Raw genomic sequence first — 141,203 nt, 5'->3', positions numbered from 1 at the left:
TGTGTAAAAAGCTTTCAACTGGGTTGGTATAGGAGCAAAACTAAGCCTCTCAGTAGGTGGTACAATTTGCATTTAGTTGAAGGGCTGGCAAAACTTAGGCATAACATGAAATGTGGAGTTTTGATTTCAAACCGCCGCTCTAGCAGAACGATGCCTCAGTGGGTCGTTTTTGGGAAAGTTTAGTTTTCGTTAAATTAGGGCAGAAATTAAAAGAACATCTAGTTCTTCCAGCGACTCCACCCTCTCTGCTGCTGTTGCTGCAAGTCAGTCGCAAATGTAATCAAACAAAAGGAAGGACGACATCACTTCCTTCAGAAAGGAAACTTTTACTGTACATTTGACAGCAGTACAATGTAGACGCCTGACATATAGGGAAGTTACAGACCCCTTTATCTTCCTGTTTGGTGTGCAGCAGTGGCATTTACAGTGAACGTGGCAGTGAATGCAGCATTTCAACGCTCTTACAAGCAATGCAATTTATTAGAAAAATTAAGCAGCAAAAATCAACTACAGAGGAGTTTGTCATCCTTAAACCATTTCATAAAACTACAAATAACTCAAAGTGACACAGTTCTTTGGTATTGGGTGCTTATTAAATGTTTAGCCAAGACGAGGGTAAGGTTACCCAAGATAGCTTGTTTTGCTAACATTGAAGCTAACAGTAGAAAATATCCATCATGCATCCACAGCAGGGTCAGAGCAAGTATAGAAAAGAAATAAGTAAAAAATTGGCCTGCATTTTTCCAGATCAGAGCATACTAAATATTTCAATTCAATTACAAATACTTTATTTATCCAGAAGGGAAATTTAATATTATTGTAAAAAAGTATTTTCACAGAGCTGTTGTGCACGGCGATGCTGTGGGCACTCGGTCTTAAAGCGAATATGAAGAAATGCTAACAGGTTAATTTCCAGGCAGCAGTTGCTAAACCACCTCATTTACTTTTGCTGCTCCTCTTTACAGATGCGTTCACACTGCAGCCTGAAGTGACCCAATTCAGATTTTTTGGCAATTCCGATTATTTTTTTGCCGGGCCGTTCACACTGCCAGTAAATGCGACCTGTATGTGTTCTGCAGGTTGAACGGGCAAATGACCTGAAAGTGTCCCGCATGCGCACTAGTGGGCGCAATAGCGTCAGCGTTCTCAGTGTTCTGCCAACCGCCATAAAAAGAAGAAGTGCTCAGTGTTTAAGGAAGTAAACATGGAGGCTAACGGTGGAGCTTAGCTTGCACATTTGAAGTTGTTGTCCCACCGGAGAAACATATTAACAACTTAATCCTCATATAGTTCGTCATAGCTGTTGTTTTTCTTCCCGCTTGTGTGTATCAGGACGCAGAATAGTGAGATTTGTTGAGAATCCGTGACGTTCAGTACGGATGAATGCGGCCAGGATGTTAGGTCGCATTTGAATCAGATACGTATTGGATATGGGTCACATTCGAAAAAGAATCTGACCTGTGCTGTTCACACTGCCATGAAAAGATCGGATACAGGTCGCATTACGTCAAAAAAAATCGGAATTGGGTCACTTCAGGCTGCAGTGTGAACACACCCTAAATCTCTGTCTGGTCATTTAGCTCCAAACCAGGCAGAGCGACGTTGGAATCGGGGTTTTGATCCTTGCCTATCGTGATGAATGGAAGAGACAGTTTGAACTTCCTCCTTCTCTCTCTACTCTCTGGTCACGCTTTGCAGCCTAGCCTCCTTAAATTTGGGGTCATAGTTTAGGTATTGTTTGAGCTTTTGAGATGCTAATCAACTGCTACCAGTTAAAAACTATACCTTGTTGCCATGGTTGCGCATCATAGCACTGTACAAAAAAGTGAGAGAAGTAAGATAAAAACAAAAAATCCTTCCAGGATAATTGTCCAAACACTTTAACTAAAACACAGAACCGCAGTGAGCAGTGCAATTCCAGAATCAGTTAAGAAGCAGAACATTAACAATCCAAGACACAACCTTAAAGTTTGACCTAAACAGAACCATTCATGCCCAAAAACCTGTTTAATGTGGCTAATTTGGAACTATTCTGCAAAGACAAAGTGGATCAAAATTTCTGCACAGCGATGTAAAAGGCTCACTGCCAGTTACAGTAAGCGATTAGTGATAGTTGTGCTCCTGTGCCGCCATCTGTGGCATAATTATATTTCAGTTTTAGGGGGAGTTATGCTCTCACGTAGGCAGAGGTGTCTTTGGGAAAGCTTTGACCTTGTAAAAAAAGAAAGTCATCTTTGGGAAACTACTTGGAGTAAAGAAATTTGTAAGGGTGGAACATTGTGTTTAAAGGAAAGAAGCATAGTTCTAATCTTCAGGAAACATTTGGTGTAAAGGTAAACTCATTTCCAAATCTATGTATTTTGTTTTCTCTTGGGTGCAGTTCCATGCCAAATTCAACTCTTTTTTTTTATGGAAAGCCCAGTGTAAAACAATCAAGAGCAAACCATTTAAATCAGCCCTGAAGAGGCAGGTTTGTGTCAACAATAGTTGTGATGAATGATGATTGGTAGAGTCAGACCTTCAATCACATAAAAACCAAATTGCACTACTTGACAGCAGAAATTTGAACTCAACAAGAGAAAGTTTCACTGCCTCGCCAGCTACAATCAGGCATATATTGTTGACAGATTTGCGGAGAATGGAGCTTCGGCCGAATGCTCTGGTTTTCAAACCAGCAAAACACAACAAAATGGATTTCTGATTTAGTTGCTTTTTGATGCCTCTTTTGTCCGTCATTCACGTTTGCTCACAGATGTTTTTTTTCTTTCTTTCTTTCTTGGGTTTTAATATTTACACTTGCGTCAGACATGCCAGGCTGATGTTGATTGCCGCCGCAGTGTCTCACGGAAGAGGTCAATAAATGCCACCGATTTCCACAGCGAACTTCCACAGACGGGTGGAAAAGAATCAGCTGCCATGCAATCAGATAGGACCCCGTGGGGTAAATTTCAGCTGCCATAAGGATCAAATCGTTAAAGGCAGTCAAAGCTCATTAATGTAACAGTCTATTCATTCCTGCAAAGCTTCATTTTTCCCCCCATTCTGCCCTTTAACAACCTTCATCGTGGAGCCTTCTCTGTCTTTATTGAGACGAGTTTGATACTATTTTTTATTTTTTTATCTTAGAGAGCGCCATGTCCAGGACTGATGCTGCTTTCATGAAGACGACCGTTGCATTGAGCCACAGGTACTTTACTCAAACATACCACGTCCATCAGAAACAAAACGAGAGCAAAAATGTTATAAACATTCATATTTGAATGATCTAATGTTGCTTGTGCTTCAAAGGAGGCTAAGTGCAGTTACCACAAAGCGTTTTTTGCTGCTGCTTTGTAATATGTCAAACTAGATTTAATTCTCATTACTTTATACTGCAGTGACATTAAAACAATCTAGACAGGGTAAAAACGCCTTTCTCAGTACTTAATGTAGTTTCTCCTCTATGAAAACTGCCAGGGTGTCGTTGCAGTGCCGTGCAAAAATATTCACATCCCATGAACTTTTTACCGTTTATGAGGTTGAACTGATGGTTCAAGTGTAAATACTGACAGTATGCTGTGAGACGGATACTCCGTCTCTGAAATAAGGCACCGCTCCCAAGTCGTCCCGACCGAAAGTAACCAATCACAGCCAGGAGGAGGGTATTAGCGCTGTCAATCAACTTCATGTACTCACTGCTAAACGTGCCAACGGTGGAGAAACAACTTTCCGTTGCAGGAAAACAATTTATTTTTGGCCGTTCTAACTAGCTTTAGCATTCATGACGGGCAGTGCTAGCTGCAGCATAACAGAGAGTAAGAGTGGTGAGACTGTGAGGGATGAGCAGCGCCGCATGGAGTGGTGATTGTCAGTGTTAAGACCCTCCTCCCGGCTCTAATTGGTTGCTTTTAATTAGCACTGGGAGAAGGCAGAGGAGCTCAATTTGTTTTCAGATTATTTGTTTTATACTATACTGTTATGACAGATTGACAATTTCAACAAAAAAGAAATATTTGATTTTGGTTCTTGTGCACCCTTGTAACCTCCTTTCTCATGCCACCCTGAGCAACAGCCCATACAGCAATAATCAAAAACCACCACTGGCTCCAAACACAAACTTCAAAGTATTTAATTGGGATGTATGTGAAAGACTTCCATAAATAGTGGATAATTGTGAAGTGGAAAGAAAATTATAAATAGTTTATACAAAAAAACTTTTTGCAGAATACGTTTTAGCAAAACACCACAAACCGAGTCAGACTGCACCGTCAGGTTCTATCAGCAAATGTTCATGTCTGATCTCAGATTTTCATTTGGACCTAGGTCTGCACTTTAGGTCTGACTAGGCCCAGTGTAATATTTTGTACTAATCTAAACTTTTCTCTTGTATTCCTGGCAGTATATTTCCAATCATTCTGCAGTAACGTGAACCTCTCCCCGAGTGTGAAGCTTGTTTCAGGATCTCTTGTCTCGTATTTAGATCCTCCTAGTGCTTAAAGCTTAGAATATTTTTCAGACATTTTTGTTTGTTTTGTACAGTATCATTTTCCGGCAACTTTGCAAATTAAATTGTACGTTTATGTTGATCCATCATATTAAATCCAATTAAAGTACACTAAAAAAAAATGTAGTTGGAACATTGCAACACATTAGCAAGTTCTTGGGGTAACGCTACGTCTGATGCTGATGCTTAATAACTGAAGAACCAAGAGCACGACTGTGCCCTCTGCTCATAAATCTTATACATTTAACTGTTGTTAGCTTTGGGTGATTTCCCAGGTGTGGGCAGCAGAGCGGCTGCAGAATCAGATGGAATAAAACAGGTGAAACTCCACAGCGACATCTCAGAAGAATGCAGCGCAAAACCGGTACGTCACACAGGCTCCGTCCCACAACGTGTATTGGTTACAAGATCATTTCATTTGGGTCAGATATAAATTTATGAACATGACTTCAGGCACTATTATACGGTAGACATTTTCTCAAAGGCAAGTAAAAATGCAGCCAGAAAGGTCAAGCTGTCAGCCGAGTTTCTGCTTGAAATGGTTTTCCTGACGTTAAGTAAACGAAAGTAGCTCTGGGATCGCTCTTTATGAATGAGAAAATAACTCCTAGAATGTAACGTATTCTACAGGACATTTTTACCTTCTCTGTCTATAAATGTGTAAAAGCGAGATTTGACTGCTAGCTGTGCTTTTATCTTGGAAACGCAGCCATATGTACAGTGACAGGCAGTAATCCACATTCACTTATCTTCAGCATTAACGTCATATTAATTTTGGGGACTTTGAATGATGTATATTATAGGATGGAATGATGAAAGTACTCCAATTTAAATGTAGTTTGAAAACAAGAATTGAATGCCTATGCATGACCATATTGTGAATTTTCATTACATCGTGCGGAAGAATCTCGTGTTTTCGCAATCTTCATCTTACTTTTGACACAATTCTGGGTGGATATTGATCAGTTTTCCGATTAAAAATGATAAAGCTCATTAAGATTGTTTGCTTCTTTTCTGGCTGGGGCCTGGATGTGGAGCCCAGTTCAGTATATATTCAAAGGAGTACGGTCAGACGTATTTCAAAAGGTTCATTTTAGCATTCCATATCTGTTCCAAATCCAGTTTTGAGTTTTGATGTGTGTGCGCTTGGAATCATTACCTAGTAACACAGAAACAGGGGGGGAAAACAGTAATGATCAATCCTATAATAAACTGGTTGATCCTGGAAGATCAGGATTACAATCCATAGTGATACGGTTGTTGTGTTGGTATTGGCACCCTCTTAGTCTGTCTCGGTCTGAGAACAGAATCCCCTTCTCAAGAAGTCAGTACAGTCAACTTTGATGAAAGTTTCTGACTGGCTACTTGAAGAAGCCAAATGACCGCTTGGAAAAATTTCTGTGGACACAGGAAACAAAAGCATGTTTGACAAACACTTAGAGGCCTCTTCACCGTCTCTTGAAACTGGTGAAAGGACCGAAGTGTTGAGGCGAGGGTTGAAGTTAACCCACTGACACATAATTTCTCGCCACTTAGTTGGATGAGTCGGGTGTAAGTGTGCATGAGACAGAAGAGATTAGTGCACTTTATTTGAAATGGGTAAGGTAGGCTAATAAAAGCCCTCTAGAATAACCCTGACTTTAGCATTGTTGAACATTTACGGACCATACCTGAAAATCAGGTTGCCCTGGGCAACCAATTCAAGTAGCTCCTTTATTTCTAATATGAAGAGTATTTTATACATCCCTGATAAAACAAAAAATGTATAAGTAAAAGCCCCAGACATTCATTCTAAGTGCATGTAAAAACCAAAACACCTTCATTGTAACACAATTCCTGCCAAAGAACGGCCACGTCCTTTAAACCGCAGTTGAACACTTCAGTTCTCTGTTTCATTTTAATGTTATTTCCATCTACAAACTTTGTCTCCCTATTCAACTTTTGATCAAATAATACCTTGAAAAGATGTCGGAAGGAACAAATTGCAGTGCAGTCCTTTTCTCTTGAGGTCCTTTTGTTGGCGCGGGTATGTTTCTTATATGTGGAAAAAGTTCCTTATGGTGAGCTCTTCATGGGTCTTCTGCCGCCCTCTGGTTTCACAGGAACAGAAGGATAAGGAAGTTTTTTTTTCCGTCCCTGCCTTGAGTGTCTCCCAGGACATGCGACAAAAGGCTGCAACGCCTCGGTATTTGAATGGATTTTACAGGTGACGTGCTCTGCACAAAAGGGAGCGTAACAAAGAGATCTTGTTGTGCAGCGCGGAGCACAGAACAACTTTTCTTCCTAAACTGTGACAACTTCCCTTTGAGTACTTTTATTCTTCATTGATTCTATTTTCATTAATCGTTTGGATTTAACAGCCTGGAACTCATTACTTCAATGTGCCAGCTTAAGGGTAATGCACGTTGGATCCTTAAATTCATCAAGAGAGAAAGGAGGAAACTCGCCCGGTCCCTGGGGCTCATTTTGTCCAATGTAAGGCTCGACGGCTCAATCATCCTTGAAGAGATTGGACGGCGGCCCCTCCACGGAAGCAGTAGGCCATAGAATTGTGAAATATGCTCAAGGACAGGAGCTGCGAGAATTTGTGGAACTTTAGAGTCGTCAGGATTATTGAGAAGCTGTGTGCCATTACATTCTAACGTGAGTCAAATTCATAGTGCTGCTGAGAAGCCTGCCTGATTTAGCTGGAGTCCCGCCAGCCAGTTCACATAATCAATTTCATCATCTTTGAATATGCCGCACAAAAATTCCCAAGGTGGTTTCATTATTTACTCTGAAAGGTTTGGTTTTGCTTATTCGCTCAACTTTTTTATACCGCTCAGTTCTGTTCGGGGTCACAAGAACCCTGGAGCTAATCCCAGTGATCAAAGGGCCAGGTGAGTGGTCACTGTCCAAATTCATTAAGGGTCACAGAACACGTGACAGACAACGAAATCACTGTCAGTCCTGCAGATAAATTTAAAATACCCCAACATGTAAGTTTATGACAGGAAACTGGAGGAAACCAATAAATACATGAGAAGAAGACACCATCCTGTCAACCACCAATCAACCAAGATTCATAAGATTCATTCGTCTAAGTTACTGTGCCTTTTTTTATCACGTTAAAATATTCCTCTATTTTATTTGCATTCCATATGGTGCATTAACACATTCTGTAATTCTTTATGTAAAAAAGTGAGACATGCATCCAACCCCAATTATTCTGATTCCTTTAAAGGAAATCCAGGACAACCGATTGCCTTCACAAGCCATTTAATTAGTAAATAGTTTTCCTGTGTGTAACTTAATAATTCCATCTTTTAATCGTAAGACTGCGAGTTAGATTCCAGCTTCCTGCCCTTCCGGACATCGTCATGTCCTTGGACAAGGACCTTGACCCCAAGTTGCACCCTTAGTTGCCTACAGATTGTTGTGTCTGTAGTGCAAGTGAGTCAATGTGCTGCATAAGTTTGTTTTTACTGATCACTTCAGCGAATAAACATCATCATGAAGACCCAAAGAACACACCAGTTTAAAGCATGACTATGCTAGAAAACAGTATTCTAAAATCTCTCACTGGGGGTTCAGTCCATCAGCTGAAATGGAAAGAGTATGATGCAACTTCAAACCTACCAACAATCGACTGTCTACCTAAATGGAGAAGACGAGTCAAAACGGTATTAATCACAGAAGCATCCAGAAGGTGATTGCTGCAGCAATCAACTACCATAGTTTGGAGAATCTGTCAACGGTACAACGATAAGTTGAACTCTCCACAAATCTGCTGCTTATGGCGGATAGGGAAGGTTGTTGAAATGTTCAAAGAGAGCCACTGCAAGCCCCCTTTGGCAGTTTGCATCGAGTCACACAGGGGAGATGGAAAAACCTGTGGAAGAAGGTTCCAGATGGTAACTGTGGCTTTCTGCAGTGATCCACAGCTCAGATGAAAGAATCTGTCAACTACCATTTGTGCACGCCGCAGATCTGTGCTTCGTGGAAGAGGGGCAAGAACACATCTGCTCCTTAAAGAGTCCCACAAGAGATCCCACTTGCAGTTTGTTATAATCCGGGGTTATAAACCAACAATGCACATTCACCAGAACACGCCATAAACCCCAATGGGGGAAACATGGAGTAGGGATGATCGAACTATGGGAAGGCTGTTCATCAGCAGGAGGCAAAGAAGCTGGTCAGAGTGGATCAGAGATAAATACCTGCTAGAGGCTGACTCAGACGACGACTTTGATCTTCCAAGCCAGAGCTGAAGTGGATTGTTTTAGATCAGAGCTCAGACATGTGCTAAAGTGGCCCAGTCAAAGTTCACACCTGAGTCTAATTGAAAATCAGCGACAAGGCTTGAAAAGTGTTAAAAATGTTAAAGCTGATACTCAAAAAGCACCTGCAGAGAAAGGTGGTTCTACAAAGTACTGAGTTAGGGAGGCTGAATACAAATGTGGATCATAGTTAAAAAAACTGAAAACCTGTATCACTTAATGCTACTATACAATTATTAACCATATTTTATTGGTTTATTGTATGAAATCCCAATAAGGGATATTAGATTGTGATCTTACCATTTAGGTCTGTGGCTGGAAAGGGAAAAAAAAAAAAAAAAAAAAAGTTGAGAGAGTACGATCATTTTTGGAAAGCTGCTGAGGTTCGTCTCGGAACCAGATTCTGCTCATCAGGAAGTCCAATAAACACAGTCTGCTGATGATGAAATGCCGCATTTGCTTTACAAAAATGTTATTCTCTCGTTAAATAACCAATCGCAACTGCTAGCAAAGACTTGCACACTTTCCAAAAATACCCAGTACATTTCCTAGAGCACCATGTGTTGTTTATTTATTTTTAAAGAATGTTAAGACTCTTTGGTCACAGAGCGAGCTGGCCAGGAAACGCACCGTTCTCCTGCTGTATTTCCTGCCATGCGTTTATTGATTCTACATTTGGCCTCCCTCCATGCTCGTCTGATTAGAATACTTGGTTCTATATGCCTCATGGTATAACGATCTCTCCCGTGTCTCGGAGTGAGTTTTTGCAATATTTTTGCCCTCGGAGTTCTATTTGTGCATTGTTTTTGGCTCGGTCGATACCTGCAACACTCCCACAATATTTCATCCTAAAACAAATACCCTGCGTAATGATCAGCGGCATGCGGGACTACAGCGCTCTAATCAGCATTCCTCTCCCAGCTACACAACACCAAAAGGTTTCAAAGCATAAGGAATTGCTTTTTCGCCAGCCACAATATGACAAGTCAAACACTAATTACAATATCTGCCAAAATTATATCAACAAATCATTTTTGCCCGTCTTATTACATTTCCCCCCCCCCACCCCTGTTTGGCCTGAAGGTTTCCCCAGTGGACCCTGAAAGAAATTCATCATTTATGCAAGAGCTATGGACTGAATTTATGGATATAAATTCTGTTGGCAGCATGCCTCTCTCCCTGCCAGCTCGGAGCATAAAGAAAGCCTGAGTCATGTTTAAATATGGACAGTGGGAGGTCATAAATCCTTATCGGAACAACCTTTGACCACTCAGAAACTCCATACGTACGGCGCAGGAGGCCTGTGAGCCGTTGACGTAGCCGATAAGGAGCTGGAGGAATCGAACGCTTGTTTATGGCTGAGAACCGTAAAAGACGCTCACGACGACACGCTTTTTTTTCCCTCTCCGCAGCTCCAGACAAATTTATTTCCACCCCTGGGAAAGACGGGTTTTAAAAATAAAAATAAAAAAGTGTTTTATTATATCAGCATAAACTTACTCTGAGAAATGTATGTTAGAAATTGTTATTTTTCATGGTGGAAGAGCTTTTGGCAATAAGGGGTCATTCAGTCTTCCTTACAACATTTCACAAGGTTAACCAGAAGGATTATTCTGCGATCTCTCTAGATCATCCTGGACTTTTTCTTATGTTCTCTTCAGCTTACTCCACTTGTTCTCTGTAGGATTAACAACTGGGGGCTGAGACGGCAGGAGATGAACGTTTTGGATCATTATCCATCTGAGGACAATTTGGAGAGACAAACTAACCTAACAGTCATGTTTTTGGACTTTGGGAGGAAGCTGGAGTACCTGGAGAGAACCCACCAATGCACAGGGAGAACATGCAAAAGTCATGCAGAGAGACACCAGGCCGGGATTCAAACCCACGACCTTCTTGCTGCATGACAACGGTGCTACTAACTGCGCAGCCATTGTTATCTGAAGTCCCAGTACATTTTCTGTTAGAGTTCATCAGGTTTTTATTTAAAATCCTCCACTATTTCAGCAAATTAATTTCATGCAATTTGAGAAGACGTCTTTGGAAGAGGAAAAGAAGCCGACGGCGCCATAGATTTTCTACCATATGTTTCATCTTGGGTTGGTTTCATAACCTGCACAGAGCGTTCGTTGTCGTCCTTCATCCGACAAAAGTTAAGCTAAACTCCTTGGAGATCTGCAGACTCCACCTGCTCACTCTGGTGTTTTTAAAAAAAAATTTTCCTAGAAGACCCTTTTCCATTTAGATAGTGACTAATGGTTGTCATGGAGATGTGGTGGCCACCCTTCGTCATTCTCCATCAGTGAGCAGTGGGCATTTTTTTCCACCTTCATACCATCATTTTCTCTACTGAGGAAGAAAACTATGCTTTCCTTTTCAAGAAATTGATGCTTTTTCCATGTCATATTTATGCAACAGGGAAAGTAAGAATTCATTATAAAAATGCTTTTCTTAATTAATTTTCCAGGGATTGTTAAGGGTAGCAGCCAGTGTGACATCTGTAGCTCTAACAACTAAACACTGACGTTATAGAATATTACTAATCAATAAATGGCTTCGAGGTAAACGTCACATTTTTTTCCAAGTTTATACATCTACAATGAAATGTATACGTTTATCTGTTGGGCCTTAACACATCTTTACCAAGGCTGCCAACAGAAACATCCAAGTGTATAGAGTAGAATCAGCCCCAACACGTTCACATAATGTTCCCCTCTCTAAATGAACACGTAATTGAAGCGGGGAGAAAAGGTCGCAGCAAGGTGGATGATAACTAAATTACAGCTAACCCGTCTCGACCTCGGCCGCACCGCCTCCACTCTCTCCTTCATTTTCCCGCGCCAGAGCGATTCTTCCCGCCCCGAGAGGTAGAACACCGTCGAACCGAGGCTTTTCCTGCACGTTTCTGCATCCAAATCGGTTTCATGTCGTCCCACGGAAAAAAACAAAACAAAGACATCTGCTACTTAAGCTCCTCTGGCTCTGAAAGCAGAACCTAAAAGTTTAAACCCGCTCATTTCCAGGCTCTCCTCTCCCGAGCCCAAGGTGGAGCGTGTAATCCACTTGTGGCGGGTTGAATGAACATTTCCGTCAGGGATTTGGGAATACCAGAGGAGCTCGCAGAAAAAAAGTAGCAAAAGGAGGCATCTGGAACCACGACAGCCGCCTTCGAAACGCAACCGAAATGTGTCACTTTCAGGCAAAAACACACGGATTAAAAGGCATTTCTTTCTTTCCACACAGTGGCTGTTATAAGTGTGCATACCCCTTGTTAAGTTTTGTTTTTATGTAAAAAAAAATAATAAAATAAAAAGACACCATGATAAATAGTTTTAAAACTATTCTCACCTTTAATGTGACATTAGCTTAGTACACTTAATCATAAAAACGAAGCAATCTGTTATGGCGGGGTGGGGTACATAAAACTTTTAAAAAGCAGGAGGAGCCTGGTTACATAAGTATGAATCCCTTAAACTAACGCTTTGTTGAAGCACCTTTTTATTCAATTTCAGCTTGCAGATTGCTCTATCTGCACTCTACATCTTCTGCTGCTAATATTTGCCCAGATGCTCAGTTATATTTAGTCCGGCGATCTGCCTCTGCCATTCTGAACCATTAATCTTCTTCTGGTGAAGCCGTTGTTTTTGTTTGGGCTTATTTTGATGGGAAAACATGAGATCTCTCTTCACCTTTAGTTTTGAGTCAAAATGGACCCAAAACCTCCAGAACTTCTTAATCAGTCTTGACAAAAAAAACCCAGTTTCATAAGGAGAACAGTAATGCATGATGCTGCCACCACCATGCTTCATTGTGGGGAGGATTTTATTTTATTTTTTTTGGTGATGCACAGTGAAAAGTTCGAGTTTGACTTCACTCCAACATTAGTCGTTTTACCAGAATATTTAACCAAACCAACATATTTTCTTCTGTTTATCAGCCATACTTAATCACACAAATAGAAATGTTAGTTTTGACTGAAACGCTTTAACTTACTTTTACTCTTTGGAATATTTAGTGCAGCTTTGTTTGCAGTTTGGTCATCTGCTGCGGTGTTGTGTAAAGTTGGTGAATGATGTCATAGCGATACAAAGTGCAATAAGTAAACACAGGCTTAACCAAACAGCATCAATGTCTTCCTGATTCTGGTTCTAACAAGCGTAAAACCTCAATAAACTGTTTCGCTACTGGAGAAAAATGAACTGAGTATTTCAGTTCCAACAACAAGGTGATATTAAAAGTTTTATTTCTTTCATGTTAGTTGAAAAAACTTTTAACACAAGGTTTTGTTGTGCATGGTATTGTTGAACCACACGTTAGAAAATGAAACTTTAGCTCGTCATCACACGAGAAACAATACTGTTTGCTGTTTCAACACACATGACCTCGGTAAAGAGGTCACAGTGGCCATTTCTCCTTTCCACATAACTTAAATTTGATCTGACTGGATATAGATTACCTTAAATATTTTACCTCATTTTCATTCTAGTGAACATTTCTTCTGTGTTATTTAGTTCTTGTCATTCCTCGTGTTTTTTTTGGGGGGGGGTTTTCCCAGAAAAATATTCATAAGTGATTTTCAGCCACAAAGTTGACAGAGAAATGCAGAACACAACAGTCACATGTAAACACAGGACACTGTGTTTACATGTGGAGAGAGAGCAGAACCGGAGGCAGATGACCAGGTTAGAGACGTTTTTCAGAGACCTAAGGTCTTATGATTTTATTTATTTTTACAAATTACAATTAAATTTGAAGGCTATAAGAGGCTTCTAGACAACAAAACAATTAGGTTTTATAAGGGGGGGAGGGGTAAGGCTTTACTGCAGTACAACCAGAAAGCAACAGGAATCCTATAACTCTTCCAAGTGTTGCTGTAATCCTCTTGGCAGCCCCCCGGCTCTTGTTTTATTAAATGTGTCACTTATTTTGCAATTAATCTCCTCAGTTGTTGATGAGTTTATTCAATGGACCATGGCATACAAACGTTGCAGTGTAATTTTTTGGTACCTTCACACAACGAGATCCATTTGATCCTTTGTGACCTCTCTCTCTGGAAACGAGGGCTTTAGCTAACAGAGGCAAACGAGCAAACATCAGGACAGATGAGCATCATCTCGATTTAATCTGATTCCCAACAACATGAAGTTGGTGTGAATCTTCACGCTGAGATGAAACCAAAAGGTGCGTGTTAATTTGATGGTGTGCAAATTTATGCAACCGGGCTATTGCACTTTTCTCTTTGTTCTATTTTCCCTCTGTTTCTTCAGTTGAACTGACATTTATCAAATTAAAGGTTTTACCTCATGAAATGGCGTTTTAACCAGAGTGTGTACACTTTTGCCACTGCTCCTGTCATGAATGGGTAAAGTACAGACTTTTTTTCTGTCTTGTGATTTCTTTTTTTTTTTGTTTTCCTCCCATCAACCATCAGTGTTTCTTTTAATTTGTACAGTCAAAAACACACATATTAATATATCTTTACACAAACAATGCATAAATATAATGACAGCAATAATGAATACAAAACTTGATATGAAAATTAACGCTGTTACTCCTCTCACACTCACTCGCACACACTCTCACACACGCACACACAGTCATCCAAGGCCTTAACTGGACCTGACACATTTGTACATCTCAGTCCTGAGGTTAGTCTCATGAGCTTTAAATATCCCTCATTTGGGTCGATTGTGACGATACAAACGGAAAACGTACATATTTTCTTTTATCCGTTCAGACAGATCATCTCCCATGGAAGAGAAGCATCTTTAATAAGGAGAGTGGCTTCATGCAAATGATGCTCTCTTTGTGATTGCCCCCCACCCCCATCATACACACACACACACATGCGCGCGCACACACACACACTGGGTACGGCTGCTACGGCTGAGCCCGTCTGCCAACTGTGGAATAACTCAACCGGACTAATGCTATCTGTGAGAAGAAGGTGCAGAGCTGTTAGTCGTCTGACCAGATGGCAACGGGACGCACTCGCACACGTACAAACTCACAGAGAGCGCATATGTCCTAAATGCTTTACGAGCTACATGATTGGAACCGAATGAGTAAGTAAAAACAGTGGCTTTGTAGGTTCATGAGAGTATGCTCTGACTAAGAACAAGGTCAGTCTCTCTGCAGAGCCCATTTGTGCCGCAGCAGATGTCCCGTCGTGGGTTTGGACCGTACACAGCTAATCCCACCACTCCTCCCATGTCAGTCGGGGCGATAATTAGCTCCAAATATATCTTCCCATTCAATTCATCCTTTCTGTGCACATCGTCGTGCCAAAAGCCCCAAGTATTTCCTTCAGCGCTGCAGACTATCTGCTTGCATCAGAGATAAAGCCTCCTTATCTTCCAACAGAGAAAAAATAAAAATCCATTTATCTCCGCTCGAAAAACGAGACCGCATGTCTCCTGAAGGCGGAGCACTCACACCTCGCACTCTATGGATCCTGAAATGGTGCATGTGCACGGCCTGTTTTCATTCACCAACGAGTCCAGCGCCTCCGAGTTGGAGTGGTAAGTCAGGTAGTACTCCTGCAGCTGAGAATTCAGGTCCTGTTCCTGCTTGCGGGCCTTTTTCCTGCGCTTATGGTTGACTGAGTGCTCCTGCAGCTGCCTCATGGTGTTGGGGTAGCGCCTCCACGAGACGTAAATAACCAGCAGGATCAATGCCACTGACAGGAACAGGGCTACACTGCCTGCAATGATTTTATGGAAAGCCATATGTTCAAACTGCAGCTCTGGGATAAATGGCGTGGAGGTCTGTGGAGAGAAGGGGGGCGTAGAGCTCAGGGTGGTGGTGGTGGAGGCGGCTTTGGGATCCGCCATCTTTATGTGTGTCCCGCCAGGACTCAGAGGAGATGGGGTAAATTTCTGTGGCGGCGGTGATGGACGAGTCAGGGCCGGGACTCCGGTGGCTGCCGGCCAAACCGTGACACTCACAGCTTGGGTGGAGGTCAGAATGACCACAGTTGTGGTCGAGAACATGTTTGCAGCGTCCGCACATATCGAGCGATTCCTCACCACGTCCACCACCCTTTCGCCCTGCGTGGCCTTGGGACCGCTGCAAATCATGTTGATGTCTTTGGGGTCCCTGAAAGTCCGGAGCCAGCCCATGAGGGGGCAGATGCTGGGGCTGCAGTCCCAGGCGTTGCCCGCCAGGCTGATTGTGGTCAGGGCAGTCCACGCCTCCACCACCTCCACAGGAACGCTGCTCAGCTTGTTAGTTTCCAGGTTAAGCGTCTGCAAGCTCGGCATACAGCGGAAAACGTCCGGCTCCAGCGTTTGGATTTCGTTCCCAGAAAGATCCAGCTTCTGCAGTTTCGGCCAGGTCCAAGGAACCCCTTGGCTTATCGACCGGATGCGGTTCCATGCCAGATAGAGCGCCTGGAGATTGGTAAGGCGTGGGAAAATGTAGAAATTAATCCGGGAGAATTGATTGTGTTCCAAATGTAGCTCTCTCAGCTTGAAGAGCCCCAAAAACGTGGTGCGAGTGAGGCTGCGCAAGCGGTTGTAACCCAAGTCCAAAAACTCCAAGCCGCGGCATTCCAGAAACGTGCGAATGAGGATCTGTTTCAGCCCGTTAGATCTGAGGTGCAGATTCTGCAGCTTGCGCAGCCCGTAGAAATAGCCTGGCTGCAGAGACTGCAGCTGATTATAGGAAAGGTCCAGATTTCTCAGGTTCGGTATGGCACTGAATGTGTTGTTGTGCAGAAAGCTCAGCCTGTTGGAGCTCAGAATAAGCTCCTTCAGCCTGCGCACGCCGTGGAAGGCTAAGGCGTCGATGCTGTGGATGGAGTTGTGGTCCAAGTAAAGCCAGATGAGCTGATTGAGCTGGGCAAACTGGTACGGCAGCAGAACCAGCAGGTTGTTATAGCGCAGAGACAAACCCTGACACCCCGTCGTGATGTTTATTGGAATGTCTTGGAAGATGCCGGACTCGCAATAAACAATCTTTCCTTCACAGCGACAACTCGCAGGGCACATCCTCTCCCCCTTGCTGAGCAGCAGCAGAACAGCTGCCTGCAGAAGAAGACAAGATAACCTCCAGTCCAACATCACAGAACCTGTTGGGGGTAGAGTGGGGCACAGGCAATCAAAGGGATGACTCAGTTTCTGAAAATGCATGCAACAACATGGATTGAATGAGTAAAGGTAAGACTTTCGTTTTCTCAAACAGTGGCTATGCTCTGGGTAACAGCTTGACGTCTGTTTTTGAGACCTGCTTCATTAAGAAATGTTCACAGGGACTTTTACTATTTACAGATGCATATGAAGACAAGTTAGAGACGAATGTAGTTTTGATTAAGCGAACAGGTATATTAAAAAAAAACAACTATTTTTGTAGCAGAAATACTGGCAACGAATAGAGACAGACTCATTATAGTAGAAATCTTTCAGTTTAAGCTGATCACAGCTGTCGTCCTGACTACAAGGAGACTGAAGAGACAGAAACTGTGTCACTAAAACAGTGAAGAACTGAATGACTTACCCATTATCACTGAATAAAGGAGTAATCCTCAGGGGGAAGGAGAGGGAAAAAAATGGATTAGGAGCGTTTTTTAAACTGGTCTCAGTCAGTCAGCCTGCGCAGCTGCAGGGGTTGGTCCGCATACTGAGCGCTTGCACTTGCGGGAGCAGACGCAAGTTTCTCTGCAGCGGTCAGAGCCGCGCCGGGTCCTACGGGTGACGCTTCGGAAAGGGGGACGCTGTCTCACTTGGCTCGTAGTTGGACCTGCCGCTCCACTTCAGTCTGCTGTGCTCGCAGTTACCCATTTGAGCGCCAGTGGACTGATGCACATCACCCCCTCCTTCTCCTCTCTGCGCTCTCTTTCCCTCCTGCCTCTCTTTACCTCACTCCTTTCTCAGAGGCGTAGGCGTCCTCAAGAACCTAAGCTTACAAATGATGGGTTTCTGCCATGGAAAATCTTGCCATTAACTAATAATTGCTAATAATTGTTTATCAGTTTCCTTTGATTGCTGCTGGTGTTTTTAGGGATGCTTAATTTAAATGTGGACCATGTCCTTTTGGTATGATGGGTGAAATAAAACAGTTTTCCAGGGATTTTCTTGTGAATTTCAATAGATTTAGTTCATTTTTCTGATGTTTGCCAGAAGGCGTGTTGATCTGCTGTGATTGGCTCTGATTAAAGGAGCAGTATTATGTGAAATTGACTTTTTTCTTTTTAGCTTTATATCATGCGATAATATTATTCCCTCATCATAAACATACCTGGAGTGTTGCCTTGATTCTTTAATGCATGTTGTAGAAATCCTTTAATCTACCATAGCAACCATTCAGCTGTGCAAAACATCTGGGTTTTGCACAGATGTTTTGCACAGCAAAGACGAAACAAACATATTTGATCCTAATTTACGTACACATTCTAAAGACAGCTGTAAATGTTCGCATTTACAGCAGTTTCCAAGCTTCCACCTCACAGAGCAGCCCACACCTTCTACTCCCCCACTCAGCTCCTTCAGACTAGCCAGCAGCAATTGGCAAACATCTGATAGAACTGTGCGTCTGTTGAGCTCATTATACAAGCTACTTCTCAGTGCAAAGCTGATAGAAATATTGTGAAAGGGTTAGTAGAGGAGCGATGTTGTAATAACTTCCTGTAGGCGGAGTTTCAGAAAGAGCAGGAGGGTCTTAAAGAGACAGACAACAATTTCAAGGCGTCAAATTACAAAGTTAAATTCATTTTAATACATTTGATGTATACCGCAATTTAATAAAAAACTCAAGGCAACATAGTTACTTTATTGTGCCACAAAATGTGGCTGGAAAACACGTACTACTGCCCCTTTAAAATATGTGGCCCAGATTGATTGACCAGACTGAAAAGGGCCTCATCATTCTTCACAGATTGCCATTTTCAACTGTACAAAATAAACACAACTGGTTGAATATAAACCAGCTATGAAGCAAATGTATTTTGTAAAGAGGTATAGAATGGAATAGGAGGACCACGCACACACACACTCTCATATGTGTTAGAGCAGCTTAGCGTATTTAGCTAACCTAACAGTCAAGCAGAAATCAAGAATGGACAAGAATGCAGAAATTTGTGCAAGAAACATCTGTTGACAGTAAAATTAAATGTATTTATGTGTTTCCTGGGGGCAGCGTCAGGTGGAGGAACCAACATTTTTAGAGGACATGACATATTAGCTATTGAAATTATTTCAGTTAGCACAAACGTTAGCTTCCCTCTCTACATCTTAATCTGGGTACAACTGAGGATGCTGGTTGAGTCAGCCATTACACACGCTTGTCTAGCCTGGTAGAGCAAAGCTGGTATGTTTGTGCTGTGAATGAATCGACATAGTTAAACTCCGTCTCAGTTTAGCAACAGCTCTAATGCTAATTCTAGTCAAACTTGGTGAAAAGTTACACTTTTCCTGTGTTTGTGGGTTATCTCTGCGTACTCCCATAACAACAACATGTTAGCTTCAACATGTCCCTTAGGAGTGGAAACATGCTTGTCTTTTCTGTCCATTGACAGGGCAGAAAGTCTTCAACTATCAATGCAGTGTTGACCCTCTGTGACCTTCTGAGAACCAAGCAACATAAAAGAAGCTATATATATATATATATATATATATATAAGAGATGCTTTTAAAACCCCTTATAATTTCTGTCACACTGTTCTCTCTGTGTAAAGTCCTTTTAGAGAAATGCCAGAGAAAGTGCTGGAGTATATGGAGCATAGAGTTGTGCTTGTTTCCATGTGCTGTGTGTGTGTGTGTGTGCGTGTGTGTATGTGGGTTTCTTTTGCTCCCTGATTGCAAAAAGGACAAATTTGGCTGTTTGGAAATATTTCTGATGGCAAAAATAGATACTCATTGCTTTGAAACTAAATGAGCACCAGCCAGCCCTCTTATTAATTTAAGACTGTTTCAACAGTGAGAAAGCTACAAGCAGTATGTCTGGCTTTCTACTAGAACAAATAGCCTGACTAATTACCCAAATAATGTGATCTTGTTATACTTGTGCGGTTCTAAAAGGTGCAGCGCTCCAATTCCTTGTTTTTGCTTTGAGTCACGCATTAAAATAACAATAAACAAAGGCTTTAAAAGCCATTGTAATCATAATAAGAAACACACTGTAATGTTTTCAGCAGCAGAAGGGATAATTGCTGCTTTCAGTTTCCAAATAAAATAAATGGTATTCTTCAATAAATTTCCATTTAATATTTTGGTTAAAAAAAAATAAAAAAAATACAGTGAAAACAGAGCATGAAGCTACAAAGTTTATTATTCTGCCTGTCATTTACAATACATGCGTAGGTATATGTTAAAATTTGAATTATCTGTATATTATTTGTTTGGTAATCTAAATTATGTATTACTCTTCAACCTTCACTTTAAGGTTAAGGCCTCGGACTGTGATGATCCACAGCGTTCCACTCCGAGACTCCAGCCTCCTGGGGGCCAAAACATAGAACTTCATTCCCTGTCTCTTTAGAACAGAAGAAGAAGAAGAAAAGCCCTGAAAAGAAAGCATAAAGTGATTTTTCAACAGAAAACCAATGCTGTTTTATGTTCTTGTTCCCAAAAGATATATGATTCAACTGGAGGGGCGAAGTGGTAGTAGATCTTTTCTGACTGTATTTCTACCCCCCTCCCCAAAAAAACAACAACAAAAACATGAATAGCACAATTTTGTTGCTTTTTTTTTTTCCTTCAACCATCATTTTCTTTATTTGCTGTGTGTTTGGTGCCATTCTTGGACAGAGAAAATTATTCTCACTCTTAGTGTGAGAATAAGCTACAGATGTCTGTCTGCAGGGAGCATTCACATTCCTGGCTGCCACAAATAATATTTATGCCACGCAGTGCATTGGACTGGGAAGTATCAATTAGGTCCTAACATTAAAATATTAGTCACAGTAAGTCTATTATTTACTTATTTTTAAAGCCTAACCCTGAGCCCTGGATCAGACCAATCATCCGACCTTGACCAAAGGTTAGCAGGTTGTCACAACTTAGGTCTTTTGAAACCTCAGCAGTTTTTAGAGTCAACACACTAATGATGACGATGATGATGATGATGATGATGATGATGATGATGATGATGATGATGATGATGATGATGACGACAGCTAAAATAGGTGGTAGCAGACTCTAAATTTACGGCTCATTTCTCCGTTACCAGTCATTCGGCACTGATAATTAACACTTGTTGCACCTATTAGAGTGGTGTCAAAGCCTAATTACGCAAACAGCCTACGTGTGATGGAGACGAGCAGTTCGCACCTCTGCCTGTCTGTGATGCGATGCCATGAGATCATGCACTAAACAGTATTTAAACCAACAGCCTGAATTAACAGAACGCATCAGACTCTACCGCCCTCGGAGTCTACCAGCAGACAGAGATAGTTCTCATTATGAGCCCGTTCCATCCTCATTCTTCACACTTTGTTCACCCTGCTTTATAACAGACTCTCTGGGAACGTTTCTGGACAGCTTTCCAAGTCTAATAATGTGGTAACAGCGACCCCCTGTGCTCATAATGTGAAATTACTTGTTTTTTGTTGGGTTTTTTTTTTTTAAACTGGTGACACTGAGCCACAACTCTGTGACCTCAGAAATGTCAAAGCAGAAAGCATCCAGGTTTGTTTTGGCTTGAGGATTTAATCATGTTGGATTTACTTGGGTTTGTGGTGGAGAGAGAGAGAGGAAGAGAGAGGCGGTGGTCGCTCTCTGATAAACAAAAACGTAGCTGTAGTATGTGGGGTTGCGTAATGAAAAGGTGAGTTTGCCTCTGCTCCAGGAGCATCTCAGCGGGAGAGGATGTGAGAGATGCGAGATGAGCCGTTTTGTTCATTCAGTGCCTCCCAGACGTATAGACGCGCCCGCCCGTAATTGAATGTCAAATAAAATCCGCTCTTCAAAGAGGGGGGAAGCAGGCTCACACGTGTTTGAGGAGCTCACATGCCATTCAACTTCTACGCGTTCAAGAGTGGAAGAGAGGAGTGGGGTGGAGGCGTTGCTTGAAATCGGTGCTGCGAACAGAGGATCCGTGGTAGTCACTGCTCAGAGAACGGGAGGGAGTGCGTCGCGTTTACCGTCTGATCAGGTGTCGGCTCTAACAAACACATTATCAGCTGGATATCGTGTTGAATATGAAAACTGGAAACGTGACGCCTCGTGTCCACAGGCTGTCAAAAACAGACAAAGTGATCATTTTCATGGGTGACAACTATTATCATTTGCTGTCAAACGCAGGTGACAAGCCTATCAGCTTATCCTAGGAAGGCATAATGTGTGCTTACCTTAAAAAAAAACAAACAAAAAAAAAAGCCAATGTCTATTTCTTGTTCAGTTTAAATCCACTTCGGGCCTAAAATGTACACCTACCAGGCATAACATTATGTCTACTGACGGGTGAAGCGAGTGATACTGATTATATCTTTATTATGACCCCTGTTGGAGGGAGAGATCTGCAGTGCTGCCAAAAAGTGTTCACCTGTTTACAGACTTCTTCTCTTTTAGTTTTTTTTTCTTTTCACACCTAAATGTGTCAGATCATCAAACTTATTTATATATCAGGCAAAGATTACATCAGTAACTAATAAAAAACAAAACTAAAAACAACTGTAGTTTTTGGCTCTTTATAAAGCAAGAAAATCATCCAAATCAACCTCACCCCATGTGAAAAAGTATTTGCCCTTGGTGCAGTAACACTTGCCCTCAGGTGCGCAAGAAAATTGGTACTAAGCCTTTTATATCCAAGTAGTCGAATCTTTTGAGCTCTATTTGCAGTGGGGGGGTTTTTAGCCCACTATTTGTTGAATTGTTTTAAACGTGGTTTTCAGGGACGAGCGTTTCGTTTAAGGTCGTTTTTCTGTCCTCACTTTGACTAGCTACCTCCTTAGTTTTGCATGTTGTCTTTAGCTAGTTATTGGTGCCACTTTCAAGATTTTCTGGTAGAGAGCAGAATTTATTGGCCTGTCGTCAATCACAACAGGTCATCTTGAAGCACAGCAGCAGTAAACCGTCACATCTCCATGTTTGACTGTTGGTGTGACGTTCTTTACTAAAATGTATCACAGGATGCAAACATAACAAACTTTGCTGGAGATGACTTGTCCAAGTAACTATTGAGATAAACAATAATATTGCTGTTTTGAGATCATTTTCATGTCAAATACTGATAATGATATAATGACACTAGTCTGGCCTGTCAAACTTTAACTTTGTAAAGAACTTTTAAAACTGAAACTGGGAGATATCTAAAATGTCTAAAATATAACACAACAACCAAAAACAGTAAATAAATTGGAGATAAAAACCTACATACAGCCAAAACCATGATTAAGATAGAACACTATGTCTCTGTAAACAAAAAATATTAATCACCAGAATGAGAAGTATGCAGCTCATTTTAATTGACCATACGAATTTATTCTTGTACTATTCTGACTGTGTTCTCGTAATGTTACGGCTTTACTCTCTCAATTTCACGACTTTATTCTTGCAACTGCACTATTTCCATTTTCTTAGCGTGGCCCTAACTCTCTGTCGTAACAGCCTGGATGAAATATTCTAGTCAGTCCTCAGAATATTTTCCCAAAGAAAATTAGTCATCGATAGCCGAAAGAGAGGAGTTTAGTAGCCTCTAAGAGTCAATAGTAGTCAGTAAGTGACATTTAACTTGCCTTTTTCCCACATGCGCAGTTTTACAGCAAAACCATAAAACCCCAACATGTATTGGGGTTTCCTCATCTTTCCGCATGACTGTACTTGCAGAGAAGTCAACTGCTGCTCACTCAGTATTGGGTACTGAGTGAGCAGCAGTCTTTGTAATGTAACCACATCAGCTTTGCCTCTTATAACTTTGATTCAATTATTAATAGCGATCTCAGTTACATTACTAAAAGTAAGAATTTGTGACTCTTAGGTGATATTTTATTGCAAAGCCATCTGTTAAGAGCAAGGTGTATTATTCTGAATGATGAAAAGGATTAGGTGTTTTTTAGATAGCGGTAAAACGTAATTGTTTGTGATTAAAGAGACTCAAAGATGAACAGAGCCTCTCTGTAAGTCTGGAGCAGAGAAGCTGCCGAGAGAAACTATGCTGCAGCTTCTGGGAAACTCAATGAAGGATGGATTCAGCCGTGGAAATCCCGCCTTAATCTGCTGTCTGTGCTTTGTGAAAGAGCCCTCTGACCCGTCTCTTATAGAGAATATACGGCGCAACGCGAAGAGGAGAATCCGATTACCAACGCATGTTGCCTGGACGTTCCCATCAGTGAAATAAAAGTGTGTTTAAAAGAAGTGAATCACGATGAACCCCAATACTGGTGATTTAGTTTTCCCAGCCATTCGGTGGATTCAAAAGGTTTACTGACATATAGGTGGTCAAAAACTGCAAAAATGAAAATTTTTGATTAAAATTACATGAGTTTTGAAGGGGACTAAACTGATCTGTTCATCTTTTTTAGTTGCATTCCAGGCTGTTCGTTTACAAATTTAAAATGTAAAAAATTGTTCGTCGATTTTATTGTCTGAGGAAAGCTGGGGAACAATGACGCTTACGAGGTCCAGAGGTCATCCTGCAAACTTACAGGGTATTTTTATTCATGATATTAGAGAAATTTGAGATACAGGGCGATCACTCTCAAAATATTTAGCTGCTTTTATTTCTAAAAATTATCATAAAACCACAACAAAAAAAATCAAATCTTGAATGTGGACTTCTTTTTAGTTGTTGCCTTTTGTTTACGAAATAATACAATTTTAATACCACAAACACAAGTAAGGAAACTAATGAAAAAAAAATTGCATCAGAGTCACAGACGGTAAAATCTGTCCATTTGCACGTTACGGACTTTCTCCTGGTAATTGGGAACTTTTCATGAGGATGTTACGAGGGGTATTTCATTTCAATCATTCTCATTAATTCACCTCCCTCTCACTGCTCATGCCACCGCACGGCTCCCCCGTCTCTCAATCTGTGGAGCTTCATTAAAATTTTATTTGGAACTAAAGTGCAAACAAGGCATGAGAGGCATTAAAAGAACTTGATTACAGATAGCGGTGAAATAGAAAAGTGTGTGGCGTATTAAAAACAAACATTCAGGTTAATGGAAGCCTGAACCAGTTTCCACAATCCTGGAATGTGTCATTTCTGCTTTAATTCACTCATTTCATATGGGCTGATTTGTTTCTAACTTACAAGCTGTGTGTACGATGGTGCTGGTGATACTTATTGGTGCCTATTTTACAAATATGCGAAAAGTCTGTTGATTCTTTTAAGAAGCAGTTGAAGACTCGTTTATTCAGACTGGTTTTAGCTAGTTCGGACTTGAATGCATTCTGTTTTTATTTGTTCTTTTACGTTTCTACCATCTGTGTTTTTACTACGAAGCACTTTGTGGTTTTGTGGCCTGCAAAATTAGAGACATGAAGACAATTTACCTCCGTAAATAAAGCAATATTTTATTACAATACCATAAATGTATGAGTGGTGGAAAAAAAATAAAATATTTGCACGTGCCAACTTTGAGTTTTCTGTGTTGCGTTTGGAAAAATGGCTGCTTCCTTCCTGAGTGGCCTTTCAACACTGAAATGAACTTTTCACCATTTTTAGTTCGCAAAACAATTAGATTATTTAATAAAAGAACCTTCTTGCTGTCATTAAGATAACAGAAATGTGATTAAAAAATTTAATTACTACAGCAGAGCTCCCTCTTTGCTGGGATGTTTATGCTGAGTGATGCATTTTTCTGTCAGTTTGGCTCCAGAACGGTTTGCAGGTGATCTTTGACTACAGAGATTAACGTGTGGTTTTTACTCAGTGAACTGCTGAACTAGATAGATTTCATAATAGCACTAAGTCAAAACAAGAAGTCTGGAAAACCTACGCACTGCGATTACAGAGGTACATGCTTATGTTGTATGAACCACTCACTGTTAAATTCGTGCTTCTTTTTTTTTTTTTTTTAACACAGGTCAAATACCTGCAACCAGGCTGACAAGCTGATGCCGGATTAACACTTCTCGGAAGCGGCATTAGTAAATGTGCCTATTTTTGCAGAGTTAGAAGCTGGCATGCTGTGCAGGTGAGGGTCAGCTCATCCCTTCCAAGGTAACTGCGGAAATTATAAACAGAGAGAAGCTCCCACGCGTTATTTTCCTACCGCTATAGGAACAACAAGATGTATCAATACATTCCCAAACCAAAAAGGATGCTGCTTTCAGCTGGTTTAAATCTCTCCCTGCTGAAGAGAAAAGTAGAGAAAGGTTTACCTACACCTTGTGTATACAGACATTTTCAATTTTGCAATTCATTATTTGTCTGGGAATAAAAAAAGACACACACGCACACACAACTGCAAATGAAAGAGGAAATAAGCAGCTGCCAAAGAAAAACCTTTCTGATGGAAAATATTACGTTGTAGCTGTTTGATGTAAACCCAGAAATATATTGGCATCATCACGATAATGTATCTCCAACACTTTGTCACGGCTTTCCTAACAGATGCATGTTTGCTTATGCATGAACACGAAATGAAAAGATGGAACTCCGTGAAACTTCATCTTCTTCTGAAGGACGGTGAAGACAATTAACAATTAGTCGTTTTTTTTAGAGAAAAATCTCTAAATTGTGTTTTGACGTTTTTAACCACTGCTAGAATGTCTGTGGAAAAAAAAATCTCTCTTCTGTTTTTTACTTTTTGCCGTACTTTAATGTTTGTTTAATGTTTCTGTTACAGTTGAAATGAGAAGTTTGCATACACCAAAAAATAAAAAACCCACGTAAAACAATTTTCTGTCTGAAGTTTTTAAATCACACCAAGCTTGTCTTGTGTAAATGACCAAAGCGCTCTCTATTTGCTAATTTCAACCAAAATAAGAGAGAGGGAGAAAATGTGGGAAATTTATTAATGTCTGCAAAATCAGAAGTTTACATACAGAATGATGCTTCGTGAACTGTGTTGGACTTTTTTGAAGCAGAAACGGCAAAGGTCAGAAGGTCATTTCTTCATGATTACATTTAGTGCAAGACAAATGTTTTCCAAACCAACTTTTAATCCTGAATTAACTATTATTAAGCACATATTAACATCATATTAGACACAGCCGGTAACAGTCAGATCCAAATAATCAAAAAAGTTCCTTAAATAGGACACCATGAAGCAGGCAAGCAGATCTAAAAATATGTTTCTCATTCTGGAAAGGGTTACAAAGTTATCTCTAAAGCTTTGGGACTTCAGTAAACCTCAATGAAACGGAGAAAACACTGATGAACATTCCCAGAAGTGATGGTCGCACCACGATTACTCCATCAGGGACTCTGACAGGAGGTCACAAAAAGAAACCGGAACAGCAGAACTAACTTGCCTCGGTTCAGGTCAGTGTTTATCAATCAGCTAAAAGATGAAGGAGAGACTGGGCAAACATGGCATCCATGAGATGGTTCAAAGATCAAACCCATTGCTGACCAACAGAGATTAAAAAGATAATCCCACATTTCCACATAAAAGCATCTTGACGATTCCCACGATTTGGGAAAATATTCTGTGAACCCACGAGACGAAAATGTAACTGTTATAAATCTGAGCGATGGGGAATATCCCAAATGCTTGATTGCAGTTGTTGATGCCAAGGGTAGCGCACGCAATTATAGGATTAAAGGCCAGTTACTTTTTTCTTTTTGCACAGGACCAGCCAAGGAGCCGTCTGCCAAAAGGCATCGTAAAGACACATTTCGAAGAACCAGTGAGAGCAATGATCCACGTTAAATCAACAGGACGCGCCAAACAACAAAACAAGGTGTACAATTTAATTCACAGAGGAAACATCGGGGGTGAATTAAAGCCAGATGTTTCGGGAAATGCCTGCCTGCAGGGGGCAAATGTTCAGAAACTCATTAAAGCTACAGATTTAGAAGTTGAGGTCAGCATTAGTTCAAAGTTGCCTCAGTTTTCTCCTCGCGCAAATTATTTTTTTTATGATATATTCATCTGTAAAATCTGTTTTCATGTGATTCATTAGACATGGGAAAAAGCTGATCCCTCCCTCAGTCAGTCCCACACCATAATTAAAGTTTGATAGTAAGCCGTTCAGTTTTATTTGAAGGTGAACGTGTCATCCGAGTCTCTGCTGACTTGCTTCTGATGACGCTTGTGAAGTTGCTTATTTCCAAAATCTGTAACGCAAGTATTTATTTACGTCGCAAGAAATAGGATTTCAAGAATTAACTGGGTGAATTCAGGCAATTCAAGCCAGGACTGATATATATATATATATATATATATATATATATATATATATATATTTTAAAAAATAGCATAGTGTGAAAAGAACGCGCCAGACTCAATCCTGCGTGGTGGCTTGTGAATGCCTGATAACCAGAAAAGCTAAACGAAACATGAAAAATGGGTCACACCAGATTTGTTCAACAACATAAATAGAAAGTGATCCACAACAAGTCAGAAACTTACCATAGCTGCACAACTGAGGAGTTGTTACCTCTGCTGTCTCACACGAAGAAGGTCCTGGGTTTGAATCCCAGCCAGGAATATCTCTGTGTTTTTCCTGTGCATGCTTGGCTTCTCTCCAAGCATCCTCGTTTCCTCCTGCCATCCAAAAACACGAGCCTTATGTTAATTGGACTAGATTGCCCTTAGGTGTGAGTGTGTGCCTGAGCGTGATTTCTATTTTGTGTTACCTTGTGATGGACTAGTGATCTGTTCAAGGTCTACCTCATCTCTCACTTAGTGGCACCGGCCTCGTGACGGTGCAAGGACGAAGCAGGGATAGAGAGGGACGGGAAACCTTTTTCCTACATAAGAATCAATTTGCATCCATTCTTTTTTTCTTTATACAACCTTGTATTAATTATCGGGTGACGGGGACACCGACCAATAGACACAACGCTGTGACCTGCAGAGTCAAAATGATGAGATGTCGAAGGAAACTGTTTGTCCTTTTTTGAAAAATAAGTACTTAATAACCGTGACGTTATCTTTAACCCACTGACTTTTATTCTGTTCACTGGGAGATGAGTGGATGACAAGGATTCAATCTAAACAAGTTCACCCCACAGACGCCAGAGATCTCCAGATAAAGTCACTCCCGTAGATTTAGCTTTGCGCTAACCCCGGTGGCATTTGCAGCAGTTTCATTTCACCCTCCCACTCTTCCACCGTGTCACATTTCAGTTTACGAAAACATGCATGACTAATCAATCGCAAGCGTCACCAGACCTTTTGATGGAACAGATTAGAGTGCTGCAGGATGCTAGATTCGGAGCCGAGTTAATGTCGCTGACATGCTCACAGTCACCTTGATGTGGATTTTTTGTGTGTTGGTGTGTGTTTTTGTGTGCGAGAACATTTTGTGTGTGTGTGTGTGTGTGTGTGTGTGTGTGTGTGTGTGTGTGTGTGTGTGTGTGTGCGTGTGTGTGTGTGTGTGTGTGTGTATGTGTGCGTGTAGATTCCTGACCTGCCCTTCAGCCTCAGTTAGTTGATTGATCTAACAATGGAAATTAAATCAGAGATTGGAGCTGAAGTGATGGATGCATCCGCTTTTGGTCTGGTTTCCTGCAATTTCTCTGCAACACGCTATCTGTGATTTGAGCTCAGATGTTCATTAAAGTTCATTACTGGTAATTAATGCTACTCATTAAGTACAAGGGGGTAAGGGACAGTTTAGAAATGATGATTTTGACCCCGTCCCAGACTCCCATTATGAAGCCTTTAGAGGAACTCTTTGTTTACGTGTGATACATCTCACCCTCGGTGTACAACAAAACGAACTAACAGAGAAATGAAGCAGCAAAAGGCTGGCCATTCATCTACAAGATAAACCCACAGACATTAAAGTGTGAAAAAGAGAAAAAAAAAACATTGTCACATTTTGCCTAAATCCTAAGCATAATCATGATCAATACAAACACGGCTGTTTAAAGCTTTTAGCTCTCTTTAGAAGCTTAATGATTACCTGCTTTATCCTTCCCGAAAACACTTTTCATGTGTTTAGCATCATTTTCTTGTTGGAGCACTCAGATATGTCAAATTCTCAGCCATCTTATCCAAACTGCCACCTCCGTAAAATAAAACTAATTAGGTTTTTCTAAACAAGCTAGGAATCTTAGAAGCTCAAGTCTGTCTTAAAAGGGAAGCAGAGACACTTCTGCCACTATCCTCAGCGAAGGGAATAATATCTGGCTACTCAAAAAGAGGCAAAAAATGTAACATGTATGGTCAGAGGAGGTAAAGATTGAGCTATTTGACCAGAGTGACAAGAATGATGTTTGGAGAAATCGAGAAGAGGCTTTCAAGCCTAAAAACCCCCAGTTGCCAAGCACAGCTATGGTAGCATCATGTTGAAGGTCGATGTGGTAGCAGTGGTAATGGTGGGTACAAAGTGGGTACAGTAATGAAAAGTGAGGAATACCTCCAAATTTTAAAGTGTGACATCAAATCAATAGCTAGAATGTTGAATCCGAAACACAACAAGACAATAGTAATCCCCTAACAAACATAAAAACTAGTAAAATGGGCTAATATAAACAATCTGGAATGGCCCTGATCTCATCTCTGTTTCAATTTTTATGGACTTTATCTTAAACAGAGCTCTTGCGCTTCAGTCACTAAGGCAACCCTAAATGAGTCCTCGGTCCAACACACCTGACTCAAATACTTCAATTGCTTCCTCAATACACAATCAAGTTCTACAGAGTCCTGCCAATGACCTAATTATTTTATTCTGGTTTGTTGAGATGGAGACATACAAGTAAACAATGTAAATTAATTCTATCATTTCTGATTAGAAAAGTTGTCAAATGAACTATGCCAGAAGCTAAGGACAATAAAAGTCTGTTTTTTTCTCTCAAATAACAATGTAAACATTATTGGAGATGAAAGCACTTGAGCTTGTGTCTATAATTTTCACCAAGTGAGTATTACATTATTGATTCAAACTTGTGCACCAGTTTCTGTTCTTAATTCACTGAAAATACTTGCTGTAAATTATTCCACACTGAATGGATCACATATGCTATTGTAAGCTTTTCTGATTTATCTACCAACACAGTGTGCAGATGAAGGCATATTTGAAATTTCCATTATGCATAATCAGTCTTAACAACCTGACCTTTCCATCATAAACTCACCTTGCCAGTAATTAAAGAACAGCATTAAGTGGGATTTTTCAAATTATTCCACAGTTTAATTTTCTGAAATATTACAAGCGGTCTCCTTGATTAATACTAGTATAAATCCCTTTCCCTCAAATTTATAAAGCAAGTTGTCCACAATGTGCTTAAGTTCTAACACTAGCCTATGGAGAGCCATTTCAGCCAAAATTAAATAAATAAATAAATAAATGGGTAAAATAAATAAAAAATGAGTAAAATAAATCAAAAAATGAAGAAAATGAGTGAAATAAATAAATAATTTGTTAAATAAATAATTTAGCTTTTTCATTAACCCAATTTTTCATTTATTTATTTTTCATATTATCAATTTCTTAATTTCCCTTTTTTCATTTATCTATTTTTCATTTACCCACTTTTCATTAATCTATTTTTCATTTAACCATTTTTTAATTTAGCTTTTTCATTTTTTCATTTAGCTTTTTTTTACAAAGGTAAAAGAAGGCGATCGACTCTAAACCTCTCCTACCTTTTTACTGTCTTTAATCAAACTGTTGGGCCATTAATTTGAAGACGTTTTGTTGATTTTATCCTTAATAAGATGTTATTAAATCTTGCACAAAATGACCAGATAAAAGATGTACAACATGCCAGTTTAAACTTTGATCTATTTGCAAAACGACTGAGCTCTGCAACATTAAAACATGGATAGAACCTTAACTACATTAATCATAGCTCTTCTCTTCAGTGTTTGTCAGTTTCTGATGGTGCAGCAGCTCTGTGCGGCCTTCAGGAGAATGGGACATCAGAGTATCATCCATAAAACTTCACCCACATGGCATTTATTGTGCAAACCAAAGCTTTCAGTGGAAAAACTAAAGTTCCAGGTCCTTTTAATGCCATACAAATATGAGACAGAAACATGGATTATATCTTTATATAAACTATTGATTTATAGATTAATAGTTTTACTGGACAGAAATTACAAAGAACAAATCTGGTTCTTAATAAAATTCTAATGAGTCAAATTGAAAGTGTCATGGAGTCAACAGCCTCATGACATTAACATGAAAAATAATATTGAACAAATAAACATATCAAATCTAATTAAAAACATAAATAAGTGATCAGTTCTTTACTGTTATGGTCTGTAAGATATATTTATTCTCAGTTCTAGATATGGTCTCAACAAACCCATAGCATTTCAACAATATTATTTTACCTTTTATGTGGAAATAGTATCTGTTTATTCTTGCCATACAGTCTCTGTATTAATTATTGCTCGAAAGGTCTTGCCATACCAGCTTATTCCTCTGTATTTAATTTTGTTTCTTAGTTTATTCTTGCATTTTGTTCTTCATTCATTTCCATTTAGTTTCATTTTATTAGTATTATCCTCTCTTGGTTTATTGCTATGTCCACTTTAGTTTCTTTCCTGTTGCTACATTTATTTTATCGTTTATTGACGCTCACCATCAGTAATCTCATCACCTGCTGCGCCGCCTAATCGTCATGTGTTTCACATCATGTGTTGATTTTTTCACTGTTCAGTGTCGGATTCTCTGTTTTTATGCCATAATTCACATCTAGTTCGTGGCTCCGTTTTATGTCCCGCTTCTCCTGTTTCAGAGTTTTGCGCAATGTGCGCGTCTTTTTTTAAGCCCCTAAGGTGCAGAGCGGTCGGGAAGAGAATCGATGGGGAAAAGGCAGACTGACATAAACCTTTTAAAACAACGGAAACAATTTCTGCATTCTGATTATTGAAATTTAAAAGTGCTATGTTGTTCTATCACCCCTGTTTCATACCGGACCACTTACAGCACCGTGTTAACGCTATAAAATGAAGGTTTCACCCATGGAGGGATTTCTTTATTTCTTTATTTAAATGGGTTCATTTTTCAGAGGGATACACAGTGAGGGTATCATGATTTTAGCTAACAGTAGCAGGAGAACGGAGCTGCGCCAAGAAGCTAACAGAAGCTACAAACACTGAATAGAAGAAGAGCTGCTATCGATACAAGCATGGTTTATTGTTACACAATACAGTTTTACCAAGTTGCTCAAAGTCTAAACTGGCATTGTTGTGCATTTAAGGTGTAAAGTTTACCTTCGACCAAACGCCCCCCAAAGGCATCCCAGGCCCCCCTTTTGTAAAAATGTCCGCCAGCGCCCCCTGCCGTCCTCTGAACGCCCCTGGGGGCGATACCGCCCACGTTGAGAACCGCTATTATAGTTGGATCACAGCTGGTAGCTACGAAGGTGTCCCGAACATTCAATCGTAAGCCAACTTCGTTCAAACTATAAAAACTCCCGACGGTGAAGCTCTGAGTCCATGAGAGCCGCCAACTGAAACACGTTCTGTCTGAGCGGCCACACGAGAACTAAAGTCAGGAGTAATAACACTATTTTCTAATGAAGTTAACGAGCTTCAGCTTATTGATAACCCGTTAGTAGGTCGCCATCTTTCTTGAAGCAAAGTATGGGTGTGACGCACTAACCAACCAATTGGGGAAGTTGTAGCCTGATGACGTGCCTCTCCTGATTTGCATTTATTTTTTTTCCTAAGTTTTGCGGGGAAATAGAATGTGATAAATAAGAAAATAAGGAAATACTAAATGAATAAGGGGAATTGGAAAATGGGAAAAGTAAAGATTTTTCAAACAAATGTTGAATGAAAAATAGATAAAAGAAAATTGGGTAAATAAAAAAGGGATATATGAGAAATTGATTAATGAAACTGGGAAATAGAAAATCGGGTTAATGGAAAAAGGAAATCAAAAAATGTTAAATTAAAAAATAGATTAATGAAAAATGGGTAAATAGATAAAGGGATAAATGAAAAATGGACAAATGAAAAATAGATTAATGAAAAAGAGATAAATGAAAAAGAGAAATAGAGAAATTGATAATCTGAAAAATAAATAAATGAAAAAGTTGGGTTAATGAAAAAGCTAAATTAAAAAATGGTTAAATGAAAAATAGATTAATGAAAAGTGGGTAAATGGATAAAGGGATAAATAAGAAATAGATAAATGAAAAAGAGAAATTGGGAAATTGATAATATGAAACATAAAGAAATGAAAAATTGGGTTAATGAAAAAGCTAAATTAAAAAATGGTTAAATGAAAAATAGATTAATGAAAAGTGGGTAAATGAAAAATAGATAAATGAAAAAAGGGAAATTGAGAAATTGATAATATGAAAAATAAATAAATGAAAAATTGGGTTAATGAAAAAGCTAAATTATTTATTTAACAAATTATTTATTTATTTCACTCATTTTCTTCATTTTTTGATTTATTTTACTCATTTTTTATTTATTTTACCCATTTATTTATTTAATTTTGGCTGAAATGGCTCTCCATACTAGCCGCTTTCTTTGGGGAACAAATCAATATAATGGAATTTACCTGAAGATGTCCTCAATGTGTCAAGCAAAGAACAGTAAGACTCATTTATCTGGAAGTTCATTTATCAACGAACTTATGAACTTAGTAAAAGTTAGGAATATGAGACGTGTTGTTAGTAAATTTCTGGGGTTAAAGCAAAAATAAAGTTTTTTTTCCCCCAGGTCTAACTGTTTTGTGACGGTGCTAATGCTAAGCTAAAACTTGCTAGTAGGCTGAACTCGTCAACCCTGAGGCAGCTGTTACTGATTAACAGCACATCTTAGCTGCTGTTGGCTTTAAAAAAGGTTTACACTAAACCTTTTTAATATAGATTTAAAAACGTTATTCCAATTTCCGTAACATGTTGTGTTTGGGCTTGTATAGCCACAGCTCTAACGTTTAAGGGCTTAAATGTATATTGAGAAAAAACAATCTGACTTTATGAATATTAAATATATGCTCGTATTCTGTTTATAAAGTGTTGGTTGCTGGTGGTGTTCAGTAGGCTACATTAATCTGTTTTATTACTAAAAAAAAACCCTGAGCTGACAAATATTGCCTGTGTAAAAACAGAATAGTGTAACTAATTATTTTGACTACTTCATTAAAATTGGGTTACAAATTATTTATAGTAAAACTATTGTATTAACATTTAAAAATTTGTTCTGATTTAACTCATTTGTATTTCAACTTACAATTTGATTATTATTTAAAACACTGAGTTTAAAAATCTGTTCAAATAAAAATATGCATATCTTGTCATACATATATTTTCTTTTAAAAGCCTTAATTAAAGATTTTGTCTTGTCTGCGTAATGTCTGACATTTAAGTATTCTTGTGGGCCTCCATTTAAAATCTAGAAGTTATAAACTATTCCTTGCATCTCCTGAAACATTTGCTTTTATCTATCCATCTATATATAAATGAGGTTGTGATTTGAGATCTTTCTGGAGATGTGTCTGTTCTGAGGCGAAGCTTCCCGACGATCTAAATGCAGAGCCAACAGTGTTCCCATTCCCCGGCTTTAATTAATATGCAGGCTGTGCTCGTGGGAACAATGAGGACCAGTTCGGTGTGGGCTGCGGAGTGTCACTCGGTGGCCAGGAGAGGGCATCTCAAGTCCTGAAAACGGAGCACCAGCCAACCAGCAGCCTCCGTCCTCCTCTTCCACACGCAGGAGCATCATTCCTGTTGCTATATAACTGATTTATTCTCGGTGTCACGGCCAACGCGTCTAATCCACAAAGCCGCCTGCACCTTCCTCTCTCTTCACCTCCCCTTCCTCCCCGCCTCCCCCACGCCTGAAGCAGGATACCGCAACTTGTCGTCTTCGGACCGCGCAGTTCAGTTCCTCTCCAAACTGCTCCGCTCGCTCGCTCGCTCGCTCTCTTCCTACTGTCTTTTACGCAACTTAGAATCAACAATTGGTGACTCTGTGATTGGAGAGCATCCTCCAGCCTCCCACAGCGTGCGCTGGAGAGTGCCAGCATCATCATCATCATCATCATCATCATCATGGCTCTACGAGCTTGAGCGCTTTCCTTCCCATCCTTGGTTGAGGCGGCAGGCGGAAGACAAGAATGCGGGACCGAGCTGATGTGGTGCGGTAAACTACACGGACCAGAGAGGTTGATGTGCACCTTGAGGGAGCCGCGGTCCTCTCCGACAGGTGCGCGGCTGTGAGCGCAGCGGGAGGGGGAGGTTTGACTTCGGCGCAAAGTGCGTGCGTTTCCCGTGCTCGCATGTGCAAACTATTTGGGCAAAACGCCGAGTGCGTCTAACATGTGGAGCCGGAACGCATCCGGAAGACATCCCTGGGCATGAGGAAAGGCAGACGTCGTACAAGTATGGGTATGTTCACTCTTCCCGAGCCTTGCGCTGTGTGTCTGAGTACAGTTTTAATTAAAGGTGTTATTGGTGGTGCCCTTAACATCATGCGGTGTCTGAATGATCACTGCAGGCTGGGGTAATTTCAAGGAGGCTTTTCTCTTTGGGGGGGTGGAATAAACAAACTGTCAGATTATACCTGATGAATGTGGTTATCAATCACCTCTGAGTGTGGAAATAAGTGAAGAACACTGTAATGCATATTCTGGAGCCATTAAGGATCCCAAACTGTGCATTAATGGTGCCTTGGGGAGAGATCCTCCTATGCTCCCAACTCCCCATTTTGTGCTTCACTGATAAAGTTTGATTTAAAGAACCTGTAATCAATGTAAAATCATTCTGAAAAGGATTGATCGGTCTGTGAATCGTGGTTTTCATGCTTGACTATATCTGACAGGGGCCTAGATACCCTAGAATTGCCATGTTGTCCCCCCCCCCTCAAGTATATGATGGTTTCATAAAGTCTGAACTGTGTTTAAATAGCCTCCTTTCAGTAGAACAATATGTACGAGTTTATCTAAGCTAAGAATTTTTTAATTTTGAGTGAATCAAATGCAATTCAAAGTCCTTACAAATTGTGAACTACTCCTTTAAGCTGTTGCTAAATTGGGATCTTGAATCAGATACTAACTTCAGTGTTGTTAGTGGGCCTCTGCCATATTTTCCCACAGTGCTTAAACTGAATACAAGACAGTCAGGCTTAATTTGCAAATAAACAGAACATGTTCAAGGCGCAAATTACAAAATCCTTTATTTATTTTTTCTTATCAAGCTCTTGTGCCGCCCTCCAGCACAATGGCATCCTGAGCGAAGAGCCAGAATGCCCTTGTTAAAGAAAAAAAAAATCTCCACTTGATCCAAGTACAACTGGTGGTACTTTTATTGCGTTTAGCAGTACTCTAAATACATTCTGATAACTATTTTCAGAGAAAATACAATGTGTTGTAGAGCTTAAAAAAAAAGAAAAAAAGCTGCTAAAGCAAACCCCCCGCCACTCCAAAAACCATTTTTTGTTTCAAACAGAAACTAAGGAAAAGAGAAGTACTGCTGAAAATATTTATGAACTTAAAGTTGAGTTTAAACTTAACAGAAAACCAAGGCTGAACAAGCACATGTGGCTACTTACATCATGTGATGGATCCGGGAATAACATTAAATCCAACTTGTTTCAGTGGCATGGCAACAAACATGTGAGGTATGGTAATGGTGTTTTCTATTGATACCCAGAAGATTTCTTTCCCTGGTCAGAAACACAACAGGAACCGCCCTGAAGTCAGAAATCAAACTGAGAAAGCTGCCAGGGATTGAAAATGTAGTGAAATGTCAAATTATTAGTTAGCAGCTTTAACAGTTTCTCTCATATTAAGCCAGTCAAACCTTATGTTAACTAATCCGCATTTGGAAAATTATCTCATTAGGGCTTTTACAAATAATGCACAACTGCCAACGCTTCTTTTGAACACACTGTTCCAGTGGGAAAGAACATCTTGTTGTTAATGAAACAAACATCAAACTGGAAAAGTCCCAGTCCTGTGGTTTTTATTTTATTAGAGCAGTATAATGTAAAATTGCCCTTTTTGAGCTTTTCACCATGTTATAATGTTATTTCCTCGTCAAAAGCACACCTGGAGAGTTGCCTTGATTCTCTCATGCATGTTTGAGTAATCCTTTAGTCTTCCATGGCAACCGCTCAGCTGTGCAAAACGCCTTGGTGGACCTCGGTCCTCCTTCATGATGCAGCTCCTCATCTTTGAGCTTTTGCCTCACAGAGCATCCCTCCTGCATGACTCCCCCACTCAGCTCCTTCAGACTAGCAGCAGCAATTAGCAAACTCCTGTTGGAGCTGTGCGTCTACTGAGCTCTTAGGAGCTATTTCTGATTACAACGCTGATTAAAAAGGGTGTTAAAGGGTTAATAGAGGAGCCATGTTGTGATGGCTTCCTGAAGGTGGAGTTTCAGAAAGAACTGGAGTTTTTAAATAGACAGAGGCCCAATTTAAAGATGTTAAATTACAAAGTAAAATTTCTTATAAGTCATATTTGACATGTACACTATTTTTTTTTACAACTGAACTTAACATAGTTTCTTGATTCTGCTATAAAAGGGCACTATGTGCTTGAAAAATACACAATACTGTCCTTTTAAAGGATCCTTTAGTGCAGTGTTACTTGGAAAAACCTTAGTATTTACTGAGATGCTTCTGATTACACAAACTTTCAGCACCACTATTCCAGAGCATTTGTTGCTTCTGATCTGAATCCTGCTTTTGTTTTATCCTTGTCATTTTCTCTGTCTCTAGGTCTTTCTGTGCTTTTCAGATGGCTAATGTTCACTGTGGCGATACCCACCTGGCTGCTTGCAGCGCCGAGCGGCATCCGGGAGCGCCGCTGCCCCTCGAGCTGCAGATGCGATGGGAAAATAATATACTGTGAATCCAACGCCTTCCGCGACGTGCCGAACAACGTGTCTGTGAGCACGCAGGGCCTCTCCCTCCGTTACAACAGCCTGGTGAACCTCAGAGCCCGGCAATTCGCAGGTCTCAGTCAACTGGTGTGGCTCTACCTCGACCACAATTACATCACTGCGGTGGATGGCCAGGCGTTTCATGGGATCCGGAGGCTCAAGGAGCTGATCCTCAGCTCCAACAAGGTCACGCAGCTGAAGAACAACACGTTTCACGACGTCCCAAATCTACGAAACCTCGACTTGTCCTACAACAAGCTGCAGGTTCTGAAACCCAATCAGTTCTTGGGTTTGCGGAAGCTGCTCAGTTTGCACTTGAGGTCGAACTCCTTAAAGACGATCCCCATGCGGGTTTTCCTCGACTGTCGCAACCTGGAGTTCCTTGACATCGGCTACAACAGGCTCAGGAGCCTGACACGCAACGCTTTTGCGGGACTCTTAAAGCTGGTCGAGCTTCACTTGGAGCACAACCAGTTTTCAAAGATAAACTTTGCTCACTTCCCCCGCCTGACTAACCTGAGGGCGCTCTACCTGCAGTGGAACCGTATCAGGCTGCTAACGCAAGGGCTGCCATGGATGTGGACCTCCTTGCAAAAGCTGGACCTCTCAGGAAACGAGTTGGAGGTGCTGGACGCCAGCACATTTCAGTGCCTGCCCAACCTTCAAACTCTGAATCTGGACTCCAACAAACTCAGCAACGTCTCCCAGCGGACGGCGGAGACTTGGATTTCCCTAACCAGCATCAGTCTGGCCGGGAATTTGTGGCACTGTAACCCCAACATATGCCCGCTGGTGTCCTGGCTCAAAGCCTTCAAGGGCAACAAAGAGACTACTATGATTTGTGCTAGCCCTAAGGAGGCTCAAGGAGAGAAAGTGACAGATGTGGTGGAGACTTATAACATCTGTACAGCAACCCCAACCCCAATCCCCTCGACGACTTTGCCCCTCACTTCCCCTTTCCAGCCCGATTTCCCGCCTCTTCCCACGCAGCTGGTGGCAGATAAAAAGCTGACCTGGAATACGACGGCCTCGCCAACTCCTTCCGAGGCCCCCACCACCGCGCCGTTGCCCGACACCGACTATGTGTCCTTCCACAAGATCATAGCCGGCAGCGTGGCACTTTTCTTATCTGTGGCTATAATTCTGCTGGTTATCTATGTGTCATGGAAGCACTATCCCAGCAGTCTCAAACAGCTCCAGCAGCGCTCGGCAGTCAAAAAGCGCCAGAAACAGGCACGACAGACTGAGCGCTCCTTTAATTCCCCCCTGCAAGAGTACTATGTGGACTACAAGCCCTCCCATTCAGAGACTATGGATATGCTGGTTAATGGGACGGGACCTTACACGTACACCATCTCAGGCTCCAGGGAATGCGAGGTATGACCGTTGCCCTCCAAAAATCCATTTCCAGTGCGAGGCATGCGAGGTAAATTTTCTTAACACTCTGTTGGATATATATATATAAAAAAAACAAGCTGTTTTCTTCTCTGCTCTTGTCTGCTTTGGGATGAGGAAACAAAGGTCAGTGCACAGTGACTTGATTTCCAATATGCTGATTGTCTCAGTTCCATATGACCAACCTGCTGTTCGGCCCCAATCATGTAATGATAAATGCTCAAATGTGAGTCTTATTTTGGAGTGAACTGCAATGCATTACGCATAAAGCAGGTCTATTTTTCATTACTTACACGAAAATACTCCCTGTTTGATTAATCTGTGCATTAGCGGCCAGCCTTTTAGAATAAAAACAATGTATTAGCTCGAGTCACTGTGCAGGTGTTTCTCTCCTATCCCATGTGTTTGCTACAAGAGCCGCGGTAGCAAACGCACGCGAGCTGTGTGAGTTTTGATATTTGTTTTCTGTTGTATAAAGTGTGTAAATCTTTGCAAACCTACCTGCCGATGATCACATATCTCACCCCCTTCTCTCTGCCTCCAGCGATTGTGTGTTTAGCATTTTCCTCATTGGTTCCATTTACAAAGTTCAAACAGTCGTTGTGCGCTGGAGAACACCATAACGGCCTGTAGCCAAATAAAAGATAAATTATGCATTTGGGCTTGGCTGTGGCGTGCTGCTGCAGTGGGAAACTGCATTATGCTGCTTTTGTTTAAGTTCATAAACATGAGACACACACACACAGCTGGTGCCTCTTCTTTTCCCCCCACACTTTTTGAAATTAAATCAGACTAAACTATTTTGTTCTAGGTCAGTTAGGAATTACTTCTGTTTGCTAAAAGCCAAAAACAGTTAGAGAAAGTTTATTAAAATACTTCCTTTAAAGTCAGCTAATTGCATATGTTAAGCTTACTATGAATTTTTGATAGTCTGGGAAACCTCAGATGATGATGTCATGGCATTCTGGCAGTCTGGTTTATCTTGGAGTACAATTTCCAGATGCCTGAAGGTAATATATTCATCTGTTCAAACAATTATTAGCACATGTAAGCACCAGGGATTGTCAAGCCATCTCTTCAGGAAGGATATGGGTTCTGTCTGGCAAGAGATAAATGTATCTTAATACAAAATGAATGGATTTATGCAAGAACAAAGCAAAAGATCTTGTGAAAATGCTGGCTCAAGCTAGAGGTGTGCGATCCTACATATTTTGGTATCGATCAGATTCCAAGTAAATACAGGGCCAGTATTGCTGATACCAATACCAATACTTTTTGTTATTTATATTTGATATACAATCAAACTTCTGACCTTTAGGTGTTTTGTGATTTGTTCTATGAACTCTTTTGTTACACAGATTTGTGACAAAGTGTACAGATGTCTACAAAATGCTTAAATATTATTTCTACATGATAAACTGAAACAACAGAAGAAACAAAACAAATTCGTATGCATTTCTTTTCTTAAAAAGTGCAAAAAAATTGTATTTCAGAGCAAATCAAAACAACTTTTTTTTTCTGTGATACGTTCGAGAAACTGCAACAAAAGAATAAAATAACATTTCAAGAGGGAATCTGAAACTAAAGTGTCGATCTTATCGAGCCTTTGAATTTGAAGAAAAGCAATGACAGCAAAAGTCGTCTCTGGTATGTCTTGAACAGATATGGTTTTGGTAATCCTGACTTGATACAGGAAAGGTTTTAGTCTGATTTAATGTCAGACAGAGAGAAAAAAAGGTTGTGTCTTTCTGTACATTGTGTGTATATGTCTGGTTTCAAGTGAATGTGAAGCCTCTGGTCATTTTTGAACATCAAGTTCTCATTCGTTGTAAAAAAAAAAAAAAAGAAAAAAGAAAAGCATCAATTTGCTAATGCTTAATTGGACACTTTTATGGCCTTGTAACCCCAGTGTTCCTGATCTGTCTCCTGTTTCCTGCCTCGTGCTCTCTGGTTCAGTCTGATTAACAGGACATGTTGTGGAGGGAAAGCCGTAATGTCACTGGACCCTTCTGTTTTACAAAACAGACATGCTGCCGCACATAAAAAAGCCATCTCTCTTTTCAACTGTATCTATCTGTGCAGCTCAAAAGACAAACTTTAATCTCCCTTCTTTGCCACACAGCTCATCCCCTATATTCTACACGCAGCCTATAAACAATTGTAGAATATTCAGAGGTCTCTGCTTTGGATCTTGAGTTTTCAACTAAAGTCACCAGAGAGATGTTGGCACACGTACAAAAAAAAATAAAAGAAAAGAGAAAAACATTTGCTTGTTTCCTATTAGGTTCTACAAGAAGCACGCTCAGGTAAATCAGCTCTTGTCAGATTGTCTGTGGCAGAACGTTTCTCAAGCAAAGGGAAGGCTTGAGGTGAGATGCTCACCTTATCAATCTAGTGGCTTTCATGTGAGAATGTGGCGTGGGAGCATTAAACGGCAGACCTAATGGGGCTATTGCTAGCTAGAATAACTAATAGCCCATCAGAGGTAAGGAGCCGAGTCGTCCCTCAGCTTTGTTATTCCGTGCCCTCTGCAGCTCAGGGGAGCGGCTTGGGCTGTTAAAAAATGTAATGGGATTTTTTTTTTTTTGCATTTCATGCCAATCTCCAAGATTCAAAAAGGAGAACTTTTAAACCGTTTTCATTTTTTATTTATTTATTTTTGTTCATATTGAAGTGAAGTTGGAACATTTTGTGCTGCCATTAGAAATGTACATACATTCATCAGGACCGTTAATGTTTAATGGGAACTTGTTCTTTTTTTTTGTACACAGTGGAAGGATTACACAACTGAAAAAGTTTTGAAAAGAATACGGTGCACATGTTTGAGTTTCTCTATCCTGTGCACTATTAAAAATGTATGCATACGATCATATACATACATGCTTCCTAACTAGCATTTGGTTATAAGTTGGACAGCAAACCACATGTGTTCTGTAGTCATTAACAAACTTCTTTAATGATTCTCTTTGGATATTTGACAACTACTCCCAGCAGAAACACAAGAGATTGGTTAAACATATAAATTCACTGGTATTTATATAGCGCTTAAGCATGGTCCATAAATTTTCCATAGAGTTGAGGCTTAGCTGTCTTCTTGGTTTGGTGTATTTGTTGAAAATAGTTTAAATCATGCCAATAGAAATTATTGAGTTTGTTTTGATTTATCATGCGATTAATTGATTTATTGATTATTGTGACAGGCCTATAGCACTAGGTACATTTTTAATGAGGGAATAACATCATAACATGATGTAGAGCTCAAAAACGTTGATTTTACATAATGCTGTCCCTTTAAGTCTGACTTGAGCCAATCTTAGCTCAGATCTTGAACATTTAAACTAATTTCTTGTCAAATATTGTTGTTAGTTTGGGTCAGATGGCCAGATTTGGGTATTCTAACAAGAAGATGATCCAAAACACATCAAAACTGATATTGAAATTAATAAAACGGGCTGAAATGAAGTTAATATCCTCAGCCCTACTGAAAACGTTTGAACTAGGTCTAAGACACCAACATTACGATGTGAGCGCCGCCATTTCTGAGAAGAAATGGATTCTGTTGGTGCGTACAAAAGACATTTGGGTGGAGGAGCAACTTGGTAAAGGACACTAAATGGAAAAAAAAATTGCATTTATTTAGGTTTATTTGTTTAAATTTCATCCTGTGGGATTTTTTAAATTTGCCCTGCGACAGACTGGCGACCTGTCCAGGGTGACCCCGCCTTTCACCCGGAACGTTAGCTGGAGATGGGCACCAGCAACCCTCCCGACCCCACTAAGGGACAAGGGTGCAAGAAAATGGATGGATGGATGGATGTATGGATGGATTTTTGAAATGTCGATTTTAAAAATCCATGCAATTGAATGTCAATCAATATGCCATGGAAAAAAGAACAGGTAAAGTAATTCATTTTAAACTCCAAATTTCCATGGCGTTCTTCCCCATGATGAGTGCAGCACTGCGGCCATACCTCACACCATCATGTCTGAAATCCATTTAAATAAGCATTTATTTTCAGTTGTATTCATTAGCTCTGTTTCATAACAGTTGGCATAATCCAACTCCTCAAAATAAGGGAGACTTCACCTCCAGAATTTACAAAAAAATTTAATAAACATGTTATGCCCACCAAAAAAAAAGTGTTGGATTAATTTCTGCACCCAGCATGCCTTTAATTACTTCTTTTCCTTCAGAGTCCTGAGAGTCGCCGCATAAGCAGCGCTGCGCGCTGTCTCTTTTGACATGCGAGAAAGCCTTTTCTGATCGCAATGACTGGTAAACACAGTCTGCAGAAAGATGAAAGTGGGAGAGACGCTGCATTGAAAAGAGCGGCTCCGGGGCCAAAAGCCACACTCAGGAGGGCGTTCAGTAAACGCTGGAATCCAACGCGCCCCCTCAACATGCACACACACACACGCACACACACACACACATGCACACGCACACATCTTTTTAGCTTTCCAAGATAGAAAGCACTTAAGCTATTAGCTGCATTTTCAATTAGGAGAGAGAGCTTTGTAATTGAAGCCCGTTATCTTGTGCACATGCCCAGACCAACAGACGTGGAGTTAATTTGTTTCTATAGATTTCCTCCAGCACAGCTCAGCAGGTCGGTTTCGATGCCGGAGACTGAAACTCTCGGGATGTGAATTTTGATGAACACTTTGAACTCTTCTTTTGCGAGGTCTTCCTAGAGCGCGTTATTTGAAGGGGGGGATAGAAGAAAAAGAAAGAAAAAAACATATATTCTCGCCACTACTGTGCTCATAAAGGGGCAGCCTGGGTGGTTTCTGTCCACCCACAAGCCGCTTCCTGTGAAGTAACTTCAGAAAATGTAAAAAGGTGAAAATCCCAGCGTCGAAGCCACAGGCGAAAGCTTTGTGCCCGGACAAAATGTGCAGGCATTAATAAGGTGAGGAGTTCCTGCTCACAGATAATTAAAGTGGGCCGTGTGAACACGGATGATGTGAGGAGAAAGTCATGCCGCCGCTGCGTGCACATAGCTGCACAAATCCTGTCTAAAATAATTACATTCAAACTCGACCAATTTTCAGGCTGGAATTGTGCGAAAAGCGTTAGTGTGTGTGTGTGTGTGTGTGTGTATGTGTGTGCGTGTTTTCTTTCTCTCTCCATGTTCGGATGAGTTTAGGCCAGGATGAGGCATGTTCATAAAGTTTCCACTTTCCCTTTCGATTTGCGTGCAGGATGCTGCAATCTGTCCCTCCGGCAGGTCTTATTAAACAGAAAAAAACTTCACCGCGTCGCCTTGGACGGACCCTGAAAACACGGCGGGGGCTCTTTTTTTATTTACCAAACATTTGTCTAATTTGGAAGCACTAGGAAATGAGCCCTGATTTTAAAGTGTCAGGAATAAGAAAGATGATGGATGATCAAACCACGCTGTCTTCGCCTGCCAAAATGACAGCTTGCACTTCAGCTGTGCGTAAATTCACAGAAGGGAGGCTGCCATCAAGCGCGGGGAGTTTTGACAGGTTGCAATATTTGTTGCCAAATTAATGCTCGCCACTTAAGTGGAAGAGCTTGTAAGAAAGGGACGTTTTTAGGTTTTTTTTTTCTTAACTTCACTTTGGACATGTCATATGGGACAGCGTTCATTGATGAAATGCTGACATGATTATTAAAATGTGCCATTCAGTAACATGAAGTGAGTGATGAACATAATAAGCTCCCAGACTGACAAATGAGGCATCTTTGTTCTTGTACCTGAAAAAAGCTCTAACCCCTGCTATTAATTCCCATTTTGATCACTTGTCTTCTTGTTTAGAGGGATTGAAAATTGCCATTAGTGCGAGACTGGCTGTTGGTGACCCATGGTGACACAGAAGAAGACTGGTCACCTGATGGCTCTGTGTAGAAGGAGCTCTGGTCAACTCTCCGCTAACCCAGATGCATGAAAATGTACAGAGAGCTGACATGTTTAAAGAATGAACTTTGATATTTTTGCGACCTTTGAACTTTGAATCGCTCTGTGCATTAATGCATAGTAAGGTTGTTATTGGTGTTTGAACTATTAAAATCGTCAGTGAAAAGTGATACATTATATGTACAAAAATATACCGGCCATTCTGTAAATTTATGTTAGATTTTCACTTTGCCACCTTATCTGTTAAAGTGTCATACAGGACAAAACTCTTCTGGTCTGGCTAATTTCAACCCCTTTAAACTCATTGGATAAACAATATGACTCGGCTATCATGATGCTCTAAAGTCAGTTTTTGATTGGCTGAGTGATTCTGGTGCAAGTGAACCTACAGAACCGGGCCAGTCTTTGTCGCTGTGGTTGTGATAAGCGTTTGTATGGTTTGTCTTTTGAATAAGGCTCTCTTAGACTTTTGTTTTTCTCATTTCAGGTTTAAACTTAAGCCATCAGTAGGTTTTTCCAGCTGTGTCTCTAAGCCAGACGTAAGACCATAAGTGGTCGAATCTGTAGGTACGTCTTCAACCCTTACACTCATCTTGGTGATCCTGTTTGCTTTTTACTTTGTCTTGTAAGCTAAGTTTATGATTAACTTTATATAAAATAAAATAGAGTGTTTCTGAGTCTTGCTCCATGGGAACTGCGTGTTTCAGATGTTTCCTTCTTTAACACTTGGTATAACTGTTAATGGAGGGTCATTAACAGACTTCTGCTGAACTTGACAACCTGCTGAGGATGTAATTCATTCAGTGGCAGCGGGTTTGCTGGAGCAGAAACGCAACTCAAACATCCAGGACAGCGGATCTCCGGGGCTGGGATTCAGTGACACGCTTTTTACGTCGAGCCCTGCGTCCAACCCGTAAAACCACCGCCGCCACGAATGACATTTCAGTTCGGCTTTACAAGTTCCGACGCTTTTCTCTCGCCAGAGTACATAACGGAGCGGGTCTGAGCTGATAAAGTGCTGGCACGTACGTCCAAGTCACCTTCAGTTGTTTTGCTGCGCTCGGAGCCATCAGCTTAACAAGCACATGAAGACGTTTTATTCCTCTCAGTCTCTATCAGACCACTGAGTGGCAGCCCAATTTACAACGAGATTTTGGGGATAGCGCTGCGGCCGAAGCCGCGAGGCTTCGGCGCCCCAGCGGCACACACAATCTTCGAAAAGTGTTCAGTTAAAATTGTTCACATTTTTAAACTGATTTATGTAGATTTTTTGCAAATGGGTGAACACAAAGTAGGGCATAGTCATGAAGGAGAAAGAAAATAATGAATGGGCAACAAAAGAACAGCTATACATGATATGCATTTGGATGTAGATCTTAAGTTTGATTGCTCTGGTCCAAACCCTTCTAGTAGCTGTTGGATGTATATTTAGGACCTTAGTGCTATTCTCAAGTCCCCTCTTCAAGGATTGCCTTGTATTTAGATCCATTTACCTTTCAATCAACTTACAACGTCCCTGTGTTTGTTGCAAGAATTCTGCAATTGCCTTGTTTCATCATTGGAATGTGTATTGAAATATGAGTGTTCGAAGGTCAAGGCTTCTTCCAAAAAGCTTTTTATGCAGAATAAACACAGACAAAAAACTATACCAAAAAAAACCCCATACATTTTCATTTAGTTACAGTAGAACAGCAGGTTGAATTCTAGTCCAAAGGTTCAAATCACAAAGTCCATCAGAGGCATTAAAAATAATTTACTCTTTTGTGGCTTAAGATCAACATTACCCATTTCTTTTTTAACATGAGTCATGATTTAAATGCATGTAGATTCTTTTGTATTTCTCATAACATGCCACAAACATTTCCGACTTAACCCTCTATGGCGTGGCGTTGCCCTCAGGCATCAAACCATATATCTGTACCTCACGTTGCTCCTTTATTTTATTCTTGGGGGTTGATGATTTAAAATAACTCCAGACATATTTTTGTCCAAATAAAAGAGGTATTGAGGTTCATGTGACCTTTTACTTAGAAGAGGAGCAGTCTTTTTTAGAAGCAGAGGTGCATGTTACACCTTGCCTCCTACTTGTAAGTTATACATCACTTTTCTTCATGTTTAAATTTGGGTCACTCTAACTAAAAATATTTTCATATCTGTGAGTATGTAAAGAAGCAATGTAGATCATTTCAAGACAATTTTTTAAAATAATTAAAATAATTTATATGCTAAAACTGTGTTTTTTTTGTTAGTTGCCTCAGGGCAACATTGCGCAGTTAGGGCCCTTTGGCTCAGGCAATATTATTCTAATGCAATGACATTCAGTTGATTACAAAATAATTATCACAGCCAATTTTTGTACTTTATTATTGTCTAACAGCAACAATAGATGGATGCAAGGTCATTTCATGGACAAAATGTGCATGGTTCATACGTTGGGGTCATTCCTGATGAAAACACGAGGATCCACTGTACAACCATTATTTCATTGTTTGTTTATCCTTAAAACTGACTTCAGTCCCAAAGAGTGATGAGCTGGTCATCAATGAACAAATGGCCCCACTGAAGCATCACCTGCCAAAACCAAATATATGGGTCTACAGGATACTTTGTATGGCTGGTGCAGATGGTGTTCCTTACAACCTATACAGGGCGAGCCGTGCAACCACCATATCTACCAGATGTGGGAGCTGGTGGAAATGTTGTCCTTTGCTTGGCTCAAATTCTAACAAAGAATCAGAACTACAAACTCTTATAAAAAGAACCTGCAGCCCTAACTCCTGTCACTAATGTGAATCTGGTCGCTACAACCCATAGATAATCAGGTAAACAGATGGTGATTCCCAGGTACGTCAATAATCACGTGCCAAAAATGTGATATACACTCTTTTTCACATCAGCAAGCAATTCCTTCCTGATGTTTAACATATAATAGGGAAAAAGACTGATTTCAACATCCTTAGTGATTCTAACTCCGCCAAACATTACACACGTACAAACACACACAAATGCTTGTTTTAGTAATTTGTGCAAATGCACCATTCATTAATGAAAGTTAGTTGTTTATTTTATATTTGGTGAGTTGGAACCATGTCTGATTTATTTTTGACAAAAAAAAGTTTTTTTTATGAATATAGTTTTTGTTTGATTTGTATTTAGTTCTCATAATCACTGTAGAAAACTTGGCGTTTTAGACCCCTTGTAGCGCAATGTTGCCCTGAGGAAACAAACCCAAATCCGGTTCCGGGAGGTGTCAGGGTCCAATTTTGTAATTAAGGACCAACAAGTTCCCAAAGAATTCAGGAAAATATCCCCCCCCCCAAAAAATAAAAAGTCATGCCATAGAGGGGATCAACATTACCCATTTCTTTTTTAACACGAGTCATGATTTAAATGCATGTAGATTGTTTTGTATTTCTCATAACATGCCACAAACATTTCCGACTTAATATGACATATCAGTACAGTTATGGTCATTGATCATCACCCGTCTCTTTTCATTTCTTAAACAACCCAATATGTCTATATTAAATCAGAGTATTTAGACATAGTCATACTGATAAGTTTCTCCAAAAACAATGAGCGGAGCTCTGTAGTCCGCCAGGTTTCTAAATAGGAGCAGGTTTTTCCCACTTCAGCAATTTGACTGTGTTGTATTTTTGCCTGTAGAAATCAATAGACGGTGGTTTTCTGGCTAACTTTGCTTAATCTTCTGATTGACGGTGGTTGTTTACACAAATTTATATTCTATTCAATCCAAGCAGTCTTTTATTATTCCCAGAGTAATTATATGTAGCAATAAGTTTCACCATTTAACTTCTTCTGCAAAGACTGACTCCAGATGCTGATTTTAGATTATAAACTGTAGCGTTTTGACAGCAGATCTAAAGAAGCTTCTGATGTGAAGAAGATAATCATGTTTTGTTGTTCTTCCCCAAGCATGCAGTTGAAAGAGGGGAATTAGTACACAATTTACAGGACGACAAATCTCAGCTGAATATACAAGACCTGTAGGTTTCTAGTTCTGAATCTTATTGTTTTTGTTGAGCTGCCTTAAGAAGACAAAATGAATGTAACATTTTCATTATTTTCATGTAATTATTTAGTTTAGTTTAGTTTATAAACCTGTTTTGTACATATTTAGCATCCCCTTTCACACTCCATTCATGTATGTGGTGGTAATGCTACAAAACATTGCTTGCTAACCGCCATTAAAAGAGGAAGATACTCAGACTAAGAGTCTCTTTGCAAAGAAAGTCCACATCTAGGACTTTCTTTGCATTGGTTTTATCCACTTTCCATTTTCGATGACAGTTTTAACCATAGCTCCATCTATCATTCTCCTGTCCCTTTCCGGTTGTTTCTACTTTATATACAACTAAAGGAATCTAGAAAGTATTTGAACCCTTAGAAAACTCTTACGTCTTCAAATACTGAAGATGATAATCAATGGCTCTGCATCGGTATTGGTTGCAACACATAAATGTAGAAATAGCTTCCGTCATGCATGGTGTAAAGCAGCTGAAACTAGAACAGATAGCTCGGCTTGGCCTGATTGTTCAACACGAATTCAATTTAACAGCCCCTCAAACAAAGCCTGGTGTCTACTGCTAGTCTCCTGGGTGCCTTCGAGAATCCTCATTAGAGCCTGTTACATAAAACCCCAACAGAAAGATTCAACTTTGTGGTTTTCACATTGCAAAATGTGAAAATAATTTGTCACTTATACGGACAATTCTTGGACATCTAACGGTTTAAATCCAGTTGGTTGTCATTCACAGCAAATTGCGTCCGCCGTTTGAATGCATAAGCAAAACGACAGTAACTTACGTGCGGGTATTCTACAAATCGAATACTTTAAGACCGCATCATATTAGTTTCCAAACGTTGCTGGGTTATGGAAAGTATGCGCCGCCCCTAACCCGTACCGTATATGTTTCAGCGCGCTTCAGAAAATGCAGCGATTTCACACTGCGTTAAAAGGCTCCAGTGGGATTCATTTGCACAAATGCACATAATCAGACTGCAGACCTATCTTTAGTTAAGCACCTCTCTGGCTGCTGTGTGCGTGGGGTGAGATCTCCTCCAAAAACATATTCAGCAGTGTGTATGATTCAGACTTTTGACAGATGTATCTCTCGGGGAATGTGATGTCGGTTCTAGTGAGGAGGTGGGAACCATAAAATAAAAAAATAAAAAACTTAACAGCAAAAGAGGCAACAGGGTATCTTTTTAATAATGGCCTGTAGTCTTGCATTGCCTGTTAAAAGGAATGTGACAATTCCTTTGTTTTCGCAGTGAGCATTCTTGGCATCTCTTCCTCAGCCCGGCTGATGTTTCCGTGATTTCATTATTCTCATTATGATGTGCTAATAGCACACGTTGCGGCCAGCTAATAGCTTAATCTGGCACAGGCGGAAAATATGATGTTGTTCCTCCAAGCTCCAGCAAAGACAATATTGAATTTCACTCGAGGTTACAAGTGCTTATTTACAGAGCACATGTGATGAAGTGCTGTTTGGGTCTCTGATCACTGATCATTAGCTTGCAGATTGTTGAAGAGCCAGCCGAGGAGGGGGCATCGCGGCAGGAGCGCCGCGCTGCTGAGGGGAAAATCGGTAAAAGTCAAGGCTTCGTTGACCTCCAGACATCAGCTTTAAATTGAGGTCGGCATTGATTTACAGCATAATTAGTTTTGATATAGACGTGATGTTGTGCAGTGATTTTGGAAGATGTTCTGGAACAAAGAAGAAGTTATAAAATACTTTTTATTTTGTCTCACTTATTGTGTCCTATATGCTTACTATATTACGGGTGGGGAAAAAGACCCCAAAGACAAGTAAGGCTAATGGATCTTTATTATCACCACTGAGACTCCAGCATCCTGTAAACCAGCAAGGAGAGAATATTTAATGGTGTTTGAAAACTATCCTCCGCTTTTACCTCAGGACTGTTTTATCAGCTGATTTTTGGATTGACTAAAAGCAGTTTATTTGAAGTACGTGTCGATAGCAATGAGCGGAAAGTTTACTTTTTAGCGTTTCGGACGTATTAGCTTACAGTGTGATCTGAAAAGTTGGGAGTGAAAAGAAATGAAAGATGGAGGAGGTGTTCTGTTTGTGCGAAGATAAATCGAAGCCGCACAACGGTTCTTAAATGAAGGACATGATTGGTGTTGAATCACAGAGTTAACACAGCGACTCCAAACTGAAATAAATGACATGATCTAAGGTAATGAGAGAGACATAGTAACCTTCTTTCAGGCAGCTGACTGGCAATGTGCAGCGGCAGCTGGAATTACTTTATGCTTCGTACAGCTGAGAAAAAATGCAGTGACTTTTGCACTTTGCTCTGTGTCTCATTAAAACGGCTTTAAACAGCATTAACTTTAACTTTTTAAAAGCTTTTGTGTACTTTGTGTACCCTTTAAGCCTAATTAAATCAGTTACCACTCCAGTCACTGATTGGAAAAAAAAAATTTGTTTACAGGAAACAGCCTGAAGTTTATAAAATATAGTCAGTAGCTGCACTAAATTTGGAGCAAAGTAATTTGGTTTAAATGATTTGGTCTTATTTATTATTAATTTAGAGATAGATAGATAGATAGATAGATAGATAGATAGATAGATAGATAGATAGATAGATAGATAGATAGATAGATAGATAGATAGATAGATAGATAGATAGATAGATAGATAGATAGATAGATAGATAGATAGATAGATAGATAGATAGATAGATAGATAGATAGATAGATAGATAGATAGATAGATAGATAGATAGATAGATAGATAGATAGATAGATAGATAGATAGATTGATTGATTGATTGATTCCCTGCTTCCTGATTGATCTGAACCATTTTTCCCATGGTGCAATTCTTGTAGAGAGTAAAACTCAGCGGATCGTAACCCTGTGTTTGAATTTATTTTGGGTCTTTTTCCAAATTCACACAGGATGAATTTTACACACATAAGTCCAAACAGATTTATTCATTTGCCTAAATCTTTTAATACTTGAGGCTGATGCTTCTAGAACATCTCTGGTCTCTCTTTTTTTTTTTACTGCATAAAATTTATTATTATTTTTTTTGACATTTGACAGATACAGAGAACACTAAGGAAGTCAAAGGAACTCAAAAGGAAAATTGTAGATTTACACAAGTTGGGAAAGTCTTTCAGAGTCACTTCTAAACAATCGTAGAGCCTACGATCAACAGTTCAAACAACTGAGCATAAGGAAACGTTGTTTAGATGGGTCAGAGTGAAACAAGTTTTACATCACTATGAACACAGAGAGAGAGAGAGAGAGAGAGTTTCAGCCCCTGCTTCAAATGTGATGCATTCAGGTTCAGCTGAAACTTTTTGCTGCCCTCATGGTGAAGCCAAACGCTTTCTGGAGGAAAAGAAAAAGGTCCCACATGACAAACAGAAAGAGAGAGTTTCAAACAGGTGAGATGTTAGACAGCAGTGACAAGGAGTCTGGGAGATTCTTTAAAACCTAAGAACATTGCATGGTATTGGCAGCATCATACTAGGAGCTGTTTAGTTTCCATTTGTACTGCTGGGTTACGTAAAGTGGGTGGAAGAAAAATGGCTACTTTCACATTCTTTAACTCATGCCAGCTACATGATGGAAACTTGGTTGTTTGAACAGGACAATAATCCCAAACAGACTGGAATCAGATGAACAAAAGTAACAACCTTAACCATGTTAAAAATAAGTCGCACTACTTTTGAAAGCTGGTGAAAATCCAGAATAAGTTCAAAGTTGAGCATATATCCTGGGACTCACTGCGGTTTCTGACAATAACTGTACATATGCCTGAACAGCAGACTCCCACACTAACAACCAGAGCTCTTTAATATGCTAAATCCTAATTTTTAGGTGATTAAATATAAGTGGCCAAATCATTCAGTTGTTTCTTTATGGACAGAAATGAGATGGCCTTCATTATTCTTTCATTTGTGCATTTATTTCAAGTGAAAATGGTTATCCTCAGGCAGGGGAAACAAATATTGCAAAGAGGAAGCTGAAGAGCTAATGGATAATGAGGTGAAGAACATTCTTAAAGGGGCAGGCAGTATCATGTGAAGTTGATGTTTGTGAGCTTTACATCATGTTGTAATGTAATTTCTTCATCAAAAACACACCTGGAGTGTTGCCTCGATTCTTTCATGCATGTTTGAGAAATCCTTTAATCTCCATGGCAACCATTTAGCCGTTGAAAACGCCTTGTTGGAGCTAGCGCCGCCTTCACAGACAACGCTTTTCCTCAGAGCTGCATTTTCCAGGCTTTTGCCTCACAGAGCAGCCCTCCCCCACTTAACTCCTTCAGACTACCCAGGAGCAATTAGCAAACACCTGGTGGAGCCATGCATCTGCTGAGCTCATTATACGAGCTATTTCTGAGTGCAGCATCGGTAGAAATGCTGTTGAAGGGTTAATAGAGGAGCCATGTTGTGACGACTTCCTGAAGGTGGAGTTTCAGAAAGAGTAGGTGTTTTTAAAGAGACAAAGGCTCAATTTTAAGGCATTACATGAGAAAGTCAAATTTCTTTTAAGTTATATTTTACACATGCAGCATTTTTATAACAACTGAAGGTAACATAGTTACTTGGATGTGCTGTAAAAGGGCACTATGTGCCTAGAAAACACGTAATGCTGCCCCTTTAAGCATAGCGAGGCTCGATCTGACTCTGATGACATGGACACACATGGTTTCCAATGAGTTCTGGGTCCCAAACATTGATTATTGATTGTGACGGAAGACAAATAAAAAACTCTTATGTGTATGGGGATGTTCTGTCCGCTAGAATTCGTCCAAGTGTACCAAAGCTAATTGATTGCTGAAAGCAAAGTAGATCTTTATAAAGGATTGTGAACGTTTCAGTGGCCAGGTTAATTTGGTCAATAACATTTCAGGCTCCAGATAATAAATATCTGACATTCCCTGACTCGTCTCTGCATGAGAGCAAATAGACGTTAATACTGTAAATATCGCTCGTGTAAAAGTGGAACCCGAACACGCGCCGGTCCGTCTGAGATCCAGCTGTCTGGGTAATGGGGTCCAGAGGAATTATTCATCAGGCCTTCCTTCCTTCCTCTCTGCTTTCAGAGAATCCCATGGGATTCACTGGCTAGAAAGGATATATAAGCCCTCAGGGGGGTTGTTTGTCTCACTTGCCAGGGAAATCTCAAAAGATTGAGCCACACATGGAAGGAAGCTCGTTTTAATGGCTTGTGTCCAGACTCTTGTCCAGTCGGTCATGGTCCGTATCTCATGACCTGAGGTGACGGTGGGAACGTTGACGCTTCGGGGCAGCTCTGTCTTCACCTCAGCTCCCACTTTACTGCAAACGAGGCTCCAGTCCCTCTAGCTTTATCCTGCAGATGCCTTGGTTAGCAGGTAGATAAATGGAGCGTCTACACTTCAGATTATGTGGTGACTCTAGATACTTTCCTACATTCACAACTTTTTGGTTACCACAGTGTATCATTTACTCTGATTTCTGCTGAAGGACAGGAAAAAACAAACAGACAAGCAAACAAACATGAGCTTTCATTAAATTTCAATCCAGTTTCAAGATTCCCAAGAATGTCTTTGAGCTGTTTTATTGGGCGACGATTGACTGATGTTCTTTGATTTTTTTTATTTTTGTTTTTGGGGTGGATTGATTTTATTGTTTGAAGAAGTAATTTGTCACGTGCTGCAACATTTCCTCTCCACTGTAACTCCGGGGTGTGGGGGAACATCAAGCCTCGCTCTCAGACGTCCTGACAAATTGGCCCACAATTTCACACAGGCATTCAACAATCCATCATAGAGGAGGAATGCATTTTAGAAGAGGCGCAGAAACCAATTTCTGCGCTGACAGCAGCCTCAATAGACCACAGTCCAATGCAGCCTCTTGATATGTGGTGGTTTGAGTGAGGGATACGACTTTTTTGACTTTCATACTCGCTGTTGCGCCGGCGGTGCAGCTGAATTGGTAACTCAGGCAGATGAAAGCAGGAGCGCTCCGACCTAAACGTTCTGGCTCGGTGTTGAAAGGCATTTAGGGAATCCCTAAGTGAACCCTAAGCAAATGTGGCAAGTTAAAGGAAAGTTATATCTCTAAAGAAAAACATCACAGCTAAACCAGACCTGGCATACACACCCCAGATTAATAATAAATTATAGTATAAGTTTATCTTTGGGTGGAATTTTTTTCCATTAAATCTTCAGCCTGACTTAAACTTGTAGATAAAAAAAGGGAAAATAATTAAAGTTGTCCAGAGTCCAGAATTGCTTCTTCTTTAAAAAGTATTGCAGATATCAATGAATTTGTAATAACTTGACAAAAATCTGAAATCCCATCTTGAGTGCCCTATTACTATAGCATATCAATCAGTAATCACATGCCCCGGATTTCCTCCTTTTAAGCTTCTGTTCTCTCCGTCAGCGACACTTCTGCTTTAATGGGATTTGACAGCTTATCTAGCACTTTAGAAAAAAAAATAAAATCCAGGCACTGCAGACAGAATGAATGATAGCACATGAAAATATTAGACACAACAATTTATTCTGTTTTCTGGCTGCAGCAGTCTGACTAAGCTGGAAGCAGTTACTGTCTATTTAGCCTTTCATTATATCGTAATTCAGTTAATCAGGCTATGTCGGCTGAATTTGAACAAGAGCTGGAAAGCGATGCTTAAATTAGAACGAAACGTCGACCAGACCTGTTTCTACGTCTCAGAACGTCGGCGTGTTTAGCGAGACGGTGATATTTCTTTTTTGCTTTCCTGTCTACCTGCAGACTAGTGTCTCACCAGCGGAGAAAAAGAAGAAGTCCTTTATCATTTAGCAAAACACCTCGGTCACTGTGAGGAGATGAAATGGTTGAGTCAGTCAGCAGAAACAAGAATGATGTTGCTTCTCTGCCACCGTCACTATGAGTTAATGTAAAATATAAGCGTCAAAGCACAGAGTTGCTCCTAGGGAAAATGCTAATCTGTCACCAGGGTTCCCCCATGCCCACCATCTTTGCATGACATTTTCAGGTAATATGTCACAAGTGCAGTTTAGTTTTTGTCTGGCCTGTAGAGTTCCTAACCCTGGTCCAGAAAGGGAAACATCTAGAACATGCAAAGGGACGGGGCCTGAATGACGTCTACTGCACATCTACTGTTTGTCCTTAAATTACCAGATTCATATTTTTAATAATTATTTCTAGGCATGTCACAATAACATATTTTGCTGGACGCTAAAATATTCCAGAACTTATTGCGATGTGTGATAATATTGTTGTTTTGAGACCATTTTCAAGTAACAATGGCATATTGTTGCAAGAACACTTTCTAAAGGGCAATAAACTTTAAATTCTAGTGAACATTGAAACACTGCATCTGAAAGACATTTAAAATATCCAAAATAAATAAACAGAAACAACAAGTAAAGTGAATTATGAAATGTCTGTAAACAAATTTTTCATAAAATAAAATTGGATAGTTGAAAGCAAAGCACCAGACTGAAGACTTTTATCATTCAGTTTTTAGTAAAAAAGATAAATCAAACAAATGAAAATGATTGAGTTTCTTTTAATGTATTATGTGATTAATTGATTTAGTTATATTTATATTTTATATTAATATATTTATATATTTTATAGCCATATTTATATATAGTTATATTTTAATCAGATAAAATTTAATTGATCATCCAAATATCTGCTAAATGCTGTTTTATATTATTTTGAAAATAGATCAAATGTGATATTTTACCCATTCGAAATGTAAATAGGCGTTAAAGCTCTAGGAAAAAGATTATAGAAAGAAATTAATACCTCCTAAAATTGAATTTCTGAATAAATCGAAGTGCTTTTGTGCCTTTATAATGAATAAGTTAACAACTCTTATCACTATCTTTCTGTTGTTAACTCCATTATATTTTGCACCGAATGTGGCTTGGAAGGTTTTCTTCTCTTCACTTTGAGTTGGGAATGAATATTTTAGTAACATTAGGAAATCATTTTCTAAACCCACATTTAAAGCCTTTGTTGTCAATTCTAAATAGTTCAAATGTTCAAATTTAAGGTATAAATAACACAATGAACAACACACTGTGTAGTAAGTGCTTGTATTTTGGTATTGTTAACCAGAAGTATCCTTGTAATAACACAATTAGCTTAAGGGTGAGAGGTAAATTACATTGACTTTGTTCTGAAATGATCCAAAGTCATGAAATACAGCGTTAATTTGAAGAGATGCCCATGTGGTAATAATGAAGCAACGGCTAACAAACAGATTGTTATGAGACATTAACTTCCCATAATCCACCAACAGCACAGGCTCATAATCATCCTTTCACTGTGAAACATGAGCAACAGCTGCCTGCCTAACCAGAGCTAACATTCGGCCTCCATTCGCTCTACATTACAAGAGATTAGAACCACTGATGAGACTCAAGTCTCAAACCAGGACTCCAAGTCAAGTCCCAATTAGTTTCAAACTTGCCAATTAACAGCTTAATGAATCCTGGGTAAATATTAAATTGTATTCACAAAATCCCCAGCGACCACAACTACTTACCGTCCTAATAAACATGTAACATTTTGGGGATTAAAACTTAATTTGATTATCAGATAAACAAACAGTTGTCTAAGGTTGGATCCTAATTCATTGTCCAATATTAATGACTTCACGTGAATTTTTAAAAATCTGTTTTTTGATGCTGCTCCATGATTAACTGTGTAGTCAGTATGGATGTGCAACAGTGCAACAGGTGGATATAAGTTTTGTATCAGAAGATCTAATTATTTGTTTTTCAACTGGGACTTCACAGAGAAAACACTTGTACAACTATTTTTTTTATTCAAGTTATACATAGACAGTGGGGATGTAGTGATGCCACCAGCTCTCATATCTGACACGTCTAATTCTTAGGCGGTTGCTGTGAAAATCACTCTAAAGCAGTCTGTGGGGTTAAAAAAAAATAGAATTAACATTTGGCATATCTAAAGCTTATTTTACAGTGTTTAGTATTTCCTTATCCAGTTCAGACTTGATCTGTGTTTTAGATTTTGAATCCTAATTTTCCAACTAGCAACAGACATTTTATGTGGATGGGACCCGACCAACTCGCTTTGATCAGGGTGCAGGTTTGGAAAGTTAGGGTGCAAAAAACCGAATCTTTGACCTCATTGTGATAATTGGTGAATGATGGGTTCTAATGACGTGTACTTCTTAGGGACTAAAATAAAAAACTTTATAAACAAATATGAATACATGCCTTAGAGAGCAGCAAACGACAGACAACTATGATCGAGAGCTTAAAAACAAACCCCTGACTTGCTAGTAAAACGCAGACTGTTTACATTCACTTCTTAGATTTTATATGTGACGCAGCAATGGCGGTATTTCAAAGAAGAGGTGAAGTGACAGCAGCGCAGTGGCTCAAATTGAAGCTATGGATCTTGTTATACTTGTATCATTATTTTTTCAACATTTTCTAAAGTAAGTAGGCCTCTTTTCCTCCCCAATTATACCACCGATTTAAAAAGGTGAGTTCAATAAACAGCAAAGAAAAAAGACAACAAGGTCAAACCACCAGTGTAGGGAGGCAAACAGCAAGGATGCTTGTTTTAGAGAAAGACTGTGAGATGGGATTGCTGTTATTCCACATTTGGACAATTTATCATTCAGAGACAACAAGGACAGAAATATTACACCGAATAGGTGGCGAGAAATCATTTCAGCTATTTTTCAACCTTCTCCCTCTCTTTTGAATAAACAGTTGACAGACCAGTACATTAATGCTACCTCTGGGGATGGAGTGCAAAAGTCTGGATCTATTAAAATGGATGGATTCAGATGGAGCCCAGTCAGAGCTGACTGCAAAAAACATGTCGACTTCTTGAGACTTGCTGCCATCAGGGCCCGGTTCTCACAGAGACTAGTCGTATCTGCTAACCAACCGAGGTGCCAATGTCTTTTTTAAATGAGAAATAAGTTGTTAAACCTTTAACTGGATTTCACTGTGTATGGACCGTTAATCACACTGACAGTTTTACATTTTAAATTTATCATTGTAAACCAGAGAAAAGTGTCATTTTGACTGATTAAATTGGTTCCACAGGAAATTTTGTTAATATTCACATCTCCTTAACTTCCATTCATATTTTAATGTATAGTCAGTGTTGTGTTGTTCTCTACTGACCCTGATTTGGGGTTTGTATGGGTGTCACAGTTCTTATCAATCAAATATTTGATCTGAATTCTATCAGCAGATTTTGACTAATACCTAATTGACTTCACAGTAGCAACTGTCCGTTACAAATGTGTCGTTATTCCACTAACATTGAAAAAGAAACACAATTTCGCAAATGCTCTGTTTCCATTAAATAAGAAAATAAATTAAAATCACGGCTGCACAGTGGCGCAGGTGGTAGAGCCGTTGCCTTGCAGCAAGAAGGTTCTGGTTTCGATTCCCGGCCCAGGTCTTTCTGTATGGAGTTTGCATGTTCTCCCTGTGCATGTGTGGGTTTTCTCCGGGTACTCCGGTTTCCTCTCACAGTCCAAAAACATGACTGTCAGGTTAATTGGCCTCTCCAAATTGCCCCTAGGTGTGAGTGTGTGTGCATAGTTGTCTGTCTCTGTGTTGCCCTGCGACACACTGGCGACCCGTCCAGGGTGACCCTGCCTCTCGCCCGGAACGTTAGCTGGAGACCAGCAACCCTCCCGACCCGACTGAGGGACAAGGGTGTAAAGAAAATGGATGGATGGATGGATGGATGGATGGATGGATGGATGGATGGATGGATGGATGGATGGATGGATGGATGGATGGATGGATGGATGGATGGATGGATGGATGGATGGAAATCGCATAAATAAATTTGTTCACCTGATAAGCCATTAAAGAACAAGCTGCACCAACATCCTCTTACCACTTCCTGTCATCTTCTTCCTCCTTTCCATCAGTAGTAACATCCGGTTGTTCATCATGTGACTCGTGTGATGCCAAAAAAGTGTTTCTATTGCAGTTTTGCGAAACACTAATTTTGTTATGGCCCAAAAACCACCTCATCCTAGCGCAACATTTTATTTTAACACAAAGTAAGTTTTTCTATGTAGGTGTGTTGCCATTAAGCAAGTTTATTTTCATAATTCCAAATTGCGCAATTATATGGTCAATGGAAACGCAGCTACTCTCAACAAATTGACACGAGGGATGGGATTTGACCACATCCTCGTTTCTGTGTGAAATGTTTAAACATACGCTGCTGTATAATTTCCAGGGTGCATCAGGCACAGATGGGAGGAAGAGGAGGAATTCATCTCTTTGTTTTCACTCTCGGTGCCATTTCATATTTTCAAATCAAACAAGTGGGTCAGCTCTTTGTTGTGGCAGATATATATATATATATATATATTTTTTTTTTTTTAAACCTGCCCTACCTAAGTGGCATATAATACACTGTGATCAGCACGGGGTGTTTTTTTAGCAACCACATTTAAAATGCTTTCTGGATTCCCCGTGACTATACTGCAAGCAATTATCCACCGGAAAACAAATCACCTCGCGTTGGGAAAAATTACACCTAATTTGGCCATTCACGAGAAAGAAAAACAACACTATCTGCACAAAACAGTATGTGGGGCGCGTCATCCTCTTAGGATTATCCTTTGCTCTGTCTTAGCAGAATTTAAACGGGCCTCAGCTGATTTTGGACTTTCTTTCTATTCGTTCCTCCCGTTTCCCCCAGGTACGCAGCGCCGTGTTTTTTCAATGCCGCGTCTCCTCAGCAGCTTCTTCCCCTGGCTGCATTTCCTCAGACAGTGAGAAAACAAACAGGGCCAACGTGCAGCGTAGACACGCTGGCAGAGGTGTAGCTTCCAGCAGAATTTTATATTTTTTGGAACACTATTGATTGGGCTGTTTGTGAATTTGATCTTGTGTCTGTCAGAAAGGAAGAGCTTAAAAGTGCGAGGCGATTCGCATGAAATCTTAATGAGGGACCAAAACAGAGTCAGAGTGACAGAATTGCCTGTTTTTTTGTTTTGTTTTGTTTTTCTTTTACATAAAATTTAATTTTGGATGCGATGTTGGCGAGTTCAGAAGAAAATATGTTAAACGTTGAAAATCTGAAGCTTTTTTTTTCCATCTGTCATACGAGGCAGTCAACACAATGATGAAATAGGGGGAGTAAATTCACTTTAGTCAAATGAGGCATGTTGAACTGCATAGTCTATTACATGCAGATATGTCACCGTTCCTAGAGCCATAAACCCCCTCCAAAAAAACAAAACATAAAACCAGTTAGATGTGGTTTTATTGTGGAAAGCACATTAGTTAGTGAGCTTCCCATTGGCTTCTGTTGGAAGTCAGCGCCTTTAAATAAGACGACTTAAGGTTTGGGAGTGAATGCAAACTCTACATTAGCGTCCTCATTATGAAGCGTTCCGAGGAGCCTTCTTCTCACCGAAAAATGTGTTTTCACACGTGCGCTGCGATCCCGAAACTTTTTTCAAATCTCTTGTGTTTGGACTCCGAGTACAGAAGTCTGACTCAGTGGAACATGAATGCGATGAACACTGTGAACCAGACTGCGAACAGGGCTGGTAATAGTGAAGGATTCATGTCCATGCCAGAAACACTTGGTGGTTTGTGCTTTGCTCTGCCTCTCAGTGTGAAAACCATCTTTACGGATGTCTTAGTCTTACAGAGAACATAAGTTCCACCTTGGAAGCAACTCCTGCAAAACCTCGAGTCAGTTCGGCAAAGTGTGAAGCTGCCAGCCGGACTTTTCTGCCAAAGTCGTCAAACTCACTTTGCATATAGTTTGTCATCTGTAATGGTCTGTTTATCCGTACATTTTGCAATTTAGTTGTAAACTTATTTTGTCAAAACAAAATAAGTGAAAAACAAGCTTCCAGAAAATATTACTTTCTTATCAAATTAGCATGCTAAGGGGATTTGCATGTATTTTTTATGGCTGTAGCAAGAGAATGTAATCGTATCATTGCATGGATTGAAGGGAAATTTGGCTTCAACAAAGCTAGAGTTGGTAAAAATATCCAATCACTGTAAAAGTAATGTCAGCCATCTCAAAATAGCAAAAGCATAACTTGAATTCCATATTTGGTGAAGTATTTGCAGGTTTTTCTGTGGAACATAGCTCCATATTATTTGCACAAATTTGCCTATTTTTTTAGGTGCATGTCTAAAATGTCCGAAAGAAGAAAATGCAGCTTGGGAAGTTGAAACATATGAGAAATGCTCCTTGACATGCTCTTCCTGGGTGTTTGCAAAACAGCCAAACCAGTTGCAGCTGTTATATTCCTGTGGATGTTAACATCTGCAGTAGTGCCAAGACAGTTTTCACTGCGTGCATTAATGCACAGTAGAGTATATTTAGTGTATGAACCATTAAAATAGGCAGTTGTGAGCATTTTAAGAAGAAGTCTCCAGTATTTGTGGATATTAGTTATTGGCTGACAATAACTCTGTGATGTTCCCTGAGTGGTGGAAATGTTTTGATGATGGAAAAGAAATGAGAAGAAAACACATTTTCTTAAAAATCTAATATTGTCACTGCAACATTTAACAATAATATTGCAATTGTATCTTTTCCCAATATTGCGCAATCCTAAATAAAACCAACCTAATCACTTTTTGATAGACATATTCCTTTATCGAAGATCTTCAGTGATCATTTAAGTCCAAATTGCTATGACTCTATATGATTGAGTTGATGCATTTTTTTAAAATATTTTTGAAACACCAGTTATACTTCTGCATAATTGGCACACCAACTACATCACCTAATATAATGAGTCCAGTCCTTCCAGTAAGCTACCACATGCCTCTGCAGTAAATCAGTTCAGGCAACTCTCACTAATCTGCTGTCAAAAAAAGAAGAAGAGAAGCTGTTTAGGTAAGCTGAAGTTCTATAATTACAGAGTACAAAAAATTAAAAAAAATCCAACAGAAGAACGGAAAGAGATTTGTGCTAATTAAAGTTCTGAGGATGAGCATCATCAACACTGTTTGCTTTGCAGAGTTGGGGGTTATTGGAGTCAAACTGTGTCAAACATGTAAATTTGAACCTTTTCTAACTCGGATGCTTCAGAATCAACGTCGAAATCTGTCAAAAGTTTCTCGCCCGTCATTGTGTTCACCAATGCCAGATGATTGGCTCCATTCTTGCAGCTCTTGTGTTGTCATCAACCCAAATACTCCCAATGGAGAATTGGCTCTTTGAGCTCTAGGAAAGGAAACCAACACTTAATTTCCAGTTTTTTTTTTACTGTGGTAATGAGAATTGAGAACTGAATGATATCTTTAAAATGGTATCTCGGTTATAAATGTGTCTGAGAGCAACGTGAGCAATGATGGTTGCTGGGTGTAGCTACTGTATTACCAGAGCTGGATGTCTCTCTTATTATGGGATGGCTGTTCATTGTGACATGTTTTTTTGAGGTTATTCAAAAACCGGAGCTGCTGGGCATGAGGCATGTCCAGTCTGAGAGCGAGAGAGAGAACCTATGTGTGTTAAAATAACCACTCAGTGCTCTAGTAAGAAAACTACCTTCGTGGTTAATTAAGGAAGGACTGTGTTTGCTCATATGAAACAAGAGAGGCAGCACACAAGTCTGCTTGTTGGATTTTTTTAGCAACCGATGTGGCTGCTATTCCCGCGAAGGAGAGCCTTCCGGATTTCAGTTTTTTTTTTTTTTTGCCCCCCTAATTTGATTTTATTCCGACAAATGGATTTGAAACACCTCGGTAAAGGAAAGGACGTCGAAAGAAGTATGTACATGTACCCGCCAGAGCTTTCTTGCCTGAGATAAATCAGCGAGCGAGATTTTCCGTGCCGCCACGCGGAAAAGGCTTTTCATCAATTTGAGAGCGAGAATTTGCATAGATTTCGGGGCCCATGCGTGCCCAGCGTCACTGTTTTATGCCACTTTGAGTCAATCCCTGTTTCTAAAAGGCACAGAGTGTTCGGTTTACCATCAGGGACAGAACTGAGGAGGGCTGGGGAGAAGTGAGGGGTCGGTCACTCGTGAATGCTTTTAAACTCCTGCAGCTTCTGTTACCCTTGTTTTGCCCCCCGCCTCAAACACATAACATGAAGAATACTTTGGATTTTGACAAACTTATGGTTTCTTCTTTTCAAGCTAAATTGAATAAGCTGTCACTCCTAATGGGAGAAAACGGGACACTTTTAAACAGAATATGTTCCTCTCCATATTAAGTCAGCTTCATTCAAACCGTAATGTCTTCTCGGGATATCCTGGAGCGATGGAAACTATTATCCCACAGAAGCATTTTTATTGCCTGCAATATGTCGCTGCCGTAATGTTTTCCGGCCACATCTAATCTGTTAGACGCACGCGGCATTGCGTTCCATAAAACATCCACGAGCCTTTGCTTTGACATTTCGGTGCCTCGACTCGCTTCGAACTGTTCAGCCTGGGATCCAAACGCGTTTGGCGATATGAATTTGTCGTGAGCTGCAGCTTTCACTCCAACCTGCTGCTTCTCTACAACCTACAAGGCACCGAGCTGCAACACTACAGATATTGCTGGAGTCATGCATGCCTTTGCTTCCCTCAGGAGCGTAGGCACACACACACACGCCTACACAACACAACACACCTACATCATTCAGGGTGACATCATTTCACCAGTAAACTGGTGGCAGTAGCATCCAACCGTAGAGGGAGGAAATTATGTGTTTTATGAATCAAAACCTTCATCAGTTGCTACTTCCGAGTCACTCAGTATATTTTTTGTTTCATTCAGTGTAGGCTGGGGCTTTAAAAAGTCACACTTTCAAATGTTATTCTTAGAAATTAAAGCTTTTTTTTATGTCAGTCACTCAAGTTTTTGGTATGAGAATTAAAATTGCAGTATGCAACTTTTACTTACAATATGTTCTTTTTTTTACATATTTGATAAAACTGTCACCATGTTGTGACAGTATGTTAGCAGACAGATGATCTGTGTAAAGATGGATTTCCTCCACCTCCTCCCTGAGCAGCTGCCATCTAAAGAAATGCAAAAACAACCAATCAGAGCCAGGAGGAGGGTCTTAGCACTGTCAATCAATCCCATGTACTCGCTGCTAAATATGCTAATGACAGAGAAACTACTCACCTTCAGCATTCTCGACAGACTGTGCTAGCTGCACTGTAGCAGAGAGCAAAGGTGATTAACAGTAGGTTGTGATTAACAGTAGGTTGTGATTAACAGCGCTAAGACCCGCCTCCGAGCTCTGTTTCGTTGTCTCTAGTTAGCATTGGGAGAAGGAAGAGGAGCTAAATTTTTCAGATTATTTGTCTCATACCATACTCTCACAACATGGTGACAGTTTCAACAAATATGTGAAAAAAAACAAACAATTTTTATAAAAGTTACAAACTGCAGCTTCAAAAGATATGAAATACTGTCCATTCCAAAACATATACTGTCAACAAAAGAATAATATTCTGAATATGATGAGGCACTTTTAAGCTAACATATTTTATTCACAAAGATCAATCGTGATTGAAACCGTAATTATTTCAGCTTAGCCGCATCTTCTTTCTTCTTCTGCCGCTTTCAGGAGGTAATGAAGCGTCTGGGGACATTTTACGTTTTTGTTTTTTTTTCTTTTTGGAAACCGTGAATACAATTTATTTCCCCCGCCGACTCTCATTCAGTCATTCTGTTGTGTCATTTTCAGCTTACAGCATCCTGCATTTTCCAGAAATGGGAAATCTAACTACGCCAGTATGACTGAGGGGGGAAGAAAATCCTAAAGTTGAACTTCCTGACATTTCTAAATTACTTCCATTTATCATAAGCCAACGACTATGGGCTCTATTTACAAGAATCAATGGTGCAGTTTATCAGGTTCCTTTATATTTATAGAAAAAAAAAACTCAACTGGTTCTCTTAGAGCAGCAGCAGGACACTGAGCTGTGCTCACATCATTGAACTCCTCACCCTATTATGCAAAGCGAGCCAGTTGCTCTGCAGTGAAATTCCATTTGGCTGCTTGTGTCAGTAAAGACGAGCTTTAAGTCCTTCATAGCTAAGAGCCAGAGTAAAGAGCAAACACTGAAGTCTGAGCTCTGTTTGTGGATCGTATTGCAACTGTGACTCGACGCTTTTTCGACTTCATTTTTATGTAAATTACCTTTATGGTAATGTCCGTCCATCCGTTTTCTGTGCCTCGCAGGGTCACTTGGTTTGTCGGGGCCCATCTCTAGCAGTCAGTGAGTGAGAGATACGTTCATATTTACATACATTTGCCTTTCTTGCACTGTTAGTCATAAAATGGAGCAGTAATGTGGACCGGTTTTGACAAGTTTTATCTTTCTCACATCTCGTAAAAAAAAAAAAGACAAAAAAAGCTCAATATTTTACTTTTTGTGATGTTTTATAATTTGAAATATTTTTCTAAACTGCAGAAAAACCATAAAAAAAGAACAGCATCCCCCATCCCAAAATGATTCTCTTGTTTTCTCATAGATTATTAATTTTTACATAACACAACACATTGGTGGCACCATGAGGCTCGGTCTCAGGCAGAGGTCAGCTAGCTTGGGCTTGCCAGTGATAAAATCATTCATGAGTAATCTGCTTTGGGGCATCAAGTCGGACCCTTGAGAGGGTGCTGGGATGTTAGAGATACGTATGGCCCTTTTCCAAGCCCGAGTAGGCTCCAAACCCTGAGCCCACTCAGTGAAAGCTGAGTCTCCGCTGCTTCTGCTTGCATTGTTTTGTAATATTTTACCCTGTTGCTGTTGTTTAGTCACGTATGAAGGCAGAAATGAGACCAAGCGAGCATCCAGGAAGAGGGATGTTTAATAATAACAAGTAAGTTCAATCAGTAAGTCAAAAATAGCTTAACATAATATCAGTAGCTAATTGGTAATATGCTTGTTAGAGGTAACAAGCATATTTGTTTAAACAAGGGTTCCCATCGCCTAATTTAAACTTGTGAAATTCTCTCTTTTTTTTGCAGAGTCTTATTATGTGTTTAAATTTATCTCTCTTTCTTTCTTTCTCACGCACACACACACACACACACACACACACACACACACACACACACACACACACACACACACACACACACGCACACACACACACACACACACACACACACAGTCACCATGGTTGTGGGGCTGTAAAGCTCTGGCCTGCCATCAGGAGCAATTTGGGTTTCAGTAGTGATTAGTGGACAGCACACTCCACCAGCTGAGCCACAGCTCAACTTATTAACCCTTGTGTGATTTTTAGGTCATTCTGACCCCCTTTTTTTTCTTTTCAAAATACATGCACAAAAAAAGCGCACAATGAGACCGACTACAGCAAGGTTGAAGCACGATGCCAAAAAGCTTTCTTTCTGCTCCCGAAACACAGAACGTTGTTAATCTACTTGACCTGAAATAAAATAAAAAAAATAAAAAAAACGGAGTGGTTAACTCGAAACAAGCTCTTCTGAATGGTTAAAAAAAGGAGTGACTCATGCGGCGCTGCAACAAATAACATCCTGTTTTGGATCCTAAGATTTAATTAGAGTTTAAATGTTCACATTGTATTGGCACAGCAAGAGCGCCGGGGTATTTTAGGCCTCCCATTTGTGCGACCCAGTGAATCTGCAGCTGTCTTACATGTTGGATGTTTAGAGTAAATGTGAAAACAAAGATTTTAAATTCACATCCATGTGATGTGCTTTTTTTCTGTTTTTATTCAGGCTTTAACATTCAGTCGTGTGACAGTATAAATAGCAACAACACAACCTCTTTTTTTATTTTCAAAATTAAAATCTCCACACATAAATCATAATATGTGATCAGCATATATCACAGCATATGACAGAGCTGTTTATAAAGATTTACATATTAAATAGTCATGGACATGGATGCTGTCAAAGTTTCTGAGGTTTAAATTGTTATTCGGAACATTGAGGGCTGGATTGAAAATGCAACATTCAACTACAATAATCTAAGGTTGGATTTGTTGGTTTATATATGTTAAGTCAGATATAGTCAGATATATATATATATATATATATATATATATATATATATATATATATATCTGACTGTATAGCTTAATGGGTAAGTCTCAGCATCAGGGATCCTTGAGATGCTTGGCTATAAGAGCAACCATGAGACCCAATACCCACCATGGAAAAGACGGTTAGAGGCTAAAATCAAGATAACAAGGATGGAAGTGAGCAAACTGTGAGAACTCCAAAGGGGTGCAATGAAAAGATCAGTACCTAAGAAGTACTGCCAGATACCCATACCTGAAGCACTTGAAACTGCCAAACAAAGGCTCCAAGCCTTGGCCAGCCGCCTAAAGAGATACACAAGAGAGAATGAAGCCAGGAGGATTAACTGGCTCTTCTCCACCCAACCAGCTAAAGTGTACTCCCAATGGCAGGGTAATAACAACAGAGCAGATCCACCAAGGTTGGAGACTGAACAAAACTGGAAAGGCATATGCACAGTGGCTAACCTCTCTTCGAGAGGACCACAGCAACCTCCCTGAACAATCCCCGGTAACCATCACTGTGGAAAGGCGGACAATCCTGATCCAGAAGGTTTCCTCAAAGGGTTCAGTCCCATCCAACTATCGGCCAATAACCTGTCTCTCTACAACATGGAAGCTCATGTCAGGCATCATAGCGGCTAAGATAAGCAGGCACATGGATAAATACATGACCACAGCACAGAAGGGCATCGGCATAAATAGCCAGGAGCCAAACACCAACTCCTTGTAGACCACACAGTCGCCCGAGACTGCAAAACCCGACACACCAACCTGTGCACGGCTTGGATTGATTACAAGAAAGCCTATGACTCAATGCCACACACTTGGATCATTGAATGCTTAGAGATGTACAACATCAATAGGACTCTAAGAGCCTTCATTGCAAACTCAATGGTTCTATGGAAAACCACCCTGGAAGCCAACTGCAAACCACTTGCACAAGTGTCCATCAAATGTGGCATATACCAAGGAGATGCTCTGTCCCCACTGCTGTTCTGCATAGGCCTGAACCCCCTCAGCCAAATCATCAACATGACTGGCTACGGATACCGACTCAAGAATGGGGCCACCATCAGTCACCTCCTCTACATGGATGACATCAAGACATTGACTCACTGATCCACACCACCAGGATCTACAGCACTGACATTGGGATGTCGTTCGGACTAGAGAAGTGTGGTCGGATGGTTACAAAGAAAGGGAAGGTCATCCACACAGAAGGGGTCTCACTCCCAGAAGGAACCATAGCAGACATAGAGCACAGCTACAAGTACCTGGGAATACCACAAGCAAATGGCAACCTCGATGAGGTCACAAGGAAAAGAGCCACAGCCAAATACCTCCAACGAATAAGGCAAGTCCTGAGAAGCCAGCTCAATGGCAAGAACAAGATCTGTGCAATAAACAGCTATGCCTTACCAGTAATCAGATACCCTGCAGGAATAATTAGATGGCCAATGGAGGAGATAAAGACCACGGATGTTAAGACTCGGAAGCTACTAACCATGCATGGAGGGTTCCACCCCAAATCCAGCACCCTGAGACTGTACACAAGCCGTAAGGAAGGAGGCAGAGGACTAGTGAGTGTGAGAGCCACTGTCCAAGATGAAACATCCAAGATCCATAAATACATCAAGGACAAAGCCTCAACAGACGATGTGCTCAGCGAATGTCTCAGACAATGGGAAACAGAGGATGAGGTGCTGGAGGTACCATCATAGGAGGACAAGCCCCTACATGAGATGTACCACCGACAAATAACTGAAGTGGCTGATATCAGGAAATCCTACCAATGGCTGGAAAAAGCTGGACTCAAGGACAGCACAGAGGCTCTCATCCTGGTTGCACAGGAACAGGCCCTAAACACCAGAGCAATAGAGGCTCAGATCTACCACACCAGACAAGACCCAAGGTGTAGGTTGTGCAAGGAGGCCCCTGAGACAGTCCAGCACATAACAGCAGGGTGCAAGATGCTGGCAGGGAAAGCGTACATGGAACGACATAACCAAGTGGCGGGCATAGTGTACAGGAACATCTGTGCAGAATATGGACTCGAAGACCCGAGATCAAAGTGGGGAACACCCCCAAAGGTGGCGAAGAATGACCGAGCTAAGATCCTGTGGGACTTCCAGATCCAGACAGACAAGATGGTAATGGCGAACCAACCGGACATTGTGGTGGTGGATAAACAACAGAGGAAAGCCGTTGTGGTGGATGTAGCAATACCAAGTGACTACATCAGGAAAAAGGAGCACGAGAAACTGGAGAAATACAAGGGCCTCAGGGAGGAACTGGAAAAGGCCTGGAAGGTGAAGACCACAGTGGTGCCTGTAGTCATCGGGGCAGTCACCTCTAAACTGGAGCAGTGGCTCAAACAGATCCCAGGACCAACATCAGACATCTCAGTCCAGAAATGTGCAGTTCTAGGCACAGCCAAGATACTGCGCAGAACCCTCAAACTCCCAGGCCTCTGATCCAAGCACAGAGGATGAAACAGACCACCCGCGGAGGGTGAGAAGGGAATTTTTTATATATATATATATATATATATATATATATATATATATATATATATATATATATATATATATATATATATATATATATAATTCCCAAGATAATCAGTTCCATGTCTGTACCTTTGTTATTCAGATATTTATCCACATTGGGCTGGACAAGGCCCAAGTCCTTAAGAAATTATTGATGATGTTCAGGATCAAGGTTAAGGTTTTCTAGTTTTACTTATAATTCCAGCATCTCTGAAATCATAAGTCAAACACCATCACAACACCATCACTGACTGGCTTATTTTGTATGAAAGTATGAGAATTTATAAACAAAATAGTCCAAATTTACAGCTGAATTATCCTCTTTCTCTAACAATTGACACGCAATCTAGCTACTGATAGAAAAGATAAAAGAAATACATATATATTTAATGATAACATGGGGATCAAATCGGATTAATGAATGAAATATGACGAATTGAAAGGGAATGCTTAAAAGTAACTTCAAAGCCAATTAAAACAAGACAACAGAGGAACAGAAAGAACAGCAGGACCACAATGCAGCTAGAATCACAAATACTGTGTTTAGAGAGTGATGGAGGCCAACAAGGCTGGAGGCGGCCGGCGTCTGGGGACGCTGTCCAGATTCAGTCCTCCCTGCCACTTTGGAGCAAAGAGTCATGAAACTCGACTGTGTGGACAGGGCTGACCTAGAGCTCCAATGTCTCCTCTCTGGCTTTTTGCTATTTCTGTTGTGACAATAAAGATTTATTTTAAATATATGGAAGACAATAATGAGTACAACTTGTGAACAGAAATTAAAGAGGCTTGGGTTTATTCCTGGCATTAACTAACTAGCCATGATCTAAAACAGGAAACAAAGACATTAGTGTTCTTGTTAACAAGCTTCATGTGATAAACTAGTATGAATTACCACCATTTAGCTAACATTATCTGGATGCAGCATCATTACTCAACTTCCTCGGCTTGTTTGAAGGAAAGCTGGAAAGTTTTTTGCCTTTTGGCTCTGGCTAGTTGCTGGACATGACACAGACCGTGTAGCTCAACGTCAGTCTTCCCTCTGTGATTAGATCCACAGGTGTAACCAGAGTTAGCATTCGCCTGCTGCATTAGTTTCAGTTAATGAAATACTTATTAGTGAAATGTTGTCTCACATATACAGTATGCAACATCAAGCCTTACTAATGCACCTATCCCTCTTACTGAGAAGACGCGCCTTCATAGATCCCTGACCTTCACCCTGTTAAAATCTGCACACCATGCCAAAAAAACTGAATTCATGCCAGAAAACAAACTAGTTTCTATTTATGAAAATGTTCCAATTCTGCCAAGAAGAGTGGTCAAATATCCGGCCAAAATTATGCCATAAACTTGTTGATGGCTGCAAAGCAGTGTGTGGTTGAGGTGCAGCTCAGGAAGGCCAATTAAACCAAATTTTTCTGGGGGCGTATGAACAGACGTGGGTAAAACTTGTTGGCAGCTGTGTAGAAAACACAACTTTAAAAATAGACTAAGATTTTAGTGCACTAAATTTATATGCCAGCAAGTAGTTTTGGAAAAACCTTTTCACTTTCAGCACGTTAACCGCGCACAGAGTAAAAATCTCATTGGGTCCAAATGACCCCCCATCTCTTAAGACCGTGGGAGGGTTAATTATGGTGGAAAATCTGTCATGCTGTGGGGCCTGTTTTTCTTCAGCAGGTCACTTGAATCACTTTAGACACGTGATTTTCACACGTCTTTATGAAGAGTGGCAACAAGTGTGACTTTATGTAGACAAAAGAAAATTGACAAATTAAAAATTTGTTCACCAAATTGTTGTTTATATCAAAGGTTCCCAAACTGTGGGGCACGCCCCCTTGGGGGGGGTGCCGTGCCATTGCAGGGGTGGCCCTGGATGGCTGAATGAAAAAAACAACGATAAACGCTGTGTGCTGGGGGAGAGGGAATGTGGGTGGAAGAATATAACAGGGACTCTCTAAGAGTCTCTCTATCTTCCCCCCCTCAAACACATCATTTCAATTAGAAGACCAAACTTTCCCTAATGTAATCCACAGGGGTGCCTAGAAAGTGTTTGGAAACCATTGGGGGGGCCCAGGAGAAAAAGTTTGGGAACCACTGGTTTATATAATTGGCTAAATTCAAATTTCTATACTCTGGACCCAACATATTGGTGGTTCAGTATTTATTTAAAACGGATTCACCTAATTGAAGATTTTTCTGTGGAACAAAACTCCAGATAATTTGAGGACAGTTCAACGATTTTTTTCGTATTGCATATCTAAAATTTTTGTGAGTATGTTTATATTTAACTTTGGTGTCTTTGTAAATTTTTTATGATTACTTTTTTTTTCTTGAATAAACAACACTTGCATATTATGTGCAAATTCTGAACATGAATATGTTGAGAATTTTATTTCCCTGTAAATAAAATACTGCTTGGGGAAGCTGAAATGCCTCGATATGCTGTTGGCTGGCATTTGAGGAGCAGCCAGTCCACTGGGGGATTAGCTGCTTTACCCATCAACCAGGTCCTTACACTTTGTTTCTCAGACATGTTCCTTCTGAGACCAGATTCATCGCCTGTGTGTCAGAAGAAGGTCATGACAATCCGGCAGAAGGTAGCACATCAACCCCCACGCACCCTGGAAAAATTATGGTTCAATTAAGTCATATATACGACGCAGCTAATAAATATGATATTCACGCTCGCCACAGATATGTAATGCTTTTGACTTTAGCTGTAACACCTAGATAAAAAGCTGTCGCAAGTACTAACTGGATTCATTCAGACATTAAACCAGAGTCAAACGCACTCCTGAATAATGAAGCACATGCTTCAAATGTGAGGTGAAATGTAATTTTCTGTGTTCAAGTGTGTTTGTGGTAGACTGCAGGCCTCACCATTATAACAGTCTGCCTGGGACTGGGTCCAGACTTCGGTTGGAGATGAGAATTACATTTCAGGACAGCGAAACGGATAATTACTGTCCCTCTTAGAGAGGGAGCTGCGCCCAAATGCAGATAAATGTCGGGGAAATAAAGCTCAGGCAGGTTAGGAAGGCATAGAAATGAATCTTTATAAATTACCTACCAAAGCCAAAAACAAAATGCATCATAATGTGTTGCTGAGGCCTTTTGTTTTGTACATGGATTTCTCTTTCTTCTGGTGACGATGTCTGGGCTGTCTAAGTAATATCTGGATTAGAAGTTGGCAGCAGTGTGCCGTGTCCGTCACCTCCTGTTGAGCCCACACTTCGTCTCAAAGCGCAGTCATGAAAGTGACTCACACACACAGGGCAGTAATCTTTAAAAAGAGCACACACACACGCGCGCGCACACACACGCTCACACACACACTGCATCTCTTCATTAACTGAGGCTCTCCTTCGAGCACAGAAGGTGGATTTGTTGGAATCAAGTGTGTGACTAGGTCCCAGGTAATCTTCACCACCATGAGTTGCCGTGTGTGTATATTAGGAGAGTCAAACGATGTAGCCTGACTTCCTGCTTCCTCATTAGCACTTAGCAAAGTACATCCAAGACATATTGCATTGTCGATAGTTATCTGGGTGCCGCTGTCTCCACTTCTGCAGGAATTACTTTCAGACTCCCCCTCACGCACACATATACACACACGCACACACACAGGTAATTAATTTGACAAAAGCCGCACCAACTCCAGTCACTTTGATTTCATCGCAGCTAATGACAGCGACGACTCGAACCTTGATTTCCCGCGCCACGACTTGGGGAAAGACAAAATGAGTTGGCATCGTTTGTGCCTTTCACCTTTGCTGATTTTGCCACTGTCTGCTGAGAGCAAGAGCCGAGACCACAGCGATAATTTGCAGTTGTGAAATGACTGATATCAGAGATGTGGGCACTTGCCAAATGAGTAAAGCCTCGCGATGACTCATGTGTTAGTGCCGAGCTTTGAAGCCTCAGTATTGTTTGTGCGGAACAGAGATGTCAGATTTTGTATTTTTTATTTTAGGGGAAAAAAACAGTATGATTAAGTCCTAGGAAGGGCTGGTCCGATTTTAACAAAACAAGGTGAGAAACCTGATGACATTCATTTGAGCAAACTCAGTTTTAGTTGTCTATTTGATGTCTATAGAATGTAAAGTGTTTTAACTACTTTTAGCCTTATTTTCGCCTAGATGTCTATAAGTAAATAATTGACTCTATAGATATATTGGATATTTAGCTAATTCTGTTCAGTGGGTTATAATGGACCGCTGGAGTTAGTCACATTAGGAGACATTTATTGAGTGCGTAAGTATTCAATTGAAACCTTCGTAAAAAGTTTGTACTTCTAAGAAAATCTCTTATCGTACCAAACAGCTTCAGCGAGTTTCCTTCTGTATTTGTCACGAAAAGAATCAAGAAGCCACTCAGCCTTTGTCATAAATGCGCAAAAGTGGGGGATAGATAAGTGGTAGTGGCAAGAGTTGAAAAGGGATTGGGTCTCAAAAATGGGAAAAAAAAACCAGAATAACATCTCAGGACAGTTTTTGCTAACATTGGAAATAGCTGTCGTTGAGACACAAAGGTGTAAACAGAATATTTCTTCTTTTTTTTCCTCCTCACTTTGGCAAATGAAAGCAAGGGCTTCTTTTGTCACCCTATTGTTACCTGCGCTATATTGTGCTTGAGCGTGTGCAGTTGCTTTTATTGTGAAAGAAAACATCAAAGGTTTTGTTTCAGTCGTGTATTTTAGCTTCAGCTTATATTCCTTTGGACATGCACAATCGCTCGTTGCACAGAGCTGCTGTCATGACAAAGCTCCCCCGAAAGATGAAAGGGCTTTTAACTGAGCACATGATTTGTGTGTTTTGGACAGAAACTTGCTAATACTAAGTGGGAGCTATTCTACTCCAAATGTCTGAGTTTGACTTGTTTATTTTTGAGTAATAAAAAAGAAAGAAAGATATACATTTGCATATTAAGGATTTGGCAGATGTGTCAGGTGGTTTGATGAATTTCTATAAAGTTGCATGCTGGTTCAAAAGAGGCAGCAGTTTGCTCAAGGGTAGGTTTCTGAAGTGAGCTGTTTGCATCGTCTTTATCAATTCTCATGTGCAGCCTGTAGTTCCTGAAATAGTAAGCATCGTCTCCAGTCGGAAAAATACTCTGTATGGAAGCAAATCGTGGGATAATTCAAGTTCCTGCTGTTGCTTTCTGGAATGTTTTCTATCTCTCTCTCTCTCTCTCTCTCTCTCTCTCTCTCTCTCTCTCTGTCTCTCTCTCTCTCTCTCTCTCTCTCTCTCTCTCTATTAAACGTGCTAGTGGCTCTAAATACACACATCTTACCTAGTAATTTTGGTATGGTTTCTAATGAAAATATCTTAGTCGAAATAATATAAAACTAACTTAGAAGTAACTTTTCAGCAATATATGGGAGCTCGTTTTAAGACAATAATTCATTATTCATAAAAAGTACTAGTTCCACTGGCAGATTATTTCACTTGCATGAAAATATCTTGTTATAAGTGAAATAATCCATCAGTGGAATTAGTAGTTTCAACTTTATGCATGCGACCAGACATATTTCCAGATTGCAGGTTGTTTGTCTTATTAGTCATGGAAAAGCGAGACAGCTGATTGGAGCACTTCTCTGGCAACATTTCATTAAAACCCGTTTGGTTTAAACCTCGGTAACCAGCCTCAAGTCTTCTGGTGCAGCGTCTAGTCGTACTAAAAGCTCATCAGAGTGAAAGGCGCACAGCACCATCCACTTCCTGTCTGCTTGTGGCTTCTTCTTGTGAAATAAGTGACATCATTTGAAGCGCTGGATATTACCAGGTCAGCTTCAAGCTCGACACTGGGCAGCCGTGTTTCAGACTTATTTTGAAGTTAAAGAGGAAAAGTGGCTCTTGACTTGAGTCAGTCTGCTGTGTTGTCAGAGCAGACTAATAAAGACTGTCCATTTGAATGCTCGGCTACAAAGCTCTGAACCAGGATCCATGACTTCGGCAGCGTTTGTCTGGCAGCTTTCTGGATGAAAAACAGAAATAAAGAGTGAAGAACGCTGAGAGAACACCAGCGCTGGGTAATTATTAGCCCAAAGCAGCGCCGAAGTCGTCGTCGTTTCCTCCTTGGAGATTATTTTTAATGACCTTGTTCTGCAGTGAAGATGCGTTAAAAACACTGTTTGAAATTTATAAAAGATTTTGTGAAAGCAAAATTGAAAAAAAGGGATTGTTTCAGTTCTTTTTTCTTAAGTATTAATGACCACTTTAGATTTTGAGAAGCGTTTTATTAAGGCTATTCCACACTTGGAAATTTATGACACGTTTTCTCCGTTTTTCCTTACAAATACTGCTAAAATGTTGCCTTGTGAAACAAATATCCTGTATTACGCGTCTAAACACCAGAGACGAATCGATTACATCAACATTTAAATCAATTGACATTAAAACCGTGTAAAATATAACGGCTATAAAAACAAACCCCAACTTTTGATGACACTCTCTGAAATGTCCTGGAAAGCAGGTAATATTCCAACTATAATAGATCAACAAGTTGGAGTTATAGTTCATGTAGCTGTGAAACTCTTTCTTCATATATACAATTTCCCTGGGGAAATTCTCCTTCTTCACATTTTAAAGTGAGTTAAACAAGCCGGAGCAACACAAAGTCCTAATTAAATAACTTTTCCCAACCTTAAAAAAAAAAGAAAAAGAAAGAGAAATCTCAGCGACTAATCTCGTCATGCTCCTTTTGTTATGGATCTTTTATACCTGAAAAGTGTGTCAAATTATTCATGCGTTTATTATCCGCGTTCGCCGAAGCAGAAAGTGCAATCTCCAAAGGCTTGTTTGAAGAGTCGCCTCTCCTCCCTGTAAATCTCGCGTTTAAGAGGTGTTGACAAGTTCCTGGCTCTTTCATTCCTGTTGTCGCAATCTGAATCTCAGACATCAAACAGAGTTGATAGAAATCGCGGGATGAAAGATAATGCCAAAAGATTGCTCCGTCTTGCCTCTAATTTGGTCCGCGCTTCGAAAGCAGTTTGTGCCTGTTGGGTCAAACTGAAATGGGAATATTGATTGTTTTATATTTAAAAAATGCAAAAAAAGAACACTAGAGGGAGTTTAACTGTCACCTTTCCGCTCAATAGTTTTTAATAACATGCTTTTTGCTGTCAGAAACTAATGTTTCACTATTTATCTTTGCTCTATTAGCAGTGAGGACATTTAATAACTGTAAACATCAGTGTCAGTTGTCCACCTTCATGCTGCGCCGCTGCCAAATGCATGAGACAAAAATGAATAAAACCAATACGTCCATTTTTGATTTCTGAAAACAGGAATTTTTTTTTTCTTTTTTTTGTTTTTTTTAGAAATCATAGGTTTATTTCAAATAAAGAGCTAAAAAAAACATAAAAACTCTGTGACAATCTTCTCTTTGTCTCAATTAGGGCAGAACTAAAAAGTAGTGGACAACTGAGCAGTCATAAAAAAAAAACATTGAAATTCGCAAAGTAAAGCAGACAGGGTAGCAGTGTTACAATGTCTGGACCTTGGACTCGGCTGGAAAAGTGATTGCAAAGCGAGGTTCTGGTCAATGTAAATGTATTCAGCAGCAGCCCTGTTCAATCTCACATTTCTGTGGTGATCAAGTGGAGTTAGCAGCATGGGCCGCCACAGGCAGTGGGACGGGATCTGGTTGATCTGCCAGCTTTAATGTGCGTCTGCAAAAACAAGACACCAAATTGTTTTCAGACAAAATTCTTGAGTATCATCCTCTGAGTCGACGGCGAAACGTGAAGGACGTCATGTTTTCTTCCGCACTGCTCGTTTTACTATTATCCGTACCGACTGCATCCTTTCACGAGCCAACTGAGACAAAAAGGAGAGGAGGGGAGATTCCGGTCATTTCACCTTTTTACTGTCTCATACCTTTTTATGCTTTTGGTAATGTCTTAGATGGAGCCGTTTGCTGGTGGAATTTCTCACCGAAGGTGCTTCGATTATAACTCACCAGGGGAGAAAAGCTCGACGCATGTTACTGCTATTTAAACATTTAACGTCAAGTTTTAATGTTATCCCCTCATCATAGACATACCTGGAGAGTTGCTTTGATTGTTTCTTGATTCCTTTAGTCTCCCGTGGCAACCATTCAGCTGTGTAAAATGCCTGGGTGGACCTAGCACCTGCAGCTTTCTGAGCTTCAAAGCTTTTGCCTCACAGAGCAGCCCTCACCCACTCAGCTCCTTCAGACTAGCAAGCAGCAATTAGCAAACACTGGGCATAATTGCGCCTCAGCTGAGTTGATTATAGGAGTTGCTTCTCAGTGCAACGCTGGTAAAAATGTTGTCAGTAGGTTAATAGAGGAGCCATATTGTGATGACTTCTTGAAGGCGGAGTTTCAGAATGAACAGGAGTTTTTAAAGGGACAGAAGCCCAATTTTAAGACATTAAATTACAAAGTCAATCTTCTTTTAAGACATATTTGATATATATGGTATGTTCATAACAACTGAAAGCCAAATAGTTACTTGATTGTGGTGTAAAATGGCACTTTGTGCCTGGAAAATAATAAAAGAACAACAAACTACAGTGATTTCATCCACATGCTTCACCTCTGTTAAAGATGTTCACTTTAAAGTGAGTCTATTTGCTCGCAAGACAATTTGCTGGCTGCTCTGGCAATCTCTGATGATTTAGATGGGTCTGGACTTTATGTGCGTGCGTCAGTATGAGTTGTTGCTCGATAAAATGTCAGGTAGTTTCTAACGCCGTTTGATGGATAAGCAAACCGATCATTTCGGATCCACTCCCAAGCCACTCTTCTTTTCGTGAAATATTGTTTTACCAAAATATTGATGAAACACTGATAAATTACGGAGATGTTGTGCTCATCAGGTTTTCTCGTCTTTTCTGATTTCCGTGAAAACAACGTTGAGGTAATGTTTTTCTGTTTTCTGGTTAGGTTTCATCATAAAATCTTTATTGTAAAATAAACAAGGCGGGATTTCTTGGGTCTTTGTTCAGGTTGCTGAGCTTCCTCTGCATCAGCGAAAATCGATTGGTGCAGTAAAACCGTCCTGGTTATGGGATAGTAGTGTCTGTACCAATATAACCCGACTAAAAAGAATCACAGCGTATCTCATTTACTCTTTTACAATGCAGGTTATAGTCCTTGCAATAACTTCTTTTGTGCACACCTTAAAATGAACGAACTTTATATCGCAATATATTCTCCCCTTCTACAAGATTCGCTCGGAACGAAAGTTATTTAAGAAGAAAAACATTTGTCTTACTGTCAGGCACGTTCAATTTTTAGAGCACTTATTGTAACAATGGGGGAATGTTGGGGACTCTTCCTGTGATTCAGTGATTATTTATGATCAGTGGCACGTTGTGGAGAGCAGGCGATGCAAAGCAGGTATGTGTGTGTGTACACAGCTCTGCAGTTAAACAGGGTTTACAGTTTGCTGAAAGCAACTATGATTGTAGGTATTACATTTTATTCTAGCTCTTAGTATGCTAACAGCATTGGTGTCAGTGTAAAGTTCTTGTGTGTGTTTAAGATGCAACCTGGCTGTGACACGTTCAGTTGTCTGCTGGCGTCTAACTTCCTGTTTAGCTTGAAGTGGCAAACTAAAAAACATGTTAAAATGCCTCCAAAACGTCTCGCGGTTCCTTTGGCTTCATTTTTAAACACCGGACTGACACTGAAAATGGCTAACACCGAGACGTCTTTGAGCAGCCCTACAGCGCGGTGGCTAGCTTGACTTATTAGCGCTCTAGCCTGGTGTATGCAAATGAGCAGATCTGAAATGATCAGAGGTGTGTTTTGTGCACTTTGTTCAGCACATGGACATTTTGCGTTTTTAGGAGTAACACTGTGTTTACTGGACACATCTGTGACAGAACTGATATTTTTGGTACATACACAGTTACTCTGCTAGGTACGGTCTTTCCTTGTTTTACCTTTATTTGATACCCATGCAGGTTTTTAATTGTGTTTTTTTTAAATGTGTGATTCTCTCTCCTACTACCATCACACTGTAGCATATAAACATTTGTCCCAATGGTGTTAGGAAAAAGAAAACATAACTTTCTTTGCATTTAACATTGTATTATTCACATTTTCATCACTGCATTAATCAACCTACCACTAATTTTTTTTTTTTTTTTTTTGGGTGGGGGGACAAATTTCACACATAATATGTCACACAAATTGTGCTGAAACTGAAGCATTAAAGCAATGACGAAATAATATTACTTAATCTCACGTTGCCCAGAACCAAATGTGAAACTTATGCCGTTTGATCTTTGTGATCAATAATTATTGGTGTACTTGAGGGCATGTGTGGAACCTCAGACGTCATTCTCAGACGAGTTCATGGTTTAATATGAAAAAGAAATGTATAAAACAACACAGTGGCATCTGTGAAGTCCACACCTCTGATCTCAGGGTACATGCTCTATTCAAACTGGGTCAAAATCAGCACACAGACTTTAAAGACAACCTCAAGCTTAGATCCACGTAACACATGTTTCAAAGCACAAGTGTAGACGACGAGACACAAAACAGTGTGACTGAAATTTTCTTACAAATAATTATCATAGAGGTCTTGTAAATAATTAGATATTTATTAACTAAAAAGCGTGTGTCGATTTCCTTTTGTACCCTTACGTCGGTGCTCCTTCTCTGGTTTAGTATGGTTCCTCATACTTTTACATTGATTTTCTTTTTCTTTCTTTTTTTTTTTTATTTTCAACCTCCAGTCCATTTCTGAGCCACGCAGCAAACATTTCAGAAGCCCTTGTGGAAAAGGTTTTCACCGACCATCTCATTGCTCCATAAAATGAGATCCGTGTCCCATTTTGCACCCAGGTTCCTATAGCTCTTTCCCCGCTACGATGAGAGAAAATGGTCGAAAGGCTGGCGGATCACATCCATGGGCTAGGGGTTCAATTACTTCAGTTGTCATGGAGCAATAAATGACAAATTAAGTGGCTGCCACCGAACACTGCTTGAAGGAGGCTGTATCAGAATACTAATGTCAGCTGTGTCTGACAGTGGACAAAGACACAGGCGAAGCCAGGAGTTGTGGAAATGGAAAAACAAATGACAGTTTCTTTTCCAGGCCTATATATATATATATATATATAAATATATATATATATATATATATATATATAGGATTCATCTCTCCTCGCTTTGGAGTGAGAGCAATTCAGGCCTTCTCCGCTTGTCCGTTCCGGCACAGTGATGCCGGAGTATCTTCTTAAGATGAATTGCTCGTTATTTTAGGACATAACACACATCAAGCCGCATGTTTGGCTACATCCGTTTGGACAATCTCTGTCATGTTACATTTTTCTCAGATCTTTGTGCACAGTGACAGGCGTTGTGCATCTGTGATTAATGGCGCATTCACAGAGAGTTTAGACGCTGGCTAAACGGCGGTCGCCCTCATGTGCCTGTTTTCATCGGGCTGAAAATCTCTGCGCGGGACCCGACGGCCGTGTCGTCAGGCTGAGATGCTCCTAACATTTTCCTGCTGTCATTTTCCTCACGCCGGTGGAGCCAGGCTCACGCCGCATGAAATGCCACATCATTTTCTAAAACTGTCATTTGAACCGGGTGGCGTCGCTGGTCTAGTCAAGCTCGTCTTCCCGTTGTTGGACTTGAAATCCGGAGTGAAACAGAGGTTGCGTCTTCTCCCCCGGTCACTGCGGACATTTCTCTCCGGGCAGGATGAGAGAGAAACCGCAGAGATGTGCTGAGGGTTATGAGAGCAGAGGATTGATAGTCTCCACTCAAACCTCTCCATCTTTATTAGTATAAGGAGATGGGAATAAATGAGGCCTTGACTTGCGCTGTATTTTGCTAACTGAGTTCCAAACACACGCCTCCCACCGTCCTATGCCTCCACAAACTAATGCCAACCAAATTAATAACCAGCGAGTATTATTTTTATGTTAATGAGCATTTTCAGCTGTTTAAGGCCTGCAGGGTTCAGGTCATCAGAAAGGCTGGGACAAAAAAAATTTGATGGGTTTCTGTTTAAAGCGTCTTAAATTGATCCAACTCGGCTGCATTTGGAGCGGCACCTTAAAGGAACAGTTGTGGTTTCCCTAAGATGTTTTGAGCAGCCAACTCCTTTACCTGCGCTAGATAACTCTTATTGTCACTTTATTAAAACAGATTAGTGTTAATCATAACAGCTGGTCAGAACAGGGCCAAACTCAAAGTGGGTGTCTGCCACGGTAAATCAACTCCAACCTTAAAAACGTATCTGTGGCTCATGCAGACAGTAATTTATAAACCTCTAAGCTGCTGCCATGTTTGCATCAGTTTGTGATCTGCAACAGTGACCGTTCCTTTTGAAACATGTAGTCCAAACAGTCCAAATGTTAGTGGTGGATTTCAGAGTAGAGGATGTGGCTCACCAACCAGGGCACCGTAACATCAGAGGGCATCTTAAAAAAACAAAAAAAATGTTGTTTTTTTTAGGTACCCACTCCCTGCTTTTGTGCAGTGGGTGGTGGGTTCTCCTCTGTGTGATAAACAGTTTAGCAGTGTTTCTAAGTTATTTGGACTGCATTTGTCAGTAGTGACAAACTCTGAAGCTCAAGAGGTGCAAGTTTTAAATGTTTTCCTGATCCAACACATGTGAAACGAAGGAATGGTTCGCTAGCAGGCTTCTTCAGGGCTTGTTGCCATGGCGAGGAGGTATTTCAGCCATGTGAGCAGCTTCTGCTGGGGCAAAGACAAATCTTAGACATGCGTGACTCTGGCTGTTGAGAAGTGGTCGATGCCTTGTTTTATGCTGAAGAGATATTCTTCAAAGCAAAGTTTAAAATGTATAAATCCTCTCTTATATTGAGGAATTTAACACTCCACATTTATACCACTTTGGAGTGAGACAAATGTGAATTACAGTGTATAGGTGTGTTGAGCTGTTCTACTGTGATTCTTTTAAAAATATATTTAATTTGTAATAGACCTATTCTAATCTATTGATTATAATCCAATCCAGTGATCCTTTTGGTGACTATGTCAGAATCGCTCACCCCTTCTTGTGCTGTTCATGTTTCACACAACAGTGTAAGACGGCCATGATATTCTCTGTAAATAATCATATGCAGTCAAGTTTTAATAAACTCACATTACCGTTTAATAAATTATTATTTTTTTACTAGCCTGATGTTATGTTCTAATCTTAAATGTATGCGTTCATTAACTGCAAGTAGAAAATCATCATTAACAGAATTAAGGGCTTAAAAACATCTGTGCATATTTCATCTTTAAAACAATTCCCTCATTGAACTCAGTTACTGAAATAACTAAGTTCTGTTTGACTGAATGTCTGCCCATGTATTTTAAAACCCGTCTAATTGAAATTGGCCGGTAGCCCTAAAATAAACTAATAAATTCATTAAACTGAACCCGCAGGGAGACTCGAGACATCAGCTGTTCATTACGAGAACACCTATGACTTATAGTACTTTTTCTAACATGAATAATTTATTTGTGTCGTTATTCAGTCTATTGATTTACAGTTGAATTAAAAGGAAAAAAAAAAAAACATATATAAAAAAAAAAATAAAAAAAATCCCTTCTCACCCTCCGCGGGTGGTCTGTTTCATCCTCTGAGCTCGGGTCCTCTACCAGAGGCCTGGGAGTTTGAGGGTTCTGCGCAGTATCTTGGCTGTGCCTAGAACTGCACATTTCTGGACTGAGATGTCTGATGTTGTTCCTGGGATCTGTTTGAGCCACTGCTCCAGTTTGGGGGTGACTGCCCCAAGGGCCCCGATGACCACAGGCACCACTGTGGTCTTCACCTTCCAGGTCTTTTCCAGTTCCTCCCTGAGGCCCTGGTATTTCTCCAATTTCTCATGCTCCTTTTTCCTGATGTAGTCACTTGGTATTGCTACATCCACCACAACGGCTTTCCTCTGTTCTTTATCCACCACCACAATGTCCGGTTGGTTCGCCATTACCATCCCTACCAACACCATCCCTACCAACACCATAACAGAAATATATATATATATATATATATATATATATATATCAGTGACGTGCGGTCAGGGGAGGCAGGGGTGTCATCATGGAAAAATAATATATAATAATAAAATAATTTATAAAAATATTTTCACCTTGTGGTTTGTACTATACAGTACATATTTTTCATTTAATTTAACCACATCTGATGGTTTTTTTCTTCAAAATCGCTGAATTTTCGCATTTTCCCATTCAAATGATTAGAAGCGAAGCTGGTGAGGCAGCAGTGAGCTGAGCCTCACCTGGGATTGCGCAACCTCTCGCTAACTGCACCGGCTGCTATTCTATGAGAGCATGCTCCTCCTGTCTGTACGTCGCCAATAAAATGGTTAAAAAAATTTTATGTATGAACAGATTTGTATGAATGTATGAACAAACTTTAACGGTTTCTCCCTTTGCTGTTAAGCACAGCACCAAATTAATACTATCTACATGTCTAAGTTTGATTGAGATAATGGAATTATTCTGCAGCGGCGGCGCGGCTAAGCATCACCTGTTAAGGAATAGTCTTTTTGCCCTCCAGCATTGTACGCATGCGCAAAATTTCTTATGTAAACAATAACATACAGAGGTCTAGATTTGTAAATCCGATTATAATTAAGTCGGTGCCTCACCAGCTATGAACCTCACCGCACGTCACTGATATATATATATGTGCAGCAGAAACTCCAGTTGTGATTTAAAGGCTTAAAGCCATACCAACCAATCTGTCTCCAGTTCTGCCTCCCTGCCGTCTGGTCAGTGGTGTGGATAAACCTCGGGGGATCCCACCGGAGTGCGGGACATTTCAGTGTTACACTGATCACTTAGCTTAGTGAATTAACAGCAATCCTTTAACTTGCTTGTTGTTTACTTCCCAGTGTTAGAGCAACCGAGACCTTACTGAACTACTTGATCATGTAATTAATTACATTTTACTGCCTCCGATCCTCTGGGGCAGAAAGAACAGATGCAGGGCTGCACCGTATACAGTGTTATAGTGGAAAGAGAAAAAAAAAAAAGAGAAGCCAAACTGCGCTAACATTCTTAACAAACCCCGGTCCTTCAGCTTATCAGTGCATTTAAATGCATGCAGCTCAGAAAACATGGAGGTCAGTGACCTCTGCTCCCCGGCTCCAGCGCTCGCTTTCCTTGTGTGATTTTTTTTTTTTTTTTTACCGTGCTCTGCAGCTCGTTCAAAAGAGCCCACAGTCTAACTGAGTCATGCTGCAGCAGTTTTTTTTGTTGTTTTTTTTTTGTCAGAGAAAGTAAATGTTTGCAGTGGGGCTGTGAACTCGCAGTCGCCAAGGTGACTTTCAGGAGGGGAACCTGTCAGGCTAGCCAAGGTGACAGCTGAGCACCTGAGGCGCTCAGCTGAACGCAGCGAAATCAAGGAGGGCATCGCGTGGACGAGACTCATTCGTCTTAATAAAGTGGACCATCAAAGTGATGTGGCTGCAGAGCTGCTAGTTAGGCAGGGAAAGAGATCCTGGAAGATACAGAGACAGAGAGAAAGAGAGAGACAAGCAAACGTGGGATAGGTTTTCCAGCTGAAAACCAAGTCTGTTTTTTCCCAGCATTAGTCATTCCTTTGAACAGAACACTACCTCTCTGTCTGTCTGTCGGTCTGTCTGTCTGTCTGTGTGCAACAATTCATACGAGTGTTGCAAAACATATTTTAATTAAAAACAGTAAGGGAAAAAAGAAATTCCCCACCTGGCAGAACAGTAAATCTTTCAAGCGAAAAAAATAAAAAAATAAAAAAAATCAGCCTCGGTTTCACACAGATGAATGGTTTTGCGACTCAACATATCGTGAGTTGACACACTTTAACACAACGATTCAATGAGCAGTCGCATCAGAGCCACATCTTCCAAACCTGGTCGTTCTCGCAGGGAGCAAGCGTTTGTCAGATGTTCTGTTTTCAGTAAATACAGGGAAGGTAACCTGAGTAAAAACATGGAAAGACACCAGAGACTTTTCCACACCTTCTGTTAGAAACGGCGGCGAAGTACCATGAATGTTTTCGCTTAGGAGATCCGCAGGGCGAGAGCCGCTTTGTAGACCCTCGGGCCGCACACACAGCTGTTGAGAGAATACATACATAATGTACACGCACACACACACACACACACCTAGGGACTATTTGGAGAGGCCAATTAACCTGACAGTCATGTTTTTGGACTGTGGGAGGAAACCGGAGAACCCGGAGAAAACCCACGCATGCACAGGGAGAACATGCAAACTCCATGCAGAAAGACCTGGGCCGGGAATCGAACCCAGAACCTTCTTGCTGCAAGGCATCAGCTCTACCAACTGCGCCACTGTGCAGCCCCATACAAATACTAACATGCATAGCAAATCCAGCAGGCCCAGATTAACACTGTCAGATTTGATTTCAACACTTTTAAAGTGTCTATATGGGTCCACACCAGAAAGTGTTAATTTAACTCTTTTTGGAGAGTTAGTACCTTAACTCAGATATCAAATCTGCTGGAGTTAATTATTTAACACTTACTAACACTAATTCAGTGTTAGATCTTAATATTAACTCTCACAGAGTACTTCTTTAACTTCTTAAGAGTTATTTGTAATTAATATTAAATGGTATTTTATTGTTTGAACTTTTAAAAATTCTTTGGAAAATAAACATTCAATAAAGAGGCTATGATTTTCTCAAATGCATTTATTTCAAAATGAGCACCATAATTACAAAACATTACAACGTGGAATAATGTGCATGTTTCACATGTAACTTTCATTCACATATTGCTTATTAAAAGGTCTGACATATCAGCTGTGCAACACAAAATGCAGTATGCTTAATACTTTTTTCTTCAATACCATATGCATGAAATTGTTCAAAGTACAAGGTGGAGAAAGTAAAGCAAGCAGTTCATGTAATATGATAGAGTACATTTTCTTTTAACAGGTAGATTACTGGATATTACAGTACATAACAGACCAACCTGATATTCAGATCCATCATTTCTTATCCAGTTTGTGTTGATAAGAGTCAGTTCCTCTCCGCACTCCACCAGAGAGATGTCCACTCACTAGCAGATTGTCTTCAGGTTGTTGTTCTGTTCGTGACGTTTGGCCGGAGACACCAACATGCTCCTCTACTGCATCAGACAGTCTTCAGTCTCTGAGTAGGACAGCCAGTGTCGGTCTCTGGGTCATAACAAACAAAAACATAACAATGAGAAGTGGAGCGAAGAAATACATTTTACTACAACTCTAACAACAAGCCTCCATTACAGAAATGTAGAGTTTCAGAGATATTAACACTTACATAATCATTTTTTGAATCTTCGAAGAATCCATGGAGGGATCGGGAGGGGGAGGTTAGGCTGACGACTGGCGATTCATCCTCAACCAGACTGGTTCTAATATACAAAAAGGCAATAAAAGGATTAAATCATGCTATATAAGAAGACACAACAGCGGGAATAATGCTCTCAACGTGAAAAAGCCTTTTAAATTTTTTCAAAGGAAAAAAAAATCGATCAGAAAGGTTAATAAATCTGACCAATATGCATGTAAACGTTCAACATCATGAAAAAACATACTCCAGATTATTACGGATCTGTTCAAGTTAGCCAATAATTTGATTAAATGTTCACCGGCTTGATTTTTTCCAACATTTATACTCCGCTAACATTCAGCATGCTAAGCTAAATATGATAACACCGAGCCGTGTGTCGAACGTGACGTCTATCATACAGGTTGAGCTCAACTCAAAATAATAGTTATAAACCATCTCAGAAAAAAAATGACTTACCAAGCAGAGTAAATAACTCAGACATGTAGAAAGTAAATAGTCCTGAAATGACTTTGCTTCTGCCGCCTGGCTTCGGTGGGGATCTGTGATTCTGGGACAGAGTCAGTGAATTTAACTCCTTCAGTGTTAGAGCCGCTGGTGGAGTTCAGAGTTAAGAAGTAAAGAGTTATTGATTCTATTTTAACAGCTCTAGATTTGATACGGAAACACTTCGTTTTAACACTGGATTTTAACTACTAATAATTTACACCCCAGAGTTACATAAACAGAATGTGACTCTAATAGAGTAAAATTAACTCTGCTTTTGCACAAAGTCTACTAACACCCAAACATTTAACACTTTTGAATTTGCTGTGTGGTAATGCTGGAAAGAGACATTAGAGAGGTGGAAGTATTCCCTTAAAATATGGAACCGTCCCGTATTTGGCTGTCATATATATACATACATATTTGTATGTATACATATGTATACATACATACATACATACATACATACATACATACATACATACATACATACATACATACATACATACATATATATTTTTTTTTTTTTTGAGAAGGAACTGTATATACATGCTCACATTATCATAGAAATAAATGCTTGAAGACGTCAGCCTCTGAGTAATTTCCAACATGATGTGCTCCACTCAGCAAACTGAGTTACTGAATTCAATAAACTTGCCAATAATATTCAGATTTTTTTTCAGCATGACTGGATGTGAAGTGCATAATAAGAGACGCCCACAATGTTCGTCCTCCCATTGGTGAGATAACCACCATGTGCAGCAGCGGTGGCTTAAAAACATGATCCTCAAAAACTGTTATGATTCATGTTGAATGTTTGTGTTTTATAAAAAAAATAATAATAATTCGACATGGAGATAAACAAAAAACTCTTCAGCTTCAAATTTTAGCTAAAGAAATAAGTGTTAACAGATGTTTAGATAATACATCTTCATTAATAGTATATGATATTTAATGGTAATAGCAATGAAACTAAATGATTTACAGGTTTTGGCTAAAGGGGCCACTTGGAGATTAAGGAATGATTTTGCGTGGCCAGAAAATGCTGAAAAAATTAAGAAAGTTCACTATTATACAGTCTCAAGCAAAATAAAATCTTTTTCAAATTAAAAATGGTTGCTACCTTTTCTTGTTGCCGAGCACAGACTTGGCAACAAAGCAAAAATGTTGTAAACTGCGTGTCTGTCTTTTAAGCAAGCAGCAGGCATAGTGCTGCGCAACCATTGTTTGGGGAAAAAAAACAAAAAACATTTTAGCTTTTGAATGCATAAAAAGAAGAGAACTAAAGTGTCGTCGACTTGTGTAGTTAATAGCAGTTCACTCTGGTTTTCCAGCTTGGAAAATGCAATGAACTCAACTCGGGTGTGACATCATTTCCAGATCTGAGCTCCAACTTCTGAGACAAATCAAATGGAGCATTGGAAGCCATAATGTTCCCAAACTGCAGACTTTAATCATACTGCTACATGGGCTCTCGGTGCTGTTTTGTTTCAGCGTTTCATCATGCGCAACCTCCTAAAAACTCCACAGAGGAATCTGGAGTGGTGCACTTTGGTTCTGCACGTAAACACTCTGCGTCAGTGCAGGTTTATAACAACACTGCATTCGTCAATACCCACACTGGTGAAACCAAAGGTCTCTACTGAAAATATTCAGCATGAACTCTTGCACCATTAAACCCCTGGATAAGATTGTGGCGTCAGTACATCGTCCAGAATTCCCATTAGTATTATTAGAAAATATATTATGCATATAGAAGCTAATGGAAAGATTTAGAAGAAACACAAAGTTTTTTTTTATTATTATTATTCTTTCTGAATGTACCTTCACACCTCTTTTCTTTTGAATTTCCAAACTTGAAACCCCAAACTGACAGCAATGCAAGTCACATCACTTGGGATTTATTCGCTTCTGGTCAAAAATCCTCCGCAGCCACAAAAGGCTCTCTAAACTTTCTCCTTTTCTTTCCGTCTCACATGTGGCTTAGTCCGTCCAAAGACCAGGATACTCACTTTGATGTGTAAAATGTGTCAGTGGATGTCTTCCTTCAGCTAAAAGCAAGACTGGGAGTACACGAGCTGAATACGACGGACGCCGCTGCGAACATCCAAGGCCGTGCGATATCCCTCTAAAATGTTTTTTCGCTCCTTCAGTGCACAGTCACACACGCTGAGCAGGTGAAGACAGTTTAATGACAGTGCAATTATCCACTGTTATGGGGGTGAAGCTTCATGTAAGGACAGCATGATTAAAGCTGCTGCTTGTATACTCGGCCTTGAAGGGAAGCGACATGCTCGGGACCAGTGACTGTGAAATGAAACCAAAACAATTGATCTTGAAGATGCCAGCTTGGGACCGGTGAGAGTGGAGCAACACAGTCCCTCTGTTTGACAAGGAGAAGAATGACAAGATAATGCGATTCAGCGCCGCAGCTACTGTGTCAGAGCACCGGCTTCACGCCATTTCGCTTGAGTTGCATTAATATCCTTCTGCAATTCTCACATCTCATCACCGTCGATGAGTCTTGGCCGGCGTGCCTCGCCCGCAAAACTCAACCTCCACATATCCTGTGCCCCCCCCGCACCCCTCCCCTATCCTTCCACAGTGAAGATTGTTCCCTCTGTGGAAATATCACACGAGGCCAACAGCTGGCTGCGGTTAATCTCTTGTCGCCTCCCTGTTTCGCTCACATCAGTACCGGACAAGTCTGTTCAGGATCTTAGACAGATGGCTGTCCTCTGGGCTTCTTTGAGGAAAGGAACAAACAAAACTGAACTAAAATTGGTTTGCTTTTTTAAAAAAAAAAAAAATTCTCGTTGTGTTGAAGAATTTGCACACATAGAGAGAAGTAGAGAAGTCAGAACCGGGCTGTAAATTCTGCTCAGGTTTTGGCGTGTGCGCTCCTGTTTCAGTGTCTGTAAAGATTTAATGTCAGTGGGTGTTCACGAAATGACGCAGTACATAAACTATCGGCTGCTGTACACAGACGCACACACGCATGTGTAACAGCACGCGCACACGCGCACACACACACACACACGTACACAGTGTTCCACTGTATTAAGAGTTAGACGTACAGCCCATTCTGTAGAGTTATCACCATGGAAACTGGACAGGAGTGAAAAGCCTGTACGATGGCGGATGGAACAATGGCAACACAACATCTCAGGTCCTACAGCAGATCGTGACATTTCTCTAAAATGTGTTACCACGCTCCATAAACACTGTGTAAACTTGTCTGCAAAGCATAAACGTGCAACAGTTGCCCATCTTCATTCATGTGCAGCACTTTCATCAAGGCTGAGTCAGTGCAGCTCAACTGGAGTTGGGAGAAGCAGGAAGAACAGCAGTACAATAAAGGCAAACCTGACAGGGATTTTCAAAGAAAATGCGTTTACCAGCTCTCAACCGGCTCTCTGTTTGCCTTGAGTCAGGTCGTTGCATAATCAGTGTTTCATGGTCAGCTTTCTAAGTGTTTGGCATTCTCAAATTATTGGAACCTTGTGTTGGCTAATGGAAAACTGCTGTTGAAAATCAAACCACTTTGCTTTTGAGCCATGCAGGCTACGAAGCCTTTCAGTCAAACACTGGACATCAGCGGCCATCTTGTTTACAGCTATTTCAGCTGGTAAAAACCGGCCTCTTGTCCTCCGCTTTGCTTCGTCCAGAGACTCTGGATCCTTGTCTATTGAGAAACAACGGATTGCTAGAGGCGTGGACTCTGTTGAAGTTTTAAACGATTGGATTTTGATTTACCCATTTGTCAATGTTTGGCCGTGATGTAAATGATGCGCCAGCTCGATTATGAAGGAAGCTATTCGATGAAGCTTATTAAAAATCATGTTTGCTGTAAACAACCATCTCCCATGATGAAGACAGAAGTATATCTTTGTTAGCAATAATAAAATGTATTGCACGTTCCTCTTACTAGAAAACCTTTGCTCAATATTTGGAAGAACTGAGTGGCTTTGTTCACACCCTCGGCAGACATTGCCAAACCTGCAGACTGTAATTCTAAAATGACGCAGAAACAACTGAACATTATTGTTCACAACTCCTCTTCCTGTTCACTGCTTGGCCTGGATGTAATGCAATCAGAGAAATCGAGCTCAATGGGACGAATCCCAGATGGAGAACTAAAGAGTCTAGTGTGTAGGAAGCCAACGGCTCGGTCAGTCAGTATTTTGGTTATTAAACCTGAAGGATGTTGTAATTTGTTTAGCCCATGTTTCCTGTTTAAATCTAGGTTTTAAGGAGAATATTGAAACTGTAGCTTGGTTAGTGAGTTATTTATAGTAACCAGAAACCACAGTTAGACATCAACGTCTTTATGCTCAACAACTTTTCGACATTTACTTTTGAACCACATTTTCACATCGTACGCCATGACCGCATCCCAACTGAGGACAGTGAACTCAGTGACCTTCCTGGAGAGACCAGCTGGAGGCAGTTCGGACCTCATGACATGGCACATTATCCTATAATCAATTTCAGCTCTTAACAACATAATTATCAAAATATTAGATTAGATTTTTTTTTACATAGTTATTTTTATCACTATCCTTTTTTTTTTCCACACAGGATTTGGAAGATAATGGTGTCTCCACTGTTCAGGTCACCTGGATTGACCTTTGAGTTGCTAATTACAAAGTGACTGAAATGTATGGAACGTGTTTCAGTGGCAGCACTAAACTGTGAACAAACCGGTTCAGTTGAAATAACTTATTTATTATCAGCTGTGAAAATTTATGTGAAAATTATTCTTTATGTTCTTATAAGATTTATCATTTGCTAATGCTTTTAATGTAGTTACTAAAGTTCACATAAAGCAACAGGCTGTGTTTTCCCCCCAGAATGTTACAGGGGACTTAATCGCGGATTTGATTTGCCTTTATTTTGTACCGAGTAGCCGACATTTGGGTGAATACTTCTATTACTTTTTGGAAATATTCAACTGGAACATGTTCGAAGGCAGTTCGCGGTTCTTCTGCTGCATTAGTTATTTTTGCTTTTCCAAACTGAATGAATCATCATTTTAAATTATAGTCATTTCAGTGCTGACCAAAAACAATTACAATGGTTTATTCCATAATCGAGCAGCCTTATTATCCTGCTAGAAGAAGATGGAAATACTACGGTCGTAAAGGGATGGACATAATCAGCCATAATAATCAAGCTGTGGAGTCTCTATTGGCGCTAAGGGCCCCAAATCGTGCCGAGAAAATCTTCCCTGCACTGTTGTTGCTCCACCAACCTGAACTGCTGAACAACGCATCCATGCTTTCATGGTGTTTACACCAAGCCTCAGTTTCCAGTTCTTAGGTGACGGGACTGGTACCCAGTGTGGTCTTTTCCTGCGGTGGTCCGTCCTCTTCAAGTTGAGAAGTCAGAGATTATTGCATTGTGAATACTTGGTGGTTAATTCAGCCACTGTTACCGTTTCATCTCCTCCGTCCAGTTTGCCCATTCTCCTCTGACTTGTCGAATCCACAGGGCATTTCTTTCCTCGCAGATGTTATTCACTGGATATTTTTGTCATTTTTGGACCGTTCTCTGTAAACCCCAGAAATTATTGCGTGTGAAAATCCAGCCAATCGGTAGTTTCCGTGGATCTAAGCATACCTCGCCAAGCGCGACGCGTTCAAAATCATTTTTTATTTTCTTCATTTTGAATTCTTGGTTTGAACTTCAGCAAGCCATCTATGCCAGATCCAAATGTCTAAAAGCATTTGGATTTTTTATTCCTCAATAATTAAAGAGGTGGAACTAATATTTTATGTTTTAGTGTATTGACCTGACAAATATAGACAAACATTTAACTTTTTGTCAGAGTAATCTGCAATGCTGTTGTTTTATTTTCTGCGTAGCACCAGATCAGAGAAGCCGCTAATGGTTCTGTTTTCTGTCACAGAGGTTTATACTTTGTCCTTTGGTTGAACAAACTAAATAAACTAAATGTAATATGTGTGTTTTCAAGGGTGACATGCAGTTGTTGTTACATGGTCCCGCATTTACACTTGTGCTCCTCTCGGTATCACCCACATCCGAGTTCCTCTGTGCTGCACCAGCGAGCGCTGGGCTCGTGTTGGGTTACCCTAACACGATTTTAAAAGGGTACGGCTTCAAACCACTCGCGTTTTCTGTCAGACCGTTTTTACAGTTTAAAGTCAGTTTAGTAAGATGCCAGAGAAAGCTTTGAAGGGAGAATAACATGCTCTGGCTTTATGTTTCAGAATTGGACTTCTGCCCCTCCATTTTTCTGGTTTTCGTGCCCTCCCACTGACTCCTACACATTTCTTTTGCTTGCAAGCAAAAGACAATAATTTAATGTTTGCAATTATTCTAATCATCATAATGCCATCTTTATGAAATGTCTAAAGCATAATCATAGATAAAAGAAAAGCAATTTGGAAGGAACATATTTCCTTGAAAAAAAGATGGATCTCCTGTGACGTTCTCTCTGCTTTGCCTTCTCCCAGTTCTCCCAGTACTAACTACAGAAACACACCACTCGCTAAGAAACAACCAATCAGATCCGGAAGGAGAGTCTTAGCGCTGTCAATCACTCTCCTGCCAGAAATGCTCAGGCTAGCTAGCATAAATGGCGGTATTCCTGTAACAACAAGTTGTTTCTCTGTCATTAGCACAGTTTGTTTAACCCATTTAAACAAACTCTTAAATGCCTGGTGAATAATTTCCCTCGCAGAGACAAATGCGCGCCCTCACCTGACTCCTTTCTGGATGTGAGGCTCTCGCTCTTCGCATGTTCGCTTCCTCCGCCGTCTCTGCAGCCTGGGAAAGGCAGGTTTCACTTCAAAATCTCTGACGCCGCTGGGAAAAACCCAGAAACCCTGCAGGGGGTTTTGAGCACCGGCGGCAAAAGAGCTGCAGAGGCGAAAGAGAATTCATGCAGAAGTAAAATTATAAAAGTAAATTATACATTTCAAATCAATTTAAATATAAGACCTCGCAATTTCCGTTTACATAATCCAGGGGCAACGAAGGTTATAAGGCAGAAAGCTGTCTTTTCAGATTATTGAATCGTGGTGAAGCGTGCCAAGTAACTTTTTACTATTCAATGGGCAGGTTAGCAAAATAAGCCAAAGTGGAAGCTTGGAAGTCAAAAATCAAGCAAACACTTTGGCAAATTAGTTTCTTTTTTGCTGCAGTTGTGAGGCAGCAACAGAAATTCGTTAATTAGGTTTTGAAGCAAGCGTACTGTTTGACACACACACGTCTCGGCGTCAAGCTGTTCTTATAGTCTAACCAAAACCAACTAGTTATATACACAATGTCACGTCGGGAGACGACTCTCAGAAGATCAGAATGCACCGATGCAGAACTTTCTGTGCAGCACTTCTTTTCTAAATATAGCACCGGAGGATAAAAGTAACAGAAACAGTTTGTGGAGGACTAATTACCTGCCTGATGCGCAGGTTTGGTGTTTGTCAGGGTTTTCCATGATAAGCAGTTTGCTTATTTTGCTCAGATTCCTCAAGCTGCTTCTCACTAACAATGGCAAGAGGGAGCAGAGGGAGGAAGCAATGTTTTCGTGAAAAAAATGAAACCGCTGGGCAACGTGAGTTGGATAGATGCAGCGGCCTCCACAAATCAGTTTTAGTTCACCTCACTCAACAATTTTTTTTTTTTTTTACTAAACCCCAACTTTTATCTCCTTTGTGTTTGTACGGGCTGCAGCAGTAATCCCCAAATTAACCTCTAGCCAGAGCTGTTTGCCTTATCCTTCCATGTTACTTTTACCATTAACCGTGAGCGTCCGTAATGGCAAACTGTCAAATAACTCTCGCTTCTCTGAAAGCGTCCAGCTGCACTTCAGCAAGTTTCCCGCGGAGTTCAGGTGTTTCCGGCGTGAGCGGGCCGCAGAGTCGGATGCCTTGAGTGGTCGTAAGATGTTCTGTTTTGTCCATCGCCCGTGGAGCAGCCGTCTGCGATTCCCTTTAACAAAAGGTGATTATATATTTTGGCCTCGTTCTACTGAACACACGCATACGCACACACACACACACACGCACCTCTGTCGGTGTTGACTTTCATACTGTTTTTCTGAATTGAATGATTTATCTGCGATTTGGAACATTAGGTCGGCGTCTCATCTGGACCAAACAAGGCTGATAAACTGCAGGGTTCCGTTAAACAATGAAATAGCTCGGACATGCTGTACTGATTCCTTTTAAATCTTTTTTTTTTCAGTCGAACTGACAGCACACCACACTGCTGTGCAGAAAAGATAAAAAATAAATCTTTCTCTACTCCCTCTTGATATTTTGCTTGTCAAGGCAAAATCTCTTTCATAACCATTAACACGGTTTTAACCCTGAATTTTTGAGTCTTTCTGAAGATATAAAGTTTTTCCAGTCCTATGTTCATTTCAGTCATTTTAATTATCTCCATTTTCTTGAGAATTGTTTCAAGTTGTTTGCTTGTTGGTCAAGATCCTGCCTCAAGTGGTGAGCCGATGTTGTGTCCATCTGCACATCAGGCCCTTAATAAACACAAAGTTTGTTCCACTTTTGAGTAGATCTACAGATGGAGATCAAAGGAAACCTTTTAATACTCAAACATTATTTCCAGGACAGGACTAGGCTGAAAAAGTAGTGAGCGTCCAAATTAAGAAGAACCAGGAAAGCTGTTCTTAACGCCAGAGCCAGGTGTTGACAAAGCTTTTATTTTTGCATCTGTTCAAACTTATTTTAACCTTAAATGTCTGTTACCAAAATCACTAAAGGTAAAAAACTTGCTTGAAGAATTCAGTCCTTCATAAAGTCTGTGATGCTGAATCAATTGCAGTTGTTATTACAAGATCGAATGATGAGCTCACACTGAAATAAGTGAAGTATCAGGTCAAAAAGCAAAACTACCACCATGTCTACTATTTTTATCCAGTAGATGCCATGGAAATGGAGATGGGTAAATACTGACGGCAAAAAAAAAAAATACAAAGAAAGATTGCATGATAGTAAAATGAAAATAAAATAATAAACTGAAGTGGCTTAGCTCTTTTGCACAGCACTGCACATACCTTGAGAAATATTATTTTCTTTCTTTCTTTCTTACAGAATGCAAAATGTTCGTCAGTCGCCTGAAGGCATCTCTCGGTTACTTTCATCTGTTGCGTACTTTGGTGACAGCGGCTACGAATTTAACACCGCCATCGTTTGTGAAGGATAGGGCTACACTGTTTACAAACAGTAGTCAACCTTTCACATTAAAGTTGCATGGAGTAACGCTCTAATTCACCTGATTTCCTACGGTACATGCTTTTTTGGTTCTGTTTTTTGTGTGGCGTTTTAACGTGTCTGACAGCCGACCTTTTCCCCTCTCTTAGTACTGAAAGTGTTTTCTGAGAACCGTCCACGTAAACAGCACCAGTCGATATAAAGACAAGACGTGATTGGAGGAAAATGAGGTTTTATCATTCTGTTTTACATGATCACCGATCCACTTCAGTCAAACAGAGACAACCTAGCTAACCACATATCACCAGAGGTGGAAATTAGCACTCATCGCTGGTTAAATGGGGGTAAATTTAATGAACTTAAGGGATAGGTTTTCAATTTGAACAGAGGAAGAATGTTTAGTGACCTATAGGGAGCAGTAACGGACATGAACCGCTGGACAGAGATCTTCTGTGTCTTAGTCCAGCAGCTGTGTAGGAGGGAGCAAAGTATTGAACATCATGCTGGAGAAAAACTGCAGTTACATGTTAGGAGCTGAACTAACAACTCAACTATCGCAGCAGAGGAGAAGAGAACTCAAACCGTTTGTCATTCCTGCATCTCCGCCATATTGAAATGTTTAGACTGAAAGATCTTCAGAAGCGCAATGTTATTCTATCAAATTACATTTCTTGTACATTCCAATGTTGGAAAGATCAGGAGCTTCTTAAAGATACAGCAGCCCAATTTCAAGGCATCAAGTTGCTGCAGAGGTTTGATGCAGCTGGAGATAAAATATTCAGTTGATTGTGCTATGAAATGGCATTGTGTGGATGGAATATATATAACATTGCCCCTTTAAAAAAAAATCTATTGTATTTTTTACATCAACCGATATGACAAGAACAAATAGTCAATTGGAGAGGCATTTTGGTGATTTGGAGTCAATTACGACCAATCAAATGTAGGCTTCTTTTACAGCATGTGAGTGACCTGGCAGCTACCTTAGCTAAAATGTTAGCATTTTTTACCTAAACAAAGGCTTACCACAGTGTTGAACTTCACAAAAACAATGCTTATTTTAAGAAACCATTATATTATTTAAGAGCTCAGCTCAAACTAAAGGTTCATTTTAGCCAGATTATAAATTCAAGCTGAAGCGGAGAAGACAGTAAACGCTCTCTGGAGGCAGCACGAATTGTGCGTCGCTATAGTAACCGTACCATGTTTGCTCTGGAACAATAATCTGGAATACAAACCAACCAAATGACTCTTGACTGCAATCTGCATAAAAATAATATTAATAAAAAAAATAATAATAATAATAGTAAAAAAAAGAAGAAGAAGAAAATTACAGGGAAACCAGTGGATTAAGCGCTGACCCTTCCTTGAACCACATGCCATTTTAAGAAAGACCCAAGGGTCATCCTAAAATGCCTGGATCATCCTCCTGGGTCAAGGCAGATGGCGTCCCTAGAGCATTAAGAATTATTAAATCCATAACAGTAACATTAATGACAATAATAAAAACAACAGCAACAATAAAACCTCAATAATGACGAGGAGCGGGCGAACACATCCATGCGTCTAATCGGTTTTGTCAGTGATTCAGAATTGAAATGTATTATTTTGGGCCTGAACAGCAGCAGTAATTAGACCCTAGTAGAATGCATGTTGCAGAATGAAAGCAGCTTCGTGTTTGTGGGTGTCTGTCTGTTATGCATTAATTAGCAATGAACCTGTGCATAAATTTTAAAGGCCGTCCCACTGTGTCCAACATGTAGTTTCCAAGTAAACACCCCTGACCTTATGGGCAGCATATTTTATTTCATTTTTTATTTTTCACTTTCCTGGAACAGAGGCTTTATTTAATGGCTGCGTTTGACAGGCAGCAGCACGTAGCGTGTGAGGACAGATGCGTGCTGGGAAAAGGTGTGTGGGAGTGGAAAGGGAGAGGAAAGCAGTCGGCGAGAGAGAGAATGAACCAAACAATAAATCGCGCGTCAACGTCGAGTGCAGCGTCTACATTTCCTGGCCTCCATATTTGGGTTACCTGCATCTGCACAGATCAGAAAAGACCACGCAGTGACTCACACGCTGTCCATCTAGTAAATAACAGCAAATCCCAGCCTGCATCGCCAACATTGATGAGCAGAAAATGGGATGAGCAGCATTAGGAGGAGATAAATCCCCCACATCTGAAGGATTATGGTTATTTTGACAAATCTGGAATGCTTTTCACATAGAAATGTAATTACACGGCGAATATTAAAGTCAGCAAAAGATGATCTTTCGGAAATTTTACCGCACACCGTATTAATTTGTGCAGTGTTTTTTCCTCACTGAACCAAAAACCTCTAAGAAGAGGGAAAACATGCTGCCGTCACATGTGGCTCACGCTGTGTGAGTTATTGAATATTATCTTGAGAAAGGATTGCCCGTTTGCCCCGTTCACTTCACTGGATTGCTCGATATTGACGGTGATGTATTTGATTATTGATCAGGTTGTCCGTTTGGTTGTTTATTTTGGTGCTTTGGAAAACCCCAGGATGAAAACAATTTTATCTATTTGTAGCTACTGTTTATGCTTTTTAAAAAAATAAAAAATAAAAACATTTATAGCATGAATATGCTTTACCCTACTGGTATTTATTTATTTTTTCTCTTAAAGAATCTCAAGAAGCCAAACTTGTTGATTGGATTCTGCTTCTAAAATAAATAATGATTCGTCACTGCAGGGAGGCAAAAGTCTAAACATTTCAATGCTGTTTTTAATGCTTTATTCGTTGTAGCTGATTTTGATTTTAATAGTTGTGCTCAAAATTGGCTTACATTTTTTTTTATTGTTTTGATTCAATCTAGAAGTGTGTTTCAGATATCAAATGAGTATACATTAACAAAATATATATTTTTTATCACAATTGAAGAAAAATAACACATATAAAAATTAATACTACCCTGCCTGTAACTTCTAACCACCAATTGGAATGTTTCCCTATTCTAATGATTTTTCTTTGTTGATGATTTAATTAAAACATCAATATGTTACTTTAAACTTGAATCTATTAAACATTACGAATAAAAAGATTTATCAGGATTTAAGATAGTTTTAAAAATAGCAGAGATTAAAATGTTTTCTAGCTTTTTCCAATGATTTCTTTCTGTATTATTATCAACATTTAGCCCACTGGTGTAATTCAGGTCGATAAGTCAGTCGGCGCAGAAAGGTCTCCAAACTCAACGGACAAACCAGTTTTGTGTCTTGAAGGCCTTAGGAAAGGAATCGACTTTAAATTGGATTTTCCGGCACTTTCTTGCAATCTCCCATGGACACAATTTGATGCCAAAGATGGCAATAACGAAAACCTTAAGCCTTTTTCACAGTCCCAGACGAGCACACACTACCTGTGGGATCACAAGCCGGGGCCATTTACCTTCAATTGAAGTCGTGTTACGGGGTAAGCTGAGGTGTTAAAAGTGTCTAACGTGCATTCAGCTGACTGACCCAGATCAGCTCCACCAGGAAATACGCTTCTCTCTTTGCTTTATCTGGGACATGTGGTCGCAGCTCCAACCAGATTGGTAAAGTCCAGGAAATAAAATACTTGGCTATAGGATTAGGATGCAATATGTGTGTGTCGAGAGATGAACGTATGTAGCATATGAATAACACGTCTAAATAAAAAAGAAGGTAAAGTTAGTTTTATATAGTTGCTTCCACAAGTAGAAACTGAGAGAAGTGGTAGTCAGAGTCACACGTTTTTGTTGTTTCTTGTTGCTTTGCTGTGTGTCAGGCTTGGCTAAAACCGATCCACATTACGATTCGGATGTTGGATAAAAACGCTCAAATATCCACCAAATGTAACCTAGACATTTATGCACCACTCAGACATCGCTAAGAAAGAAAATGCTCTCTGTAAAGAGGAGATACACTTAATTCCCGCATATTGAGATGACAGTACGTCTTTAAAACGACTACAGCTACATGTCACTTTGCAAAAACAAACACATTAAAGTTGCAATGGAATGTCACTGAAAATAAAAAAAAATAAATAAAAAAAGGCATGAATAAATCCAAGGTTGCGAAGTTGACTCTTAGTTTTCTAGGTGTTTGTTTGCTATGCGAGGACTAATCTCCTGATCTGCATCTCTTCCAGTCTGCGCCTCCCACAGGCTAAGAGGCAGGCCAGAGAGAGGAGAGTGATTCATAGATGTCTGTCATATATTGTTTAATCAATATTCAGCTGCACCTGGCGTTATCGCTCCTCACGCCGAGGCGGTTTGTGTTTTCGATGCGAGCTGCATTTGAAACCTTGAAGAGGTTTCTGTTGTGGTCAGACGTGAAACGGATATGTTTGACAGGAATTGAGGGAGAGCTGCTCCTCAGCGATGATGTCTGCTCTGACTAGAGATTTCATGTGATTTAAGGTGCGCTTTCACTTAAGCGAAAATTAATTAACTTTCTCGTGTGAACAATGGAAGAGGTGGTTTGTAGCCTTTATTCATTAATTTTTTTCCTCTATCTTGATGAATGATTTAACTTCCAGAAATTCTGCTCCAAACTGATACCAAGTGGCGCCTCTACAGCGAATCTTACTTACTCTACTTAATTAAGCTCTATGCCCACTTGTTATCAGCTTGGCTCTGGTGTCGCCCTCCCAGACCCCCATTCTTCAGTCTCTCTGTGCCAGGCAACAATCTCGAAGAGGAGGGTCATGTGGCCGTTCTGCATCCACGGGTGTGTTGCCTAGCACACAGCCATGATAATAGAGGCCTGTCTGTGCTGCAACGTTGACCACTGAGTGAATTATCCAGCTGACAGGGAGCAGCCGCGCAGCTCAGGCGGAGGATGCTGTTAATATGCCAATGAGAGCTCACATCTTCTGTGCGAGTCTGAGGCTCGACGCGGCCGCCTGTCACCTAATTGGGAATCGTTTAGCGGCGGCGGCTTGACCGACATTCTCAACATTGCGACGGGGGGGGGGGGTTGGACCACCCACGTGAACGCTTTCATTAGCAATCGGAAGCTAACCGCTAGAAAATTAAAATTAATTGCTGCGCGCCGCGTGTCAAGGAGGCGCGCGCCGTTTTCAGCTGCAGCTGCAAAAAGAAGTGCTGTGGATGTCTTATCATTTCTCCTACAAAAAAAATTAAAAAATCTGACAATAAAGCAATGCTCATTTTCCATTAAAAAAATGCAAAATGAACCACATAACAGTGTTGATGCTTGCCACCCCTCTCATGACTCAGCTACTTTAGTCAGTTGACAATAGTTGAATTCAAGTTTTTCTTTGTTTCAAATATCTCAAGACTACAAACAGACCTGCTGGGACACATGCAGCTCAAATAAGCATAAACCATTCAATAATCAATAGATTAAAGTAACAGGGTAGAGTTATGAGGAAGTAATTTGTGGACGCTCATTGCCATAATTGATACAAGAGATCAAAAAGAGTAAGTCTGTCAACATTTAGAGTTTATGATGTAACTTTATCCATATGAAAGACTAAATCAGACTAGAAATCACAAATGATCAAAAAATAATAATTCAGAGTCAGGTCTAAAACACTAAACAGAAGAGTTTTTTTTATTCTTTGCAATTAAAATGTGAAAAATGAGTATTCATATTATTTATTCCAAAAAATAAAAAATGTGACTAATAATTTCCCCCGGACAAGTTATTGAACCAGACAGACAGATGGTCACTGGTGCACTTTCTTCTTCGGCTTCTGGTTTGAGGAATATTAAAATGTAAATAGTTGAAATGAACTGACATTGTGCTCCCATTTCTGACCTTTATAAGTAGTAATAAAATCAGTAACTTAACAACTGCAAGCAAGATAATTGCAAGTGAGGCTTCAATGCTTAAACATTTATACCTTACAAAACAACAGCTTTTAGCTCTGAATCAAATAAAACAGGATTAAATTAGACTTGTTGTTCTGTTTAAACTCCCAACCAGTTCCAGAACCTGTTGAACAGAAAGTTTATTGAGTAATGTGGATGGTTACAGCGATGATGAGAAGTTATGTTCAAGAGAGAGAAGTGAGAAAGAGAATGAAAACCCAGTTTGGGTTTATTAGTTCAGCAACATCAACGGGTAGCATGTTTTGTTCAGGGCCTGCTGTGTGTGTGTTTTTTGGTTTCCCCTCTCTTAAAATTCAGTGCAGTGTAAATAGGTCAAGCTAACAGTTAACAGAGTGAAGACGAGATCAGGCTGATGCCAGATGCCTCCTCTTTTACTCTGGACGGCGTCCAGCGACTCGCTGAACAAGAACTGACGCCTATCAGGAGCGAGCGAGACTTATTCTCAAGCAGCTTCCGCCATCGACAGATTTGTTTTGTATTTATCCAATCTCGTGTTTCGAGACCAGATTGGTGGGAGATTTCCTGAGCCGCTAGAGCCGAGGGAGGGCGGCGGCGACGCTATACCTGCAGTATCTGGACTCCGTGGAGCATCCAGTTCGGAGTAAATCTGCTGGCAGTCGGCCAATCCGAACGAGGCAGTGAGTCACCTCTTTAAGAGCTCCAAGCATAACAGCCGGCTTCTCCCCAATATTCCTGATTAAACTTGAACGCTTGCTCAGTTTTGTATGCCAAAAAGGCTTTTATTCCTCCTCTCCTCTAAGCTGAGACATGAAACCGATCCTGTTTCAAGTTTACTGCTTCTGCACTGCAGACGGGAGGCGGAGGGGAACGGGGTTAGTAATCCCGTTCAATTTAAAGATTTTTTCTTTCTCTCTTTTTTTTTTTTTTACAATAATGCGAAGGACGCATTTTTAATGTAGCAGGTTTTAAATGCAACGGTTTATCTGTGTTAAGAGTTTGTCACACTTATAGGGGAAGACGACATAAAGTAATTGCTTTGACATTTCGTTATTTAGTCATCGGTGGATGCTGATGCCCACTGATGAGTAAGAAGGGCCAGAAGTTTTTGACACCTTTCTAAACTAAATTCAGTTCACAGCCAGGCGGAACCGTCCTGCCAGACTGATTTCAAATAGTTACGTTTTTAAATTAGAAAAACAGCCCGGTATAGTTAGAATATACAAAAGTACTTACATCTTTTAGAATTTTTTTCTTTTGTCAAATAAAAACTTGAATGCGTTTTATAAAGATATTATTTTAATAAGGCAATAGAAAGGTGGCTAGGCTGAATGCAACAGCAGATTTTATTTGTAAAAAATTATTTTTTTTATTTCCATCTAGCAATTATGAAATACTTTTTTGTTGACCTATACCACCAATAAGCTACACTTTCTTAAAAAAAAAACTATTTCTTTAATTAATGGTAAAATACCAACAGTTGTGGTTGCTGGATTTTACCTGGCAACGACAGCTGCTGGTATTTTATTTCTTTTTTTTTTTTTTACAGTGTGTACAATGTATAAAATGGTCCAAAGGATTGCAAGGCGCATGATGTGACGGGACTTTTGGTTCAGTAATAATGTGACGGAGTCTTGCGGAAAGTTTTATTGCATCTCCTCATTTGCTTTTCCTCTGCCAGGCTCATTGGCTCCAGTGAATCGTCATAGAGACGAGCAGAATCGTCATAGAGACGAGCAGAAGGCTGACATAACAACCGGCCCGCTGTGTCCTCATACCCATTATTTCTGCTGCCGTGTCCTGGTACTTTGTCGCCGCGTCGAACAAAGCTCAGCGACAGCTTAGTAACCTCGCAGCCGTCCGAAGCTTAATCTAGTCTTGAACTTTGACCTCGTAGAGTTTGTCACAAACTTTCGAGGCCTTCAGTCGAACATGAAGTGGTCAGAATTTATCTATATTCAACTTCATATTACCTTTTAGTTTAAGCCAATCAAAGGTAGTAAACATGTCTGTTTTCTGACTCCGTTGCAGATCATCTGGCTGAACACTAAACTGGCTGATCAATCAGTAATCAGTCGCGATTGATTAAATAAACATAAACAAGCAGTCGGCGTTTTTGTGTCTGACATCCCTTCAGGGATTCAAGATTTTTCAAAAGTAGGACTTTCTGACTTACTGGTTTTATTCTGTTTGTGCTTGAAGGGATGGACACACTGCTCACGTCTTCGCCCATATTCGTTTTTAGCTTTTAATGATTTGTCGCATTTAGTTTTATTTTCAGTATAGACTAATTACGTCAGCCTTAATGAGCCTCAAAAGCGAGATCCAGGTGTGCAAGTTTCGAAAGTTATTCCACATCCACAGGGGTCAAGGCTGAACAGACTTTAATATATTAATACATTCACACGCAAAATAATGTTTGATACGTTTTGTTTGTCATAAGTTTGGCTGGATATTTGACAGGTTTCTGGTGGGGGAATCATTAGAGTTCCTTTAAATGAGTTGGTTTCCTGTCACTGACTCTGCTGTAACACAGTCTAAACATTTTCAGTAGGATTGAACCATATCAAACCTAAAAGTGTGCAGACTGACAAATATGGGTGACGTCAGATTTATTCATTTATTAACGATGCAACAGCAGGAGCAGCGTTTATTTTCCTCGTCGCTGATTGGCTGAATCCCCAATTGTGGAAATAAGGCAGATTGTACATATTAGTATCTACTGTCGTGCTAAGACAGTTTCCACTATGTGTTTTAAAGCAGTTTAATATTTGACATTTGAACTATTAAGTGTTTTCATAACTATTCAGATTTTAGCTACTCATGTTTAACTCCCATAACTCCCATAAATGCTAAAACATCAATCCGGCACAAAATGAAGCACATTTTAAAAGTAGCATTGAATAAACTGGCGCTATATGAAGAAAAGCTTTAAAAGAAACGGCTGCTAGTAGGTTTGTTATTTACTTCCCTTCGTCCTCTTGCTTACAGTTTGTGGTGACAGGTTAAACTTTAGTCGTCATGTGATCTTGGGAAACAGGAAGTTGTGAATCCATTAACGCTGCAATCGATTTAAAAACGTGAGGTATGCGTTCAAATCAGATAAAGTTGCATTTAATTGCTACTATTTATAAATCTGGTAAAAAAAAAAAACAATATTTAATCGCAGATCTGATGCTTTTTCTAGGGTTTGCAGTGTTTGGTTATGGCACATCACTGTAGATGTTCTCACAGATCTACAGGTAGAAACAGTCACGTTGGGCGCTGTGTGTGTTGATATTCCCCGCTGTCTCGTTTGGCTCTTTAGTGGTGCCTAAACACTCAGAAGAGTGCAAATTATTAAGCAGAGGGTCATTAGAATAACTCCTGCCCTAAGTGTGAAATCCAACTTTCCACCCCATGTTGTGTCACACCTCACTCCCTTAGCAACACTTTTAAATGAACAAATAGTTCTGTCTTCCTCTCCCGCGCTTCAACAAAATCGCACAACGAATTACGAGGAGAGACTCTCCAGAGCCGGTCTGAAAGCTCGGAAGAAGAGCTTCAGTGTTTCTGTTTTAGCTCCGCTTTACAACAGCTATGAGAGAAGCTCTGCACGTAATCCACCTGCAGCTGTCAAAGGGGGGGAGGGGGGGGAATACCGTGCAGCAACTTGCAAAAAATTAGAGACCCCCGCAAAACGGAAATTACATTTTATTTCATGGTAAGCAGCAGCTCCACGTGACGGTTGGGGAGGAGTGGGGGGGAAGTTGGGGGAGATGTGGGCTGAGGGTGCACTTTATGGAAACTGAAGTAGGTGACGGTTCAAGCCAGGAGCTGGGAAAAAAAGCAGAAACCTGACAAAAGTGGTTGAGGAGAGAGAGAGAGAGAGAGAGAGAGAGAGAGGGAGGGAGGGAGTGAGGTGGTGATGCAGAGCAGCTGCTTTTCAGCAAATCTTGCAGCTAAAAAAAATTGTTTCCTACATCTACAGCTTGTCTATCTTCATGCTTTTATCATTTCTGAATTAGAAGCGTGCGTGTCAAATAAAAGCAATACCTGCATTCATTTGTATTTATACATATATAAAGAATTGTTGTGAGTGTAAACTCAAGATAGCAGACACAATCTTAAATGCTGATGTTGCCACCCAAGACTGAAGATACGATAATAAATGGGAAGCAGCTCCTGTAGTGTCTCTGTACGGTTTAAATGAATCCCGAGGGAATCTGAAATTCATTTGAATAAAAGCTCTGCAGAAATGAACTCGCAGGCTTTTTACCATATAACATCCGTTCAAGACTGTAGAGTTTAAAACTGTTTTTTTTTTTTTTTTTACAGTCTGGACTGAATATTGTTTAGCTTGAAGATCCATACACCAACACGTCTACGCCTCTCTGAGGATGTTTTTTTTTTTTATCTTATTACTTTTAAAGATCTGAGTTAGTCTATAAAGCTTAGCATTGATGGGCAAACACAGCCCTTTATTGCCTGAGCAACTCGGCTTATTCTGTAGCGTGATTAGAGACGTTAAGAGGAGGAAGAAAGTGTCGAGGAGGCAAAGGTTGGTGATGCCCCGCCAGCTACTGCCGCATATAGACGGGAGGGGGAAAAAAGCGAGGCCTAAATTCAAGTCGACTCTTCTGTTTCCGTGTTTGACTCCGTCTGTAGCAATAATTGGAGAAACAAGTCCTCTGTGAACCCTTTTCCCCCCATCGGCAATCTGCACCAAGAACCCCCACATGCAGAGCGCCCCTCCTTCAGCCGGCTCATTGTGCATTCCAAGGGATTGTTGCTCATGAATTTTTATGAAGTCCTCTCAAGTAGTGTGCAAAGTTCAGCCGTTGAATTAGACAATGGTGTTTTCCACTAATCTTCTTATTAGAGGGGAGAATAAACTGAGCGGCGCCGTTATCGAAAGACTAGAATGTAACCTTTAAAACGAGGTGGGCTCGAAATTCAGAGCTCTGGAAAAGGGACAGGACTGCGAGTTCTTCTCAACAATGTCGGGCGAAGAGTCGACACGAAGCGCGTTTCGGATGGATTCGGTTTTGTCCGAAGCCTTTGGAATCCAGTTGATTGAACATCTGCAACATGCAGTGTTTTATAATAAGTGTTATGTCTGTGACTTGTTGCTTTTACTCACAATCACTTCAGAGTACATACTTAGTCTTTTTCCTATAGGGATACGGACTGGAAAAAGACTTAGCCCTTTGTGAGTTTTTTTGACGGAATGAAGATGTCCGTTGTCTCACGAAACACAAAAAAATCAGCAAAGGTTGTGTGAGATCCTAGTTAGCTTTGCGAGAAACCATAGGTTTCTTTTGGGACGTGAAGGTGAAGAGAAAATGTCTGCTGAGAAAAAGTAATTTTGAATCGTTTGTGAGTTCTGACATAGTCCAGTAAAAACACAGTCCCTTGTTCTACGCTTTGCTTGGTACAAACAGTCTGGACCCTAAGTTATTGAAAAATGATTGTTTCCTGGATGTGTGGACTCTGTTGAAGTTTTAAATTTCACAGAAAACTTGGAAGCGTGTCCAACAAGGACTGAACGGCTTCATTCACTTCCACTGCTGCCATTTTCTAAAACTAGAGGCAGACTACAACTCTAAAGCAGCTGAGAAAACTGACGTCATCATTCACAACTTCTCCATCTGTTCACTGATTGGCCTGGTAGTGGGCCAAATGTGGAGAGAATCCGAGTCAATGGGAGAATGCCTGGAATGGGCAGTGAAGGGAGATGAGAATTGAATGGAGTTGCACCGGAAAGGCAATGGCAACGAGATATTACCAACACTTATACTTTATCTCATTGTACATGTGTACAGTGACAAATAATATTAAATATCAATCCTAGAACTTTACAGAAAACCTCCACTGATGGAACTTAATTGTCTTTGGTTTGTTGAGAACAAGGTTGCACAATTTTAGCTTTAAGCTGTTATTGCAAAACATTTCCAGTGTCTGAACAAAAGTAACCTGGGATCTTGCAAAGCTTTTGTGAATTTTCTCAAAATGTCATTTGGATGCGACACAAAATTATTTTTAATGGGGTAACTCCCAAAAGTAACACGGAGGGTTTTCTCAAAAAAACTTTTGTGAGATCTGAGAAAGGATTGCTGCTGAACTTCTTCATTCCTATTTTTCCTTCACCGTCTCCTGCTGGGTTCAGTAAAAAAAAAAATCCAAGTTGAACAATTGCATCTTGAATATTTTTGCATCTTGTTGCCTTTGTTCACTCCAGAATGTATGGGCGCATTCGTACACTGCGCGAACCCATTAATATGCATCAATCTATTAATATCTGTATTCCACAAGCCATGATGCAGCTTTGTTCTCCTTAATTGACATAATTCGGACCACACTAGCATATGAAATGAACATGGCGCTTTGAATCGGCGAAGAGCTTGTAATGTAATAAGCGGTCTCTTCTAAATGGAGCCTTGACTCCATTTAAAAGAGGGCAGAAAATATGTGTGCACTCTTGCTTAAGGCTTTCATCTTGCATATAAATCATTCCAGCTCAAAGTGGGTGTTTGAGCGGCACAGATTTCAGGTCTTGGGGCTCAACGCTGCATCACCGGCCAAGTCTCCATTAATGACAGAGCTGTGCCTTGACAGCATGATGTAAATTAAGCCAATTCTTAATATTCTGAGAGCTGATAAATGTTGGCATGAAGGCTTCTCTGACTCTTTTTGGAAGCCGTATATATGACGCCATGTTTTTTTTTTTTTTTTTATCTCTCCTACCCTTTCTGTTCTGTTCTTTTTCTGTCCAGATACCACGGCAGCTGAACCCCCTGGCTCTGTACAGGTGTGAGCAGTCGGTGCTGGATCACTGCCATGCCCACCTGTCGCTGCACCACAACGTGGGCATGGAGCCCTCGGCCCGGGCGCCGGGAGGTCCGGGGCCGGCCCCGTACCACCCGGGCCTGATGGCCGCCCTCCCCTCCGAGCCGGCGCCGCCTCGCCCCCGGACTCGCTCCCACCGCCGGTGAGCTGCGCGCACCGACAGGCCCCTGAACTCCCCGTATTTGTGCAACACAGAGTCAGCGAACTGCTCAGAGGAAATAAAAAAATAAAAATAAAAAAAAAAAGGTTGCGTGGGAGGAAACTGGGACTGCTAACGGAGCAAAGGAGACAGCTAATCTACCGCGGAGCATCCAGGATCCAGGGTAAATGGGAATGAAAGTTTTTTTCTTTTTTTTTTTTTGTCCCCAGCAGTAGTATAAAAGGGGTGCAGCAGTATCGATCGGTGAGAGTCTGACCTCCACGGCCCCACATGTCCTCAATTAAGCGAAAGAGGCTAACGAGTAACACGACTCCCCGCGTGTCCTTCGTCCCCCGCCAGGAGTAATAAGGATAGCATTTTTAATGATTTGCTAATCTTATTAAACACATTTCCTCGACTTGTCGTGATCTGGGACCCTCTCTGCTGTGCGAGTAATCAAGTGATTAACGCTACAAGGGAAGATGAGTCGCAGAACAAATGAAAGAGTCCAAACAAAGTTTTTTTTCTGCTGTCTCTCTCTCGCTCCCTCTCCGACTGACTGACAGTATTTTCTTTTTAGTTTAAGGCAAAGAAATCAACAAAAACAAGTCTGAATATAGCAGACAGTAAGTGCCATATAAATTGTACAGCCTCCACTGATTTGTTGGCACCAAGTCTAATTTTTATGGTGACTTATGATGTGTGATGTTGATCCCTTTCACATTAGTTTATCACAGCGGAGAGAAAGTACCCACCAGGAAGCAGCACTGCGACACTCAGATTTTTACTTTTCATCCCTCATTGGAATCACTCTTGTGGTTAATGGTTTCTGATTTCATAATGCATTATTAAACCAATTATCTGACTGTGCGCTCATAAAGCTACATGTGTGCTTTCTTTTTTTTTTTTTCCTTACAAGATGTTGCAATATAATATGTGGTAAATAAAACTGTGGTAAATGATCGGTAACGGTGTCGTTCATCAAGATCGGTGGCTTCGACCCAAACAACTGTCTGCTGTATTTAGACGGCTGCGGAGGCGGATGACACAAAAGGAGCGGCGCGCTGGAGGCAAGGCTGTCGAACTACAAAACGTCTTGTTTTTTTTTTGTTTTTGTTTTTTTTGCATTAGTAACTGACCTTCCCCAAGCCCCAAATGGTAACTCTTTCTTGCTTTTCTTCTCCTGTGACTCTGTGACCGTTTTCTGATGTAATAAAGTAAACTGGGACTCTCCGAGCTTCAAGGCTTTTCTGTCAAATGATGACGTATTTGTACGTTTTTGTCACCTTACGACCACGAACGTCTTAATTAGGGTTTTATGATAAACCAACAGAACATATCTGTGAAGTGGAAAGAAAACAATCATCAACTTTTTTTTCCTTTTTATAAATTAAAACTGTGGCATGGATTTGTTTTCATGTTTTCTTGTCTCTCGTGTAGCTCCATACGTCTTCCCGTCAACTCCGTCCGCATTCTTACAATAGAATCCCCACAGCATGACACTGCCACCACCATGTTTCACATTGTGGATAATGTGTTCAGGGTAAGGTGCGCCGTGCGTTTTCGTTCTCACGCAAAGTTTTATGTGTTAGTTTTGTGTCCCATCTGTCTTGTGGCAAACATCAAACTGGATATTTATTTCATTTATATCTTAATAGTTTCATTCTTTTTTAGAGCTAGAAATGTAACTTTTACAAAAAAATATGATGTTTGCGTATTTATTAAAACTGTCAGTAAAATATATGAGGCAGATATTTGCATTAATGCTCCTCCACTGGTGGAAAACAACCAATCAGAGCCAGGAGGAGGCTCTTAGTGCTGTCAATCAAACTTGTGTAGGCGCTGTGAAAGAAACAACTTAATGTTACAAAATAAGAAGGAAGAAACAACAATGGATGGATGCGTTCTAATTAGGTGACTTTTTAAGATGGCTGACTGAACTGGTTTTTTTTTTAGGGATATCAGAGTAAATAGGGTTGGGTGCAAATAGACGCCACATTTTCACATTTCTTTGGGAAAGCGTTTGGAAACAATGTATCGAATTCCTTCCTCTTCACAAATATGCTTTTTTTTTGTGGCACATCCATCACCTGAAATCCCATCAAATGTATCTTCATGTTTGTGACGAAACGTGGAGAAGTTCAAGGAGGGAGAACATTCTTGCCAGGCGCCGTAGCAGCTCCATGCTCGTCACATTTTCACATTACGCTCTGTAAAAATGATGTCAGTTTAATTGTTACGTAGATGTAATCTGTGTCAACCCCCACAAGAGTAAATATTTGAGTGTTGTGTTGAATTGCGTCTTCATCTGATGTTGGATGTGCTGCTCCAGGTAAGTTGTGGTTTTGCTGGATCTAAACTAATTAATCTGTGAGAAAGTCCCGTTTTCATTTTTGCTTGTTGCTGCTGTTTGTTTTTCGTAATCTGCCATATGTGATATTTGAATAGAGTAAGTGGATGCGGAGCATGCCAACGCCAGAACATCCGTGGTGTAGAATTGTCACGTATATAAATAGGGAAGTGTGTGAGTGACGCCTTGTGAAATAATCAAACAAAACGAACAAAAACACCAACAGAGGACCGCCTGCTGTGTGGGAGGCAACAAAAGCAGTTTGATATGCCAGGGACAGCCGTGTTTTAAGTAAACTGTTGAATCCGGCAGCCTCGGCTACTATAAGGGTCGCCGGTAAAGACTATTCAGAAATGATTTCCTTCTTTTGCTGCAGTAGCATAATCCAACACAGGTTTTTATTTTTAAACCCAATCTGTAATGTCGAGATGTTAAGAAATTTTTTTTTTTAAAACACAATTTAGCAGAGCCACAATTATTGGCATTCCTACAATTTCCTTTACAGCAAATGTAACGGATACGTTTAAGTTTCAGATGTTTAAGTTGCACAGAGCAGCTGAGCACTTTTAATTAGAAATCCATTACTTCCTGTTTTACTGGCCCATTTCACTTAGTTTCTCTTCAAAATGGGAAAGGGAGGAAAACATGGCATAGAAAGGATCAAGGTGAAGTAATGGTGAGAAGAAAACAAACGACTACAACAACTTTGAGTATGATAGAAAAAAAAACATTTCTTTTTGTGCCGACTAAATGCGTTAGTGGTTGGATTTTTGTGTCATTTTATTGATAGTAATTTTTTTTTTTTTAACTGCAATACAAAATGAATGTAATTTTTGAGAACTTTTGACGCGTTTCCCATTGATGTCCAGAAACGCTTTGGGCAGAGTTCCAGGTAAACGAGCAGAACGCTTAATCCATGGAACAAACACTTATTGAGAGGGACATTTGGAGTCATCACAGAGACTACAGCGTTGGTTGTTATAGTTACGGTATTTATCCAGGGTTAATCAGTCAGTTTATGAAAGAAAATGTTCCAAAGATTTTAATTATCAGCCATCTCAGAGGGTTTACACCGATACGATGAGTGGGCCAGATCAGGCTGAAGGCTCTTTGCTTTGCTGGGAGTACAAGCAGATAGCCAAACTTTTTTTTTTTTTTTTTTAGCTCTACCATCGTTTACAAAGCACATTTTCAATTGCATTTTTTTACACACATACAGCTGAAGGTTGTGTCACAGATAACCTGGGACCTCTGTGAAGATTTGTCACTTTCACATTTCTCCACACTCACAGTCAGTCCCCAGTGTCGTCCCGTCTCTGAGAGAAAGAGAGCAAAACATTCCAGTTTATTCTGAGGAGGCGACTTCCTTTGTACTTCTGCTTTTCAAATATGTTGAAACTGTGGCTCAATATGCCAGGGAGCCCAGTGGTGCATTTAAAGCAAACCATGTGAACTTTGTAATTCTTGATGACTTCCTGCATAACATCCTCCAAACTTTAGACTACAGATGGACTAGAATAGCTTTGACTCATTGTTTTGTGACATAAATTGATTTTTTTGTGTGTGTGTCACTAGAGACATTGGTTTAAATATGTTATTCTAGCTAAAATAAATAAATAAATAAATACCATCATGAAATACTGGGAAACATTTTGCAGTGCCGTAAGCTTAATCCACGCTTAATTCCTCCTTAATTTACTTCCACAGAGATTCAGCAACTTCTAATCCTAAAGAAGGGGGTCTCAATCAGCCATTTTACAGAGGCTTTGAATGTGAGAAAACTTCTTATTCAGTTAGAAAAGACATCCCATGTAAAAAATAAAAATTGGTGCATCTGCTATTATAAATACCTTTTGCCAATAAAAGCTCTTAGTCTCTGCAAGGTTGGAGCAAAGAGAGTCCAGTTTTACAGCAATCATAAACTTCTTATAATCTTGCAGTTGCTGACCAGATTTGTGCATGTTTCTCCTGGCATTAAGATAATTCAGTCTAAAGTCTTTGAGGCTGGAAGGCTTGTTCTCCACCCAAACATCCTCCATCAAGTTAAAGTCAGGATTGTTCCGTAAACATTAACGCCCAAAGATTTATCTTAAACCTAGATAAGGTCTAAGATAAACATGAATCATCTTGGGCTTTATGTAAGAAAGAAACAAAGAAATGAACAAGGAAAGAGAAGAACAGTAAAAAAAAAATTACTCTTAATTACATGATTGGCACCAATATTTAAATATTATTTAAGCAATTATGTGGGTCTTCATCACCCCTGAAAAACATTGATTGAATGAAAGGTTGGATCTTTGTGAAAATGTTCTTTGCAACTGCAACAGCAGATTATTTTAGGTTAAAGTTTTTTTTCCCCACTGCTTAACCAGGAGTGTCAATAGCTGCGGCCAGCACTGTGTTACATCACACTGAACACCACAAGCCTCGCTGCTCTTTATTTCTCCCTCATTCATCAGCCTCTGCTGCTGCTGCTGCTGCAGCTACCAGAGTTAGTTTGGGGCTTATACTTTTAGTGTCTCTCCTCTTTACCAGGTTCTGGCCAAAGCATTCGTCTTTTGGATGCTTCTCCTTTGTGCTTTCAGCTGACTCAACCACTTCATTGATCAGGCCTTTATGTTTTCCTCTCTTAATTAGCTCATTTCCAGGGGATAAGCCCTGCAGAAAGGATAAGCTTCTTTCATGTGCTTTTGTCTGAAATCAAGAATGCAAAACCCAAGAGTTTTAACACTGACGCATCACAAAACAAAACAAAAAAAACAAAAAAAAAACGCAACAATAAGAAATGTGATCTGAAATCTCCAGATGGTTGTTTTGCTCGTTTCTGAATGGCCTGTCTTGGTTTGAGGATCTTTATTTATGTGTTCAGAGAATTATGCTAAAACATCTGCAATGTATTACATGAATGTATTTTATTGAAACATAATAAACAATCACAAAGTTTTACTGTTTAATTCGGAATTTGAGGGGGAAGTAACAACATTATCAATATTTTTATGTCAAGATTTATGTCAGGTTTTTGCAACTATAAATCTAAAAAGTGTAAAGGGCATTTACTCTGATACCCCTAAATCAAATACTTAGGGGTATGTGCATGGTATTTGCAGGAGAAAAAATATATATGTGGAGATGTTTCAAGCAGGATTGGTTTATAAAACAATATGCAAAGATCTGACAAAACTTTGTTCAGTTCATCCTCTAAAGATGGAAAAATGTCACCCGACCTCAAAGCTTATGCAAACTCAGCAGCAGAGATATTTTCAGATTGTAAAATATGTCAAGAGAACTGGAATTAGTTGCACACTCACGTGTGTAAATCTACTTACTATTTATGGTGAGAGTGGTGAACATTGCCAAAGAAAAGCAGAGATGCACCGATCTGATATTAATATCTGTATCGATCCTGACATTTAAAAGAAATTCTGCATCGGGTGTCAGTGACAATAACAGCAGATGTCATGCTTTATTGTTTATTTTACATCATATTTAGAATTCCTGATTGCACTTTCTGAACCATTTGAACAAAGGTTTGTTGCAGTTTATTTTTTACATGTTTGACCAAAGTAATCAATCTATTGTTTACTTTTACTTTCTTTATTCCAAATTGCACTGACTGAACAAATTGAAGTTGTTTTTACGTGTTTGACCAAGCTTGTGTGAGACTTTAATGATTGCTTGTTGATACAGTAAAGAAAATCTGCATAAAAGAGTATAAGTCACCGCATAAATGTTATTAGTACTAGTAACAAGAGGCAAACACAATACCAATGTTTTATATATATTTTTAGACTGAAACTGACCGAAATACCATGTAAAATCAAACGGTGAAAAGGCGGAACCAAAATACAGACCGTGTTTCACCAGGACGCCTAAAGTGAGGAGCCCCGCCCCCTCGGTCCTCCGACAGATTTTGGGGAAGAAGACGTCAGTCAGCTGCTCCTTCATTCGCTGAGGCAATTTATTCACGTTTCCAGATGTTTCATCCATAGGAAAGGTGAAGCGGAGATGTCAATCAAACATTATTTGTCGCAATTGTTTCTATCCATTTGCAACGTGTAGCACGTGTGAAGCTGTTGGTGTATTTAAGTGTGCTGTACTAGTGCAGAGTTATCACATACATTTGTATTTCAGTACATTTTGTGTCTGTGTTTAAAAAGATTAAACATTTTAAGTCAATTCAGCTCTGTTCTTCTGTATCGGATCGGTATCGGCCGATATGGAATCTCAGATATCTGTATCGGAAGTATAAAAAAATAAAGTGGATTGGTGCATCCCTGAAGAAAACCCCCCCAAAAAAATCCCACATACAGTCTGTTGTAAGCCATGTGGGGGAAACCGCAAACACACGGAAGAAGGTTTTCTGACTCCAAACCTGAACCTTAGAATGCAACGAATGGAGGCGGGAAATCTATCAGCGGGGGTCAAACTGGTCAGAGTTGATGGGAAGATGGATGGGTGCATCACTGATGCAGATCTCATGCATTATTCAGAATGTACCATGCCTAAAAGTCTTATATAAGTCCCGCTCACATGAAGCACCGCTTAACTACACTGGCTCTCTCCTGTGTGCCAGAATTGAAATTGTCCTTCATGTGAGGCGCTTCGTAAACGCTCCGCCACGTGTTCCACTTTAAAAAAGAAAAATCGGCCGCAATGCGAGATAAATCTGCTAATGACAACACGTTCTGACACATGACAGATTCACGCTGCAGGATTTACTGCTCCGTAGCCGCACACATAAAACAGTTTTAACGACACTGATAGATTGTACAGTGCAAACACCTCCAGTACTCAGAAAGGCATTCAGGGACTCAGAACAACATGGTGACAGAAAGGGGTTCAATCTACACGTTTTTGCATTGGTTTTGCTCTAAAAGGCGGATGATTCATGTCTTTTTTTTTTCTTATTTACTTTTCAATTAATGCCTTCTTCTGAAAGCGCTCCTTTTTCTTTCAAATCTACCCGCAAACTGGGAAAACGATCACCCACATTTTGTTTTCAAAATCCAGCGAGTGACTCATACAAACTGAAGTACAACATGTTTTTTAAAAAATTTTATTTAATTTTTTTCTTGCACTCTGGAGGCTGTTGATAGATGATTTCAACAGGTCATGAAAGCACTTCTGGGAAACAGGAAAACATTTGCAATGCAGCACCCAATTAACATTTATTCAACCAATTAAACCTGATAGAAAAAAACAAAAACTAACTGGAATGAATTTCATGCCAACGGCTTAATAAGAAAAAGTCTCCTATCTGCAGCGCGCCGTGCTCACGGCTTCTTCCAGAGGCTGACTGACTGTTACTCATATCCTATTCTGTCACAGGCTTAATTTGCAGAAATGAAAAGTGTCGAGGTAATGGCAACAGATGCTTCTTGGTTTGTTATTCACTTGACATTTTATTTATTTGGACAACATATTGGGTCTGTCATGGCGAGCGTGCTGGCATTTTCTTGGAAAGCACGAGCCAAGTCATTTTCCTTTCTCCGCGGAGCTGTCAGAGAGGAAGCTGGACAATGCCGCGGTCTCGCCGTGCGACGGCTCCAAACGCGCTCGTTCCTCATCCGGTCGCATCGATCTCGCGCCGACGTCTCACTCCTGCGGGGACGCCGAGCTTCGCCGTCTCTCACCTGCGGAAAATGATTGATAATTGGCGTTTAGGGGGAAAATGATCGAAATCCGTTCGGTCCAGATGTTTGTGATAATCGCATCTTGAGGCCCACGTTTTCCCCTCCAGATGCAGAAAAAGTGGATTAAAAGAAAAAGAAGGGAAAAAAACCCCCAAAACAATTACGAGGAAGCTAAACTGGTAAACTGAACAGATGTACGGTTCACCTCAAATTTGCGAGGTGGAATCTGCCGACTGTCTGTGCGTTGGCGCGGAAAACCCGCGTTTTGTCTCACTGCTGCTGCTTCCTCCTTTGAGTCTGCTGGTGTTTGTGAAGTATTTTACTTTTAAGGTCAAACTGAACTTTCTGTTCCTCCTCCTGGCCGTCCGTGCGCCCGCCGGTCTGTCATTTTAAAGTTGCGCTGCGAGCTGCTGCCGGGCAGGGCAGCTGTGAAGGCTCTTGATTTCCCCGGGGACTTCCACAGCAGCTATGGCCACACTGTGAGATTACCTTCACCATCTCACAGGCCCAACACGACAGCGGTGCTGCTTGTTGATTATATGACTGCCTCTCAAATCGCAGGGCAATAGACTGCTACCCTGATCAGTTTGAGGGTCAGAAGTATGATCACGCTTTAAAAAATAAAAATAAAAACATTCACTTTTAACCGTCTAGTTCCCCAGATTCCACCAGCGGCAGGATTCAGACAAGAACGAAGGACTGAATGTGAATTTATTTATTTGTCTTTTAGAGCAAGTTACTTCCTGGTTGGTCACTGAAACAGTGTGAAGACAAAGCTATTGTCCAGCAGCTGGATATTCCCATGCAGTGGAAATGGGAAACGTTTCAGCGATCCTCGTCAAAACCCTTTCATGTCGTTCTCCTCTTCATTAAAATAGCAATGAAATTCAGGTTTTGCATTTGCTAAAACTTATGTTTCCTCAACAGGTTTGAAACAATATGTTTTTGGGGTGTTTTTTAAACACCATTTTCCACAAAAATATTAACATCCCGTGGCACAAAATGTATCCGTCCACTTTTTGGATACATTTTGTATCTTGTATCTTGGATACAAGATTTTATTTGATGAAATAAAATGTTGGCTCTTTAAAAATCACAACACAATTTCCTACAGAAGACATTCATCAAAAATTGAGAAGTTTTCTTTTTTTTTTAAAGGTCATGTAGCATTTTTGGCTCCAAACAAGGTTTGTTTTTTTTGTTGTTGTTTTGGCTGTGCTGGGGGTAGAAATGGCCCTTTGAGCTGTAAAGGTTGCAGGTCCCTGATCTAAGCGGCTCCTCTGCAGCTCTGCCTGTTTTAGAGTCGAGCCTCTGCTCCAGCCTCCAGTGTTTTACAGCCTTTTGTGGTTTACTCTGGTTGCTCTGCATTTAGCGCCATCCAACCTTTCATCAGCTCTCACCAGCTTCCCAGTTCCTACTGAAGATCAGCGTCCCGGTGGTTTTCTGCCATCGCCACCGTGATCTGAAGTGAAGAACGTCCATTTTGTTCTCGCTTGTTGGGAGCTCCTTCTTTTAACACGTTTCTCCTGCAAACAAAACTTCTCGCGACTGACTTTTGTTTTCTTGCCACTTTTCCATAAAGACCAGGTTTACAACTAACATTTAGCTCGTCAACAGACTCTCTCTCACCTGGGCTCCTTATCGCTGCAGCTCCTCCAGAGCGACCCTTGACCCGAACAGTAGCGTCTGTGTAGATTTGCTAACATAACATATTTTTTTTGATGTGTCAATGACAATATAATATTTAAATTGTTGATTTTTGTGTTTTTATGATGTCTTGCTGCTGAAATGTGCAACACAAATAAAATATTATTTGATTTTCATTTTTGAGAGGCTGTGTTGAGTCGTGTTTCACGAGATGTTTGTGAATTTTATTTTTTCTGTACTTCATAAAGGTAGGGGGGGCGACGAATATTAACCGACGTGAAAAATGTCACATAAATATGGCAGATTTAGCCAGACAGGCTGGTTTTCATCTGTAATTCCCTTGCAGGTCGATGGAAGGGTTTAAGAGAAATTACAATCGACAACAACAGGCAAGACCTGTTATTAATGACAGATTTCAATGTATGGCCAAAAGTAGTGTAAACATTCATAATTTAAAAAAAAAACAAGTCACATCTGTAAGGGGAAAAAGCATGTAGAAGAATCTGCTAACTTAATTATTCAAGACATGAGTACAGTTGTCAATCGTCTGGTTCAAATAGTTCAGTTTAATTTAATATTTCTTTGTCCTAATCGTAGTGTATTCCAAGAATTTGACGCCTGAGCAGAAAATGAGTTTAATATTATGTATTTTTGCATTGACCTATCACTGTACAATACATCAAACGTTGTGTCTGCATGAGTACTAATGCACTGCATGGATCTACTAGTTTCATTGTCTCTGACTGATGGATTGTTTGGCCCAGTAGTAAGAAAACAGACAAAAAGAGCCTCAAAGAGCTTTGGGATTTTTTATATATATATATATATATATACATACATAAGTTGTATCTGATTTAATCCAGATGTTCAAATTGGTTAACAGGAGGAAGAGGAAACAAGTGAAATGATGTTATCCTTTGTGAAGCTGGCGGCCTGAGTCATCTGAGAGACGTCTCTGGTGGAAAGGAGAGAAGACTGGGAGGAAATGCAGCCAGGACCACTCAGACAATAAAAAGATTTGGATGTGCCACTTCCCTAACAGAGACCTCCGAGTCAGACCCAGCCGCTCTGAAAGGATTAAGCAACTGCAGCGTGCTGCTTTAGAAGTAAAACAGAACCTTTTGCTGTTCTGTCAACTCATAAATTGGAGTGAACGTTCGCAACAGGCTGGCAGACAGGCTTTCGAAATGCAGCATTTGGAAAAACGCGCAATACGCAGTGTTGTGGAAAAGTATTTCACCCGTTGTAGACGTCCTTTATGGCATTTCAGGTCATCTGACAAATATTAGTAGATAGCAGATTAGTGGAAATAATGTGGAACCATTTCAAAATTTTGATTTGAATACTGTTAAATTAACAATTAACTGGGATTAAATCCATTTTAACGAGAGCTTACTTCAATTCAATCAGGCTTGATTGCTGCCAGACCGGTAGAAGCCAGAAAATCCCTTGAGGTGGAGAGTCTGTCTGTCACTGGAGGCAAAAAGATCCCAAAAAGGGAAGACAAACTGCATTTTGAATTTGCTCAGGTTATGTTTGACAGGTTTTAATGTCTCTTTGATTATCTGAAACATGTAAAGTGTGGCCAAAAAAGCAAAAACACACACAAAAAAAACTCTTTTTTATTTCTAAAATGGATCCCCGTTGGATGAAATCATAAAAATAAAAGAGGTAAAACCAACCAACTCTCAACAACCTGTGTGCATTATCTACAGTGGAAAGAGGAGGAAAAACAGATTTAAACCAATTCTGTGGTTTTAAACAAACTAAGATTCTTCTGCCCAAATGATTTTGTTGTGCATAGATGAGAAACAAAATCCCTGGAAAAAAGCTTTTTCTTCACTCAAAATAATAAAAAATAAGCAATTCCCACGAGGATGATGTTATTTTTTTATTTTTTAGGTTTAATATCTAAATCCAATATGAAGGCACAGGCTTCTTCTTGATTCCACAGATTTCCTGTGCCACGCTGAACAGAGCTTCAGCAAGCCCAGCTGGGAAAACGACTGTGGCGTCCTAAAGACGGGGGCTGACGCTGGTCTGAAAGCGCACACATTTGGCGGCAGCGGTGATCGAACTGTTTGAATTAAAAGCAGTTAAACACCGAAGTTAGATTTAAAATCTCAAGCTGGTGCCACAGCTGTTGGAGCCACAGAAAGCCGGGATAATTGAATGTCACTTGATTTCACTGATGTGCAGGATCACTCCTGATCAGTGCTGCACTTGATATGAATAAATAAATAAATAAAAACATCAACTGTGCTGAAAACATACTCCAGCCTGCACTAGATGCATGGCATTAAAGGCTCATTTACAAGATACGTGCTTCCTTCAGGGTTACACGTTGAATGCGTCATATAAAAGCTTATAAATGTAGGAAATCCACTTTCACATTTAGCCAAGAGGCAATTGGGTCATCTTTTTATTCCTTTTTTTAAAGATTTCTCCTGAATGCATTTTTTAATGATGACGTTAATGCTGGCTCAAAGGTAGAAAAAGTAGGTCTTCAGTTATTGAGTAACCTTTTTGAAGCAGTAAAGTAAGAAGAGGCAGCTATAGATCTTACATCCAAAAGTTAAAGCTTCCCTGGTGTTTGCGAGAGTCGGCGGTGTGCTTAAAGTTCCTCACAGGGTACGGAGGGCCTCGCACAAGTAATCCTGGGCATTAAATAAATGCCTTTCATCCCACTACAGTTTGAAATTAAGATAAAATGTTATCTTTTGTGATAAACCAACACAAATTAGTGAAAGATTGTGAAGTTAAAGAAAAATTAAATAGTTTTCAAACTTTCTTGACAATAAAATAGATCTGAAAAGTGAGGTGTGGCTTTAGATTTAGCTCCAATACTTTATAGTCTTTTGGGGTATGACTCTAATACCTTTATGTCTAAAGAGTGGACATTTTGCCCATTCTTCTTTGCGCAATAGCTCATGCAGTTTGAATGTCCCTGATCTCTGACTTAATTAAAACTTCCCAGATTTTCATTTGGATACCAGTACACAGACTGAGCCATACTAGACAAGAACATGCTTTGATCTAAAAGGCATCTTCTCACTGAATCAGACATAAAACATAGCTACTTAAAACATAGTAGCTAACTAACTAGGTAGCTAGTCTAGTTAGAGCTAGCTAACTTGGTAGATAACACTCCCTAGGGTTAGCTAGGTACACTAGATACAAACCTAGATAACTATTGTAGTGTGGTAACTAACTAGGTAGATAACCCTGCATCTAGTTAGCTGAGTAGCAAACAAGATACAAACCTAGATAACTAGGGTAGCTTGGTAGCTAGACTAGTTTCTAGCTACCTTTGTTAGCTTGCTAGGTAACTACACAGCTACCTAAATACCATGGATAGCTAGAGTATCTATCTATCTATAAAACATGAAGCATCAAGAGTTTTTTAAGGCAAATAGAGTTGGAACCTCAAACAATTTGATTCAACTTATAGCTCTGCACAGGGAGGAGGAACATGAAATAACAGACTCCTTCCCTGTGGAAAAATATAAAAAGGAAGTATCAGTAATGTCTGTTTTAACCAGATGCAGTGAAGAGTCTGGCACATTTATTTATTAATTAATTTATTTTCTTGATAGTGCAGTCGCCAAGAAACACAAAAAACTTGTCACAGTCTGCGAGCCGGATGCTAACTCCTGTCAGAAGCTGCTCCTTTGTACTTTCACCCTTTACAACGCTGCCAGCTGCATCGTCGTGTTTAATCTGACGCACACACTGTGCTAAGGTTTAGTCAGCGCTTCATTAGGCTGACTTTCAGACCTATATTGTTCCTAAATCCGTTCCATTTCTGGCTGCTCTCCAATACGTAGTAATTATGCCGGTCAACATCAGCCGCTCAGGGCACAGATTGGTATTTGTACGGAGGAAAAAGGTTGCTAGGCAATCCTCCGAGATCTAAGGAAAGGTCTGTATGAGATGTGGCGAAGACAGAGGGGCTGGCAGTTGCCGGGTAAATTACAAGTAGACAATCAAAGTCATATCACACTGAGCTCGGGTGCAGAACGAGAGGAGCAACAATGCCGTCCCCCCTATTCTCTCCCCCTTCCTCACAACGTGCCGCAGGCAGACGCCCGAAGTCATCGGCAACATGAACAATTAAGTGCACTTCATAAATTAGTCTGTGGGTGATCATTTTGTCTACAAATGAGGAGGAAAGGCTCAACGGTTATCACGCCCTATTCATGATATTACATGCTCGTGTTCAAGAGTGACACAGTCAGAAAAGCTTTGGATGTGGCTCTGAGCAAACCGCTTTGATTCTGAGTGGGACAAGTGAAGGAGGTGGCATAAATAGGTTCACGCTCTGTGGAGACGGAGTGATTCCCAACTCCTCTCGCCCTTCTTCTCCTGTCTCATAAGCATCTGAAAAGGAAAAAAAAATAAATAAATAAAAATTCCACCAAGAATAAAATAACGGGCCATTGGTGGAAAGTCTCCCAGCCGGATAAGTTCACCCGGTGACACGGCTCAGAGGGGCATCTGGAGTTTAGATGTCTTTCATCTTAATACACAGGTGTGGCTGTACGCCCTGTGGAGTGTGCGGGGATTTATGGCTGGGAAGACTGTAGCTGTCATGTCCCCGCAGCAGCACCAACCACCACTGCTCAGCATCTCTGCCAAGGCGCAGTTTACTCTGCCAGCATCAGCCTTGCATCCCAATGAGCTGCATGCAGGAAATGGCTAATGTTACAGCCTCCTTCGCCATGTATCCTGGGATATGAGCTCAATTAACTTAACATAAGCACTGTCATTTGGGATGAAAACGGATACAAGCCTCATACTCAGCATACTCCATAATTACATTTTGAGTGCCAAGAAAAGCAGTATGGACTGGATGTGATTGATAACTTTGATATTGAAATTCTTTGTTTCGCACCTCCCCTGTTTTGCCTGCAATCCATCTTACAGTGCCTGGTATGTACGTACAGGGCAGGGCATTCAGAGTGATCTCGGGAGTCAGGAAGAAAACCGGAGGATGCTCCATCAATTTTAGAGCGCCTCGCTGATTTACATCTCACCAGCAGAAGGCAATTCATGGCTTCTGAAATTTTCCTTTTTCCGTTTTCCTTTTTTTTTTTTCACTGCCCCACATGACTGGGCATCTATCACAGCAGCTCCAATCAACAACCCGAAACGGATGCAAGGATTCATTTTTGATTGAAATTTTTAATTAGCGAGGTTGTATCAGTTTGACTTTGTTTGGAAGTCGTAACGTCTGCCGTGGTGGGTTTGCGATCGGGAGGTCTTCACTTTAGAAGCCTTTTGGGTTATTTTGTCTGCCTGGAATGGACTCAAACACCTCGCAGGAGGGAAATCCATTAAAGGGTCTCTGAGGACACAGTCGTTTTATCCCAGTCTGCTTAATCCGGAGAAATGACATCCATTTTTAAGCTCATTGTGTATTTACAAAGGGGCAATAGCACATTTCCTAAGCCTTCTACAGACGAATAAACTGTCAAATATGGAAAATGTATTATATTTACGGTATCTTTCATAATCCAAGCTGTCGCGCACGCACACACACACCCACTGACCTACTTATTAGATATACCTTGCTAGTTCCAGTTTGGACTCCCTTTTGCCTTCAGAAGAGCCTTAATTATTCATGGCTTAGATTTTACCAAGGTGTCAGAGACATTCGTCAGAGATTTCAGTCTGCACTGACGGGACGGTGTCACACGGTTGCTGCTGATAAGTTGGCTGCACATCTGTGACGCAAATCTTCCGTCCCACTAAGAATCAAAGATGCTCTGCTGGACCGAGATCTGGTGACTGTGGAGGCAAACTCCAGGCTGAGATTATTTCAGCTTTGAGACATGGTTTGCTGTCCTCGTTGAAGAAGCCGTCAGAAGTTAGATACACTGTGATCATATTCGACATATTGTCTTGGTAACAGGGTTTCAATTTTTAGCTGCTTTAACCTTTTCTCATCGTCTCAAGCCTGTCTCCCCATTTTCCTCTGACATGGACAGAGGTATCTCAAAAAGCGGCAAGTTAGAATGAAAACATAGTTGCTTTATGAAAATCTTATTTAAAAAAGTTTCATTTTGATCCCTGAATTGCTATTAATTGTAGCAATTGTAGAATATTTAATCTTCTAATACTATAGAAGATTAAATATTTCATTAATTGGGTACATTTTTCACCATTCTCCATTTGTTATGCTGATTAAATAATCTAAACATGTCTCCCATTTCTGTTTTGTTACCTTGTTTCAGAATCGCTCACAAAGCGGACTGGGAACCAGCAGCTGTTGGTGAAATTACTCTTTAATCTCCAGGAAACGTGTCATTACATCCATTGCTTATTATATCTTCAGCAGTCTTCCAGGAACACGGCGCTTTCCGTGTTGAGAGAACAAGCGCGACAGAGCCTCTTTAATAACGGCTAACTCACCGTTTCTTAAACAGACGTCGTTTTCTCGTCTGTCTTTTCAGGGCCTTTAGATATCGTAGCATGTTTGTTGCTCGTAAAGCCCGGGGGGCATCGTGTATATGCTGCAATGAACTGATTTATTAAATTGTTTGCTTCACAGCAGCCACAATATCCCCTCCCCCCCACCCCCCCTCCTGTAATACACGGGAGCAGGAGACTGTTGATGGTACATCAGTGCCACACAATGACAAATCGCTTCAAGAGCGGCCAAGAAAGAGAGAGGCCTCGCACATCTGGCACAGGAGCCGCTTTGTTCGCTACACCTGTACTTACAGTCGCGGTCAGGAGTTCACGTTCCCCCATTATGGGCATGAATGTCATTACGATATGGGGGGTTCTGATGATTTATGACTGGTGCGTTTCACTTTGTGGAATAATAACAGCCTACAACAGCTGGGTGTACGAGTTTCACTTACCGTGGATTTTTTTCTAATCCACATTAGATCACATACATCCCAGTTATTTGGTTAAATGCCAGCTATCTTGATAGCTGGATAGCTTTTTTTTTTTTTGTAGTAACAAAAAAAGCTTCGATCACAATCGTGTTTGGATATTTGATCGCTGTTCTTATCTGAATCGGTGGAACAAGTCCTTTTCCAATCATTTCAGCAACTTTTAAATGCAGTTTATATGTTTTCAGCAGTGATGAGATGGGAGCCATTATACATGTTGCTAGTTGAGTTTCCATTACAAATGTACGTGAAACTTTGCTTATATAAAAAAAAAATCATTATTTTACGATTGTAGTGTTTCCATTAAATAAGAAATGAAATAAAAATCACTCGTTAATGAGCTTGTTCACGCGATAAGTCATTAAAAATCATGACGTCGAGAAAACAGTTACATAATATATTGATAATGCAGCCATGACGCTAGCGCTCATCATCTGTTAGCCAACAGAAGAGACATCAGAGACGTATTCAGGGGCTGGAGCAACAAGCCTCTTGGGAGCTTAAGCCTACATACACATTGGAGAAATTGTACTTGCCGATTTTACAGAAGAGCTATGGATTCGACATGATGGAATGACACACAACTTTTTATGAACTGTGTGAAGCTGTGAGACTCTGGGGGAACCGGCTGCACAAAACAAAAACAAACCATCATCCTCCTACCACTTTCTGTCGTCTTTATTGATGTTTTGGCCAGTAGTAACATCCAGCTGTTGATCATGTGACTAATATGATGCGAAAGAAGTGTTTCCATTATAGTTTTGCCAAATACATATATTTCAGTAAAGCTAAAAAAAAAAACCTGCCAAAACTGCTTAACAAATAAAGTGCGAGTTTGATTTGAAATTGACATTTTTCAATTTGCACAATTCTTTGCCTCTCTCTGTTGCAGACTTGGACTATTAACTCAACCACTGAATTAAATATTACTGACAAATGTTTACACATTGTGGAGCCAGATCATTGTACTTTGTGTTTTTCAATCACTGAAGATGTTAGATTATTCCAACTGTAGCAATGAAACAGATCAATGAAATCTTTCAGAGCTGAAAAGTGTGGATGGTATTCATAAATGTTTATAATAAATCTATACTTTCGTAAGTCTTTTGAATGGAGCTTTCTCTGTCATTTCATCTCTCACTGCTGAACAGTAAAACTGGTCAAACAAGACTAAACGAATGACCTCGTTTCTGACGTACTTGGCTGATTCTTTAGTTTTGCAGTAAAGCGTGTATGTATAGAAATATTCCCTCCATATAAAGACCTGCAGAGACAGCTTGATGAAAATCTAGATATGAATCATCTGTTCACAGTTTGATATAAAGCTGAGACGCAAACTGAAATTGTTTCCCAGCAAATTCATGTATTTGGTTAAATTGAGCAACATTACACTTTAGAACAAATTTGAGATGCATAACTTTATATTACTACAGTCAAATCCCATTTAAGGTTCAGTTCTTTAAGAAACATTGATGTCTGTTTATTTTATCTCAGGAAAAAAGAAGTTTAATTGCAGATAATTAACCAAAATTAGCTTTCAATTAATTCAAAGCTGAACATTTACATTCTAAGCAACAAATTAGGACGCCCTGGGTTTTCCATTTCCTAACTCTCTCCACAAGGCCTTGGTGGATCTACTGGTACGTTTTTTGTCGCTGTCATGTTCATTGACATGTTTCAGAACCCATGTTCAGCTTTAATTTTGTTTTCATATAGTGACATATTTTAATGAAGTGTCTGATATCCTGCACATTTCATGGTGGATTGTATGATGTTGAGCCCTCCAGATCCAGATGAAGCAAAACATCCCCAAACCGTGCCGGCTGCCTGTCACAGGCTTCCTCTTCGCACATATCCCATGAATTCAATCTCTTTCTCATTGTACATCTATGAAAAATTAGTGGCAACAACCTATTGTAGATCCTGTGGTAACATTTAAGGGTCTTTGGAAACGCGTATCTTGCAGGCCAGACCTGTAGAACATACTGTCAGTCATTTTGACTGTCCTTGACTTGCAGACTTGCACTTGTAGTGAAACTCTTGATTAAATTTTTTTTAATTTATAGCTCTCTTTAAACCCTTCGCCAGCTTCACAAGCAGTTACATCTGTGCGCAATTTTAACAAATTTCCATAGGAATAAAAACACAGTTTGTTGTACACAACAAACTCTGCAGAGTTAAATCAACACTATGCCGAGTCTGTTTGGTCCTTTTCAGAACTGGTATTAATTTAACTCCTGCAGCGTTATTTCAACAATAGTTTGAGTAGTTATAACTAAGTCTAAGTGTTAAAATTACTCAATTTCTTGGGAGTTTGGAAACTATTTTCTGTTGATGTTTTCAACCAACTTCTGTTACCAAAATCCAGTTTACAACAAAGTTGGCCTGTTCAGATTTGAAGGCTGTTTACAGAACATAAATAAAATGTGATGGAAATAAAAACATTGGAAAAACTATTGAAGATTGTTTTATACTCCGATTCTCTTTATCTCCTAAAATATTAACTCCTAAATATGGTAGGAATTCACTGAATTTTCTTTTTGATGACCATCGTATCTTGCAGCTAGTTTAGATGGTAAGACGTCTGAATGGATTTTGCACCGACAGAAGTAAGAAGGTTTTTACATTTTTGAAGCAAACCTCTACAAACCAACAAGCTGTAAAAGCACAGAGTGGCCGACTGCAACAGCTGGATGCAGGTCTGGAAAAAAACAAGAAAGCATCTCTCACTTTTTATTGCAGAAAAAGAGTCACTTGTCACAAAGCCTTCCTTTGGGCTATTTAAAGTTCTGAAAGAAGACTGAAGTTACCAGAGATGTTCACAGCATTCGTATGAGCATCAGGCAAAAAGGAAAGTTTGACATAGCAGCACATATAGAACTTTAAAAAACACACACATTTTGTATAAAATAGCTTCAGAACTGCCTTCCTGCATCTTTTTCATCTGTTAGTGAGAAACACACGTGTTGTAGACTGAGCTGCAGCTCTGGGGGCAGCTTGCACTGGGGATTTAGTTTGGCATCTCTACTAATTGTTCTGATTCACAGTGATGAAGAAACAAATCAGATGACGCAATAATGTGTCAGTTATGATTAGGCATTGGTCGTGTTTTTTTTTGGTGCTTAATAATTTGAGGTTATGATATGGGACAGAGTATCTGAATTTTCTTGTAAAGCTAATGAAAATATATCACATAGTACAGTAGTGATAATATTACCTATTAATTGGATTGTTTTTTAATCTGTTGTGTGAATTAACAAGTTAGATATTTGTAGATATGGGCACCATAAGGAGTTTTTTTGTTTTTTTTTGGCAAAGCCTTAACGATCAGACATCTCTGCACTCCTGTTATTTCTGTGTATGAGACTCGACCACTGACCAGGTTTTTGTTTCCATCCATGTCTGTGCATGTCAGGTGACGATCTCTCTCGGTTCACTCTGAACTTCTTTTGAAATGAACGCATCCTGGTTTTGTTTCTGCTGAGGACATTTCGGCCTTGAGTTAACAGCTTTAAGCCAGAAAGACGTTTTTGTCAGGAATGGTGGGTGGAAGTGGTGAGGAGAATGACGCTGAGACCCAGGTAAGATGATGAATATGATTTAATGATATAATGCTCGGCAATTGTCCAGAACAGGCAGCACGGCAGGAAACAGGCACACAGCTAAATGCCGGTAGCAACTGACTTGAAGGACATCATATGAGCGAACACAAACCAGGACTTAACAGTTCTACTGGCACGTAAAGACAACGTCAGACAATTGACAAGGATCCAATGAAGAACACAGACAACAGGTGAGACTAAATACACATGGGGTAATTAAGGGAACGAGACACACCTGGGAGACAATCAAAGGGGAAGATGCAGAGACAGGACTCACAGGGAACAGGATCACACAGAAAAACTCAAAAATAAACACACAGAAACAGATCATGACAGTTTTTTGTTTTGGAACTCGCTCTCTCCCTGAAAACTTCTGCAACGGGATTTGGGAAAAACACTTGAAAATAACGTTCTCTAAGCAGAGATGAAGCAGACTTTTTTTTCCTTAAGCCTACATTTCTGAAATAAAAAGTTTTTTTAGTAGTGTTTTGTAATATTCTAATATTAAATTGTATGTTTTCATTCGCTGCAAGATAGAAAATGTGGACATATTTTTGAAGACATCTGACTGTGTGCAATTAATATATAGAAGTTTTACTTAGTGAATTGAGTTAATGAGATGAATGAACTTTTAAATAACAGTCTGGCTTAATGAATGTTACAATCTATTATTATAAATGTCTAATGTTGCTCAGCAATAGAACTCAGAAAAGAGTTAATGAGAGGAACAATGAAAAACTAACGTTTAAGTTTATTATAATAAGGGATGATGGCAATTTTCATTTACCGATGATAAAGTTAATAAATATTAACAAACTGACAAGTAGAAATGATAAATGATTGTATTTATGCTCAATTAATTAAGCCCTAACCCACCCAGAAACACTGTTAGTGGTGCTGATGGTCCTAACAGAAAGAGGGGCCCCACAACTAGCTCTGCTCAGGGCCCTACACAACCCTGGGCCAGCTCTGATGAGTAATTATTAATTATTAGAGTGATTACTGTTTCCTTCATTATTTTAGTGACTAAATCTAATAAGATCATCCGGTTTACAGGTGAAGTGTTGCTGTTGTGATTCTGAGAATAAATATATATTCATAATGTATTTCTCTGATAAATATGCACCTTGGGCATAAAGAAAATTACCTCATAGAAAGATTTTTATGCTTTTTTTTAATGATTTTGATGAAGACAGTAGTTTCTTGATGTAGTTAAACCACCCACCTTTTCTTCTAGTATTGTAAAGAACTATTTAGAACAATTTATACTGTGCATGGCATTACATTGTTGCTGTATATTACGTGAAAATTATATCCGTTCTGTATGCAGGTTGTGGCAGCTAAAGACTGCTGGAGAGTTTGGCTAAAGAGAGATTTATTATTTAGAAGAAGAAGAAAAAATGAATTCAAATTCTAGCGAGGGGCTAAATAACGTGGCAAACGCGATATTAGAATAAACGCTGGTTGAGTGACCTCGGCGAGCGACCAGATGCAACGTCTCCATGCGTTTCCTCGTCCCATATGTGGAGCCGTCGCTTCTGCGTCTGAAGGCTAAAAATGATGAATTGCTGGAAGCCCACTCTCAGTTTGTCATCAGCTGCTAAATTCACACTTAAACTGAAGCTGTTTGTTTTGGGGTTTTCTTTATATCTGCTGCGTCTTTCAACTTATTTATCTTAAGCATTAAAAAGAAACTAAATTTAAACATAAAAAAAAAAAATAGAAAAACAGCATTTTGTAAGTGAACAAGTCAATCTATTTTTTTAGGCTGAATGTACCCTGTACTCATGTTTTCTTGCTCTATTCATACTTCAAGAGGCTGCATTTATTTGCCCTTGAATAAGTCCTTAATAAGTTTGGATTTTTTTAATCGCTTATCCTGCATTTCTCCTTGAATTTGACAAGTTTATGTTTTACAACCATTAAAAGGTCTTTCAGGTTGGAGGAGCCACTGCTTTCTTTATGTTGCTGCATTTTTCCCCCATCAGCCTGTTGACCAGAGAAGTGTGTCATATGGCGTCTTAGGAAAAGAGGATTACATCGAGATCCTACAGAAAAACATTGGACCGTCCACAGGGGGAAAAAAAAACCAACCGTTTTCATGTCGTTGACTCATCTCCATCAACAGAGCACGCACGTTTTCATGTTTCATTTTTAATTCATCTTATGAGCGTAATTTAAACATTTGCTAGCCTGTCTGGGCGGGTCATGTGTCTCCAGATGCTTAGGGCTGAACCGGCACCCGGCTCTGCGTCGCTGCAGACGGAGACGGATGCAGAAGTCGTCGCATCATAGAGTATCAGATGTGTCAGGCGGCCGCAGCGCGCAAAGATCCACAGAGTGTAAACATAGGGGATCGGTCAGGGCTTGCAGGCGATGTGATGCAATAAGTCAGTGCCAGTAAGTCTGAAAGCTTCAAAACGTGTCCAACGAATGACGAATACGACCATCAGATCAAGTGAAATTATTCCTTTGAAGGTTGTTAATGTTCTTTGTAACTCTGGAAAAAAAGAATGGAGAGCCAGCGTTTAAAAAATGTTTAACATGACAACTTAATATATTTATACTTCATATATTTATACGGATAAACTTAATTTAATCACTTGTAACAAATTAATTTTTAATTTTTTTTCAAGTTGGATCACCTGTTTTCTGTTTTCAGTGAATGTTTTAGTTTATTTTAGTAATCTGGGCATTTTTAAACTGTTGGTATCAGAGACTTTGACTATAAACTGAACTCAAAATACTTGCAACAAATTAAAAAACAGATTTATTTTGTTCTATAAATGATCAGTTATATGTTTTAGTCTGGTTTGGTTGTCTGGGAGGCTTCAAATTTGAATTAAGTTTGGATTTTTTCAATTGCAGTTCTGCATTATACTGCCATTCTTATAATATGGAAAAATAAAGAAACCCTAAATACACTCTACATATAAGCAGTTCAGTTACGGACGGATCAATCCACTTTTTTCACTTCCGATACCGATATCTGATGTTTAGTATAGGCTGATACCGATCCGATACAGAAGAACTGAACTGAGCTGAAACATTTCTTACTTGTTTTTAAACCCAGACAAAAATGTCCTGAATTACAAATGTATGTGATAACTATGCACCACTTAAATGCACCAATGGATTCACAAGCTTGGTTAAACATCCAAACACAATTTTAATTTTGTTCAGTTTGTGCAATTAGTAGTATAACAGCCAATGTAAAAATGAATCAACTGAAACTCAAAAACAACAGGTTGAATACCTTGATCAAACATGGAAAAACTTAAACTGGAACAAAACTTTTTTCAAATGGTTCAAGAAGTGCAATTAGGCATCCTAGATATAATGTAAAATAAAAAATAAAGTATGGTTTTATGCTGAGAGCATAGAATCAGTCTGAATAGATCTGCACCTATGGATCAGGAACATTCTCACTGATTTGTGATCTAGAATCTTTGTTCAACATCGAGATCAATATATTAATACCTTATTATCTTAAATTAACATTTCTTGTTGAAATCGTCTGATAGTGTCCATATGAATGCGGCGTTAGGTGATATTGTTAGGTAGGCTCATCTTGTCACTGTGTTAACGTTGGCTGAGTATAATTTCAATCTGCTGGAAATTAAAAGTCACCTCGACAGACTCACAGTCCCTTTTACTTTCAGGTTGAAAAAGCTTTTCAGTTTCATCTTAATCCACCTGGATCTGCTTTTTTAAAGCGTCCCAATAATTTACATATTCTCAAGAGATTTCAGACTCAGATTGCTACATTTCTTTATACTCGTTTTGATTGAACAAAAACTGGAGGACAATCATTTTTGCTTTTAGATTGTAAGGCTGGATACACAGGTTCATTATCTTCTAAATCTCCTTTGAGCCAATTTAGCAGCGGCTCAGGAAGTAACGGTGGAATCCTTTGTAGTGTTGATAGAGGAGAGAAATCCGGAAGATTCAGCCGACCACAAGCTGGGCTGTAACCTCACTACAGCCTCACATTTCTCTCCTCACATTTCTAGTTGGGTTTTTTTTGTTGTTTTTTTGTAAGACGTCTCATTTAACTGTAATGAAGCTGCAGTGACTAAATAGAAAAGTTCACTGAATGCATTTTGTTTTGATGCGCAAGTGGATAAACGGTAGAAGTGAGTTTCAGTCCCAACGTTTCATTATCTGGAGCTTTAAATATTAAATTGAAATAAATTAAACCCTCTGACTAAATTCAACACAAAGATATTTATATTTTTAGCAGTATCAACTTCTCTCATTGTTTGTGAGAGAACGTTTTTTCCACTGTCTCATCTTTTCAGCTCTGACTTATTGCAGCTGTCTTGGCGTCCGCCAGACCATTTCATCACACGGACCTTTAACTTCCTGTGCTTGGGATCTTTGTCCTGCTGCACGACCCAATTTCAGCCAAAGCTGGACAGATGGCCGCACATTTGGATCTCGACTACTTTGGTACGCACCGAAGTTCACGGCTTATTCGGCGACTGTGAGGCGGCGTCCAGGTTGCCGTGGCTGCGGATAACGAGCCCATGCACCATTACGCTGTGCGGGTTCATCTTGTGGCCACATACTTTACAATCGTTACTAAAAAGATTGTACGTAATGTTACGCACACATTTTCAGCAGTGTTGTTCGCTTTTCTTGATATGATACCTTATGAAAGTGTTTTTGTTTCAAATGCTAACGTCTGTGTATTTTATTGGGAGTTGAAGTGATGATCCAATAACAAAGTTCACACTTGTGACATAAAAGAAAATCAACACAAGCTTTTTTTTTAAATGTATGTCTATATATATTTGTGAGAAACAAATAAAAAACTGAAAAGAAGACATGCATTCAGTTCTATTTACTATGATACCTTTAAACAAAGTCCATCCTAAGAAAATTAAACCCTCTCCTCTGGGATGCTGCTGGCACTATCATGCTGTTGGTGTACTTCTCAGCGTCATTTCAGACATACAGATAGAGACCCAATGGAATAGATCCAAGCAAATTAATGTTTTAGAGTGGCCCAGTCAAAGTCCAGACCTAAATCCCGTTCAGAATCAGTGAGCAGGACGTCGTATTGTTTAGAGATGCTCTTCTCTACCGAACTTGGAACATCTTTGGAAAGAAGAGTGGATGAAAACGGCCTCGAGATGTGCAAAGCAGGAAAAAGATGCACCAAGAGTTCCTGTCATACAATGAGAGGAACTGCATTGCACTTTTCAAAAATGTAATTGTAAAGACAAATATTGTGTGGTCGAAAACACATCTATCACCTAAAACATCAATAAAACACACTAAACTTAGTGGTTCAGATGGGGACGAGTACTATTCCTGCATTCATCATCTTCTATCGGCTCTGCACAAACAGATGATTTTAAAAAACTTAGTCCGATCCTGTAGTCAATCTACTGTAACAAATTCAACAAAATTTATTACCTTTTTTTTTTCTTTATTTTATTTTATTTTATTTTTTTTTACCAAAAATCCAATTAAAGCCTCCTGACTTAACTGCTTTCCTGGAACGACTTCGGTGTCAAATGAAATATCACAACACGTTAAATCAAAAAGCAAAGCCATGTTCGTATGACTCACTCACACAGCGGGGCTGCATGCCTCGTAAAACACAATCAGATTTCAAGCTATTAGAATGTATGTCTGGTAAGATAGTCGTTTCCCCCCCTTTTATGTGCCAGACAACCCAAAAAAAAAATAAATAAATAAATGTCTGTGAGCATTGGCTCTCTGTTCGGCCGCGCACAGACACCCGGCATACCTGTCAGCTTCAGAGATCGCCCACACGCCATGTCAGTGTTTGCCTGTCTGACCCTAGAAACAGCTCATCGACTGCCGGCCTCCGTGGACGAGCTACTACACCTCAAACCGCACGAGGACTCGCCGCCCCCACCGCCACTCAGCCGCGTGCAAATCCATCACACTTATGCGCAGCAGGAAGGAGCTTAAAGCTGCGCTTGTGAGTTCAGAGCCGAGGAGACAATTTTCTGCCAATTCAACAAACAAAAACGGAGAAGTTAAAAATCTGCTTTGGTTGTCCTTGTTGACGAGGTCTGTTCTCAAAGCAATGTTTGCTGGACTCGGAAGGTATCGGATGTGTTTCTGGCTGCTGTGATTGTTTACAGAGGACTCCAGTGTGTCGTGAGTGGGATAAACCGGTTTGTTTTTTTCTTTCTTTTTTTTTTTTTTCGTGACAATTTTCCCTTGTATGCACAGCAGCTGTGAGCTGTGCTTCCCTGCTAGCATCACATCCCCCTCTCTCAATTACATCTGGGACCGAGATGACCTGTGGGCTGTATACATAAATCTCTATCGGTGCCACGCAGGTTTGTGTGGGCTCACAGAGGGAGGATGTAACACAGGTTAGAGGTAAGAAACAAAGAAACCACAGATAAAGGGAAAAAAGTCAATCGTGATCCAGCATTGCTGTGCAGAAGGAAAAAAACAGCCTCGGCTCTCCCTGCAAGCCTCCTTTTCATTGGTCCATTTACTTAATTATATCCTCTTGTAATATTGTTTGAACTGAAAACAAACAAATGATTTGATTTACAAGCTTCACAGCTTCGTCTTACCCGGCTGTTTTGAGAGCCTCTTAAATTTGTGCTGCTGGTTGAGTGTGAATGAATTTTTGTTGTTGTTTTGTTTCATCCAGATACGAAACCAAGTAAATACAGCGTCAGTATCACTGATATATTGATACCGATACTTTTCATGATTTAGGTTTAATATATGATCAAACTTGTGACTTGGAGGTGTTTTTTGTGTGTTTTTTCTTTGAATTATTTTGTTAAAAACTGGGACAAAATTTGAACAAAGTCTATAGGTGTCAACCAAATACTTTAACAGCATATTAATATAATAAACAGGTAAAATAGGAAAACACATTTATGTGTTTTTTTTCCTAAAACAAAGCAAAAAAATTGTAATTTGAGAGCAAATCAAGACAAAATCTTTGTTATAGGTGATTTAAAAATACATTTCAAGAGGGAATTTGAAACTAAAGTATCGATCTTACCACACTGGTATCGATCCGATACAGATACCAGCTCGCTAACAATGCTGTCGATATTTTGTATCGATCTGCCCACCTCTAACTTTTCGTTCTTTTATAAATCAGGTTATGTTTGATAAAATTAGACATTTCTGGCGTGAATTTAAAAACACATTCTTTAATGTATCTGTGTAGAACTGGCCAAAGTGAGCAACCGGGCAGGAAGAAGACCGGTGAGGCTCAGACACCCACAACCACTCTGCAGTGGCTCAGATCAGAGGCGCTGTTCGTTCTACAGCTGCTCACTTTGTTCCTCACCAGTGTTGTACAAGAGAGTGGAGTGGGGAAAAAAACAAAACTCATATGAGATCTTGACTGAAAGCCAAATGTGGGGAACTGTAAGAAGAAAGTTCTTCAGTCTATTGAGATAAAAATATTGCTATTTACAGACTAGTGCTATGCCAGGTGAACAGCAAGCGCTGCACATCAGCAGAGACACGCCACCTCCACCAAGAGGCGCGGTGGTGACAGCATCATTCTCTGGGGAGGCCTCTCAGCAGAGAAAGATTAAAGCAAAAAGTTAATGCCAAATCCTGGAGGATGATAAATAATGATCGGTAAGTCAAGCAACAATGGAGTTGGGTGGGGATTTATCAGAAAAAGCGACAGAAATGGTTCCAAGACAACAAGGTAAAAGTTCTGGAGTGGCCAAATCAAAGCCCAGATCTCAGTCCTGTTGGGAATACGTGACGAGACTCTGCAGAATTAAAAGTTGTTCCTTGAGAACCGTGCAGACTTTCACCTCTCTAGCAGGGATGTGATGCTGAACCCACAACAAAGTCTATAAAGAAGCTGAGTTAGATCAAAGCATGTGCTGAAATATCCCAAAACTCAGGCTCAAATGCAAACGAGAATGTGTGACATGCGTCACGGTTTTAGTTTTGTTTTGACACAAACCCAGAATCACTCTGAGGAAACAACAGGTCGGTTTAATTTACAGAAAAGAACCAAATCTGAGCAACAATTCAAGAGGTGCGCTAGCAATGAAGGGATGGGTGTTAAAATGTTCTGTACTGGTTGGTTTAAGGTGAGTATTATAATCCATTTCTTACTACGCAGGTCCAGGAGGATTTGACTGGGAGGAGAACTAAAGTTCCGAGACATTTCCAGTTCTTTAACGGAGGTGACAAGTACATATTTTTGGAAGTTGGAGACATGGAGAAAGAGACGGTCAGGTGAGTTGGGAAGAAGCTAGAATGAAAAAGAAACAAATCTGAGCCGGTTTTAGAAATGTGAACGATTTGTATTCTTGGAGTTTTCTCTTGAGTAAAAGGAAAACCCAAAGTTGGCATCTCTGAAACACATGAAATCACTTAGAAGAGAATAAAACACAGGACAACATTGCCTCTCAGTATTGCGTCTAGCAAACATCTTCAGGGTCATAAAAACAAACTCCCACAGAAGCAGCGACGCCCACTCCCCCGGACGAGAAACACGGTCTGGAGGAAAAGGTCGTGGAACTGGAAACGCAAGAATTAGCAGCAACAAAAGACACAATAACATCCTATAAAGAAGGGATTTTTCTCAGCCTAATTTTCTCTAATCCATTTTTTTTTTTTTTTTGCACAAAAGTGTCGCATAAGAACCAAAATCCAATAACCAAGAATGTACCTTTTGTCCGTTTGGCTTTTGTGTCACAAAGTGGTCCGTCCATGAGAGAAAGACGCCAACAGAGCAGAGTGGAAACAAATTCCAAACGATAAAAGTTTCAATTTCTTGAAAGCGAAAGGTTGGATGAAACTCGGAGGGGGAGATTAAGTGAGATTTAAAATGCTTAATACCTGGCAGCCCGTCGTCGAACAGCTTTCCATGAAGCCTGTGACACCAGAGGTGACCTTGACACGAAGAGCCGGCGCTTCAGATGACACGCTGTCATGTCAGTGCGAGTCTTTTTCTTTTCCGAATGCAGCGCAGCGACGGGGGACTTTTTCTAAACACCTGCAGACGCTTTCACTGGGATATTGTGAAGGGGCAGGGGGGGCATGATAAACTCAAACCGCGATGTTTGTCGTTGATTCGGTGGATTAATTACCGTTTTCGAATCCTTTAATGTAACCTTTAACTCTGAAACCAACACCAAGTTGGTCCTATTACGCAGATTATTAGAGTTCAATGTTTTAAACCTCGTTTCTTTTATCTGTGGAGCTTTGCTAAATGAACACTGGAGCCCGTAATACCTGCTATACTTCAGAAGAGCCGCTGATGTCAGCGGACTGCGCCGCACACCGTAAACGCCGGCTCTATATCTTAAGATTTCATTGACTTTGGAGCGGGCAACCCCTTGTTCAATTTCCCTTTGACAGTAATGTCCCCCTGAATTAATGTTTTTTTGTTTCTCCCCCCCCCCTGAAATGGAGAATATAGGAAACCGTTTTTGAAAGCTAAAAGTATTTCAGAACAGTGAAAGCAAAATGTATATCCTCCGTCCGAGTGATTTCGGGGCCACAGAAATCGATGGCTCTCCGGTTGCATTCCTGCCAGGCTGATGGAGGTGGCTGAGCTCAGGTGCAGAGACGGATCACGTCGGAGATCAATCAAATTTGAAACATTTCATCTGAAAGGCGGGAAATGTAGGGCGGCCAAGTGAGCAGGAGTAGATTTCAGAGGTTCTGCTCGGCTCCTGACGTCCGACCTTCCTGTCGCCTCTTCAGAGCAGAAGAAAAGCTTTTAAGAATAATGTCACTCTTCGCATAAAGTAATGTGGTTATAGACACATTTTGCATTAAGATGTATTTTGGAAAGTTTTATTTTTTGTCTTTTATCTTTAAGAGTAAAGCCA

At 40.1% G+C, this 141,203-nt stretch overlaps 2 protein-coding genes and 1 long non-coding RNA gene across 6 annotated transcripts; 1 reads left to right on the top strand and 2 right to left on the bottom strand.

The window, feature by feature from the left end:
• Window positions 1–12,069: 12,069 nt before the first annotated feature.
• LOC103469683 (leucine-rich repeat transmembrane neuronal protein 4-like) lies at window positions 12,070–17,698 on the bottom strand. 2 transcript variants are annotated; one of them, XM_008417535.3, is made up of 2 exons: window positions 17,239–17,698; window positions 12,070–16,813 (listed from the first exon to the last, which is right to left on the bottom strand). In XM_008417535.3, the coding sequence occupies exons 1-2, from the start codon at window positions 17,240–17,242 to the stop codon at window positions 15,174–15,176; spliced, it is 1,644 nt and encodes a 547-aa protein (XP_008415757.1). In that variant the 5' UTR covers window positions 17,243–17,698; the 3' UTR covers window positions 12,070–15,173. The 2 variants fall into 2 exon arrangements, with proteins under 2 accessions (XP_008415757.1, XP_017162415.1); XM_017306926.2 differs by having other exon boundaries at window positions 12,070–16,769.
• A 17,363-nt stretch (window positions 17,699–35,061) lies between these two features.
• Window positions 35,062–112,472, top strand: LOC103469684 (leucine-rich repeat transmembrane neuronal protein 4). Of its 3 annotated transcripts, XR_014088859.1 has the most exons (4): window positions 35,064–36,102; window positions 38,438–40,027; window positions 46,369–46,448; window positions 111,025–111,111. XR_014088859.1 is itself a non-coding variant. In XM_008417536.3 (3 exons), the coding sequence occupies exons 1-3, from the start codon at window positions 36,072–36,074 to the stop codon at window positions 111,241–111,243; spliced, it is 1,791 nt and encodes a 596-aa protein (XP_008415758.1). In that variant the 5' UTR covers window positions 35,062–36,071; the 3' UTR covers window positions 111,244–112,472. The 3 variants fall into 3 exon arrangements, 2 of the variants coding, with proteins under 2 accessions (XP_008415758.1, XP_008415759.1); XM_008417536.3 differs by lacking the exon at window positions 46,369–46,448 and having other exon boundaries at window positions 35,062–36,102; window positions 38,438–39,978; window positions 111,025–112,472; XM_008417537.3 differs by lacking the exon at window positions 46,369–46,448 and having other exon boundaries at window positions 35,065–36,102; window positions 111,025–111,115.
• Window positions 112,473–118,626: 6,154 nt separating this feature from the next.
• Window positions 118,627–120,646, bottom strand: LOC145552765 (uncharacterized). Its single transcript, XR_014088860.1, has 2 exons — window positions 119,425–120,646; window positions 118,627–119,219 (listed from the first exon to the last, which is right to left on the bottom strand). It is a non-coding gene; the product is annotated as an uncharacterized LOC145552765 (long non-coding RNA).
• Window positions 120,647–141,203: the final 20,557 nt, after the last annotated feature.

This window comes from Poecilia reticulata, chromosome 9 (genome assembly GCF_904066995.2).
Source record: "Poecilia reticulata chromosome 9, P_reticulata-male-v2, whole genome shotgun sequence".
NCBI classification, from domain to species: domain Eukaryota; kingdom Metazoa; phylum Chordata; class Actinopteri; order Cyprinodontiformes; family Poeciliidae; genus Poecilia; species Poecilia reticulata.
This window is presented reverse-complemented; position numbering and strand designations above follow the sequence as displayed.

Excerpts from the sequence above, each read along its gene's own strand:
- LOC103469684 (XM_008417536.3), top strand. The coding sequence starts at position 36,072 with ATGAGGAAAGGCAGACGTCGTACAAGTATGG. Across the intron at positions 36,103-38,437 it reads CAGACGTCGTACAAGTATGG|GTCTTTCTGTGCTTTTCAGA; the intron begins GTATGTTCACTC and ends CTCTGTCTCTAG. Across the intron at positions 39,979-111,024 it reads CAGGCTCCAGGGAATGCGAG|ATACCACGGCAGCTGAACCC; the intron begins GTATGACCGTTG and ends TTTTCTGTCCAG.